Genomic DNA, 144,179 nt, shown 5'->3' on the forward strand with positions numbered 1-144,179 from the left:
TTATTATGAGATGGATGGTATAATTTAGGTTAAATAGATGTTTAATCGTTATAAAATAAAGTTATTTTGATTTTAATTTTAATTATTTTTATTTTTATTTTCTCAATTTTTAGTCTAATAATCTTTATATATTTTTTTTTAATTTTTTTTAATTTTGATCTATGTAATTTTCTCCGTTGGATTTTACGAATACAATAGAGATCCAAATGAAATATCTTTTATGAAGACGAAATTGTTTTTTTTAAAGGATAAAAACAAAACAACAAAGCGCACCTAAAAGTTATTATAAAAATTTACAATAAATAAATACTTTTAAATATATCAATCATATTTTTAATTCAAAATAAAAATATATGATTATTTTTAATTATTGAGAATATTAAAAAAAAATTAAAATTAAAATGAAAACTAAAAATAAGTAAATTAAAATAAATGAAAGATTGAAGAAAATATTTGAAAACACTTTCATTAAGAAAACCAGTTAAAAACATTTTCGAAACAAGAATAGTTTATAGTTATAACAAAATTGATTAAAATATAATTTTAATCTCTTATTTTATTTTGATTTAATTCCTTAAATTTATTTATTTTTATTTTAATATATATTTTTATTTTTTATTTATTAAATCGATCATTTCATCAATTTTTTGTACTTAAAGATTCTATGAATCAATTTTTAAAAGAACAAAGTAAAACTCTTTGAACTTAAGAAACTAAAATTAAAATATATAAAAACAAATGACAGAAAATATTTTTTTAGCTAATAATACTTTCATTCAATGCCATTATTCTAATTTTTATATATAAAAGATAAATATTTTTACGATATTAACAAATTTGAAATAGCAAATGATATGAAAAAATACATATATAAAGTGATATCACAAAAGAATAAAAGAAATATAAAAAAGAATTAAAATATTTATCTTATTTAAACGCGGGACGTTATTATTTTTGTTATATAATAAATATAAATTATAAACGCTACCGAACCCATGATTTGAGTATCTAATTTTTTTACCTGTGTTTTTTCTGGATCTAGGGTTTCTTGTTATAATCGATTCTTTAAATTCATCACCATCTCCATCATCTTTCTTGATTACCATCGTCAAACCCTAGCAAATCACACGTTGCTTACAGAATCAATCACTTGTGCCTCAGGGATTGAGGTTGATTAGAATTTTTGGATTTTTCATCGTGAATCACGGATCTAATATTTCTTCAAAAACCAAAGGCTAATATTCTTTTATACATTTTATCTTGTTGTCGATAACGGGGAAAATTGGGACGAATCTAAAGCATTCCTGATGCAAGACACTGGAATTTTTTCTACGAAAGTCCCAATCATACTTTTGTGATTTTGAAGAAAAAATAAAGAAAAAAGAAAGGGGGAAAAATGCATAAGTGTTTGGTGTACCAAAGGGAGATGGTACTGGGAGAGGTAGAGATATACCTAGAAGAGAACAAGAACATGGATCTGAACGAAATCAGAATAAGTCACTTCTCGCAACCAAGTGAAAGGTGTCCACCGCTTGCAGTGCTTCACACCATTACTTGCGGTGTTTGCTTCAAAATGGAGTCAACGTCCTCACAGACACGACAACAGCAGGATGCCCTCTTTCACTTGCACTCTTCGTGTATCAGGGAGAACAAGGTATAATCAGCAAAACTTGTAAAAGTGAAACCCAGTACTCAACTTTTTAAACTTTAACCTCAATCAAAAGAATCTGTTCCAAAACAAGCATGTGGACTCTGGACAGAATCTCGGATGATGACTTATTTTGAAGTTGCACACAGTTATTTGACAATTCATAATTTTCCTAATATTTGTCTCAACTAATTGAATATATTGATTTCAACCCCAGGTGTTGTGGGAACTGTCTAATTGGTTGCCCTGCATTAATGACTATATATTTTACCTTTACTCAGATTTGATGCAGACCGGTTTATGAAGACTGACTTTTGTTTCTTCTGAATCTTGTAATAAATTTGTCAAGGTTTGCTTGTTGTGTTGGGTAGCATGCGATGACAGTCAAATGTAGCATCCTTGGTCCAGCTCACAACATCTTGCAAATGAATAAATCATAAAATTTATTGATAATTTCAAGTGCAATCTAAAGAAACTAAGATGTTTTTAAATATAAAACAAATAGCTAATATGTTAATCATGTATCACTGCACAACAAATGTGTGTTTTGCTTACATAGTAAGAGATTAGCCATGAGAGCTACTTCTGAATTTTTCATGATGAAATTTAGAGAAATCCTGCACTTAGTTTGGCATTGTATCCATCTTTGACATTTTGCGATGATTGCTAGATTAAAACCTTGCCAAATTTTGTTTCTTGAATATGGTCATCATTTTTCCTTTTTCTAAATTCTCTTGCTGGAGTTTAATCAACATTTCAACTTTGGCTGCTGCAGACTGCCGTAATGCCACTGAGTGGGGAAGAAATACATTTGGTTGCAATGTATTCACGTAATGATGATAGACCATGTTTCTGGGGATTTATTGTTGCTCCTGGACTTTACAATTCATGCCTTGCAATGTTAAATCTGAGATGTTTGAGTATAGTGTTTGATCTAGATGAAACTCTGGTGGTGGCAAATACAATGCGTTCTTTTGAGGATAGAATTGAGGTGCTGCATAGAAAAATAAACTCAGAGGTAGATCCACAACGGATTTCTGGTATGCAGGCGGAGATCAAGCGATACTTAGATGACAAGAATATATTGAAGCAATATGCTGAAAATGATCAAGTTGTTGATAATGGGAAAGTGATAAAAATTCAATCTGAGATTGTTCCACCATTGTCTGATAGTCATCAGCCTATAGTTCGACCACTGATCCGATTACAGGAAAAGAATATCATTCTCACACGCATCAATCCACAGGTATTTACTTTTTCCTGATCCATTTATTTGATTGTAAAATGTTACATTATGAGATCAACCATCTTTGGAGTAACTATTGTATGTTGATTCTGTATGATGTCATTCCATTAGTGTGAATTCTAGTTTTTTGTCATTCATATCGAGGTGTTATATGGTTATTATATAATTGTGATCTAAAATGCCCTGTGCTCAAAGCACATGTTTATGCTTCTCTAGCAAAGGCTTTCATGTCTGATAGGATGATTTCAACATGGTGGATAGTACATGTTTTCTGTAGTTTCTTAACATATATAAACAGTTAGACTTGTCAGAATCATTAACAATAACTGTGTCTTTGGAAAGATTCGCGATACCAGTGTTCTTGTGAGGTTGAGACCTGCATGGGAAGATCTCCGGAGCTACCTTACTGCAAGAGGGCGCAAGCGTTTTGAGGTTTTTGTTTGCACAATGGCTGAGAGGGACTATGCACTAGAAATGTGGAGGCTTCTTGATCCAGAATTGAATTTGATAAATTCAAAAGAACTGTTAGATCGTATTGTTTGTGTCAAGTCTGGTAAGTGGCAATTTATTTTGACTTCCAATTAATTTTGTTTTTAAACAAGAAGCTTTGCATGTGTAATTGAGTAGCTAAAAGAAGCAAATTAGAAGGATGACAATAGCTCGTATTTGAAAATTTAAAATTCATACCAGTTTTTCTGCTGCAACTGTTCATTTATTTTTTTCTGCTTCTTGTGTGTTTCAATATATTATAAATAGGTTTAAAGAAATCATTGTTTAATGTATTCCAAAATGGCTTATGCCATCCCAAGATGGCATTGGTAGTTGATGATCGCTTGAAAGTGTGGGATGAAAAAGACCAACCTCGGGTGCATGTTGTGCCTGCATTTGCTCCATACTATGCTCCACAAGCTGAGGTAATTTCATTTACCTATATAATATGATACTCAGTATCTTAAGTTTTATATATAAATTTCATTATTTCTCTAGTGTTTGGAACTGATTAAACCTCTTTATCTTGTAGGCAAGCAATGCAGTCCCTATCTTGTGTCTTGCAAGAAATGTTGCTTGCAATGTTAGGGGTGGCTTCTTCAAGTAAGAACTAAACCCAAGTTTTATTAAATAGGCTTATTTTTATACCTGAACAAAAACGAGGGGGATCTCACCTATTTTCACTAACAAATTATACAAACCTTTTTGATTGTTATAACTCGATTTATGAGAACATTACATTTCTCAAACATGTATAAAAGAGGCAAAATTCTTAGACCTGATTATGGCCTCGGATTTGTTGACAGGGATTTTGATGATGGTCTTTTACAAAAGATCCCTCTAATTGCTTACGAAGATTGTATCAAAGATATACCTTTTCCTCCCGATGTGAGCAATTATCTAGTTTCAGAGGTTAGTGTACATTTAAGTATACATGTTATTAAACAAAACTGTAATCTGCTGGGTTATAGTATGTTGAAATTTAAGCAGAATGTGAATCATTTAATTTGGTCATATGTGTGTCTTTGGGTTTTTCATTGTTCAGGATGATGCATCTGCTTCCAATGGAAATAAAAATCCACTATTTGATGGCATGGCAAATGCTGAGGTAGAAAGAAGATTAAAGGTAACAACCTGAGTCTGAATAAATGAGACTTCTGATTTACATATCATTGAACATTGATTTTATTATCTTTGTGAATGTACTTGCCTTTAGGACACAATATCAGCTTCTTCAACTGTCCCTGCAATGACTGCTACTATAGATCCTAGGCTTGCTTTTACTTCTCTTCAATACACAATGGTGTCTTCTTCTGGAACAGTTCCACCCCCAACAGCGCAAGCATCTGTGATGCAATTTGGCAGTGTTCAGTTTCCTCAACCTAATACTCTAGTTAAACCAATGCGTCAAGTTACTCCTCCAGAACCGAGTTTGCATAGTTCTCCTGCTAGAGAAGAGGGTGAAGTACCTGAATCAGAATTAGACCCAGATACAAGGCGTAGGCTTCTCATATTGCAACATGGGCAAGATACAAGGGAGCACACGTCAAGTGAACCTCCAGTTCCCATTAGACACCCCATACCAGTTTCTGCTCCCAGTGTCCCATCACGTAGGGGCTGGTTTTCTGCAGAAGAGGAGATGGGTCCACAACAACTAAATCGGCTAGTACCTAAAGAATTCCCCATTGATTCTGAACCATTGCATATTGAGAAGCACTGGCCTTGTCACTCATCCCTTTTCTCCAAGGGTGTCGATTCTATTTCATCTGATAGAGTTCTCCATGAGAGCCACCAAAGATTTCCAAAGGAGGTAATGCTTATAATAGAATTTCAGTAAATTATGCCTGAAGTTTTGCTAGAGGGTCATACTCTTATATTATTCAGTAAATTAGTTATACATAAGATAATTTCATTGCAGGTGCATCATAGGGATGATCGCTCAAGATCGAGCCAATCAATCTCTAGTTATCATTCTTTCCCAGGTAAATTAGCTCTTGTATCTGAATATTTAATTGGTCCTATTGTTTTGTTTTATCATTATAATGAATTTATACCATGCTTATCATGACTCATGAAGGTGATGATATTCCCTTGAGTGGTTCAGCTTACAGCAACAGGGATTTTGACTCTGAATCCGGACATTCTCTATTTCATGCCGATACCACATCTGGAGTATTACAGGAAATTGCACTGAAGTGTGGAACTAAAGTGAGTGGAAATATGTGTGTCTGTAACATGATAGTTAGATGATATTGTTACATAGATTATGATCCCATTGTACCATTGAATTTTCTGTTTCTTTAATGTGAACAGGTGGAATTTTTATCGTCATTGGTTTCTAGCACAGAACTGCAATTCTCCATTGAGGTATCTTTCATTCTGGGTAGCTAGATCTTCCAAGTCCTTGTTGATTATGATTATATAGTTTGATTTCCATTCATTTAGGATAAAATTACTAATTTTAAATTCAATGAATCCACTGTGGTATTTTTTTTTTCCATACTTGCAAGAACTTATTTTAACCAACAGCTGTAAACTTTTTATTATTAATACGTCTTCCATTCGCTGAACACAGGGTTGGGTGTGCTATATCTCGATGAGTTGATTTGAATTTGTTGCCTTTATTGTTTTATCTGGAATTTATGTTATATTTTATTTAATCATTGGTGTCACTTACTAAAATAAGTTCTCCATTATATTCTTTTAAAATTTATTAATATGCTTCAACTTGATGTCATTCTTATTTACAGGCATGGTTTGCTGGAAAAAAAATTGGTGAAGGAATTGGTAGAACTAGAAGGGAAGCCCAGCATAAGGCTGCTGAGTGCTCAATCAAACAATTGGCTGGTAAGATTTTGTAAATTTGTTAATTATGATTTGATATGGCATTTTTATTTATCCTTTTCATAATGATTTTGTAGATATATACATGTCTCATGCTAAGGATGATTCTGGTTCCACTTACGTTGATGTGAGTGGGTTTCATGGTTCAAACAACAATGGCTTTGTGAGTAGTGGAAATTCTCCTGGTAATCAGCCATTGCTTAAAGAAGAGTCGGCCTCATTTTCAACTGCTGAGTCATCTAGGGGTTTAGATCCTAGGTTGGAAGTCTCCAAAAGATCAGTGGATTCAATTTCTGCCCTCAAAGAATTGGTAAGCTTTTTAATTAAAAGAGAAACCAATTGAGAGCCTTTTGTTCATCTTATGCTATGTCAAAGTTTATTATTGGTATACTATAAATTCTCCATTCTACCTTTTCAGTGCATGATGGAGGGTCTTGCTGCCAGTTTCCAATCTCCACCAACCCCTGCATCAAATTTTCCTCAGAAAGATGAAGTGTATGCACAGGTTTGTAATTGACGCCAAGGTTATCAAACTGAGATTCAAATGATGAATTGCAAAGCTAATTATTGAATGTACTTAAATTGTAAAATTCAGACAATAAAAAATAACTTCAAATGTTCATATAGATGATATATAGTGTTCAGTATCCTGATTTTAAACTAGGAATAGATAAAACAACTTAACCAAGTCTCATAAAACGAAATTATCTTCTCTTTTTTAAAAATTTAATTACACCGCAATGCATATACTATTTTCTCTTTTTTCTCCTGTGCTGTATATACTGTTAAGTTCTGGCAACTTTTTAACAAGTTCTGAAAATTAAACAATTTTCTCATGTTTTAGGTTGAAATAGATGGTATGGTCTTTGGCAAAGGGATTGGATTAACATGGGAAGAGGCTAAAATGCAGGTATTGTATTTTTTTGTCATGAATTATTATTTACATATGCGTTTGTCTATGTATAAATGAATTTGATTAACTTCTCCCATATGGTGTTTGGACACTGATATGCCTTTTTAATCTTCAGGCTGCCAAGAAGGCTCTTGGAAGTCTAAGAACAACACTTAATCAAGGAAATCGGAAGAGGCAGGGTTCCCCCAGGTATGTTATTTTGACCAGCAGATTTGGTTATATTTGAAATAGGAGAGTGGAAATAAGTGGGGTGATTTGGTTGATGAGAAATAAGGGGGTGAGAAATTAAAAAGTGGTGGCCCCGCCCCCCTTATTTATTTATATTTATTTATTTTTTTCTCTCTCTTTTTTATTTTTATTTTTATTTATTTATATATATATATATATATATATATATATATATCTTATTTCTCTCCAATCAACCAATTAAATTTTTATTCTATTTCTTACCTATTTCCACTTGCTTTCAATTTCTCTCCACTATATTTCTCACTTATTTCTTTCCGCTCTACCAAACACACATAGGTTTTACTACACAAGAAGCAAACTTAGATCTTTAGATAAAATGCTTTCCCACATTTCTTCCTTGATCGACCGTGTTGTGATTTGCATTTTGCTCCTATTGGAATTTAGTAGTTCAATCTTCACAATACTGTAGTGATCTCAAAATACCAGCAATGTATGAATTTGAGCCATACTTCGTTACAGTTTCTATTCTTTTCTGTGATTCGGATTAGGTTTATTTGGTGCAATTCAAGTTATCTTGTCTTTCACTGGCCAATATTAACAATTATAAGTCAACATCATATGTCGGAAAACTGATTGGACAAAGCCTCACTGCCTCACACATATAATATCAGCTTCTGTAACAATGAAATACTTTTTAAATTTATTGTTTTTTAATCTTTACACCTTCCCAAGGCTATCGTATTTCTGTTTGTATTGTTCTTGCTTTCTTATTGTTTCTTCCTCCTATTTTGTAAATCAGGCCACTACAAGGATTGCCAAATAAACGTGTAAAGCAAGAATATCCTCGAACTCTGCCGCGGATACCCTATTCTTCTAGATATCCCAGGAATGCTCCTATTGCTCCTTGAAAAGCATAACTGGATTTTCATCTCACTTGACCAGTGTGGCTTTTGTTGGGGCATGTATTTGTTACTGAGGCAACGATGCAGAGAATGGCTGTTGGTCGGATGATTGCCAGTTAAGTGACTGCCTGGTTTGTCAGTCTTTTTGCCCAAGTCCAATTCCAAGTATAACACCCACTTATTCCTCAGTCCTCTCTGAAGTGGGGTTAGATACTGGACAAATATTTTGAGGAGATGTGTTTGTCCTCCCAGGCAATGCAGTGCGGTTGTGTATATCTGGAAACTCTGACACCGGTTCAAAAGATGATGCATGAGGCTGTCCCACATGCTGCAATTGTTCTTCTGTGGCTTGAACACATTTGATTCGGATTTTTTCATTAACTGAAGTCATGATACACCATTCAGTACAGGTCTCTTGAGTCGGTTTTCACCATCCTTCCCAGCTTATTTTAAGCGAAGTCATGATACACCATTCTGTACAGGCGTACAGGTTCTTTTACACTTGAAGTTGGTTTTCATCAACATTACCTGTTAATAGTCTTTCCTGCCACTGACAGTTCCATCACAGTGCAGCCGTAAGAAGACACTGGTATTCATGAAAATTTTGAGTTTAGTTCACTGAGGTAGTACAGTTTTTCACTTCTGATTTTAGTTGTCCTTTTTTTTTCCCTCCTTTTCCCAAGTCATATGATGAGAGAATTAATTCTGTGCAGTAGAAATGTCTCACAAATCACAGTTGCATGTCCTTGTATCTGAGTTTGATGTTGTTAAGAAATTGGAGCTGTGCACGATTTTGTATTTAATGTGTACATGTAATAACCATGATAATTGAATTGGATATCGGATACTGTATTTTTAATCACGAATCGAATCATGATCAATAATTAAATATAGTATATAACAAAGACATATTAAAATGATCAATAACTAAAAGACATAAGTCAAGGAGCATGAAATGCACGAGTTCTGTTAGAATTTGTTACAGTAGAATAATATTAAATTTATAATAGATATTATGTTATTGGAATTATTTCATGTTAAAGTTTATAATAAATATTCTGCCATTAAATTTATTATATACTAATTAAATACTTGTATTTGAAAAACGATAACAAATTTTATTTACTATGTTTTATAATAGATTTATGATAAAAGATCTTAAGCAGCAAGTGGAATATTAATAATTATCACATCAATTAAATATATATTTTTTATTTGATAATAGAGTTAAAAGTTAAAAATCAGGGTCTGTTTGTGTTAAAACTAAACGTAAGTTACCGAAGTTAAAAACACAATTCGTTTAGTAGTAAGATTAAGATTGTGTGGCCATCTAGAGGAGTATCCATGAGTAGGGTGAAAAATATACCGGCCGAAATAGGATTTATTAGGCTTCGACTTGAACGTAGTTGAATATATAATATAATTTGACCTCATGATATAATCATGTTTATACATAAGCATATTTTTAATGTATAATATGGCATTCATGTTATAATTTTAATCTCTAATATAGCTTATTTAAAACATGTTTTTGTAAATATTACGTGGACTTATTTATAAATAAATTTGTTATTTTTTTTATATAAGTCAACATATTTAATATTTATAAAGATAAATTAATATATGATTTTAACACCTCATAACAATTTCTATATAATAATAATAAGAAGAAGAAGAATAAATCTTAATTTATTTTATTTTAAAATGATTTACGTGGTAGGTTTAATAAGTTTTTAAAATAGTTTAAAGCTTCACATTTTTTTAACCAAATAGGTTTTAATGAAAGTCTCGACCTAACTTATTTTAAAAAAGTCAGATTTGGCCTAAGTTTGATTTAAGTTAGATCATATGTCCTAATTGAGTGACCTAGTCTATTTTCATTTTTATAATGAGTGAAATCTATTCTTGATATTTTTTTAAGATTATGATTGTGTCTGCATCTACAAGTATACCTATGAGTGAAATAGATCTTGGTTGTAATTTTGATTATGAAACACATTGCGTGACGACTCTCAAAAGAATAGTATAGTATTATATCGACCATTGATGGAACAATATAGTTATAACTCTTTTTGAATTTCACAAAACTTAATATAATAATTGTACGATTCATCTCCAAGTTGCGATTGAATTATACAAATTAATATATTTATCCATTGAAATATACATATGTAAATAGTGTCAATCTAAGCCTTGTAGTGTGTTTGGTAGTAATGAAAATGGTAAGAAATAGAGAGGCGAGGGAGGGAAATAAATAAGAAATAAAAAGGTAGGTCATTTTGTTGCACTTGCACCCATACTTTTTTTTTCCTATGGATATGAGTCACACCTTTTTATTTTGTGATTGAAGTGTGAAAATATTATTAACATTATCACCATCATATTTGTCTTTATTATTATCATTATCATAACTGTTATCGCAACTTTCGCCATTATCACCATCAGCATTACTGCTAAAACCACCACCACCTTACTACTCCCACTACCATTACCATAGTCACTACTATAATCATCATTGTATTCATCTTTATTATTATTATTATTATTATTATTATTATTATTATTATTATTATTATTATTATTATTATTATTATTATCATAATTATAATCGCAACCTCTACCACCATCACCACCACCACATTGTTACTCTCATTACTACCACATCATTACTCTCACCACTACAACTATTATCCTTGTTATTATCATTATTATTATCATTGTTGATGACTAATTACAAATTAACTTAACTCTACGAGGTATGATTTTAAAAAAAAAAAATATTGTAATAATATTTACTTTTATTTAATTTATTAGAATATTTTATTATTTTAAAACCAATATTTTAAGATACAAGCAAACTGCAAAAAATTAATTACTCCCTTCGAACCATATATTTTTATGTTTAAGATTTTCACACCTTTAAGAAATATTTAATACTAATGTGTTAAGTCTAAGTTATTCTCACTTAATATCGTGTAATATGTATAATAAGAATAATTATGATTATGAAATAGGAATATTAATTGTCAAATAAGAATATATGTGACAAAAAAATAATTAATATTATTTGAAATGTGTAAAACATAAAAGATTTTGAAACAAAAAGTCAAAATTTAGTACATAAAAAGTACATAATAAACTATCCTTAACATAAATACTACTACTTCATCTCTATATATAAGATTATTTTCACTTATTTATTTATTTATTTTTTAATAAAATTATTTTCTACTTGTCAGTTATATTAGTTATATATATATATATATATATAGGGGAATGCTAATGTACTCCCACCTATTTTTTAGTGGGAGTATGTTAGCAACCTACACCAATTTTTAGGACAAAAAAATCACTCATTTATTTTGATTTGGTTAATTCGTACAAAGGATATCATAGTAATTTAATTTAATTTTAAATGAAAATAAAAATATTTTCTCTCTCTTATTAATTTCATTCTCTAAATCATTTCTCTCTCTTATTAAATTTCTTCTCCAACTTATTTCTCTTTCTTATTAAATTCTTTCTCTAACTTATTTATCTCTCTTCTATTAAATTATTTCTTTAACTCATTTCTCTCTCATCTCTCATGATGTCTCCCTCCTTTCTCAGAACAAATAAAAATTAATTAATAGAAAAAATAAATGAATTGGAGAATGAAATTAATAAGAGAGAGAAAATTTTTATTTTCATTTAAAATTAAATTAAATTACTATAATATCCTTTGTACGAATTAACCAAATCAAAATAAATGAGTGATTTTTTTGTCCTAAAAAATTGGTGTAGGTTACTAACATACTCCCACTAAAAAATAGGTGGGAGTACATTAGCATTCCCCATATATATTTTTAGGTTGGAGTAGTTAGAAGCATGAGAACCTAGGTTCAATCCTCATTACAATCATTTTTATAATCTTTCCTATCTTTACAAAAAGAAAAAGTTATATATATTTTTTTAAAATACTCTTGTTTAATTAACAATCCTTTCAGATAGAAAATAATAAATATTTTAAATTGATTGAATAAAAACTCTCATTTTTATTAGGATTGAAAAAAATATATAGATATTTTTCTCTTTTAAATATTAATTAATTATATAAAAAATGATTAAATAGAAAAAAATAAAGTTAATATAAAAAATGTTAAGGATAACTTTTAAAAAAATAATTTAAATTATTAACAAATTAATACTTTAAACTAAATTAACTGATTTTTATGAATGATATAATTTATTTTTTTTACACAATGAAAACTATAATTTAATTAGAAGGATATTATAACTAAGGCGATAGTTAGGTAGTATTCACTGTTAAAAATAAAAATTAAGTTATTTAATTTTTTGTAATATTGTATACTAGTATTTTATTTATAGATGTATAATGTATTTTCGCCTTTTCTTTTGTATTATTCACCAATCACCGTTAAGTATTTAAAAAGTCCAAGAAAGTTTAGAGGCAGCGCTGAGCCTCCGTCAAAGCAAAGCAACAGTGTTTGCATTCCACAGCACAGAAGAGAGAGAAACACATTTCTAGAGAGAGAAACACGCAGTCGCTGACATGTCTTCCTTCGATGCCTTCACCGATGACTTGAACGTCAACTCTTCTTCCACTCACCACCACGACGAAGAAGAGGACAACTACTCCGGCTACGGCGGCTACTCCTCCTTCACCGGAGGTTTCTCCGCCGACACCGATGTCCCCGTCGATCACTCTGCCGCCGCGTCGCCTGAGATCTACGGCTTCACTGATCCGAATCCCGCTTACTCTCAGTCTCCCTTCGAATCGGCCACCGTAGAGAACGGAAACGGAAACGGGAATGGCTATGGCGACGGTGACGGCGTTTTTGTCTCCGACGGTCCGGTGCTTCCGCCGCCGACTGAAATGGAGCCGGAGGAAGGTTACGCTCTTCGGGAGTGGCGCCGGTGAGTGGTTGCAATTTCTCTTCTGCTTCGTGAATTCCTCGGATCTCGTTTGAATTTGCTTAGATCTGTGACGATTTTGCTTTAATCGGGAAGTTTGCTCGCGAAGTTTCTTGCTGTTGCTAGTGAGCAGTTAGGATTATGAATCGGGAGTGGGAAAGCTTGATCTTATTTATGGAAAATGTTAATACGATTTCACTTGAAGCAGTGAGTTGAGCTGTGTTAAGATATGTAGATGAGATATTTCGGGAGATTTAGTGTAATTGTCTTTGTATGCTAGTAAGTAGGGAGGAATTGATTTATATCCGCCAATTGTAAGGCTATGTTTGGATCGAGAAAGCTTGGAGAATAATAAGGGAGAGGGTTTGATTGATTTTTCACTCATGGATGTTGTTGGATTTCTTTAGTATATAATTATTGTATGATGAGGTGTTTTTTAAGGTAAGTTCAATGGTTTGAAAAGGTTAAAGTAGTGGCTCGGACTGAATTCCAGTCCCCGTGCAAGTTTGACGGTTTTTAGGGTTTGTCAGTGTGATCCTTTAATTTTATTTGATGTTGGCCGAACAATCATTGTTTGAGCCCTTGTACGTTGGAATGAGATGATTAATTGATCGTCTCAAGTTGACCCTTGTTGAGCCTAGATCAGGCAAGCAATTTATGAAGAACTTAAGCGATGATATATCTTGATGAGAATTGCATCAGATCCTCCTGATCTTGGATTTTTATGATTGTGCTATGGAAAGTATGCTTTATACAATTAAATCCAGTGGGCTACTATCGGGGCTCCATACCAATGAAAAATATCCCTCCCTAGTTCATGTTTTTGCTTGCCCTGAATAACCTGTTTGTTCTACATTCTTTGAAGAGACTAGTGAACTTCCCCTCCTTGATTTATAAGGTTTTACAATGTTCTCTTCTCTCATAGTATAGCGATTCTCATTGTAGTCAATGGTGGTTCTCATAACACTATAACAGAGTAGCGGAACAGCCCCCTAGGCTGCTATGGAATTCAAATAGCGTAGTAGTTCTCAATAGTGGTCAATGGCTGTAATAATTGTCAAAATAGCAACTTTTCGCATGTTATGGTGGTGCTACAATGATATAGGGTCCAAAAACCCATTTTTAGCCCTGAAACTTTAGGGTTATTTTGGTAAAACTGTGATTTCTCCCCCAATTTTCTAATACATTTTTTGATTCAAAAAGATAATAGAATTTGTAACCCTTTGATAAGAACCTGAGGAGAACCACACCATAAAAGATATCTGTCGTAGTTTGAGAACCCAAACCTTATAAATCCCACATTGGGATCCCATATTTTTTGTGTGGGACCTAAGTCTCATACCTTGCAATTGAATTCTAACATCCCATCAAACTCCACAGCCCCTACACGCCCATGCGTTATGCCTATGCGAGCTGTTTGTACACAAACCCCTGTCTTCTAGTCCAGGGCGAACACTGCAATGTTGGTGTCACCATCTGCACTGCTTGTTTGCAGCTAGAACAAAATGAAAGGGTTTTCATACCAATTGATTAGAACCTTGAGAGAACCATACTACAAAAGCTAATTATTGTAATTGGAGGACCTAAGGCCTTATAAACCCCACACTGGAATCTCATACTTTCAATGTGGGAGTCAAGTCCAATATCATGTGGTTGAATCCTAACACCCTTCTTCCTTGACAATTCCACAAAAATTACCTTTGTTTTGACCTGCTCCTTCACATTTTACATGAATTTTTTTTCATGTGCTCCATTCTTTTTTCTTCCTCTAGGCCTCCGTGATCACATTCTACTAATTTTTATTTAATTTGTTAGTTCTTTTTCTATTAATTGCACAATCATCTTTCATTTTTTGACTTCATTACTGTGTTTTATTATAAGCTTCCAGATTGATGGTGATTGGGTGCATAAACTGTGACTTATTATTTATCATGAATTTCTTTAATTTTTTTTTGAGTGTTTATATGTATGTATGAATTATTATGTTTTCATTAATAATTAATATTAATAATATTTAAAATAGTGGCCATGACACATACTGCTATACTGTTTTCAAAATTGGCTGCTACCCGCAGCTATCTGAGATTGATAACTATGGTGTCTCTTTAATCTTTATCTCAATATTTTGTCAATTTTGTCAACAATGCTCAGGCATTTGACATCAGATTTAGAATCTTGTAATGTTTGATTTATCACACACTGAGAAATTGATCTGGCTTGAAAGAACAATCATTTTCTTATTTTTTTTTTTTATCTTGGCCTAATAAAGATTAAGATCTATTGCAAGTTTGCTGAACTCAGTTGTCATAAGAAAACTAATGCCCTTGGCTTTCCTTGTGCAGTCAAAATGCCATTCTGCTGGAGGAGAAGGAGAAAAGGGAAAAAGAGATGAGACTGAAGATTATTGAAGAAGCTGAGGAGTATAAGGTGGCTTTCTATGAGAAGAGGAAGCTTAATGTTGAGACTAACAAGGTTCAAAATAGAGAAAGGGAGAAGGTATGTTTTACTTGCTTCATGACATCATTTTTCGTCAGATGTATTTTTTCCTGTTCCCTTAATTGAAGAAAATGAAATTTGTTTGTGGAGCAGTTATTCATGGCTAGTCAAGAGAAGTTTCACAAAGAGGCAGACAAAGCGTATTGGAAAGCAATTGCCGAGCTGATTCCTCGTGAGGTTCCCAACATTGAAAAGAAAAGAGGCAAAAAGGATCAGGAGAAGAAGCCATCAATTACGGTCGTCCAAGGCCCAAAGCCCGGCAAGCCCACAGATCTGTCCAGGTTGCGGCAAATACTGTTAAAGCTGAAGCACACACCACCACCTCACATGATTCCTCCACCACCTGCTCCTGCTAAAGATGCCAAAGACGGTAAGGATGGAAAAGAGAAAGCATCAAAAGCAACTGGAGCTGCAGCAGAAGGTGCACCTGGTTCACAACCAAAGGATGCCACCTCCACTGGTGCCGCCGAGGAACCCCAGAAAGAAGCTCCTGCCACAGAGGAGCAGCCTGCTGCATGATTTTGCCTATCAATCTTTCTTCTGCCATCCCTTTTTCCACCTGCAGTCTTTAGTGAATCTTTTTGCCCTGCTATTAGTTTCTAATGCTTATTGGTTGAATTTTATTACCAACTCTAAGGTTTTGTATGAATTAAATCCATTATTAACAATTGTGAAGTGGAGATTCAATGATCATGGGTTTAAATACATCCTTTTAGGCAGTATTTGTTGGGATTGCTGGCTGATGGTGTTAAATAGACGAATACAATGTTTAATATTTTTCAGGTGTTAAAATTTCCCGTTGTATGTGCCTGATATTAGTTTCCTTATTTATAGGCTAGAATTCCACTTTAGTTTAGCTCTGATTAATTTTGGTTTTAGTTCTTTAAAAAATGGTTAATTTTGGTCTTTTATGAATTTTTAAAGTTTTGAAAATAATTTCTATCATTTATTCATGATATGTGATACAATTTATACATGTCATGTTTTATGTTATTTTAAAATGACTAATATATGGTTAGATATATGTTATTTCACTATTAAGAGAGTTTTTAATGGAGGGAAGAAGTTAGAAATTTTGTTTAATTGAAAGGTAAAGAAGAGAGATAATTCTTTTCTTATTTTATTCATAATGGAGGAAAATGATTTAAAAATTAATTTATTTTTGTATTTTATAAATTTTTTCTTATAATTTTAAATTAATAATATAAATAATGATATTTTAGATATTATATTAAAAATATTTTAAAATCTCTTCAATTTCATTTTACTTTTTTTCCAACCAAAAGTTAAATTGGAGTTCGAATTTTTTGTTATGTTGAAGTTTATGGATTTGACTTATACAAAGTAAACAAATATATAAAGTGAAAGGGGAAGATATATCTACCATTGATTCAAATTAAAATACCTTATAAGTTTAATTTATTTTAAATTAAGAATAAATACATTTTTCTTTTTCATTTACATACCTAACAAAACATTCAAAATCCTGTTATTGCATTTATTACCAAGGCACGTGAGAGATAGAGTGCGGCATGGCAACTCGACTAATATCCGTATCATACAGATTTTTTTTAATCTTTTTTTGCTGAATATCTTACATTATTTTATTGGAGTACAGGGAATAACACATTGGACGTAAGTTAGCATTAACGTTGGACACCTCGTGGTTAGTGATTCAAGCAGTGTCTGTCTGCTCCCCAATTTCCTATCATAAGCAATAAAAACTAATGTAAGATGAGTGTAAAATAGAGAAGCACTTGAACTACCGGTTTCAACATGCACTTGAACGAAATTACGTTCGCACCATGTTATATTCTTCGAAAAAAAAGAAAGAGAAGACAATGAAATACTACTAGTTTTTTCTCCATTTGCAACCCTGCAATTGACATCACCGTGGGGTGACCTGAGTAATAGCAACATGAGTAGAGGCATTTGAAGAGACAGGGTTGAAGTTCTTTCTAGAGGATTCTCCTTCATTTGTGAAGAATCCTGGAGCTGTAAGTTCTTTCTCATTCAGTTGAATTGCCTTGGATAGCATATCAACCACCTGTATCATCAATGGCCTTCTACCTGCTGCTGCTTGTGTGCAGAAAAGAGCGACCTTCATGTACCTCTTTACCTCTTCCTCAGGATATTCTTCCATTTCTCCATCAACAAACTCCAACAACTTCCCCTCTTCATAAAGTTGCCACGCCTGTTACACCAAATAACGATCGTTATGTCCAAGAAAAACATAGAAATGTATTATGTTGACATGGAACAAGGTAGTACGGAAAGATTAGTTCAAAAACAAGTGGTAGTGAATAATAAGGATATGTTAGGATTTCTTAGGCTCAAAAACATTAACTTGGATATTTGCATAACATAAAAATGTATAACGTGGCAAAGTAACTCATATATATAGGAAACTAAGACGTACATATTCCAAGAGTTGTTTGTGTGACCCTCCCCCATTTGTCCTTCTGGCGCTGCTTCTGCCACTAATTATTTCAAGAATAAGAACCCCAAAGCTGTATATATCAGCCTTCTTGGTTAACTGGCCACCTAATGCATATTCTGGTGCTAAGTAACCACTGTATAAATAAAAACAAAGCAGGGTTTAGTATTAATCAGTCCAATAATCTATGTAGTCCAAGTATAAATTGACCAAATTTTGGAATGCAAAAAAATTATATACAAGTGGATAAATTAGAAAATCCCTGTTTTCCAAACCAAAAATTGGAGTAGTCCTAATACAGAAACTATAGAGGAAAGGGTTGGGACAACAAACTAACTATAGCATAAGCAAAAACATAAAACTAACAATCTGAAATATAACATTAACATACGTTGTTCCAGCAATTCTGGTGCTAATGTGAGTTATGTCATCTGGAAATAATTTAGCCAAACCAAAATCACCTATTTTGGGATTGAAATCACTGTCAAGTAGTACATTACTAGCTTTGATGTCTCTGTGCACAATAGGTGGTGCAAGTTCTTCATGAAGAAATGCAAGACCCTTTGCGGTGCCTATACAAATAGCAGATCTTTTTCTCCAGTCTAGTTTAATGTTTGCATTCCTTGTGCCTAGAAGACGATGGAAAAAGGAAATAAAATAAAAGGTTACATACTTGTTTCATCTTCTCATCTGTATATGGATTTAATTTGTGACTTGATAATTTACACTAAGCACTTAATTAACATATTTACCAAGTAGTGCACTATTAAGGTTGCCATTTTCCACATACTCGTAGACTAATGTACGACTAGGTCCTTGAATGCAGAATCCAATCAATTCAACAAGGTTTGGATGTTTAACATTTGACAAAGTTTCAATTTCTGTCAAAAACTCACGAACTCCTTGCTTTGACCAAACTGAGAGAGTCTTAACTGCTACACGTCTTCCATCTCTTAAGGTTCCCTAACAAAATTGTCACGTAGGTGTTTATAATTAATTATAAAGGCTTAAACATCAATAAGAGCAAAAAGGATAAAATGTGATGCAGTTTCTTGGCACCTTATACCCTTCCTTAGCTTAAGTAACTTATCACGTGTTCAGTGTCCTCAAAACTGAGTGTTTTATTGTTTCTTTTACCATTTCTCTAGACAGATTTTTGGTTTTATTAAACAGAAAATAGGAATAACATTCATATTAATTCCATGGTAACACAAATATCAGTAACCTGATTACCTGGTAAACGGTTCCAAAACCTCCTCGTCCTATCTTATTGTTTGAATGATAATTATCAGTTGCGAATTTCAGTTCTTTATCAGAAAATTGCCTAACATTATCTAACGGATAGCCTGCACGACACAAGAAAAGAAGCATGAGAAAGAAATATGTATATAAATGGGAAGAAAAATTAAACAAATGGAAAGAAAGGAATTCTAGGCAAACCCACACACGTGCTAACCGCTATACAATCTTTACCACACAAATGGTAATGAAATTACAAAAACTTTCTAGCATTGTTAAAATATAAAATCAAGTAATCACCAAACCTCACCATGAATTTCACTAGGAACATGAGAAGGGCGTCTTTCCTTTGTGGATTTGGCTCCAAAGCAGCCACAAGTCATAATGACCCTGCTATATTACCGCTATACTCTGCAATCTGCATAATATATTCTAACATAAGCAAAATGCAATTTGATTTTTGAGATGGAAAACGGCATGCATGGTGTCTTGAATTCAAATAATCAAACACAAAACTGAAGGAAAAAACTCAGTTTGTCACTTTCTCTAATCCTATCAGGAACAAAAACACAATTTTTTTTAAAAAAATATTGTTCCAAGAGGATAATACCCATTACTTTATATTCAACTCTGATTTTAGTATCACGCTGTTGAATCCAAAAAGGCTAAAACTTAAAGAAAATCAAACACAGAAACCATGGTGCCATCACAAATTTTCCACAGCCAAATAGTAGCTTTAAGGCCACCACAGTTTTCAACGTGATCCACCATGTTCCCAAACATACTAAAAACAAGAAATAGGCACCTAACCGGTCTAGTTGATAGGAAAAGTGAGCTGGAAACAGAGGTGTAATAAGTTGAATGAAGAAACAAAAAACGAAAACTGAAACGCGCCAAGAACATGTAATCTAATGTGAAACTATAGTTTGTTAGTGGTCATATCATATCATATCATATCATATCCTATGCTTGAAATGTGAAAAGGTAGAAACGTTGGATTAAGCTGCCGGCTCCTCATTTTTTAAATGCAAAATTATGAAATTGTGGCCATCGGGTGTTGTTTTATAATTTTTATTTATAATCAGTAGGTATAACTTTTATTCCACATAATAATTAATTTATTATAAGAGTAAAGTAAAGTATGTTGAAATCTAAAGTCGTGTTTTGTTCAGAATCACTAACAAAATTAGAAGTTCTTAGTAGTATATTATAAAGCTTAGGTATTGTTTGGTGTAGTTTATGTCCGCGTTGGCAGCTGCAGCCAATAAATATGAGTCGCATATCTCATGCTCTGACTTTGCCTTCCCACTTGGTCACACTGTCGCTGAAAGTGACATCGGCTTTTTAGTTCCACACTTCCACCTCCACATTCTTCGCTTCCGTAAATGCCATATCCAACTACACCTATATTTTTATTTTATAAATCTTCTAAAAATCTTTGTTAAAATATTCTTTTTTTACTCTCTCAATTATTTTATTTTTTAGTTCCTATAATTTAAAATAAATATTTATTATCTTTATGCTTATCTTTTTATTTTTATTTTTTTTTAAATCTTTTTAGTTATTATTATTTCTTTTTGAAATGTTATTTTTTTTCGAGTTAATGTGATACATGTATTAATTTAATTTGTTGGAATTATTCTTTAAAGTAGATCTCTCACGTTAACACAAAACATACATTATAGAAAGATAATGATAGAAATTAAAATAATTAATTTTTTTTATAAATATTGAAAATAAAAAATAAATATAAAAATTAACTTTATTCCAACATTGTACTATGTATAAAAAAAATTCTAACATTGTAATAAAGCAATAAAGGATTTTATTTTATTCTTTTTTAACAATTAGAGTTTGTTTGAATAAAATTTTTTAAAAGTATTTCTACGAGAACAAAATGAAAAAGAAAAAAATGTGCTTTTATATATATATATATATATATATATATATATATATATATATATATCTGAAAACTAAGTAAGATAATTTATAAAAACTATTTTATATTAACTTTTCCAAAATATATTTTAAAATTTGTATAAGTTAATTTCTTAACTTATAAAAAAATTATATTTTTCTCCAATATCTTTGTATAGTTAATACTTATATATATATATATATGCATATTATAAATAAAAATAATTAATAATTAAGATTAAAATTTAATTATAAACATATTTTTATGAGATTATTATGTGTTCTCTCTATATCACCATCATCAGTTTACCACCACCCACCTAAACACATTAATATTTGGTGACAAAATATAGAACTACTAAAAGGTGGTTCTCTTTCTTTCTTTTTAATCACTAGTTGTATTTGATGAAGAAAAAAATTAAAAACTCTCATTTTTAATTATGTATTAAAAAGAAATATAATTTTAAACAGAGCCTGCCATGGACCATTTTTATAAGTGACCATTTTTTCGTAATCATTAGATTTATCTAGTTTCATGGTACACTTTCATTACTAGGTTTTTTTTTTTTTTTAATCTTATTTATCCCGTTGCATTGCCACGCTCCCATTCCTCCGGGACTCATCCTTTCGTTTCTTTATAACCTCACTTCCTCCACCTGCACCATTTCCGCCTGCCTATGTTGCTTCTTTCCTTTCCTTTCGTTCCTTCCCCACTTGCACCACTATCTCTACCCTTAAGGATGATAAATAAACTCATAACTGTGATTAGTATCTGAGTTCCTCACGATTTTGACATAGAATATTCGATTTGATCGGATATGAGTACAGATATAAGTAATACATGATTTATTAAATTAGGCACGAGGATGGAGATGAGTATATATTTACATGTCTCGTATTCGCTTTAAATTTCTAAAACTTAATTTTTTTAAATTTTTTAATATTTATGTAATTCTTACTCTATTTTAAATTTTATGTCAAATTAAACTTAACTACTATAATTTTATAATTGCTACTCCATGTTAAAATTTTGGTTTTTTTAAAAAAATTATTTAATTAAATTTTAGATAGGTATGGGGCGAGTTCGGGTGTATCTGATACCTGATAGAGATGAGGATGAAAATACAAATTTTATACCCGTCAAGATAGGGTATGGGAATGCAAATGAGAATGGGTACAATGAAATCCATACCTATCATGTCCCATTGCCATCCCTATCTACCCTCCTTGTTGTGGGTGGATCATCTTTGCTTTTTTCCACATCACTGTTTGTAGTCAATATTAGTTGAAGCTATGGAGCACACCATCCAACTTTAGATTGATGTTGAATTCCATACCTTATTACAAATATTTTAGAAGTAATGATTGAAACAAAGTTTAAGAAAAATAAAAGTTCATATAAAATGTTCCAAAGAAATAAATGTAAACTTCAAATACAATAAAGTTCATGTCCTATAAGTTCTTTGCCTTGATGTCACACTATCAGAGCACACCCTTACTCGGTTATTGACATCTTGAATGTCACTCATGTACGAATTTTCCTCACCTAAAAACAACCACAAGATGTATAGTGAGAAAAGAAAATATTTATATGTAAATACACTAGGAATTTTCACAAATAGTTTCAATGCCACATATTATACAATCACAGTTTTTCCAACATCCAGTTAAATTTCACCAATATTAAGTTAATATATTCTATCACCACATCCCAAATCACACTGATACACAAATCATCCATATCTACCATATCACACAACCAACACCATGTCATGTTTACATCACCGTTGTTGCATCACACGTCCAATGTCGTGCCACGCATACATCTATGCTAATTGTCAGACATCCCGCACTATGTCATGCTCACACCACCACTGTTGTATCACATGCCCAGCGTTGTGTCATGCATACATTTGTGCCAAGACATCACACCATAGTCCACAACTCAATTCCACATCACATACATAATATGGATAAATCCACATAAAACAATAGTTCACATACCCCTCACGCAATTCACCATGAATTCACATCACATCATCATAAATATATGAACCAACTCTACAACATAGTATCATACAACTTTAAACCACTTTTTAATCCACATGATAATACCTTAGAACATCAAAACAACATGCATATAAGAGAAAATAACACATAGAAAGTTATGCTCATTCAAATAAACTCAAATCTATCTCAAAAGAAATATAAGAGGATAATCTGAAACTTTTATGAAGACACGAAATTCTAAAAAAAATCATCTACTTAACTGAAATTAAAAAAAAAAAACCAAAACAGATGTAATCCATGCTGACAACTTGATCTTTATTCACTAAAATAACCATAACTTGAGTTATACACATCATTTTTGAGTAATTCCAAAGTCATTAGAAAGCTAACATCCAAAGTTACAACTTTTGTGAAAAACATGAAGCCTAAAAATGTCGTTACGGTCACCTCACATGACTAACAACACAAAACTTAATATTTAACGCACTATAATGGAGACTAAACTTATAACTCTCATAATTCAAATAATTCTTAACATTTTTACACGATTTTAGAGTCTAAATTATAACCCTAAGTGTCTAATTTCTAACCGAATAAATAGAAATTGATTTGATTAATCACACAAAAAGATATTACAAAAATACTAAGGTACTTCCATAACTAAAATCTCTCGATTACACATTAATTTATATAACTAAGAGTGCTCATCGATTTACAAGAACCCTAATTTACATAGCACATTCCAATGAATTTAATTATCATTTACATCTTCAATTTTATCAAATAATATAACAACTACATTTATAAATCAATATAAACCTGATTGAATCATCAATTTCACAAAATAACATACCAATTGATAAAACCCAATCCCTCATGAACCCTAATTCAGATACACATTTCAATTAATTCAATCTCTCTCTTAGAACATCGATTTTTAACATCTAACACCACCAATACGAGTAGAATTCATCCGAATTACCAAATATATAAATAGAAAACATTATAAAGTTACTAAGAATTCTAGGGAACTCCCTCCCTCTACCCATTCTCTCATGTGACTTCACATACAAAAATTTCCTTTTCTCTCAATGCCAAATGAGATTATTCCTGAGCACTCTTCCTCAAAGCTCTCTATTTTTCCTCTAATCTTTCATAACGTAAAATGAGGCAGTTAGGGTTAACTCTATTTGACCATTTCTTAAAAATAATGGTCAATTCAATTCATTTTCCTTCTCTTCTTGACTTGTTTCTCTTTTCCCCAAAAATAATTAAATAAATATATTATATGAAATAGTTTTTCCCTAATAATAATAATAACATATTTCTGACCCAAAATATAATAATATAGTTTCAATATCAAAATATCCTATAAAATCAACCTTTTAGATTTTATAATAAAATATATAATTAATCAACTTCTAAATTATCCCTTAAAACACACAAATAATCATTTAAAATGCTAATAAAAAACACTTATTTAATACGTACAAAATAATATTCTCTTATAATAATAAAATAATTTTGACCAATACTATATAATAATAATAGTATTTTTGAAAAATGGGATGTTATAATACTCCTCTCCTTTTAAGAAATTCGTCCCCGAATTTCCTGAATGAAGAGGTTTAGATATGACTCTTTTATTAAACTTAGGATTCTTCCTAAACGTCCTAGGTAAACTCACAATAAAGTCCATAGATGCATTATCCCCTTCCAAACAAGGACATTTAAAGGTTGCAAAAGTTCTAAAGGCTTATTATGATATTCTACTTTAGACTTATAGTATACTAAACCCAAATACACAAACTTTTCTACTTCTTTATTCATCTTAGACCACCAGAACACCTTCCTAAGGTCCCAATACATCATCATGACTCTTGTGTGAATACTAAGATTACTTTTATGTCCTTCTTCTAAGATCATCTTCTTAAATTTGATTATTAGGCACATAGATTCTATCCTTGAGCCTCAAAACACCATCAATTCCTACTCGAAAAGGTCTATTTATATCTCTACCAATCCTCTTTACTTGGTTTACTAAGAAAAGATCTAACTCTTGGCCTTCTCCAACCTCATCAATCAATTTTACTAGACACCTTCAACATACCCAATTTAAAGCTCCCAGGGGTAAGCTCACATACCAAGCTTAAGTCTCTAAACTCCTCAATCAAATTCAACTCTTTAATCGCTTGACACTATGTTTGGTTGTGAGAAGAGAAGAGATAGAAATAAATGAGTAAAAATAAATTTGAGAGAAATAAGTAAGAAATAAAAGATAAATAATATTATAAAGTTGTTTAGTTTGAATAGATTGAGAGAAAATAAATTATAATTAAAGAAAAATAGAAGAAACAAAAATAAATGAGTAAAAATATGTAAAAAAAATTGGTGTAAATAAGATTATTTGATTTGAGAAATAGGTAAGAAATAAAATAAATAAATAATATTATAAGGTTATCTAGTTTGAATAGATTGAAAAAAATTATAATTAAAAAAATTACAATTTTATTCCTTTATGTTACGTACCATTTTTTTATTATTTCTATTCATTATTCATTTAAATAAATGAAACATATTTATTTGGTTACATGTTCAAATAACATACATTTTATTTAAATACAACCAAATAAATATATATTAAAATGGTTATTTATTCAATAATTGAAGAATATATATATTTTAATAAACAATATATTTATTCAAATAAATGGTTATCTTATTTAAATAGTTGACGTTGATTAAACATTGTATGTAAAGAGGACACATTCCCTATGGATGGTATGTGCTTCAGTTTCACAGAAATGTTTTGTTGACCATATAGTAAAAGAAAAGGTGTAGCTCATGTCTTCTATGGCCATTTGAATAAATAATATCATATTCGAATAAAATGAAGTAGTCCAAATTATGTATTTGAATAAAATAACACGCATTCAAATATAATTGAATAATAAAATAGTTGATTCGAATGAAATGAGCTACATTAGAATAAAAAAAAAGAAGAAAAACTTAACTTCTTCGTTCGCATTGGTTCAAAACAAATGAACTATATAGATAGTTAGTAAATTAATTAAGAAACATTCTTCTTAGTTGAGTTAGCATAGTGTGGCTAGTCTTCTTGGGTGTCATGGATTTGTGGCGGCTATCATACTTATAGCAGCACGCTGCATTACCATTACAGTCTTTTTCATTGAAAGTTTCAACTTTTTGTGCAGCTTTAATTCGATACCATAACATCATATAAATTTTCAACGGAAAAAAGGAACATAAGACTTTTTTGTGGTGACATATTTTTCTATTCAACGAATTAGTATGCATTTTTCATTATAATTTAATTAACCTATATCTTTGACTAATAAGATTAAACAGAATTTCCATGAATGCTCAAAATAACATGCAAATTGTCGTCAACTCTCTTTGTAACATGATAACAACCTCTCTCTTTGTTGTGTTCTTAGTGCAACGAAATAAAATGTTATATTTAAGTAATTCAAAAATTTATTGATAAACAATTCGACCAATTCATTTCATACACGTCAATACATAATTGACTTTAAATAATTAAAATTTGAAAACCATGATGAATGCGTGATAACAGTCAGAATGTTGTAAATAATATCTTATAAGTATGTATTAAACAGTTTTGAATAATATCTTATAAATATGTATTAAATAGTGTTGATACACTTTAATATATTTTATGGGATATTTATTTTTCTATTGGTTTTTCTTTTTATTATTGTTAATTATAAAATAAGTATAAGCAAATCCATTTTTTACCGAAAAAAAAATAATTTTCCCGTTGTTTTTACTGTCCCTAAATTGGTATGAAATGGGAGATTCTTTTCTTCTAATTTCTTAAAAAATAAATATTTTTATAAAAAATTAAAATATAATAAATAAATTCCTTCTAATATATATATATATATATATATATATATATATATATATATATATGAAGAAAGATTCGTTTACTTTAGGGTTTATATCAACCTTAAACCTTAAATCCTAAACATAAACTTATTCCGTTCGATAACTTATATTTTATATCAAATTTTAACGACCCAACATTTGAATTTAAAATTCTTAATGTATAAGTCAAATTTACAAATTTTTAAAAAATTTGAAAATCATTTAATACTTCGTTTTATTAATTCAAATTAATGTATCAAATAATTTTTAAATTTTTTAAAATTTGCAAATTTAATTAATGTATTAAGAACTTTAAATTCAACGATTAAATTATTAAACGGAGTAAATTTAAGTAGATTTACTATGAAATAATCAAATTCCTACTCTCTGTATATATATTAGCATTAGAATCACTACACATGCCTCAACTAACTTTTTTTATTATTATTATGAGTTAACTATCTATCAGTGTAAAAAAAATTTTACACTAGCAACCAAACATATTTCTTAATAATATTATGTCATTTGCTCATTTAATCAAATAAAAGTAAAATAAAATAATTTAAAAAATATGATTGGTTGTGAGTATAAATTTTTTTACATACCCGTGTATGAATGATTAACTATGTTATTATTGTTATGTAATACGAAAATGATACAATTGAGTAGCATTCGAATCACTACACATGTCTCAACTAACTTTTATTATTATTATTATTATTATTATTATTATTATTATTATTATTGTTATTTAATTCGAAAATGATACAATTGAGGCCGTAATTTTTTTTTCTCTTATTTTTCGTGATTCCTAGATAAAAAGATATATATGATATTTTGATGAATGAATGGAAGAGTGATTGAGACAAAGCAAAGATCGTCATAACTTGCAGGAGCAGAACTGTGGGTTCCCATGATAGAAAGGGAAAGGACAGAACAAAAGTCCTCTCGATTCATGAAATCAAAATCACCTAGACCTAGTATTGTATATCGAAACATAAAATAAAACATAGTACTGATAGAGAGACACACCTGACACCACACATGTCTCTGCCCACAACTCGTGTGCTCCCTTTTCCTTGCAATAAAATAAATACCAGACAAGGAAAAAGCAATACACAACTTGCGGACTCCATGTCCATGCACACCCATTTTCATTTCTTCATCTCAATTCTCAACCAACAAAGTTAGTAAAAGGAACAGTGCATAAGAAATCACTCAAATACACTGAATCCAACCACTCCCTTGCTTTCTCTACCACCAGTCCACAACATGCACTAATATCATTATTAAGTGTTCGGATTTTATCAATTTTTACATAATAAATATTTAATTTTTTTTATTCACAAAATATTAAAAATATCCAATTATGTGTTACACAAGTTATTAGTTAGAGTTTAATAGTCATATATGTATATATATCAATATAAATTATTTTTATGTTATCAACTAATAAAAATTATTAATACGAATTTAAAAATAAGAGAAATAGGTTATATATTTTTTATACCATCTTTCAATTATAAATTATCATATGCATAACTAGATAAAATTATTGTATATAATAAGTTATGATAAAATAATGTTGTAGATAAGAAGCATTTCAAATCCCCGAATCCCCATCACAATGCAAATCTTTTACACAGCAAATTGTTTCGAGTAAAACAATGTTATAGTATCGATGGGCTTTCTACGCCCATAGATAGTAGATAGTAAATAGTAAGAGAGTAGAATTGTTTTACTCCGTTAGCTTATTTTCTGACCATTTCCTTTTTGGTTGCTCTTCTTCTGTCGCCTTCAATTGGAAGTTTGGGGCACTTGCAGCCTCATTTACTCTTGAGCGTTGGCGTATAACTATGAATGAAATTGGTGCGACAGAAGAGGGTTCCGAGAATAATGAACAAGAGGATCCAATGGAGCAAGAACCGCTCGCTCCTGCCACCGTCTTTTGCATTAAGCTCAACCAACATAACTCCAATTTGCTCTACAAAATGAGTGTCCCTGAAATTTGTCGCAATTTCAGGTATCACTTCGCTGCACTGCCTCTATTTTCTTTGCATTTCCTCAATTTTACTCTATCGCCGTTGGACCTTGTGTTTCACTACTAATTAGTTAACTAACTTCCATTAGATCGCAAATAGCTACCTTGCCTTTACTATTTTCTGTCATTGAACTTGGGATAATCATATCCACAATAGTAAGATTTTGCTGTGTTTTTACTTCCTGCTCAACAACTTAATTTATCTGTTGCCTTCAAGAGTTGGCTGTGTATCGACTAACAAAGCAGGGGAGTTTGATTCGTTAAACTAAAGATGATCATGAATCCTGATGCTGATTGTGCATGGATGTTGGCAATGAAAATATTTATAGGTTGAACTTTTTTTTATTGTTTATAGGTGGCATGCTTTCGCATTTATTAAAGTATTCCGGTGTGTTTAAATGAAGAGTTAATCATCCATACACTGTCAGTGTAAAGTTTTTTACACTGGCAACCAATCATATCTTTTAAAGTTGCTTATTTTGTTATTATTTCATTAAATAAGCAACTGACATGACACTATTAAAAGATATGATTGGTTGCCAGTGTAAAAAAAAAGTGATTAACTCTTAAATGAAAGGGTAAAGGTGGAAACAAAAGGAGGAAATATTGGGTTTGTAGATTACATTCGGAAAAGAGGATTGCTAAATAATACGAAAGATTAATGCATGAACTGGTGACTAAGAAAGAAAAAGTGCCTGCATATAATTGGTTAAATAATAAAATGAAGATTAAAGGAAAAATAAAGGTTTGATGGAAATCATGCCAACCAGTTGATGTACAATTTTAATTGAATGAGTTTCATAATATTTAGTATTTCTCTTCAGAAAAAGTTCTGGATTTGGTGCTTATACAAGGGAAGAATATCAAAAACATGTGCAATGCTGTCAAAGGAATTGATGATATTCTGCTTAAAATCTCTTGTATGGTGTTTAGAGCTGAGGTATGAGATGACACTTGAGTCTTACTCTAATGGTGTGATCTTCGTGAACAGTGATGATGGCAACTGAGCATAGGGGTGATATACCTGCGAAGGCGCTTGTGCACTCAAGTCTGCCAAGGCATCATAAAATCTAAAGTATTGAGGGCGAATTGTGTATAGTCAAGGTTTTGGAAAATGCAACTGCAATTGTTACTCCAATTTGAAACCTTTGTGTGTAGTTGATAACAGAGGGTCCCCTTATACTGTGGTAAGAAGTCCGAAGAATAGAAAATTCAACTACTCTGTTTTCTGATTTAGGCCACGCAGATAATGAGATTTGGATCCCAGATCCAACCTCAAGGTATACAGGATCAAGGGACATTTATGGCTGCGATTCTTGTCTCTGAGATGTATCTGAGTTGCGGGCCCTCATTGGGATTGACGTCTTAGTCTCATCATGCCTAGATTCTGATATAGATTGAACATATGGCATTATGGGAGGATAGGAACCAGAAATAAATTTCATTGCTGTTGTAAAGCTGCTTAATAGAAATGAAGCTGCCAGTGAAGAGTAGGAAGAAAATGATGGAATACCACTGGTCTTCTAATTATATAGGAAAAAAGAATGCTAAATATTGAGTTTCAATAGTCAATGAAATTGTGCTTGATTTAAATTAAAGTTCAAACTTGTAATTGTTGTGGTAATTTTCGGAAAGTATCCGTCCAAAACTGTATTCAAGAGGTGCCTAGGGGCTTGCCTTGGCCATGGGCTTAGGAAACTTCAAAGTGCTTCTTTATCATTTATATTTTGTGGTTGCTGAAAGAAGAGAATTGAGTTAAGGGAATACACAGGAAGTATTGATACATAATAACTCTCTTATTTCTCAGCATGTCAATGGAAGATATTTGCTGAAAAGAGTGTCTCAAAAGACCATTTACTACTAAGAAGCCTCAGATATAATCCTGTCCCATAATGTATGTACAGGAAAGCAATGCCCTAGGAAACCCAGACATTTCATTGAAACCAAATACACCAGAGAACAGCATAAAATGCCAACTGCTACAAAATAAAGTTCTATCATCCTTATCCAAATCCACTGATATGTGTCATAAAAACTTCTCTAAATCGGTAGGATTGACATAGTAGTAAAAAATATGGTACCTACTTTTAAACTAACCTCAGACACAATTCATTAACATTAGGTGGTATAGAAGCATCGATGTGTGGTCTGCAAATCTGTATTGTCTCATTTAATATTAATACTGTTAAATATTCAGCCCAAACAGAAAATTTGACCTAGAAGAAGCCTTTGACTACCAGATAGGTTTGTCAAGAAGAAAGTGCTTCTGAATGAATAGAATCAGTAAAACTGTAAATTGGATTTATAACTGTATTTTGATAGGATGACAGGCAAACAGAATCAAGTGCAAAAGGGGTTCCAATTAATGCTTCATGTCTGAAAATATCCTTTTATGTCTTCTGGATTTTGTTCACCTCATATGGATGACCTTTTAGTTTGGGATACTTATTTTGGAGGATACCTAATATGTTTTCCTTTTAATAAAATCACATTTTCAGAAAATAAAGAGCAGATATCAACGTTTTGGGCAGAGGAATCATGGAGAAATAAAGGCTTAGCTGCACATGTTGCCCCAATTTTTTACAATTTTGTGGATTTTGTTACCCAACTTTTTATTTGCACATTTTGCTGCCCAACTTATATAATTTCACACATTTTTCCCTGATGTTAAATGTTGATTAAACTTTAAATGACGTGTCGATGTGTTTGTGGCAAAATGTGTGAAACTATGTACGAAATTATGTGCCTAGTCACAAACACTTCATCAGACCGTTTAAAATTTAACTGACATTTAACATCAAGGCAAAATGTGTGAAATTATGTAAGTTGAGTTGTAAAACATACAAAGAAAATAGTTTGGTTACAAAATGTGCAATTAAGCCAATATAAAATGTATAATGTAGTTTTCCACTTTTCCTTGAAAAGTGAAAATGTGGATTGAGAAAAATTCTGGTCTTTATCTTCTGCTACAATTTTTATATTTTTCCCGCATATTTCTTTGATTGTTTCTGTTAGAGAACCAACATCAACGGGTAATATGTAGAGCCGTCAAAATCAGTCGCAACTTGTGGGCTAAACCGGCCAACCACGATTTTACATATTGAGCTAGTTTTTGGGGTTGAGTTAGACCTAAATCCAAATTTCAAGAGTTCCAAATTGTTAGAGTAATATATTTATGGAGACTGTACTGCCAGTAAAGACATTACCTTCTTATATTGCTTTGAAATCAACATAGACTATACGTCTTGTCTTTAGTGCCAAATTGTTTTCATTTCAATAGTAGTAGATTCATTCATTCTTACATGAGGGCACTGCATGAGTCCATGGTTATGCTTTTGCTATCATTTTCAGGAAGAATTTTTTTTTATCATCTTTTATTGTCTGAAATAGAATTAAACTTTTTTTATTTGTGTCCATATCAATATAAGCTTGAACAATCTTCAATTCTTCATCTCTCCCTTATATTTAAATACACATCATTGGGAAGTAGAAAATATGTAGATGATAAGCTTCTGTGGATGTTCTTCATTATTCTGTGGATGCTGCTTTTGGCCCGTGCTTAGTCGTCATTCCTATGACTGGCTGAGCATGCAAGTATTACCTCACAAGTCATAACGATTCCTAAGACAATGTTGGTTGGTTTTTCATGGTTCATTGTGATAGGAATATACATTATAAGTGAGACAAGCCTTTTAGGACTTATCATCGAAGGCCCAAACAGTATGGGGCCTAATTGTCTTTTGCTGAAGAGTCGGTTAGAAGAGAGAGAGGGAGTGCTATGTGATTCTGTTATATAGGGATTGGGGAATCATTTGTGGGGGATTATGTCAGAATTGGAAATAAGAATTTGGAGTCAAGAGAACCTTTCTCTGACTTGGGGGAGCCTGGCTCTCATTTCAGCAATATTACTTTTGTTTCTCTACCATTTCTCTGTTTCTTCTGCAGGTACCTTGATACATCACGTATCATTGGTGCTTTCATTGAGAGACTTCCATATATCGTATGCAAACGAGAATAGCATCACGCATCGACAATGCCGAGTCCAAGATTGCTTCTATTGAATCCATTGTTAAATCCCATGAATAGCTCTTGAAAGAGCAATCATCCCAACTGAGCTCTCTTCTTACAACTGTCACTGAGTTGTCTAAATCTATGGCTACCATGTGCACAGAAATGCGCAAAACGATGCCGTGATTTTCCTCCACCAGAAACGCAACAACCCATTCTACTGCGATCTTTTCCTCACCAACAGGCTCTTCAACGACCCCCGATTATTGTTTATCATCCAAACGTGTCGAACTCCCTTCGTTCAACGGCGAGGACCCTGTCGGTTGGATCGCGAAGGCTGAAACCTACTTTGCGGTTCAGAATACCCCACTGGATATGCAAATCCATCTTTCTCAAATCTCCATAGACGGGATGACATGACATTGGTTCAAGGTATTGAGTGATTCCGATCCTCATTTGACTTGGGCCACCTTCAAACGCGCACTATTGGAACGTTATGGTGACAATCAGTTTGGCAATCTATTCTCCCAACTCAAGTTGCTTCACCAAACAGCCACCATTGATGAATATGTAGAAGCTTTTGAGGTCCTCACGGCACAAATTTCCCCTCTCACTGAGGAGCAATACATGGGGTTTTTCCTCGGGGGTTTACGTGAGGAGATACGCTTGGAAGTGTTGACGTTTGAACCTCCCAATCGTCATCGTCTAATATCAGTTGCTCGTTTGATTGAATGAAAATTGGATCGAGTCACCACTTATGGGAGCACTTTAGGATGGAGACAACCCACTCTGCAAAGTAAGTCAGGTTCTCCTCGTTCCTCCGTTAATGGGCCTATTAGTGGAGCCCAATCTGCAAGTGGCTCTAATGAATCACATAATAGAGGTTCTAGATTTGGACCCAATCCTCCTGGACCAACCTCTTCTCGGTCCAATACTCGTAACCTCTCCTATCCAGAATTAATGGAACGCGGAAATAAGGGCCTCTGTTTCAAGTGCGGTGGTAAGTGGAGTCCAACCCATGTCTGTCTGGATTGTCACTTGCGCCTTCTTATTTGGGAAGGTGAAGAGGATGAGGTTGTGCCTAGCCCCGATTCATCAACCATCCGCGAGGATCAACCAAACATAGATGTTCAAGACATGGCCTGTCAAGTTTTGGATTACTACGCCTTGGATCTAGGAGAGTTGGCACGATCCAAAACCATCAAGTTAGAAGGGGTGTTGGCCGGATACCCCATCCTTCTCTTGGTTGATAGTGGTGCGAGTCACAATTTTATTGCACGGGAATTGGTGAGTTCTTTGAATTTGGAGGTCATGCAAACAAAGGCATTTTCTGTTGGACTTGGTAATGGAAGTACGTGTTCGTCTCAAGGAATTTGTAGAGAACTACGTGTGAAGTTGGGTCGTTACACAATTATGATGGACGCATATGTATTAGACTTGGGCGGCGTGGATATTGTTTTGGGAGTGGAATGGCTCGAGAAATTTGGACGAACAACAATGGATTGGCAGAAGAAAACGATTAGTTTTGAGGACAATGGCCAATTGATCACATTGAATGCTCATCACTTTAAGGACATCCATCGTTCTCCGGCTCTGCAAGGCTTTCTACATGGGGTAGCAATGGAGGATGTTACTCTCTATCAAGTGAACTCCCAAGTCCTCTCCCTTGCTGATGATCTTGCGTGGCAGCATGTTTTAGAGCAACATGCCTCTGTTTTTGCAACAAGAAAGGAACTGCCACCACAACGTACTCATGACCACTCAATTACACTGTTACCAGGTTCCAAACCAGTCAGTGTCAGACCCTACAGATATGCCTATCATCACAAGGATGAGATAAAAAGACAAGTGGGAGAAATGATGTCTGAAGGATTAATCCGTCATTCAGTGAGCCCTTTTTCTAGTCCAGTTATATTAGTTAAAAAGAAAGATGATTCGTGGCGCATGTGCGTGGACTATAGAGCTTTGAACAAGGTGACAGTGTTGGACAAATACCCGATACCAACAATTAGTGAGTTAATTGATGAGTTACATGGGTCTCGATTCTTCTCCAAGATTGATCTTAAGTCAGGTTTTCATCAAATTCGAATGCAAGAGACGGATATCCATAAGACTGCCTTTAGGACCCATGAGGGTCACTATGAATATTTGGTCATGCCGTTTGGATTGGTCAATGCCCCTTCAACGTTCCAATCCACCATGAATTCGGTCTTCTGCCCTCTTCTTCGTAGGTGCGTTCTAGTCTTCTTTGACGACATTCTGATTTATAGTCCAGATTGGAAGTCCCACATTTCCCACCTCCATGATGTGTTGAGCTTGTTATCTTCCCATCAATTTGTGGCAAATCACAAGAAATGTTCCTTTGGCTTGTCCTCTGTTGACTATTTGGGACATATAATTTCTGGGAGAGGTGTTGAGATGGATCCATCTAAGGTGAAGGCTGTGATGGATTGGCCTACCCCGCACAATGTGAAGGATGTGCGTGGTTTTCTAGGTCTTACGGGATATTATCGACGTTTCATTAAGGATTATGGCAAGTTGGCTCAACCATTAACTGAAACTACTAAGAAGGAGGGTTTCTTTTGGGGTCCGACTCAGGTGAATGCTTTTGAATGCCTCAAGCAACGATTATCCTCTTTTCCAACTTTGGTGTTACCTGATTTCACTAAGGAGTTCTTCAATGAGTGTGATGCTTCTGGTCATGGTCTCGGAGCAATCTTGATGCAAGATAAGCAACCCATAGCTTATTTTAGTAAGGCTCTTTCACCATGCACTATGTCAAAATCTGTATATGAGAAGGAAATTATGGCTCTGGCACTCTCTGTTCATCACTGGCGGCATTATCTTTTGGGGAGGAGCTTCAAAGTTTACACAGACCACCGGAGTTTGAAACATCTCCTTCAGCAACGCTTCACCACAACTGACCAACAATTTTGGCTGACTAAACTCATGGGGTATCAATTTGAGGTCATATACAAGCCTGGTCCTGACAAAAAGGTTGCTGATGCATTTTCTCGTAAACATTCCGTTCCTGAAATTAATACTATCAGTATAAGCCCTTTTTGGGTTGATTTTCCCAAGGTCAGAACAGAAGTTCAGAATGATCCAGAAATGCTCCGTTTGATCCAAATCTTGCAATCTGACCCGAACTCAACCCCCCACTATGTGCTTCGGGATGGTTTGATATTTTTCAATGGTCGCCTAATGTTGCCTAAATCATCTGCTTTGATTCCCTCCCTTTTAGCTGAGTATCATGACACGGTTACAAGGGGACACTCTGGATTCACTAAGACATATAAGAGGTTAGCTTCTTCTTTCTTTTGGAAAGGCATGAAGGCATCAATTATGGCGTACATACGCCAGTGTGATGTGTGTCAACGCAATAAGTATGAGGCAATGTCTCCTGTAGGTTTACTCCAACCTATCCCTATTCCAGAGATTATTTGGGATGATGTCTCCCTTGATTTTATTACCAACTTACCCCGATCATAGGGGCATGAAGTGATTCTGGTGGTAGTGGATCGTTTATCTAAATATGCCCATTTCATTGCCTTAAAGCATCCGTACACAGCTCGAACAGTGGCAGAAGCTTTTGTCAAGAGTGTTGCTAAATTACATGGATTCCCAAAGTCTATTATCAGTGATAGGGATCCTCTTTTTCTCAGTAAATTCTGGAGTGAGTTATTTTGCCTTCAGGGAACGGTGTTGCGCATGAGCACCACTTACCATCCTCAAACAGATGGTCAGACCGAGGTGGTTAACCGTTGTTTAGAGACATTCCTCCGTTGCTTTGCCTCAGAGCACCCCTCCAAATGGTATACGTGGCTGTCATGGGCAGAATTCTGGTACAATACCTCAACTCATTCTGCAACTGGTAAATCACCCTTTGAGATTGTTTATGGACGCTCTCCCCCCACTGTGCTTTGTTTTTTGAATGGGGAAACTAAGGTGGATGCTGTAGCAACAATGCTCATGGACCGTGACGAGGCTCTTCGCCAACTCAAATACCATTTGCATCGGGCTCAACTGACAATGAAGAAATATGTTGATGCTCATAGGAGGCATGTGACTTATGCTCCGGGAAATTGGGTGTTTGTGAAGCTTCGTCCTCATAGCCAACAATCTGTTGTTCGAAGAATCAATCCCAAGTTGTCCCCTCGTTACTATGGACCCTTTCAAGTGTTGTCACGTGTGGGAGAGGTGGCCTACAAACTTCAGCTTCCAAACTCTGCTCGTATTCACCCATTTTTTCATGTTTCGCAGCTTAAAAGGTCCGTGAAGAGTGGGTCGGCTACTACTACCTTACCTCCAGGACTGGTTGTTACTGAATCTGAATTCCCAAGTCCTGAAGCTGTTTTAGCTACCAGGGTCAGCAAGTACCATGGAGACTCAGTTGAAGAATGGCTGATCTGTGGAAATCACAACCTGCAGAGGAAGCCTCTTGGGAAAAGGCAGCTTCTATCAAAGAGAAATATCCCAATTTTTGCCTTGAGGACAAGGCAACTTTCATAGATGGTGGTATTGATAGGAATATACATTCTAAGTGGGACAAGCCTTTTAAGACTTATCATCGAAGGTCCAAACAGTATGGGGCCTAATTGTCTTTTGCTGAAGAGTCGGTTAGAAGAGAGAGAGGGAGTGCTATGTGATTCTGTTATATAGGGATTGGGGAATCATTTGTGGGAGATTATGTCAGAATTGGAAATAAGAATTTGGAGTCAAGAGAACCTTTCTCTGACTTGGGGGAGCCTGGCTCTCATTTCAGCAATATTACTTTTGTTTCTCTGCCATTTCTCTGTTTCTTATGCAGGTACCTTGATACATCACGTATCACATTGTTTATGAATTATGAGTCAGTTGGTGTAAAATTGAGATTATGTATTTGATTTTCCAAGCATTTTGTGTAAAATGAATTTGTTTGCATATTATTTTTTAGGCCCTTTATGCTATACTAATTCTGGTGCTATCCTTTTTTGAAAGAACTTATTGATTTTTTTTTCCTAGTGTCGTTTCCTGGTGTGGAAAACTGAATGCTATAGCTTGTGCTTCTGAAACGTGTGCAAGAATTCCAAGGTTAGTTTTATCCATTGATCATGTTTCCTGCCTGAAAAATCTTTGACTATGCCCTAAATGTTTTGTTTAAAATGCCTATTGGTTTGGATAACTGATAGTTGACGGAAAACATATTAGATTATTTTGAGGACCCATTGCATTTTAGAATTTATGGATAAATTCAAGATGATTTCTTAATGTTTCATAATTCAAACTTCCTTAATTGCTTTTATTCTATTATATATGTGATATGATGATACTCAGACCAGAAGAAGCACTAGGAAAAGATGTTGTGGGATATAATATTTATCTATGTGACTGTCTCTTGGAACTTTTTTTTTATTTTTTTATTTTTATATTTGTTTACATAATATTTTTCTTGCTCTTAACCAGTTTCTTCATTTGTTGGCAAATGAATTTGCCAATCAACTTCAAGTTTTGCCCTGCTTGTTGTCTTCTTTAAAGTAATATTGTAAAAGGTTCAGAAAAAATGTGTTGAGAAGGGATGCAACCAGACCTTCTGATAAATATCAACACATATATTATATGCATCTTATTGGCATATTTATTTGTTAGACAGACCCACAAGCAAATTTGAATGAATAGGCCTTATGGCAAACAAACTTGTTCACATGCGAAATAAGCTTAGCCTAATGATGTCTAATACTTATATCATTTATTACATATGTTTCTAATATTTGTTCAAGTATTAAATTTATATAGACAAACAGTCCCATATGATGTCAAACCCTGTTTAATTGTATGTACCCAGTAGTTACTTTGGCTTGCTGACGCCCTTGTATGTTTGCTTTTGCTGGCAATTTTGTAATGGCTATTAGTGTTTCTTTTTCCCAAAGCTCAACTGGAAATCCACCATTTTGGATCCCTATACATATTGTGATCCCAGAGAGGCCGACTGAATGTGCAGTATTTAATGTCATTGCAGGTATTTTGATGTCATTCCTTTCTTTTATAACCATGGATGTTGTAGTTTTGCTGTTCTATTGGTGTTGTTTGATCTTATTTTACACTCAACAGGAATGCAGAATTGACTTAACAATGGTAAAATTAGGTGTTTGTCCTTTTCAATTTCATTATGATAGTAATGCAGTCAAACTAAAATTTAATAAGCCCTCAGTATTATTCTTCTGCGGATACTGATGTCGGTTTACTGTTAACACTTGTGAGTGGATTTACAATGAAAGGTAAATACTGAAACACAAACAGAAACAAATGATGCAGGGTATATTAGAAACCCTGCCCTCTCCCCTTGATTGCCTTATTAGTAATCTGTTACATCAATTTTTCCTACCTGAGGATTTCAATACCCCTTGATTGTCTTTTTTGCATCTGATATATTCAAAGGCTTGGATTCTCTGTGCTCCTTCCTAATATACCCCTCGGTAATTAGTGGTTTCCTATCACATTACCAACATAAAGGTTCTGCTAAATTCATGTGCTGTTCGACATTGTAATCCTGCATATGTTAATCAAGGAATCTGGGAATGTAAATTCAGGTATAAGGCCTCAAGATGAAAGCAAAGAAGACATATTTTAACTTTCAGAATTTTTGGTTTTGACACATTTATATGTTGAGTTAAACCAATTTGATTGGAATATCATCAGATTTCAGATGTTATTGACACATCTGTCCACATGTTTGTGGTTGTAATAGTGATCAAGTCTATATGGTGTTGTTTGACAATTAGAGGGGCAATATAACTAATATCAATAGAAAAGTGTGAAAGATTTTCATGACGACAATATTCGAAAGATTGTTGTCATTATCGTTATTATTATAACCAATTTGATCGGAATATCATCAGATTTCAGATGTTATTGACACATCTGTCCACATGTTTGTGGTTGTAATAGTGATCAAGTCTATATGGTGTTGTTTGACAATCAGAGGGGCAATATAACTAATATCAATAGAAAAGTGTGAAAGATTTTCATGACGACAATATTCGAAAGATTGTTGTCATTATCATTATTATTATAACCATTTTCCATGGAATATATATATATATATATATATATATATATTTATAAATTACATCTCATTTGTAATATTGGCAAGATAATAAAAAAAGTAGATAAATTGAATCTATATGATAAAGTTTAGAAAATCTAGGAAATTGAAGTCATCTATAACAGTAGCAGAGGTGGAATAACTATAATCAATTATCTCATCTGCTCCGGCCCTCAAATGTGGGAATGTTTGCTTTGTTTTGCTTGAAGACATATTCATTTAATGAGAATAACATTTTTTGCTCTTTATTATCTCTTTTATTATTTTTTCTGTGCTTTTAGTTTCTGAAATGAACTACTTCACTATATATGATGCATACATATATAAATTTCGAAATTTGATCATTTGCACTGTATGCCTTCACAGATTCTCCCCGTGATTCTGTCCAGTTCATTGAGTGGTCTCCCACCTGTTGTCCCCGTGCATTATTGATAGCAAATTTCCATGGGAGAGTAACTATTTGGACTCAACCATCTCAAGTAAGCGAGAGTTACTTAAGTGGATACTACTACTATCACAGTTTCTTGTATACATGGTTGTGTAGTATAATTGCAAGTGCTCTGTCAGATTTTTATGTGGCCATAGATTTAGTTACTAAGTTTGTCGTTCGTCTGTAAAAGAAAACATGTTGCTAAAACTTACCCCAAACTCAATAGCTGTCTGTATTATTTAGGTGGTTTTTCTAAATCACAGAATGGGACCTTCAGCTATGTATTATACCCTAGTCCTACAAGGAGGTTGTTGTAATTGACTTAATGCTCGTGTATGCCTGTGGGTTGATCTCTTGCCCAACTTTAACCTTCTCTGGCTTTTCCATTATCCATGTGCGCTTTTCTCGTTTATTTATTACTGATTTCTTGTCCATTCAGGGGCCAGCTAATCGTGTACTTGATACTAGCTGCTGGCTGCAAGAGCACGAGTGGCGGCAAGATATTGCAGTTGTTACAAAGTGGTTATCAGGGGTGTCCCTGGTATGCAGATTATTTCTCTGTGGTTTAAATTTTCAGCACATTATACTGTAGCAATCATGCGCACACACACATGGATCTTGTATAATTCAATCTGATGATTCTGATCTTTTTTTGATCCAAATTAATTGTTTATTGAAAAAAAATCAGTATAGGTGGCTTTCATCTAAACCAAGTGCTCCTGCCAATTCAAGGTCAACGTTTGAAGAAAAGTTTCTTTCACAACAAAATCAAACTGCAGGTCAGTTCTTTTTTCATTTGCTATTATGATTAGCATTTTTTTTTTCAGTAAAGTTGTTCACTCTAACAGACTAAATTTGTTACACAGGTGATGTTCGGAATATTTTAGTAATCTGTATGATATGATATTTAAATTTTTTTCCATCAAGATAGTTGTTATATAAGTTGTATTAATTTTTATATTATATAAGTTAATAAAATTGTGCTTATTCTTTAATTTCATGAAAGTCATTAGAGAAAAAAAAAAAGACTTGAATTTCCTTCCACACAAAAAACCAAGTAGGATAAAGTAATAAAACCTAATAATGAAAACATGGATAACAAAAAAAAAAGAGTACAAATTTAAATTTTAACTCCTCTATACACAAAGTTTTCGATTACAAATATATATCATTTTATAATTATAATTATAATTTTCAGTTAATGAAATATAACAGAGACGATTCAATTAATAGAAAATGAATGATTACAAAATTCAATGTATTAAACGTTATACTAATTAATATTGGTTTTAAAGCATATAAATATAAAAACTCCTTAAATATTAAAATATAATAATGAATACAACTCAGAATGCTCAGAATTATACAACTTGATTGAACTTTACTGACATGTTCTGGTCTAAATTTAAAAATAGCAGTTTTTAAATTATATTTAAAAATCAATATATATATATATGTGTGTGTGTGTGTGTGTGTGTGTGTGTGTGTGAACCTTAAACCCTAAACAATGAATACACTAAATTAGGAGTTTTAATTTTTGTTGTCAAATCAATTTTTTGTGGAAATTAATTATATATTCAATTCAATTTATTTTCATTAATTTTTCAGAAAGTTATCTTAATCTAGTTTTATTAAAAAAGTTTATAATTTATATTTTTATTTTAATTTTAAAATCTAGTAGTAATTAGATTTTCTGTCCAAATATTTATTTTTATTCAATTTAATTCGTTTATTTTGCACAAAATATTTTTTATATAAAATTATTAATTTATTATTTGGTATAAAAGTAAAAATATGCACTATGATAAATATTAATATATATATATATATATATATATTAATTTAGTCGAATCTGTCAAAATCTTGACAAATAAATTAGTTTTCTTTTACATAAAATATATATTTATTTTTATCCAATTTTTTCTTTTATTTTGCGGAAATAATTTTTATAATGTATAACAATTGAATCTTGCATAAATTTAATAATGATTAGTAATTATTAAAATACTTTTATCCAATTTTTTCCTTTTATTATGTGGAAATAATCTTTTTAATGTATAAAGATTGGATTTTGCAGAAATAAATAAATAAAAAATTGGCTTTGTCTAAGTAAAGATATAGACTTATGACAAATATTAATATATATTTTATTTTTTTGATTTAGTCGAAATATTTTTAAAATTAGTTTTCTTTTACATAAAATATATTTACTAATTATTTGTGAATTATTGAGTTATTAATTATTTTGATATATTTGTTTGCTTTTAATTATATTCAATAATGGTGTCAAAAAAAAATTTATTCACTAACAATTTTTTTTTATAATGACATTTATATATATAGTAATATTTAGGAGGAAGTTTTTGAAGGAAAGTTTTGGAGTTACATCTAGAAATATTTAGGAGGGAGTTTTTGGAGGGAATTTATGCAAGGAAGAAGTTATATTATTTATGCTAACCATTTTTGATCCCTCTATTTCAATTGATCCAATTTTGGTCCTTTTATTTTAAAATAGAGACATTTAGACCTAATTTTAAAAATACAGAATTTTGGTCTTCCTAACAAATTGACATCTATTAATTGTTATATTTTAATATTTACTCATACTTAAGTGATATGACATTTAGTAACATGATATTTAGAAATATAAAAAAAAAACTAAAAAAAATGCAAATAAATTTTTTATTAATAAAATAAATGAGTCATTCGGAAAAATATTTATAAATGAAGATCTTTTGTTTGTTATTTTTTAATTTTATATTCATGTGTCATGTCATTAAATATTACGTCATTTAAGTAGTATCGTATCATCAAAAAAACATCATAATTTAATGATCAAATTGGTCTTAGGATCAAAATTCCTTTATTTTTAAAAATAGAGAGACTAAATGTCTTTATTTTAAAATAGAGAGACCAAGATTATGGATCTATAAAAATAGAAGGATCAAAAATACAATTTAACCTATTATTTATTTATTTATTAATTATTATTATTATTATTATTATTATTATTATTATTTATAGATAGATGAGATATCAAAGGAAATACTACGATTAACATTGTTTTATGTCATTTTTTTATAATGTGTATTCTTTTTTTTACTTTTCCAACGAACCATCTGAAAAGGTGCTAAAATTGTATCTTCCATGGTGCAATCCAACAAGGAATTTTCATGTGGATTTGATGTTGGAAGTGGAGGGACTTGTGTGTGTTTTGTGTTGGGATTTGGGTTTGATTGTCACATGGATACTCTTTGTAACTTAGTTGATCATAGTGAATGATTCTGTTTCACCAGAGGACATAGGCCTATCGATTGATCTTCTTATTTTTCCACTCCACATTTGATTATAATAATTTTCCATTATGCTTTTCTGATTTTGACAATAAAGTATCTTCATGAAGACAAATAATTTAAACTGAAGTGGTATACTTAACCTTCCTTCCACTTTTGATTGAGTTTTTCTTATGCCAAATTTGTGTCCATGTATGTATCATGTCCTGTGTCTGTGCTTGCTAGTCTTATGCTAATTGCTAACATAATTACACAATTTGTATGTTGGCAGTGGTAATGGTGACAGCCATGGCAATGTCTGAACTTAGAACCTGTTTTTCCTCTTTATTTCATTGCTTTTTTTTAATCTTTCATTTTACATGTTCAGTTTTTTTTCTTCTTCTTCTAATTATAGTGCAATATGCATATTAAAATTTCTGTATGCTAGTGTGGCTGACACATGGAATTGTTTTGGTTTCAGCTAAATGGCCCAATTTTCTGTGTGTCTGTTCTGTGTTCTCATCTGGCTCTGTTCAACTTCATTGGTCCCAGTGGCCTCCTCAGAATGCAACACCACCCAAATGGTTTTGCACTAGTAAAGGGCCATTGGGTTGTGGCCCCAGTGGCATTATGGCTGCCGATGCTATCATTACAGACAGTGGTGCCATGCATGTGGCAGGTGTGCCAATTGTTAATCCATCCACCATTGTTGTTTGGGAGGTTATGCCTGGGCCTGGAAATGGTTTCCAAGTAACTCCAAGAACAAGTACCAACAACGGTGTCCCACCTCCTCTTAACTCACCCAACTGGACTGGGTTTTCACCTTTAGTTGCATATTTATTTAGTTGGCAAGATTATCTATTATCTGAAGAAAAACAAGGGAAGAACCAGACAAACCAAAATCTTGGTGATTCTATATCACTTCACTGTTCACCAGTTTCAAATTTTTCTGCGTATGTTAGTCCTGAAGCTTCAGCTCAATCTGCAGCAACCACTACATGGGGTTCTGGTGTAACAGCAGTAGCCTTTGATCCAACTTGTGGTGGTTCTGTGATAGCTGTGGTGATAGTTGAGGGTATGGATCTGATTCTTACGTGATCTTTTTCACACACTTAATATTTGTTCAGTGCTATGACATACCTTCATTATTTTGTTCCTTCCTTTTCAATATATTCTTCCGAACATATTATAATTTACATTTATCATTTTTTGACCGAATTATTTTAAACATTTTTATGATTGAGTCTATGGCTGGAAATGAGTCGAGTTAAGTTAAGTTCAATTTGGCTCAATATTATTTGGTTCATCTTGAAACTCAACTCGAGTTCAACATTAACATTTTTTTCCAGCTTGAATTTGAATCACATGAATCAAGAATCAAATTTTTTGAATCTTATAAATTTCAAAACTTCAATTTATTAATAGTTTTTAGATAAATTTCAATTTTTTGAATCTAGTGGACAAGTCAAAAAAATTTCCCATGAGGGTTATAATTAATAATCAATTACCAACTACTCTTCATTTGATGAAACTGGAATGCAAGCAAAAAAGAAATACTAAAAAACTGAAAAGAAAATGCAAAAGAACACTATGAATAACAAGTGAGGAGTAATTATACAATGCTGAAGACATTAGAGATCGGCTTTCACTTGGTTTATCTAACTATTAATTAGAATTATGACCTAAGATCTAATCAATCAATTGATGGTGTTAGACAATTTGAGAAATATCTGATGATATCATTTTTATATATCTTAGAATATCTCAGAGTATCTGATGATGGTCTTGTAAGATTTATTCTTCCTTTATATTTTATGATTTTGTTTCCTTATTTAAGTAGGATCTTTGTGATTATAGGCATATTTGATTAGAATCAAACTTATTAGAATTTAATCTATGGCAGTATAGCCATATCATGTCATGTATATAGAAATAAAATCTCCTATAACTATTTGTAATTATTGCATTAATACACAATTTCAGCATCTCTTGCATCTATTTTTCGCTCTTTCAACAGATGGGAAAAATACTAAAGCTCCAAATAAAACCATTCTGAATAATATTAAATCAAGTATAACTCATGATAATTAAAGCCAAAGACATGTTTAATTTTGCAATACATGGGTTTGTAATTGAATTTGAAACCAATAAATTGATGAAATGATCTTAGTATCTTACATTGTGGTCAAACTACTTCTCCTTTGAATAGCAGCCATCAGTTATGAAACTAAAGGACTTTAGATATCCACAATAGAGAAGAAAAAGTTGAATATCAAATGATACAAATTGAGCATGTAAAAGCTATGCATATTCCCTCCAAATAGTGGTGTTTCCAGTTTTTGACTGCTCATCCTTGCACTAGTTGGACATTCTAGCTGTGACCAACTAAATTAGCATATTGGAAGGACCCATCCCTACATCTCTAGATTTTGTGACAATGCTAGCTGTGATTCATGTTTGGCTGAATTTATGCGATAGTTTCTTGTGCATCATTGAGCTATAAAATTGATGCTATATTTATAGGTATTATTATCTTACCTTTGTAGGACAGTACATGTCCCCTTATGATCCAGATGAGGGCCCATCAATCACAGGGTGGAGAGTGCAACGCTGGGAATCATCTTTACAGCAGGTTGTCCTCCATCCAATATTTGGGAATCCTACTTCCAGTATGGGCGGACAGCCTCCTATGCAAACTGTTTGGCAGACCAAAGTGGACCTGAGCATTCCACCAACAAATGATTTCAAAAATCATCAAGCACATGCAGTTGGAATTAACACAGATATGCAAAAGGTATCTGAGTTTGGTTTTGATAAGTCAAAAAGGGTCAATTTTGATCCTTTTGATCTTCCAAGTGATGTTAGGACACTTGCACGAATAGTATACTCTGCTCATGGTGGTGAAATTGCCATTGCTTTTCTTCGGGGTGGAGTCCACATCTTCTCTGGTCCAAATTTCGCACCTGTAGACAATTATCAGATTAGTGTTGGATCTGTAATTGCTGCTCCTGCTTTTTCTTCAACAAGCTGCTGTTCAGCTTCAGTTTGGCATGACACAAACAAGGGTCAGACAATATTGAAAATAATCCGGGTTCTTCCTCCTGCTATTCCAACTAGTCAGGTAAAGACCAACTCATCAAACTGGGAGCGTGCAATTGCTGAAAGGTGATTTCTCAAAACCCTTCTCAGTACATGACATCTTAACTCATCCTCAATTTTTACATACACTTAGTGGTGGTTGTGATTTATTTCCCTTTTCAATGGTTTATTTTGTTGCTAACTGACATCTGTTAGGAAAGCAGGTTTTGGTGGAGCCTTTTAGTTGGAGTTAATTGGTGGGATGCCGTGGGCTGTACACAGAGTGCTGCTGAGGATGGTATTGGTAAGTAGGTGCAAATTATTTAGTCTCATAGAAGTTAGTGCCAGGGGAATTAGAGAAAAGGGATAATACAATTTTCTTTGTTTCTTGTACGCATTTTACTGTGAAGCATTTGCATAATGTGCCATCGATGCTCTATATTGATGAGTTTTTTCTTTTTCTCTTTCTGTTTCAGTTTCACTTAACAGTGTTATTGCAGTCTTGGATGCAGACTTCCATTCTCTTCCTTCTGCTCAGCACAGACAACAGTATTGTCCTGTATATTTCAGTGAACTATCACCGATCGCTTTTCACAGTTATCTTCTTCATTGTTAGCTCTAGGGGTGTCTTATTTTTCTGTTATTTCATAGTGTTTCAGGGATATAATATTACCTGGATAATGGACCTTGCAGTAGATACTTGTTATTAGGAATTTTATCTCTACGTCATTAGCATAGCCACAATTTATATTATTTTTCTCATTGAGTAACTTCTGGATAATAAGGTGCTTAATTTGATGTTACAATGCTCATAGTTGACACTTCATTTGAGGTTAGATTTATGCTATCAAGCTTTAACGATTGGCTTCTTATGCAACTTTATTTATGCTGACACAACTTGATGTTCATTTCCACTTGATGATGTTGTCATCCTGTTTTGTTTGCCTTCTTGTTTTACTATGTTTCCAGCTGGCACAGATTCCCCTCTCACCCCGTCCTCAAAGTTTTAAAATTGGCTTTGACATTTTCTAATTATTCTTTTAGCCATTTCATTGGATTGTTTCAATTTATGTTACTCTAGTCTGAATCTGATATTAAATCTTTTGAGTACTGTCTGATATCCACTTGAAAACTTCCACTATCTCCGTTCTGTCTTTCAGATGGGAAAGTGATTATGATAAAGTTAAACAACATTGATTATCAGTTTCTCCTATTTGTTGTAGTGTTTCTATGCAGGCATGTGGAAATGGCTGTTTGCTACTTTTTGGGCTAAAAATAACTTGGTTTTGTATTATTGCAGAGTCTAGACAGGATAAAGTGTAGGCTGCTTGAAGGGGCAAATGCTCAAGAGGTCAGGGCAATGGTTTTGGATATGCAAGCTAGGTTGTTGTTGGATATGCTTGGGAAGGGAATTGAGTCTGCTTTGATAAACCCTTCAGCTTTCGTGCCTGATCCATGGCAAGTATCTGGTGAGACATTATCCAGCATTGACCCTGAAGCAGTGGCTGTTGAACCTGCGCTAGTTCCATGTGTTCAGGTTTGCTTTGGTCACTATTGTAATCATGTGCTCCTTATTTTGTTTATCGAGAAAATCGAGATACAACTTTCTGGTGTAACAATGGTTAAGTGCATAGTTCAGTCCACATACTCTGTTTGGTTTAGACTTGCCAAACAATTTATTTATGTTAACTTGAGTAAAAGACCTGAATTTTTTTTCACATTTAATAATCAGTACCCACCAACCTATTGAATGTTATATGATTAAACCCTTTGATTCTCTTTTTTCAATAGTCTTAGAAAATGGGTTAAGACTTAAGAGTTTAACTCAAACTTACAAAATTGGCTTATAAGGTGAGAATTGCCTCCTACTTATAGACTCTTTAATTACCTTATCTCTAGTCGATGTGGGACACGAATTTTTCCCAATATACCCCCTCACGTCTAGCACTATTAGGCTTTGTATGTGGATAAATGGTGGGTGATCCTCGACCTTTTTAATGATTTAGAATAGGTAAGACTTGAGTTTTTTCCAATACCCTCCCACACGCCCAATATTATTAGGCTTGGTGCTGTATCAACAATGAATGACCTATTTAGAGTGGATCTAGATAACTCTGATATCATTGTTGGGTCGAGGGGTTTTACATTGGGGAGCACTTCATTCATAGGTAGTGAGTAAACCACATAAGTGAATTTGACACCACATCATAACTCAAAATCTTAAGACATTAGGTTAGTGGATCTTTTTCACTTATATACTATTCAACATACTCAACTCTAACCGATATGGGACTCATTTCATACTTGAATTTCAACACTTCCCCTCAAGTGTGAGTCTCTTCCACATGGTCACGCTTCCCTTTAAGCGGAAGTCTTTTTTCATTCACAACTAGTCAATGGTGGTCTATTTGCACTACCGTTGCACATCAACAAGACACATCCTCCATACTTCTAGAGAGACTTTCGATACAAGGGATGATCTCACTCTTGAATTTCCTATCAATTCCATTATTTGAAATCTGACTCTTGGATCTATTGCCAATTTTTTGACCAATACTCATTTGAGTCGGTCACCGGTTACTTGGTCGAACTAGGCTAGATACCATTTTAGAAAATGGGTTAAGAACCTAGCTCAATCTTACAAAACCAACTTATAAGGTGAGGATTGTTCCTCACTTATATACTCTTTAATTGTCTTATTTTTAGTTGATGTGAGACATGGGTTTTTTCCAATAAATAGGCTGACTTTCTTTTTTAATTTGTTTAACATTTGACTGTACGTACATCTCATAATTATTTAAAACCTTAAATATTACGCAGGCTTATGTTGATTCGATTCTTGATCTAGCTTCGCACTTTATCACACGGTTGCGGCGTTATGCCAGTTTCTGCCGGACATTGGCAAGTCATGCTGTGACTGCAGGGACAGGAAACAACCGAAATATGGTTGCTAGTCCTGCCCAAAGCACTGCAACTCCTGCAACAAGTCAGGGTAAGTGTGCAATGATGTGATATTGTATTGATTTTGTGAATAGTTTCTTTTATATTAAAATTTGTTTGATTTTATTTATAACAAATTGTATAGATCCATACTTCTAAAATCTTGTCATTATGGATCTACTATAGAAGCAAAAATTGTTGCTCTTTTTTTTTTTTTGTCACAAAAGACTCAGTTGTTAGATACCTTGAATACCTTTATTTCTCTTAACCATCATCATTACCTATATTCTTCATATTACATGCGCATATGGTTATATTTTTTTTTTTTCCTTCAGAAGGTTGGATAGAATAAAATCGGATCTGATCTAATTTGATCCTTGATCTACACATTGTAAATCTATGAATAAGAAAATCATTCTCTTCTAAACTACATTACATACCAAATTAAAGCAAAAAGAACGTTGTCCAGGAGGTCAAAATGGGACAACTAGTTCTAGTGGAAGCACTCAAGTGCAAGCTTGGGTACAAGGGGCCATTGCCAAGATTAGTAGCACAACTGACGGAGTATCTAACCCAGCTCCTAATCCCCCCATCAGCAGTCCTTCGTCCTTTATGCCCATAAGCATTAATACAGGAACTTTTCCAGGAACACCTGCAGTTCGACTTATTGGGGACTGTCATTTCCTCCATAGATTATGCCAACTGTTGCTCTTCTGTTTTTTCTTTCGGCGAACACAACTACACCGCTATGTGGGGGGTGTACAGAGAACTGCTGAAACAAATACACAAAAACCTCAACCTAATGCTCCTGCTCCTGGCAAGGTGGAGGAAATTGCAAAACCAGTGTCAACTGTGGGTAAGCCAGATGATAGTCAGGCAGGTCGAGTTAGTCATCTTGTGCCTGCGTCTAAAGGAGGTGAAGAACCATCTCCAGGGCGTTCAAGAATTGGTACTGGAAATGCTGGCCAAGGATATACATTTGAAGAGGTATAACTTTATTTTGACTTCTCTGAAAGCTCCTATTTCAATGATACATGACTGACATAAATATGTTTCAGAAGTCATCATAATTCTCTCTTGTACTTACAGAGACTAACTTTTAATTAAACTTATGGTCATACTACACTGGTAATGCAGGTCAAGGTTCTTTTTCTAGTACTTATGGATCTATGTCGCCGAACTGCTGGCTTACAACACCCATTGCCAGTTTCCCAGGTGGGGAGTAATAACATTCAGGTTCGGCTGCATTATATTGATGGGAACTACACGGTACTGCCTGAGGTTGTGGAAGCATCCCTTGGGCCCCATATGCAGGTAACTTTCTTTGTCCCATTTCAAAGTGTTTCTGGGAGACAAACAAAACTATGTTATAATTAGTGTTTTGTGAACATGATATATTATTACAGCAGATTTCTGATGCTATTTAATTCATGATTTAGAAACATGATGTAAGAGTGATACATGTTAGTGAAGTAGGACTAGAAAGGGATCTATTGTCTTTCTGTAGTAATGATACCTTTTATAGAAATTGTCTCTGATTTAGTGACGGAGCACAGTGTTAGATTATGCAGGAGCATTTGATGATTGAATGTTGTGCTTTTGATAAAATAAAGTCTTTGTTCTTTTTGGGTGCATTAAAATGTGTTTGACACCTTACCTCAAAAACTAAATAAAAACTGTCTATGCAGAACATGCCCCGTCCTAGAGGTGCCGACGCGGCTGGTCTTCTACTACGTGAGCTAGAACTCCATCCTCCAGCAGAAGAATGGCATAGAAGGAATATGTTTGGTGGACCTTGGTCTGATCCAGATGATTTAGATTCTGCAAATGATGCAGCAAAACTTGTTAGTTTAAATCCACCTGATTCCAGCTCATTGGAAAATTGTGATGTCTACTATGGATCCAATGGTTTATTGCCAAGGAAGCGCAGGATGTCTGAACGAGATGCAGCTTTTGGGTTGAACACTTCCATGGGCCTGGGAGCATACCTTGGTATAATGGGATCTCGAAGAGATGTTATCACTGCATTGTGGAAAACTGGCCCTGATGGGATCTGGTACAAGGTATGACAAGGAACTTTGTTTGGTTTTTTGTGTTGCTTTATGTCCATATGTGCACTTACGGTTTTATAACTATTAAATGCTTGGTATTGAGTATGGTCCAGGTGTTTTTCTTTTTAATCTTTAATGTCCAGGTTTTCTCTAGATAGATGCAAGACAAATTGCTAATTGCCAATCATTGTAAATGTTGAGTGATTGAAAGTTTTACCAGTGTTAGATGTTAATCTAGCTAACATAGACCAAATTTGTAAACAAAGCCATTCGTAAGATGATGCTCAGATATTAGTAAAAGACATTTCTCTTTATTCTTCTTCCTGATTTCCTAATTTCATTATCTGCCTGTGTGGAAATATTATTTTATTTTCTCATTCTTCATGTTTCCTCTGTTTGGTACAGTGTATAAGATGTCTGCGACAGACTTGTGCTTTTGCCTCACCATCTGCCAGCAGCCTTCGTAGTCAAAATGACCTAGAGATTTGGTGGATTAGCCGCTGGGCTCATGGCTGTCCAATGTGTGGTGGAACATGGGTTCGAGTTGTATAGCTAGCTTCAATACAAAATTGTCCTTTGAGTTTCTCTTTGGGAAAGAGAAGAATCGCTTGTATTTGTGGCTAACTGCAGAAGCTGAAGGTAGATGAACTGCTGGATGGAATTGTGCAGTAGAGGAGAATGTAGATTACCTGACATGTTCCTTATCAGTATGTTGTCATTAACAGTGACCAATCAAACTTGGATTCAAGTATTATTCTACTCATCACAATCCATGAGTAGAATAACTTTTTTCCAGGTCATTGAATTATTTCTTAATAGCTTCTTGGACAGTTTTTGAAAATATTTCTCCAAAAAAGGTGTTAGCAAACATGCACAAACATTCTCTTGTATTTATAAATTATTCAGCTGACAATGCAGATTGTAAGTCCTCCCAAATAACCCTGGGGATATGTTTCATGCATGGATATGGTAATCTTTGGACATAGAAAGAGGTTGCTAGCTGCTGGTGACAGTGGTGAGCATGAGTTTTGGAACTAAGTTTTGGTGTCCCTGATTAATCCCAGAGAAAATGACTTTCTAAATCTGTATTATTGACTACTTGTATGCATGTGTGTAAGAGCAGAGCAAGTGGCAAGTGGTTCGTGTACTTAACAGTTGTTTGTCCATTTCTTCTGACAGAAACTCACATGTATTATGTAATTAAATAATCAACTGAGCATTTTTCTTATCTCCTGTCTTTAGAACACTATAAATTGATAAAATAATTTATTTAATTTCTGGTAGGGGCTGGGCATACGCCAGTGTTATATTTATGGAAGTTATAGATTGATTTACTGTGGTTTTACAGTTTGTATTTTGGGTCATTGTGCCTTGGTTGATATTCTTATCTACCGTATATGTTTACTAATTTTTCATGCAATAATATAGCAAACAGGTTTGAAGTTGTGAATTACAGCTTTACCATACTTTTAAACGAGTGTAGCATCCAAGGATGACATTTGGTAGGGTTTGGATAGGTTTCATATTTACACAAGCAGAAACTTTAATTGTCATCCCAAGCAGAAACTTTAATTGTCATCCCTAGGTACTATATATCTATCCTCGCACGAGTTACTTGATTTTACAAAGTGTAATATCAATAAATTAATAATAAAAAATATTAATAAAAGAAATTGTTTCAAATAAATTGAAAAATCATTTTTAAATCATTTGGGCATCATTATACAACATAATGAACATAGTCATTTAGTATAACATTCTTAAATATACTGTTAGTATATATGTATTTAAATAATTAAAAGTATATGTTAAAATAATTATGAACATTGATATATATATTCAAATAATTTTATATTCATTAATGTATTGTATTATTTTCATTTATATAAATATATGTTTTGAAAAACATTAATCTTTCTAAATGTATTTATGTTTGTATATAACTTGTGAAGCTTGAGCACAAAAGAGTTAAAAAAATTATTTAAAGAATTTTATAGAAAGATATTTGAGGCAAATGAGATTTAAGTGTTTTAGTATAATACGTTAAAAACCAATGAAAAGCTTAATTGTGATAATTAAAAAAAATGAAGAATTTGAGTGTAATAACAAAAAATAGATATATTAAATTCAAGTATAAAAATATTACGGGCAAACAGTAATAGTTTAATCATTACCAAAAATATAATTCAGTCTCTTCTTTTCCTTGAAAACCATCCACCAATGCACTGACGAGTCAGTGTCAAGTTAAGGATATCTAGTCTAACGTTTCGGAATGCAAATAATTTGTACTTTTATATGGTATTTGTATGCAAATACTTTAATGTTAGTATTATAGTGAAGGATCTATTAGCCACAATTTATGTTAAAGGACCACATAGCAAGATATCATTTGTGCTAACGTGCGTGATTTCTCCTGCCCTGCTTCATTTTAACAACATATAACGAAAGCAAATACCCACTTAAGAATTTAAAAGTCAAAAAGCTATAACTTGTTATTGATATTAGAAATTACCAGTCATGTTCAACATTGAACCATGAATTTGTACACAACAATGGAACCAAAAGAGAAAACTATATATCCCAAAAGCACTAAAAGCTAAGAGTCACCTCCATCATATTAGGTTACTCCTTTCACCACTCAAAAGTGTTTTTTTTTTTTTTTTCTTAAAAAAGAAAGTTGGACTATGACTATGATTGATCAGGCAAGCTTGTCATCTCCAATCCAATTGGCCCAATTAGCTTCACTTCCAACACGAGGCATGAGGTGGATGTTTGACTGAGAGTCAACATTGAAGATGGCCCCACAAATAACCCCTTGGCTGTCAATCCGAGGCATTGGTTTCATCTTCTTTGTTGGATGTTCAAAGCTCATGAGACCATGCTGACTATGAAACATACACCCTGCAATTTCAACACCAGTTATGGCTTCAATACACCCTTTGAAATGTAGTAATCTGAATGAGTGGAAAATTACATACCAGTTGGAAATGGTGCAAATGATTTAGCACAGGTGGCTTTAACAAGGTGGAGATTTTCAGAAATAACTAGGGAAGCATGAGGTGCAATACCCCAGTAGAGAGGAATATGGGCATTAGAAGCCTGTTGAGTGTTGAGAAGATGTGGTTATTAGATTGTGATGTGAAATGAGAATAGAAAGAGAAGAGTGAAGAGACATACAGATGCAAGAAAAAGAGTTCGATCCCTGTTGTCATATATGAGAAATCCAAAAGAGCCTTCAAGTTCTTTGAGGACTTGATGAGCAGGGTATGGAGCCCTATCACGAAGAGTCCGATATGCTTGAATGATAAACATTGCCTCATTTCCTCCCTTTGATAGCCCATACTGCTTGTTCAGCATGCTAAGGTTGTGCAGCTCACCCAAGAAAACACAGTATATGTCATCCAAAACACTAAACAACCTCTGATTGTGATTGTGATCGCCATCCATGGAAGGAGCATAACCTAACACACCATCACCATTCCCAAACCTCATCCACAAACCATTCCACCAATTCCCAAATCTCATCAAATCCTTCATCATCTCATCCCTTTCCTTACCCTTACTGCATGAATTCAAACATGCTGGACTCTTCAGCTCCTTCGGTGCATTCACTAACTTCTCATTGAAAATTCCCAACATCTTTGTTTGCCTCTTACCTTCCAATCTCACTGCACAATCAACATCAATAACCTATCAACTTCTCCACAATAATAATAATAATAATAATAAATCAAATCATCATCCATACGTAAAAGTTAAAACCACACTCTTAAAAACTGAGAAACCTACCCTACCAATATTAATAATCACCAATCCAAATAGCTTCAGATGAAGAATCAGTGGATCGTGCTTTCATATATATACATAACTTTCAATAATAGGAAGACAGAAACCGCGTGTCATGTGAACGTGGCAATTCTATCCGAACAAGAAAAGTAGATAAAGATGAAAAAGTAACTGATGTGCCAGTAATCATTGCTACTATCTATAACATATATAAAAAATTATTAAAAAAAATAGTGACATTTTACCTTATACTTTAATGTTTGAAAATTAAATATAAATCTACTAAATATTTATAATTTTAAAATATTTTTATTAAATAAAATATAAGATATAAAATATTTTTATTCTATTAGTATAAATAATAGGTACAAAATTTTAAATTTTAGTTATTTTACTTTTAGTTTTTATAATTAAAAATATATATTAAATAATAAAAGTATATTAATATAATTGGTATTATGATTAATTTATTAATTTCAAGTTTTTAAATTTTATTAAAAAAAATTTTAAAATTTTTTTAAAATAAAAAGATATAATAGTCTAAAAAAAGTGGAGATCAAGATGATTACTAAAAAAAGTATCATTTTTATATATTAGTATTTAATTTCAAGTTTTTAAATTTTATTAAAAAATATTTTTTTTAATTTTTTAAAATAAAAGAATATAATAGTAAAAAAATGGAGACCAAGGTAGTTACTGAAAAAAGTATCATTTTTATATATTAGTATATATATATATATTATATTTTAAATTTATAATAAATAATTTATATTATGGTGTTAATATTTAATTTATAAATGATTATAATAAAAATTGAATTAATTTCACTCATGTTTAATATAGGAAAATTGATTTTAAAAATAATCTATTTTAATTCTTCTGTCCAAATCCTGTAAAAACATGAAAATACCCAACTCTGTTACTGCAGCAAAAAGGGCAGGAAATAGTTGCAACAGGCCTAATTCACTACTGTTTTTAGATGCAATGCAATCTTAAACACATTTATTCACAGTCTCCCTGGAAAGGGCTAAAACGCTGGCCTCGAGTGAGTTTATAATAGAAATGATGATAAAAAAAATGGCATGTATCTATCTCTTCCCTGTCTGTCTTCTGAATTCGAACTTAATATTAACAACAACCCTTTTGCCTACACTGCTCCCACGTTCCCACAGGTCTTGATTAGGAATGGCAAGGAGGTTTTATGATACTCGTCCTCGTCCCTGTTCCTGTAAGTCAAATTTATCTCTGTATTTGTATTTGTACTTGTCAAATATATAATTTTCATTCCCGTCCTCATTTTTATCCTCGTCCCCGTCCCAATGTACCTGTACCCGTTAAAAATTATTTTATTTTATTTTTTATAAAAAAAATATACAATATTTTTAAATTATTTTTTTATTATATTATAATTATAATTAGATTATTTCACTATCTCATATTTTAATCAAGAGATTTCTTAATAATTAAATAATTATAAATATTTTACATTATATTAAATAATTATATATAATGAAATATTAAAATTCTTTAACACAATTAAATTAGGGTGAGTATTAAATTGAGGATGAGGACGGGGACAGTACAAGTACAGAACAGATAAGTATATATTCGTACCCGATTTAATATATCAAATTTTATCTGTACTCATATCCGTACCCGATCAAACCGGGTATTTTTCGTCAAAATCAAGACAAATTCGGATATTATCCACGGTTACGAATTTATTTGTCATCCCTAATCATGATTTTCTCCTGTCCAACTTCATTTTGTAAAGAAAGATTTAATATTAACATATACCGGCTTAAGAAATTAAAAGTCAAAAGCTATAACTTGTTATTCATATTACAAATTTCCATAATCATAGGTGAGGTCATTAACGGATCCAGAAATTTTAAATAGAAGGAACAATACTTATTCATATATTGTATTATTAAAAATTTTACATATAACTTTTAAAAGCATAAATATATATCATAATTATTTTTTACAAGTTTTTATATCTACGATTACAAGTAAAGATGAAAATAAATTAGGTTAGACTAAATTTTATTATAATTTAATAGGTTTGAAATTAATTTTCTTTAAAAAATATCTATTCTAAATATGACTTATTTATCTATCATAGACATTTTTTAATTGTTTGACTAGAATTACAATCTTAAAGACCTACTTTATAATAATTTAACATTATTAAAAAAATGTTAAATTTTATAAAAATTAAGTTTAATTTATTTATGATATAAACACATTTTTAATATTTAATATATATTTTTAGATGATAACTTATTTTAAAATATATTTTATAATAACAATTCTAAATGGAACATAAATCTTCTGATTTTTCTTATTTTAATTTTTTTAATCAACATATACAATAACTAGAAAACGCAAAAGGTAAACATGCATACTGTAAATTTTATTTTATCAAAAATTGATTTTTTTAATATATTACATTATATATGTGAGTATTAAGATATATATATATATATATATATATATATATATATATATATATTAATTAATTAGATTTTTTAAGAAAATTGATTCGTTATTAAGAAGTATTCTTTATCATATAAGAGAATTAATATTCTTCAAAAATTTGACAAATATCAAATAAATGAATCTCTTTTCTAAATCTATATTTTATACATATGATAATTTAAATATATTTATTTATTTTATTAAAATATAATTTTATTTTAAAAATATATTACTTTTTAAAATAAAAAAAATAAATATGTATGTGTGAAATAGTAAGTGTCCCCACTACTCATAATGTGGATCCGTCGATGGGTGAGGTAACAACAAATCAAAATATAGTCTAACATGTACACACATTCATTCATAACTCATAATTATACATTATAATTAGATTTTTCCAAACTCTAAATTGCAAAACCTGATTTTGCAAAAGTAGAGAGAAAACAAATGTGCATACCGTTGGATATAAGTTGCAGAAACACAGAAATTATAACTGAACTATAAACTGCAAACAATGTATACATTGTCAAATCACACAAATCTAATATACATGTTGCACCATGTAGAGATCAAGAAAGGGGCTTACAGATGCAACAAAGAAAAGGTTCCATCCTTGTTGTCATAGATCACAAATCCAAAACTGCCTTCAAGTTCTTTGATCAGAACTCAGAAGGGTACGGACCCATGCAGGAGAGAGTTCGATATGTTTTAATGATAAACATGATATCATTTGTTTCTTTTGATAGACCATAGTGCTTGTCACTACAACAAATGTGCTAAATAATAGAGGTTATTTTTGCGTTTAGTGGAGGTTTTTACCCTCCGCAAAATAAATTGCAGAGGTTTTCAAAAACCTCCGCAGTTACATTCGCCACAAGCAATTAGCGGGAGTTTTTAAAAACCTCTGGTATCGATAGTATTTTGCGGAGGTTTTTTTGTGGAGGTTTTAAACCTACACTAATTGTGGAGGTTTTCTAAAGGAGGTTTTAAACCTACGCTAACTATGGAGGTTTTTTAAAGGAGGTTTTAAACCTACACTAACTATGGAGGTTTTTTAAAGGAGGCTTTAAAACTACGCTAACTATGAAGGTTTATTGAAAGATGTTTTAAAACTATACTAACTATGAAGGTTTTTTTTTTAAGCATTCTAACAATAGAGATTTTACAGTCGAGTTTCTAATTCTCCCTATTTTCTTGTATATGACAATTTTTTATACTTATTTTAATTTCATAATTTACATGTATTACAATTTCCCATTTTCTTATGATATCTATAAAAAAATGTAATAAAAAAATACTCATAATGTGGACGTAGAAATTATATTTCCAATAACAAAAATAACAGTGTATAGTTCAAAAATTTACAATTCAAATTTCTATTGTAAATCAAAGTATGACATAAAATCCATAACAAAGTAATATTAGTCTTGAACTAATTAAACTTTAAATCCAAAATACATTATAAGCAAACTAAGGGTTGTTAGCACTAGAAGATCCTCTTGCATCCAAAGGTGTATTAGGAACACTTGAAGCATCATTTGGCTGAAATAAGAAAAGAAAAAATAGTTAGTTATATATACTATATATATATACAAGGGTGTATCACACATACTATATCATAATGACAATCAATAAAAAAAAATCAATTCCAAACAATTATTTTAATATTCCAAACTTATGCATAGTTATTACTTTGATCATGTATGTTTACTTATAGACCTAACTTGAGATAAAGAGTATTAAGAACTAGTCAAAATGAAGAAAATTAGACAATGATGTTAATGAAGAGATGTGGCTCAATATTGTTGGTTAACTATAAAATCTACCTACAAAACTATATATTAGCTTAATATTCACCCCTACCAATTACAAAATATATTTCCTTAATAATATGAATAAATTAATTAACTATAGACATATGTCAAACAATTTTAAGAGAACATTGTGTATTATTGCACCAGCTAAATTTCAGCACCTCCACAGAAAGAGGTGAATATTGCACCAGCTAAATTGTTCCTCTAAAGAACTTCAGCTACAAGCTTTAAAAACAAATAAGGAAAGTTAGTATTATATAAGAGATGTTAATATAATATTTTTTAATAATTAAAGAAGTTAGTGTGAGATATAAAAACTAGAACTTATGTTAAATCTCAGGAAATTTTAAGGATTGTCAATGTCATTTATTCTAATTTTTCCATCCAGCGAAAAAATTTCTAAGAAAAAAATTGAGTAAAAAATACTGAAATAAAGAAAAATATATAGTATTATATATATTTTTACTATTTAACACAAAAGGTTAAGCATTTTTATCAATTTAACGGAATTGTTAACTAAAAGTGGCTAGTTATTTATGATTGATTGTCTTACCTTGGCCTGCCCTTGAGGTGCTGGAGAATATGGATGCCAGAGCAAAGGGTATGCTGTAAGTAATCTGAACAAATGAACCAACAGAAATTGTTAGGTTGGTACTGTGTCTTCGCGCTGCATAAAGCTCTTTGACTTTTCTTTTGTAAACCACTTTTAACCTTTTTCTTAAAGAGAAATAAGTGGATAATTGAAGAAAAGTAAAGAAGTTTCCCTATACAAAGAGCGTCACGAAAAAGCTATACTGCTGTTTGCAAATTATAATGCAAAAGTTAAATGCATTCAATACAATCACGATGTATCCACTGGAGCCTCAAACTTTGGATAACTAAGAGATTCAATTATATCTTTTATTTTATGAGTTAATATGATCTGTTATTATTATAACATATTTATCCGATCCTTTTCTATTTCTCTCATTTTTATTTTTTGTTTGTTGAAATTAAGGATTAACTGAGTATATAGGGTAGGGCACATATATTAGTCCTCCCTCTGCACCTTTATTGAAAAATGAATCCATTAGTGTCACGAGTGGCACTATTTAGTAGCATATTTTGTAATTAAACTGACGGTTCACAATCAGAAAATACTTGAAAACAATTTGTTGGTTGTCTTTTCTAGCTCAAACAAGAAACAAGAGCCAAGCCCACAAATTTATTTTGAAGCACAGTCCAAATAAAATTTTTCGAATCGAAAAACAAAAGTCCTGAGTTTTGAGAAAAAACCTTAGCCCCGTTTTATATTCACGGGGCGGGCCGCAACCGTTCCTCCGAAGACCTCGCGGCCCATCCAGTCGGTGTCGAATAGCAAGAATGGGAACCACGCAATCCAGTTGAGACACGTCACCAAGAGGAGGATCCACATGAGCCGTTTCAGTCACGTAACAGGCATTCTCGTTCGTCCTCCCTCACCCTCACCGGAATCTCAAGCGTCAAAAGGACTCAGAATGTTGCTGCAAAAGTCGCAGCTCAGCGCCTCGCCCAGGTGATGGCTTCTCAAAGTGCGGGGGAAGGAGGAGGAGGAAGACGATCTAGGATTTCGCTACACTGCTCCTCCGCCTCTCTTTTGTTAGACAGCTGTGGCGGCCAGCACCGAAAACACTTTCGGTGGTTTTTTAATTTAAAATTAAAAGCGGGTCCCACATGATAATAAAATAATATTAAAAGTTTAGGAGAAATTACGAAAATGCCATTGGGACTTTCCTATAAATAGGGAAGCTGAAAACCATAATTTTCATCCCAAATCTTCTTCTCTTCTCTCTTCCTCTCTTATACACCTTGAGATCTGTTCTCGGTAGTAGTAGTCTCCTAATTCAAAGGAGTAAGTTATAGAGAGAGAAGTGTTGTAATTTCCTCCCTTTCAGTAAATAATATTTTTACTGTGGTTATTTTCTCCCTTGTCTCTTTTTACTCATCTCTTGTTTTAGCTGTGAGTAACTATTAAGCCTACTCTGGACCTAACAGTGGTATCAGAGCCACTAGGTTGTTTATTATTCCGCTGTGGTGTACATTGGTATAGTGTCGGAGAAAATTTCTTAGTATGCTCTGTGGCTGCAGTATTGTCTGATCAGTCACATCAGAAAAGAATTATTCTTGTTACTGGATTTTATCATTGTTCCAGTAGGCGGTACTATTCTAGTGGAAGTTACTTAAGTCGGTTTAATAGAAGAAATTATGGCAGCAAAGTTTGAGATAGAGAAGTTCAACGGGAACAATTTTTCCCTGTGGAAATTGAAGATAAGAGCAATTTTGAGAAAAGACAACTGTCTTAAAGCAATTGAAGACAGGCCATCAGATATTACTGATGAAAAGTGGAGAGAAATGGATGACAATGCTGTTGCCAATTTGCACTTAGCAATGGCTGATTCAGTTTTGTCGAGCATAGCAGAGAAGACAACTGCAAAGGAGATTTGGGACACGCTCGTAAAATTATACGAGGTCAAGTCACTTCACACCAGAATATTCTTAAAGAGGAAACTCTACACTCTTCGAATGAGTGAGTCCACAGCAGTGACGGACCACATCAACAATCTGAATACGCTATTTGCTCAGCTTTCAACAGCTGATTTCAACATAGTGGAAAATGAACGTGCGGAGCTTCTACTTCAGAGTTTACCAGATTCATATGATCAACTCATCATCAACATAACAAACAATAATGTTGTTGGTCGTCTATCCTTTGAGGATGTTGCCGGAGCTATTCTTGAAGAAGAGTCCAGGCGAAAGAATAAGGAAGACAGACTGGAAAGTTCAAAGCAAGCAGAAGCTTTGACGATGATGAGAGGAAGATCAATGGAACGTGGCTCCAGTGGGAGTCAAAATCATGGTAGATCAAAATCTCGAGGAAGGAAGAACCTCAAATGCTATAATTGTGGCATGAGAGGGCACATGAAGAAAGATTGTTGGCACAAGAAGAGTGGAGGAGGGAAGAATTCTGAAGCGTCAACCTCTCAAGGTTGTGTTGCTAGTACCCAAGAAGATGGAGAAATCTTGTACAGTGAAGCAATAAGTTCCAGAGGCGAAAAACAACTCCATGAATGTTGGATATTGGATTCAGGTGCAACCTGGCACATGACTCCAAATAGAGATTGGTTTTGCACTTATGAATCAATCTCAGGAGGATCCGTATTTATGGGAAATGATCATGCTTTGGAAATTGCTGGAGTTGGTACTATCAAATTAAAAATGTATGATGGTACTATTCGTACAATTCAAGGGGTACGACATGTGAAGGGCTTGAAAAAGAATCTATTGTCCATTGGGCAACTAGATGATCTCAAGTGCAAGATCCACGTTGAAGGTGGAATCTTGAAGGTAGTTAAAGGCAATTTGGTGGTGATGAAAGCTGAGAAGATCACATCAAATCTATACTTGCTTTTGGGAGAAACGTTGCAAGAAGCAGATGCATCAGTTGCAGCAATAAGTCAAGAAGAGGCAACGATGATGTGGCATCGTAGACTAGGACATATGTCAGAGCGAGGCCTGAAAATTCTTGCGGAACGTAATCTCTTGTCAGGGCTTAAAATGGTAACCTTACCATTTTGTGAGCACTGTGTGACAAGCAAGCAACATAGATTACAATTTGCCAAAGTAACTACAAGGAGCAAACACATACTTGACTTGATCCATTCTGATGTTTGGGAATCACCAGAAATTTCCATGGGAGGAGCAAAATATTTTGTATCATTTATTGATGATTATTCCCGGAGATTGTGGGTGTACCCAATCAAGAAGAAGTCAGATGTGTTCCCAGTATTCAAGGAATTTAAAGCACAAGTAGAACTTGATACTGGAAAAAGGATTAAGTGCTTAAGGACAGACAATGGAGGAGAATATATAGATGGTGATTTTCTGGCATTCTGCAAGCAAGAGGGTATCAAGAGGCAATTTACAGTTGCTCATACACCTCAGCAGAATGGGGGTAGCAGAGCGGATGAATCGAACTCTTCTAGAAAGGACAAGAGCTATGTTGAGAACTGCAGGATTAGCCAAGTCTTTCTGGGCAGAAGCAGTCAAAACTGCTTGTTATTTGATCAATCGCTCACCATCAACAGCAATTGGTTTGAAAACACCAATGGAGATGTGGAATGGAAAACCATCAAATTATTCTTCATTACATGTGTTTGGATGTCCGGTGTACGTGATGTACAACTCCCAAGAAAGAACAAAGCTGGACCCAAAATCCAGGAAATGTATATTCTTGGGTTATGCTGACAATGTTAAGGGGTATCGCTTGTGGGATCCCACTGCCCGCAAGGTTGTTGTTAGCAGGGATGTAGTGTTTGCAGAAACTGAACTGCAAAAGGAGCAGGAAAATGACAGCACTATCAAAGACACCAGTATAGTGGAGATAGGAGGAAAGTCTAAAAAGGATGACACCTCTGAAGCAGAACAAGAGCATGAGGAACAAGAACCAGATGAAGCCAATGATGAAGAAGTTCAACAAATAAGACGTGAGAGAAGGAGACCATCTTGGCATTCAGACTATGTTATGGCAAGTCATGATGCGTACTGTCTCTTAACTGAAGAAGGAGAACCATCAACCTTTCAAGAGGCGTTGAGGAGTTCTGATGTTTCTCAGTGGATGGCAGCAATGCATGAAGAAATAGAGGCCTTACATAGAAATAAAACATGGGAACTTGTTGATCTTCCAAAAGGTCGAAAAGCCATTGGTTGCAAATGGGTCTATAAGATCAAACGTGATGGCAATGATCAAGTGGAGAGATATCGTGCAAGATTGGTGGTTAAGGGATATGCTCAGAAAGAGGGCATTGATTTTAACGAGATATTCTCGCCAGTTGTTCGATTAACCACAATCAGAGTTGTTCTGGCTATGTGTGCTGCATTTAATTTACATCTTGAGCAACTTGATGTAAAGACTGCTTTTCTTCATGGGGAACTCCAAGAAGAAATATATATGCTCCAACCAGAAGGCTTTAAAGAACAAGGAAAAGAAAACTTGGTTTGTAGGTTGACCAAATCTCTGTACGGTTTAAAGCAGGCGCCAAGGTGTTGGTATAAGAGATTTGATTCCTTCATTATTAGCCTTGGTTACAACAGACTGAGTTCAGACCATTGTACGTACTACAATAGGTTTGATGACAATGATTTCATCATCTTGCTGTTGTATGTGGATGACATGTTGGTGGTAGGCCCCAACAAAGATCAGATCCAAGAATTAAAGGCACAATTGGCTAGGGAGTTTGATATGAAGGACTTGGGACCAGCAAACAAGATTTTAGGGATGCAAATTCACCGAGACAGAAAAAACAGGAGGATTTGGCTTTCTCAGAAGAATTATTTATTGAAAGTCTTGCGGCGCTTCAACATGCAAGACTGTAAGCCAATTACTACCCCACTTCCTGTCAATTACAAATTATCCTCAAGTATGAGTCCTAGCAATGAAGCAGAGAGGATGGAAATGTCTCGAGTGCCGTATGCATCAGCGGTGGGAAGCCTTATGTATGCCATGATTTGTACGAGACCAGACATTGCACAAGCAGTGGGAGCGGTCAGTAGGTTTATGGCAGATCCTGGTAGAGAGCATTGGAGTATTGTAAAGAGGATCCTTAGATATATCAAAGGAACCTCAGATGTTGCATTATGTTTTGAAGGATCGGAGTTTGTTGTCAGAGGCTATGTTGATTCAGATTTTGCAGGAGATCTGGATAAACGAAAATCTACTACTGGTTATGTGTTTACACTTGCTGGAGGAGCAGTGAGCTGGTTGTCTAAGTTACAGACTGTTGTAGCTCTATCTACTACAGAAGCTGAATACATGGCAGCTACGCAAGCATGCAAGGAAGCAATTTGGATTCAAAGGTTACTGGAAGAACTCGGGCACAAGCAGGAGAAAATTACTGTGTATTGTGACAGTCAGAGTGCCTTGCACATTGCAAGGAATCCAGCCTTTCATTCCAGGACAAAGCACATAGGAATTCAATATCACTTTGTTCGTGAAGTAGTAGAAGAAGGAAAAGTGGATATGCAAAAGATCCATACAAAAGACAACATAGCAGACGTAATGACAAAGCCTGTCAACACTGACAAGTTTACATGGTGTCGATCCTTATTTGGCCTATTGAAGACATAAGCAACATGAAGTATCAATAAAGAAGAAATGGTGTGAAGATATGATTAACTTAATCATAATCTTCAAGTGGGAGAAATGTTAGACAGCTGTGGCGGCCAGCACCGAAAACACTTTCGGTGGTTTTTTAATTTAAAATTAAAAGCGGGTCCCACATGATAATAAAATAATATTAAAAGTTTAGGAGAAATTACGAAAATGCCATTGGGACTTTCCTATAAATAGGGAAGCTGAAAACCATAATTTTCATCCCAAATCTTCTTCTCTTCTCTCTTCCTCTCTTATACACCTTGAGATCTGTTCTCGGTAGTAGTAGTCTCCTAATTCAAAGGAGTAAGTTATAGAGAGAGAAGTGTTGTAATTTCCTCCCTTTCAGTAAATAATATTTTTACTGTGGTTATTTTCTCCCTTGTCTCTTTTTACTCATCTCTTGTTTTAGCTGTGAGTAACTATTAAGCCTACTCTGGACCTAACATCTTTTTCTAGGAACTCTCATAGATCTCCGTCTCCTGCGTTTACGTTTATCTTTATCCAAACTTCAAAAAGATATATATGAATAAAATAAAATTCTCGTGGGTGTAATTATGATATTGATGGATTAGATTATCCATAGGCAGCTTTAAGGGATTTGAAAAAGGAGGAATGAGTCAAAAGCATTAGCCATGTATTCAAACGTTAAACAAACACCAATATATGAATAGTGATTTAACTCTCCAAATAAATAAAATATCACTGCAAATGAAGTTTGGAAAGGTGAAGCTAACCTTGTAAATACAAAGCAGAGGAAGAGCGTCCAAGGCAGAAGGAATCAAAATGGTGCAAACGGGATTTAGGGTTCACTTTGGAGCCACCGGAATCATCACAGGATTTTGGATACATTAAGGAGCCATGTACTGATAAAGAGGGTTTAGGGTTTTCTTTTTCTGATTCTTTTAAGAGGGAAATGAAAAGATTTTTTTTATCTTTTGAGAGGGAAGTACTTGTAGAATCACATACTAATTTCCTTTTATTTTAACTTTTAGAGAAAAAATATTTAAGTGGGAAAATATTTTTTAATTAGAGGAGGTTATAAACCTCTACAAATTAAAATAATATTTTAATTAGAGGAGGTTATAAACCTCTACAAATTAAACAAAAAAATGGCAGATTTTAATAATTTAAGGAAAGTTTTAAAACCTCTGTAAAATAAGAAGTATTCTTTATCACATAAGAGAATTAATATTCTTCAAAAATTTGACAAATATCAAATAAATGAATCTTTTTTCTAAATCTATATTTTATACGTATGATAATTTAAATATATATATTTATTTTATTAAAATATAATTTTTATTTTAAAAATATATTATTTTTTTAAAATAAAAAAAATATGTATGTGTGAAATAGTAAGTGTCCCCGCTACTCATAATGTGGATCCGTCGATGGGTGAGGTAACAACAAATCAAAATATAGTCTAACATGTACACACATTCATTTGCATAACTCATAATTATACATTATAATTAGATTTTTCCAAACTCTAAATTACAAAACCTGATTTTGCAAAAGTAGAGAGAAAACAAATGTACATACCAGTTGGATATAAGTTGCAGAAACACAGAAATTATAACTGAACTATAAACTGCAAACAATGTATACATTGTCAAATCACACAAATCTAATATACATGTTGCACCATGTAGAGATCAAGAAAGGGGCTTACAGATGCAACAAAGAAAAGGTTCCATCCTTGTTGTCATAGATCACAAATCCAAAACTGCCTTCAAGTTCTTTGATCAGAACTCAGAAGGGTACGGACCCATGCAGGAGAGAGTTCGATATGTTTTAATGATAAACATGATATCATTTGTTTCTTTTGATAGACCATAGTGCTTGTTGAACTTGGTAAGGTTGTGCAGGCCACCCTGGAAAACACAAAATAATCCAATAATTCATAAATTCGTTTTTTTGAAACAATAGATTCATTAACCAATCTGCCTTGAAATTTGAAAAGGGAATGTATATATTGATTATAATAGAATATTCAATCATATCTATATAAGACAATTAAATTAACCTATGCAAGCCATTTTAAGACATACCTATCGACGACTTATTTGAAGGGAAATACGCTAGCTAAACATCAGTCATGGAGAAAGCATAGGAGGAATTTAAGGTCATGAAATCTTTCGCGATTTCATGGCTTGGCTCAGGCTTATTGCATGATCTATGCTCACGTATGCTTTTAATATTTAAATTTGAAGTATTTTTTAATATCATCCGTCACTAGTTCTGCCAACCACCAACTATCCATCCAAATATTTCATACAGATGTGTTATATTTGCTCTCAAAAAAGAGGGAGACCTTATGAGACGCCAAAGCTGAAGGGAGAGATTTTAGGGGATTGGTCGCACACGCAGAGGGGACTCTATGGATTTTCCTTCTTCTACATATTCACACTCACTTTCGGGGGATCTCACAGCCCTTCACGAACTAATATATTCACACTCTCATCATCTTTCTGTCATTCAAGCATACATAAACATTTTTTTACCACGCATAATAAAAGACTCCAAACCCTTGCATCTCTTTCATGCATCAACGGCTTCCTCCATTTATGACCCCATAGAGCTCATTCTTTACACATTACTCAAAACACCGAGTCTTTACACATTACTCAAAACACCGAGGTCACTCTTTCAGGCACGCATTCACTCGACATAAAACATTCACATGCGGTCCTTTATCTTTTAAAAACATGCAGTTGGTTTCTAAAATAGAAGAGAAAACCTTCCCCTACATATAAAGTCACGTAGCCTCGCGTAGTGCACCACGACTCTCCAACCATTATACCAAGCAAAATAATTCAGCGCACCAACACTAAAACACATCAGATTGAACCAAGATTGTGTCTGCATGCCAGTTTCAAGATCACCACGTGAAATGCTTGTTCTCTTTTAATTATAATTATACTTTTGAATATTCATTATGCACACTATCTCATTGTTAGATTTTTATTTTGCTTGTGTTGTTACGCTTATAATGTCAAACTTAACAAGTTACTTTTGATCTGTAAAGTTTGTCAGATCTTGTTGAATATCTCAGCATGCGTTTCGTTTTTACTGCATTAGTGTCTTTCTTACTATCTTTTACTTTTTTGCTATTAGATATGATGAAGTTAAAAAAAAAACATATTCCTGCACTACGTTGGAATCTTTCTTAACCAAGGGACTCAAATTGACTTTGCCTCTCTGATACTTCATTTCCGAATTATTTCATTATTTTCTTTAGGTATATGTAGCATATTCGAATAAATGTCACACTAGTTTTGCTTGTACTTTTATCTTATTTTATTTAAATCACAAATTAATTACTCATTTATAGACAAATGGATCTATTAAATGTGATGTATTTTTTGACCTTATAAATTTTTGAAACATGGATTATGACAATTTCATAGTCTTAATAATAATAATAATAATAATAATAATAATTAAATATTATGTTGAGTTAGTTTTGGTGTACACTTATGTCAATTTTATACCTCACATATGAGTTGTGATAATTCAAAAATTTTAAATTTAATAAAAAAAACAAAAAAAAAATCAATTAAAAAGAATTCTCACACAAATATTTTCTTTAAAGAATTACATGAATTTGATTTTTCATTATATATGGAAATACATAGGAACAAAAAATCATTCTTGTTGAGTCATAATGAAAATAATAATATTATCTCTCATTTTTTTCATAATAATAATAAAAATAACAACAATAATAATAATAAATAATTTTAGTATTTATTAAAATATAATATACACACTTATTAAATAAAATATATTTGATTGACATTGTTAATTTTATTAATTTGAGAATGAGATAAATATTTTAAATGTTATAAATAATTTATTTAATTAATTAAAGATAATTTATTTTTACGATCAGTGTTGTAACGTATTAATACATTTCTTACACATAATCAACTTTAAAACTTAAAATCTGTTTTTGAATACCATTTTTCTATTTTACAATTTTTTTAATGTTTTTTTTTTTCTTAAAATAAACATTTGTGGCAACTCACTATTTTGTCCTTAAAATAAACCTTGGTTGCTAGGTAATCTTAATCTTATCTTAATAATATCAAATCATCTTGTTTTCCTGTCCAACCTCAGACACGTTCTTTAAACAAAAAAAATATCAAGATACGTTGATTTTTCATATTAATTGTTGTATTCATTCTACATCTCTTCCCAAATAATTAACATATTAAAGTGATTAACAAAAATTAATACATGTATTAAGTATTCACAACCAAATATAAAATCAAATCATTTAGGTGTGAACATTAAAAAGTTATATTTTTTATTTATCCTCCTAATTCATTTCCTTTTTCACCTTTTCAAACTCTACTGTTTTCTTTGATCATATGATCTCTTTTATGTGTTTAGCATGTAATATTGTGCTTTAAAAAATTTAATGAAAATTAAAGATACACGTTATTTGATTGTAGTCATTACTTGACAATTTTTATTTTTCTTTCAGGTTGATTTATTATTTTTTAACCAATATTGTAAAACAAATATTTAAAGGTATGTTTTAATTTTATTTTATATTATAATTACAAATCATTACATTTTTATTATTAATTTTTTAAGGTACACTTATATTGTAAACATAAAAAAAAATATTTTCAATAGAGGATTTATATTTATATTAGATTGGACATTCTTTTCATCTATTTTGATACATAATTTTTTTAATTATTTATATTTTTTGTATGCAAATTTATTGTATGCAAATATAAATAATAATTTACAAGTTAACTTTTTTATTTGACAAGGATTTCCTATAGTGAATTTTGTGATATCGCTCTCTTAAAAAATGAAAAATCATATAAATTTTATGAATCTTATATATAAACATATTTTAATACAATCTTATTTAGCAAATTGAACTTCTTTTTATAACCATTGGAGTGGAGGATGAGGAGACTTTACAAATCCAACAACATCAAAGAAGGGATTGACATCCTATTTAGAGTAATGAAAGACAATAATGATTGCATTTACCTTCATTTCATGTAGTTATGTTGCTTTACATTAATATATGAAGTTTATAATTTTTAAAATATTCTCCTTAAATTTTCATTGGATGAACAATCTTATTAAATTAATATTTAGTATCTTGAATAAGAAACTGAACACTTATTTATAGTTTTAGATATCGACAATGTTAAGTTGAAGTGTTTCAATTTTTAGATATTGATAATATTATGTTAAAATAATATTATTTTTATATTCCTAAATTATATCGTTTCTTTTGATTTAGTTATTTATATTGTAGTTTCTTAAGTAAAATATTTTAATTATGATTAATATAACTTTCACGACTTAAACTTTAAGGTCCATTGATAATCTATTAAATTTATAAATAATTTTAATTTCAATTGAGTTAATAATATCAAATTTTCAGTATTTTAAATTAAGTCAATTAAAAAATATAACAACATATTAATTTTAAAACAAAATTAAACATTTCATTATTTAAGTTGGTATTATTTTAATTTCAATATTTTAATTTTTTAACTAAAACCATCCAGCTTTCTTATATAAAATTATTAATAAAAAAATTATATATAAAGTGGGTATTGGAGACAATCTATTTTTATATTTAAATTTTTAAATAATTATTAAGTATATCATCCATCACACGGTAAAACAACTCATACAATTGAGTTTAATATTAAGAGGTTACAATAACTCACACTATTAAAATACAAATTGAAAAATATGCAAATAAGTTCAATTAAATAAGAAAAAGATGCATAAATAGTTTAAAAATTAATTTAACGTTAATTTAAAAGTTTTCTTTTGACACCATGTTAATTTAAAAGCTAGAATCAAAGTTTTAAAATTAATTAATTAATTTGAAAACTTTTGCAGAAAATTGCACGGACTCAAATAAAGATCATGTATGAATTTAAATTTACGCAATTGAGAAAATTATGTATAATTAAATAGCTTTATTAAATGTAATTACTCTCTATAATGAGTAATTGAATGAGCATTAATTATTAATTCCGTTATGTATTTTGTGAATTTATTATTTTAAATACACACATGAATAAATCGTGTTTAATAATATATATTAGATTTTTTTAATATAATTACAAGTATTAGAGAATACATATAAAATATGAAAAAATATATATATTTAAAATTTTAGTAATTGGTAACAAAAATATTAATTATCATATAAAAAAATATAATTATTAAAAACTTTTAATTTGCAAAATTTTAAAAATTAATTTTAATTGATGAAATAACTAATTATGATTTGAATGTGTAATTTTAATAGATAAAAAAATTAAATTAAATTATAAAATTTCGAATATTAAATAAAATTTAAAAAATAAAGGATCTTTGCTCGATTATTAATTAAAAATCTTCATATATATATATATATATATATATATATATATAGCATTTTGATTGATAGTTTGTAACAAATTATAATAACATATACTTGTGTATATAAGGGGCTCAATTATGTTGATTGTGGATGAGTTGTTGTAACCTTTTTGTTATAGATAAAATAATAATAATAATATATAATATATTTTGGTAATTAATTAAAGCATCTTAAAATTAAAATAAAATAAATAGTACATACTATTAATATTAATTGATATAAATGTAACAATTTATATTTTTTTACTAAATTATTTAGAATTCAAATTTTGATATTTAGAATAAAATAAATTATATTGAAAAGAGAATATTCACCTTAAATACATTTGGAGTCACACATAAATACAGTACTAACTTGTATTAAAGACAAGTGGTTATTTATCTTTTTTACAATTAAGATAATTAAATTCAATTAAGTTTTTAAAAAATAATTAAGTTTAATCAATTAATTTTAATAAATATAATTAGTTCCTTGAACCATCATTAGTTTTTAATTAAAATATGTAATTTGTTAATACATTTATTTGAGGTGTAAAAAAAAACATTTATTTGAAGTTTTGATAAATAAAAATGGTTTGATAAATAAAATTTGTGTTTTTTTATTCTTATTTTATACTAATATCAATGAAGAATTGAATATTAAAATAAAAAGTGATGGAGGGAGTATATATAGTAAGGATTTAATATATTTACAAGTATTTGTTGTAACAATCCAACAGGTCATCATACTTATTACTGAAAAATTGACATTAAAGTGGAAACAAAATCATACATAAAGTAGAATGTGTATGGAATATACTAATCTAGTACATATACAATATACATCACCACTAGATAATTATAATTTTTTACATTATATAGCTACTTGAGGACTCTCAAAATAAGACTTTATTGGAAGAGTCATACAAAACAATCACCATCTCTTTAGCTAACCGCCTAATTTTGCTTTGCTCATATACCAAATATGGTCATCACAATCCCAACTATAAGAAAAAAAAAGGTAAACTTATGAAAGAAACAATATACAACAATATAACTAAGCAATGATTATAGTAATAGTATAACACACAACTTAACAGCTTATTCAATATTTGTCAACTTTATTATATATAATTGACAATTCAAATAAAATATTAGTATTTAATGCATCATCACGTATGTCAACTAATGAAGATATCCTATAACTAAAGTTGACTAGTTTAAATGACTTTAAAATCTGCATTTAATACAAAAAGTAGATTTTTAAGTCTTTATCGTTCTAAGTTCTATGAATTTACTTTGGAGACACTTATATATGCACAAAGTTTATTGAAATACAAGCAAATATAATAAATAATTAAACTTTATTTATCTAATAAAAATTGTTTTATTTTTTATTATTGATTTTAATTATTAATTTAAGTTATTTAATCATTCACTTTCTTGTCATATAATTTCTATTGATATTATTAGACCAAAATAATATATAGATTTGGAAGACAAATATTTACAAAAATATAGAGAAGATTTCAATAATGAGATCAAATGTCTACATATTTATTTTTTAAAATTTATAATATATAATTTTAGTCTAACTAATTTCTGTATAATTCTTTTCACAGATATTGGAGAATATTGTTAACACAATATTATGATGTTGAAAATTTAATTATAACTTTTATTATGTTGACTTTTTTTAAAAGTTTACTTAAAAGAATTAAATGTTTTGTAATATTTATTTATAAGATTTGTTATGTTAGATTTTTGTAATTAAAAATATGATAAATTAATATTATGTTTATTTGTGTAAAATTTTTTTTTTATTGATTTATTTACTTTATATATAAGTAAAATATAAAATATAAATGTGAATATGGGTATATAAATATGAGAATATAAATTAAAATTATTATCTATGTGATTATAAAATTAGATACAAATATTATATTTAAATGTGAGTATGAGGAGGGATAGTATAAAATCTTACTCATTATTATCCGGACTTCCATCTTGACTTCGGTAGGATATCCACCAAATGCTACGTTGGCACGAGTCGCTGGTTCTGGTTTGCTGAACTACCAACTTTAAATTTGTTTTAGGCTGATTATTTCTATAAATTAGTAGGTTGTCTTTTTTATTTTAATAAATTAGTAGGTTGTCTATTTTATTTTAACAAATTAGTAGGTTGTCTATTTTATTTTAATTAAATTTGATTATGAGAAGATATGATACCATATAAAATTAAAGTTAACTATCAATGTGTAAAAAAAAAAAAAAATTGACTATCAATTTTTTTGATAATTTTTAATAAAATTATGGATTATTTACCTCATCTTCAATTATAAGTAAGTATATATGACAAAAAAAAAAACTCAAATTTAATTTCAACTCTCATGTCATAACTGATAAAAATGAAATTAATGATTTGACCAATTGTATCATTTTAAATCTAATATTTGAGATGTGTAAATATTTTAATTTTTATCAAATTTGTTTTATTTATATTTATTATAATGTAATTATTAAATATACTTTGCTAACAAATAATAAAAAAACATGTAATCCCAAGCGTGTGGTTCAGCGGTAGGGGTTGATCCACGCTTAAATAAGGTTAGGGGTTCGAATGCTGCCTTGTGTATGCAGCCGCGTTAAATCTTGGGGTCAGCTATCCCACCCTTTGAGGTGCCTCCAACCTAGTGAGGAGATTAGTCACTGCTGTCGGCGGTGGATACTCTAGGAACGAACCTAAAAAATAAAAAACGTGTGCACTTTTGAATTCAAATTTCTAGATCGTCGGCGATATAGGCGACTTTCCCTAGTTTTGAATTTTACTTGTGCTACTCTTTAATGCTGTGGGCCTTAAGAGAAAAATATAACAATGACCCGTTCAAACAGAAGGAATTTAAGGAAAGAAAGTGAGAATGAGGAAAAAAAAATTTAATTGAAAAGCAATTTTTAATTTTTAAAAAGTCATTTTTTTCTCTATTTTTTTCAACTAGATAAAAGAAAAGATATTATAATTTATATATTTTTCTATTTTATTTTTTGCTTCTCGGCCAAATATAGCATGAAAGAATTACGCGTCTTCTCATGCTATAAATAAATATCGAAAATTATTTATTCTTTGGGTGAAAGGATTATCTGTCGAAGACGTTAATGATTCTATTGAGAAAAAAGAAACAGATATTAATGACGGATCAAACAAAGCATTTTATAGTCATTTGTTAAACTCGAATTTCAATTTGAGATCTAAAGGCAAAAAAAATTTGTAATGTAGGAAATTTTAATTATTATATTTTGTATAGATTATTAATATTTTATTCGAATTTAATTAGAATACATGGGAGCAGTTCGCATTAAACCATATTCTCGTCTCCTAAAAAAGTAATTTTCTTGTAGTAAATTAATAATCATAATAAGAAAAGTATTAGTAGCGTAACATACTTTTATAATAATTTTTAATGCATTATTTTTATTGATTAATACTTATTAAAAACTGTAAAATCATGAGATAAATTCATTAATAGATGTGAGACTCGCCAAACTTTTATAATTTTTAATAAATTTAAATTAATTAAAAGAAATTTGTTTAAAAGAGTGTAGGATGTTCTTAACAGTATCTAGACGAGTTAGATTGGGTGCATGCCAGAGACCAAGGACGGAGCCAAGGGGGGACCTACGGGTGCCACGGCCCCTCCAACAATTTTAATTTTTTTTTATATTTTTTTTTATATGCTTTTGATACTTTAATTTTCATTTATTATAAATTATATATTATTTATTCTCGGCCCCCCAGTATTGAAATCCTGGCTCCGTCCCTGCCAGAGACTTTTTTTATTTTTTATTTTATCACGGGAGCAGTTCACATTAATGCATAAATCTGGTCAAAGAGGTACTATTTCATGGAAATGGACATCATGTTTCGAACGTGCATGACGTAAGCCATTATGTTTTTGGATTTAGACTTTTCTTTTTCTTATAAATTTCAATGAAGTATTTGATAAATAAAAAAATCAAAGAAGAAGATTGTATTGTAAAAAAAAAAGTAATTAGTTTATTTATTACATTTTAGAGTCTTATACAATTTTGTTTTTGTTTGACCGATAATTGTGGATTTTTTTATATTTTATTTCATCTTTTAACATAAAGTATATGCTAAATATTAATTAAATTAATGAGCTTAAACATAATTTAAAGAAAAGGTTAATAAAAAATTATTAAATCATAAACGAAATAGATAAATTAAATTATGTGTCATAATTTTTGAATAAGCTAAATTTAAATTTTGAATAGTGAACACATCACAATTAGAGTAATCCAGAGATTTGTTTAAGTGTGACATTATACAATTGAGGATGACTTAAATAAGCTAATTTGTATTACTTATACCAAGATTCATCTACTTTTTAGTAACACATCACAAAAGAACTTTATAGATAAATGTGGTTGACTTGGGACAATTTAGGGATGGATAAAGTATTGAGAACAAAACTTATTGAAAAGTATTATGTTGGTTTGTAGTTAGTCGTTGATCCTAAAAGCAGACACAGATGAACATCTCAAAAATGGCTACTTACAAAGGATTATGACTAACAAACAATTGTGTGAAGTATCATCGTATAAAGTATCGTGAAGTGAAGTTATCGAGATGTTAAATATGAGGAGTGTTATAGATAATATTATAACATATCATTTCTTCTAGTACAATGTGGTTCCGGAATGGATTAAATAGTAGCCCGATTCGAGAATAAACTAGGCAGAAACCCAATTCTGGGACAAACTAGACATAACTCCAATTTGGGAACAAACCATGCAGAAGCCCGATTCAGGGATAAATCAAGCAAAAGTTGGTGAGCTTGTAATAGCTTAAACACATCAAAATGAGAGGGACCATATTTGTACGAGTATGAAATTGTACAGTTAATAATAACTTAAAGAGATTAATTTGTACAACCTATATCAACAATTTAAAGATAAGTAACTTTCTAAGTTCTTTTTCAAAAAACGTGTAAGTAGAAAAAAAACTAACACGTTAAAAAATCTTATGTTAATTTGTGGGATTATCCTAAAAGTAAATGAATATCTCAAAAATGATTACTCACAGAGAATTAGAATAAAGCTACTAAGACATCAAATAAGATAAGTGTTAAATCAATTTCTAAATTTAATTCATTTAATAGTATAAGTTAAGATTAATTTTGATACATTTTGATTGTAAAGATTTTTATATCCCTAAACAATTAGACAATATACACTTTTCAAATAATTATTATAAAATTTATCAATTTTAAATTATATGACAAAATTATTGTTAGACGACAATATAAAAAATATTTATACATCAGATATCATAATTATATTCTAAGATTAAACAATTATTTTTATTTCCATAAGCTGAACTTAATCTTTAAATGCTTGACTTTTTACATTTTTAATCCTAAATATTCATAAGTCACACATAGACAAAAAAAGTGAAATGAGTTAATAAGTTTTAAATGTGGCTTAAGAATACAAGTCTAGTTCATTTTATGACGAATTTAAAAGTTCAACGTCAAAACCAAGCCTTTTGTTTTTACTATTAGTTGAGATTGATTACATTGCGGTAAATTATATTTAATGGCTTATAATCAAGTCAATAGTTTTTAAATCTTTCTTAATTATTTTATCTATAATTTTTCTTTGTCTCTTATTAATTGTGTTACTTACGATATAATATATCCATTCTCCTTATTTGAGTTTTAATAAGTCTTCTTCACACACGTGGCATATTCAAACTACTTAATATAAAAAAAATTTAGCAGTTTTTTCTACAAGAGGTTTTACCTTACCCTTTTTTTCTAATGAGATAATTTATAATTCCATCTTATGTGTAGTACCTGTACTTCATCCAAAACAACATTAATTCTCGTATCTGTCACAAGTTTATTTTATTAGGATGATTCATGTCAAAGATTTAGTTTGATAAAGTTTTTTTTTTAATGTTATATTAGTGCCTAACACAATCTTTATCTCTTATTCGGGTTTGGGATTTGCAAACAAAGTACTCCGTACAACATAAGTGAATTTTAAAAATCTAAAAAAAAAAAATTGAAATGATGAGTTAAGGGTCAACTCGCTTAATTTTGGACATAAAAAATAGGGGATCAACCCGCTTAAATTTAATTTTAATTTCAACTTTTTATTCCAATCCTCTGCGCCTCCTCCTAAATTCCAGAAATGCCAAAGTTTTTTAGTTTTATTTTTTATTGTTCATAAAATATATTTTAAGAAAATCAAAAGGCACAACATTATTAATATAATATTTTATAAACATTTGAATAACTATATTTTTACTTTCATGATATTATATATTACATTTACTCAATATAATATAACATTTAAAAATATAAAAATAGAACAATTTCTTTGTTCATCTCAATAAAAGTATTATCAACTATTCTGTTCACACCAACAAAGTATACAAATTAATTGAGTCACTTCGTGGCCTTTTATTATGCCTTTATTAAGTTAATTTTTTTCCTTCGCACAACTATTTTTGATAGTTTTTATGTCAATCAATCCAACAGTACCACTTTCAGGTCTAAAAAATAATGTTCCTGCCACCCTTTAAAAGTCACCCAAAAATTGAAAAATGTACACTTTCATACTAACATTCATTGATTTGTAATACAAATTTTAACATATTATATAAATATTTCTTGTTATATAACTTAAAAGTTTTATATAAATTAATTAAATTTAATTTAAAATATTTTTCATTTCTAATTACTTATCTATAATTATTAAAGGAAAATAAAAAAATAAAATATATTTTACATATTTAAAAATAGAACAAATGATTTACTAAATTAAAATATTAAATTATATATATATATATATTTAAAATATTTTTAAAATATTAAAAAATATATTATTATTTAGATTTTAATGCTGAATTTTAAATTCAATTTAACTAATTTTTAAAAATAACTATATTTTTATAAATAAATAATTTTTTACATTATCTTTATTTTTAACATAAAATTTGAAAATTAAATATAATTTTTATAATTAATATTTAATTATAATATTTAATATATAAAATTAATAAATAAAATGTAAATATTCAAAATAATTTTCAAATTCTGAATTTTAAATTAAATTAAATTAAATTTTAAAATTTTAAAAAATAAATAAAAAATGAAAAAAGTCAGTTGAGAAATTGGTTTCTGGATAACCGATTCCTCGATGAGAAAAAAAAAATCCAGTCAAAAAATCAATTACCCAATTTCTCAAATAGATCGAAAAAAGAACATTTGCATAATTAATAATAAGCTGCCCAGGTTATTTAAGTACGCACATGCGTGAATTTAAGTCAAGTATGCGTTTTCTCAAGTCTAGTAAGAGGGTGTTCGGTGTTCCATAATACTACGTACTTGGACGTTGCGTGTAAACCTTCTTCATGTAGACTTCAATTGCGTGTGCCAACGAAATCTCGATGAAGCACCAACTAGATCAGATCACAGCTGTCTGCTAGTACTTGCAGATGCACCTTAAATTGTTCACGTTGGTCTTAATTCAAACATTACCAACTACAAAATTTGAATCCCGATAGGCTAAATGTCAACATATTGTTAATTTCTTCTCGTGTGTTAGAAATTATTAAGTTTTAGGAGGCTATCAGCACCACACAAATTCAAGAGAAAGTTCTTCACGAGTTCCTTATAAAAAGGACATGCAAAGGTCTAAATTTTCATGATAGAAAATGGCTTCTATCTCTCATCTATCTTTCGTGTCCTTAGCCAACATTAATCTCTCTTCCAACTCCACCAATGCCCTTTCTTCCTTTCCTCCAATTTCACAATTCCAATCAGCTAAAAATAGAAAACCAAAACGTTATAACATTCCTAGAGTAACATGTGGTAGTGGAAACCAAAACAATCCAACACCAAACCCAAACACATCCGAAGGAGAACAACTCCAACATATTGTAGGACATAGGAGGAGCGTTTTGGTTGGCCTAGGAGGACTCTGTGGTGCTGTTACCCTAAACAACAACAACCCTTTTGCCTTTGCTGCCCCAGTTTCCCCTCCAGATCTAACCACATGTGGTCCACCAGACCTACCTGATGGTGCAAAACCCACCAATTGTTGCCCCCCAAATTCCACAACAATCATAGATTTCAAGTTCCCTTCCTCTAACCAACCCTTGAGGGTAAGACCAGCATCACATTTGGTCAACAATGACTATTTAACCAAATATAAAAAAGCCGTTGACCTAATGAAAAAACTCCCAAAAGATGACCCACGCAATTTCACCCAACAAGCCAACGTCCACTGTGCTTATTGTGATGGTGCATATCACCAAGTAGGGTTCCCTGATCTTGATCTCCAAGTCCACAACTCTTGGCTCTTCTTCCCCTTCCACCGATGGTACCTCTATTTCTACGAAAGAATATTGGGAAGCTTGATCAATGACCCCACCTTCGCCCTTCCATTTTGGAACTGGGATGCTCCTAAGGGCATGCAACTTCCCTCCATCTATGCAGACCCTAAATCGCCTCTTTATGACCCTCTCCGCAATGCCAATCATCAACCACCAACACTTGTAGACCTTGACTTCAACCTTGATGATCCTAACGCTGTTGGAGATATCTCATCCAACCTCAGCATAATGTATAGACAAATTGTGACTAATGGGAAGACTTCTACGTTATTTCTTGGAAGTGCTTACCGTGCTGGGGATGAACCTGACCCTGGTGCTGGCTCTTTAGAGAACGTTCCACATGGTCCTGTTCATGGATGGACCGGTGATATCAACCAACCTAACGATGAGAATATGGGGAATTTCTACTCGGCTGCAAGGGACCCTATTTTTTATTCTCATCATTCCAACGTTGATAGGATGTGGTCTATATGGAAAACACTTGGTGGCAAAAGAAGGGATTTCACTGACTCGGATTGGTTAGAATCCGGGTTTCTCTTTTACGACGAGAATAAGAACCTCGTGCGTGTGAAGGTCAAGGACTGTCTTGACACAACAAAGCTAGGGTATGTTTACCAAGAGGTTGACATTCCATGGTTGAAATCTAAGCCTAAACCACGGAAGCCAAAGGTTCAAAAGTCAACACTGGCTCAAACTTTTGGTGTTGGTGCAGCACATGCTGCTGAGACTTCAAGGAACGTGAAGTTTCCGCTGGTGTTGGATTCTGTTGTGAGCACGATGGTGAAGAGGCCGAAGAAGTCAAGGAGCAAGAAGGAGAAGGAAGAGGAGGAGGAGGTTCTGGTGATTGAAGGGATTGAATTTGAGAGAAACGTAGCCGTGAAGTTTGATGTGTTTATCAATGATGAAGATGACAAGCTGATTCGACCAGATAATACTGAGTTTGCAGGAAGCTTTGTGAGTGTGCCTCACTCGCATAAGCACAAAAACAAGAAAATGGTTACTAATTTGAGGCTGGGACTGACGGATTTGTTGGAAGAATTGGATGTGGAAGATGATGATAGTGTTAGGGTGACGCTGGTTCCTAGGTATGGGAAAGGGCGTGTCAAAATCAGAAGCATCAAGATAGAGCTTCTTGCAGATTAAATATTATTTATAATTACTAATCAGTATGTAATATAATGGTAATGCATGGTTCTTACGTACATGGCTGACTCCAAGGCCGATAAAATGTATTTCTCTGCCATAAATTCATAATAAAGAGCTGTTATTATAGATATTATTATTTTGCAACAACTAAGTATATGAATGATTATGTTATTGTGTTAATTTAGTGTAATTAATTTTTTTTTCATGCAATCGTTAAGAAATTATTATACTATAAGGTGAGATGGAGTTATATCTCCTTAATTATATATAAAAAAAAATACCAATTCATCTAGCTGAAATGAGATCTCTCAGTTTTTTTTAATCTCTTCTCTAAATTATTTTCTAACATTATTGAAAATATCATATATGAGATACTGGTTAAATTTTGTACATAGTCAAATTATACTTGCTTTTCTTTATTTTAAATATTCATTTTTTCATTATCTTTTGAAATATTTATTTTGATTTTTTATCATTTAAATTTTACGCGATTTAATCTTTATAAAATAATAATTATATTCAATTTTAGAGTACAATTTTAAATTTTTTAACTAGTTTGAAACATAAAACTTATTTCATTAAATTCATTTATATAAAAATTATAAAACTAGTTTACATGTTGGAATCCAGAAGAAATATACTTAATGGGTCATGAAAAATAAGCAATTAGAAAATAATCTGTTATTAATTTTTTAAATTTTTAGTTTCTCATTAAACTCACTTTTACATAGTTTTCATCATTTTTGGGACTCCTTTTAGTTTAAACATGGACCAGATTCAATAGTTTTTACTTAAATGAATTTAATGAATTAAGTTTCACATCTTAAATTAAATATTTTTTTTTCAAAATTACGTATTAAAATTAAAAATGATCATTTTTTTAGAATGACCAAATTAACCTAAATTTAAAAGTAAAAGACCAAAATCAACATTTAAAAGATAAAAAAATTAAAATAATTTCTAAAATCAAGATGACAAAAAATAAAATATAAAAAAAGAAGATATTTTAGCCTTAGATAAAATGTTTTCGTCGTGATCCTTGTCACAAGTAAAAATGGTTTTTCACTTTTAAGTGTATGTTTGGTAGGCAAATTTCTCAATTGTCAACGCACGTTTAGTGGAAAATCACTCGTAAATTAAGCTATTACATCGAAGATGACAAAATCAATACAAACACACCTTAAATATGTTTTTCAAACACTTTAAATGTCATATATTGAGTAAATTTGTTAATGCAACTTTATGTTTTATGCTACATGCTAACTAGTGTAAAATAATATGGAATATCTCAATAATCCTAAAATTATTTTAGTTAATGTCACCCTTATATTGGTTTGAAATAAAATTAGTTTTTTTTTTTTATATATAAAGGTGGCAAAACAGTTCATGGCTTGTTGACTCGTAAAAAGTTGATGGATCGATCTAGGTATTTTAGCTTGTCAGCTCGACTGACATGCTTTGCCAACCTTTTTTTTTTTTTTAATAAATTTTTTTAATTTTTTAATTTTATTTATTTATTATTTTTAGTGTAAATTTAATTAAATCACTTCAAATTTATTTTGTGTATAATATCAGTGATTTATTGTATAACAAATTTGTTGTACATTTGATTTGTTTTATTATATGTAATTTAAGATTTTATTTAAATATATTGATTTATGTAATTTCTTTAGATATTAAAAAATATTAAAAGAGTAACTCAAAATAAATATTAATTTTTTAATCTTTTTATCTTTTTTTAGTGGGCAGTTGGATTTGCTCGCCAACCCATCCTTAGGTATGATGAATCAAGGTTTGTGGTTCGTTTTCTTTTGATAGGCCATCTCGGCCATTTTTGACAGGTTGGATTTGTATAAATTAAACTATCCCATTTTGTCATCCCTAACATTTTATATGATATGACACAAAAGAGAAATATTAGAGTATATTGTTTTAAGCACATTTTTTTTAAAGTTTACTACTGATTGAAATTTATTAATTAAAAATTAAATTGCTAAATTACATTTAATTTGGATAATTTGGTGCAAAATATATATTTTATATTTTTCAATTGAAATTTAAATAAAATATTTAAATTTGTTGCAGACCATCGATCACAATCAAAATAATACATTTTTATTTTTTAATCGAATATCTAATAAATATATTTTATTTCTTAAAATCGTTTTAAATAATACTCAATGTTTTATAATTCAATTTAAAATATAAATATATTCAAATCATAAGTAATTCTTTTATCAATTAAAACTAGTTCTTAAAACTTTGTAAATTATTATTACTTTTTTGAATGACAGTATATTCTGTATTTTTATTATCGATAAAGTAAAATTTTAAATACTTTTAAGTATATATTTTTTCTTCTTATTGTATATTTATTTATTTATAAATACTAATAATTTTATTTATTTTATTCTAATATATGTTATTAAACATATTATATACATTTCAGTACAGAAAATAATTAATTAGAAATTTTCTTAAGTTAGCATTTAATGATCATTCAATGCTTGATTATGTGTTTAATTACTGTTAGTTAGACCATTTAATTTCACTTAAATACCTTAAGTGCATAAAAGTTAAATCACAATATTTCCTTTAATTTGGACAATTTGTTATAGGCCATACCACCTTTCTGTTATTTTTAGGATTTTTTAATTGCATATCCAAATAAAAAATTTAATTTTCTTCGGACAATCAATCAGAATGAAAAATAATAGTTTTATTTTCAACTAATTAATCAGTAAAAGATCGCTTATTTTTTTAAATTGTTTTAATTATTACTCAAAATTTTATAAGTAATAATAGTAAATAGAAAGATATATATTCAAATCAAAATTAATTCATATTAATTAAATTATGTATTTCTTTTTCTCTTCACAAATCTGAGAGTGTTTGGGAGCCTTGTGGCTGAAGTTCCTTCCTTCTCCGTGGTTGAACCATGAAAGAGGAAAAATAAGTTATGCCGGTGGTGGGTGCTACCTTGGAAGTCTGGAGTTGCTTCTTCTTCCCTCTCTTTATTCAAGTAGTCGAAGCTTTAGGAGTTCTCTATTCTTTTCTTCTTCTTCTTTCTCAGAGAGCTTGGAATCAAGGTGAGGAAAGCTGGAATATTGGGTTTTGGTTAAAATGTTGGGTTGTTGAATAAATTAAGAGCTTAAAGTTGGTAGAATTTTTGAAATTTGTAGCTGTGGAGATGGATTCGAAGTTGGTTGCATGTTGAAACTGAGGTTTTGATGTTCTTGATGAAAGGTTAAAATGCTAATGATTTCTTTGAGTTTTGGTTCATGCATGTTGTTTTTTTTTTTTTGTGATTTTTGGGCTGCATGAATGAATCTAGTAGAAATAATAAGTTATAGATAGTGTTTAGGAGGAAAATTAGTAAAGTACAAGTGAGGAACCAAGGGGAAGTCATAAAAATGAGAGAAAAATTTGCACTTAGCAACATAGCCATGGTTGAGCGTTGCACCGTGTGAGAAATTGGGATGGCCAAGACTCAGCACCTCAGTCGTGGTTGAGCGCTACAACTGTGGGGAAATTTGGGCTGGCTGAGACCCAACATTGAAGCGTTGAATTGAGCACTACGGTGGTGGAGGTAAATGATCAAATTTGATCTTTAAGTCCTCATGAAATGTGTAGCCTTGGATGGTAGCTTTTCAATGGCTTTGAAATCACCTAAAAAGGAGATCTAGAACTCTAGTCATGACATTTTTAATGAGTAAAAGTCAAGTTATTAGCATTTAAACAAACTATTGCGGTTTTACAATTTTCAACATGATAGATGATGGAATTAAAACTTAAGTTCTTCATGAAAGATGTATAAAATCTTCTTATATTTCATATGAGATAAGGATGAATATGATAGGAGTAGTAGAACTTCCTATGCATTGTTTTATGTGAAAGTTGTCATTGAATAATAAGTGATTAATTTTTATGTTATACGTTGATACATATTGTATGATGAGTGAATTTGGTGAACATGAATACAATATACTTATGTCTATTGCATGTTATATGATGTAGGATGATGATAATAAGTATTGGTATGTTATCTTTGTGTAGTTAAAATGATAATAAGCATTGATATGTTATCTTTGTGTAGTTGAAATGATAATAAGAGCATTGGTATGTTATCTTTATGTAGTTGAAATGGTGATGATCGAACATTAATATGCTCTGTATTAAATGAATTGTTTGAATGTAATGTACATAGTAGATGCATGGTGAGATGTAGATGCTGAGAATACGGTATGACATTAAAGCATGATGACTAACTTAGGATTTGGAGAGAGGAAATTATTTTGAAAATTGAAAATCCCACATAAGATATCTTGGAGTGGTGCTCGGGTAGGCCACTATTTGGAAAACCCTCCTTGAGTATGCATGTGTGTTTCTTGGAACTAGACTTTCTTAGTGTAAGTGATAATACTTGAGAAACTAGAGGAGAGATTGGTATTCCATTTTATTGTGATCGAGCCGATGCTTCGAGCGTGAAAACAATTGGGTTGGTTTGGTAGGGTGAAAATCACTTAAATTACTCATGTTGTTAGGAGATCTCTATAGATGAATGTGTGATGACGCATTAGTTGATATGTTGCATATGATGTGTGTTGAGGTGTGTTCATATGCATTGTTGATGTCTTGTGTAACATGGTTTATATGAGATACATGTTTGCTTAGAGTGTTGTAGCTTTCATGTATGCTTATGGAGTGAGGTTGTATAATATATGATTGTTTTCTATATATATACATGTTTTTTAACTTATACTTACCCTTTTTTATTTTTCGTGATGGTTTGGACTGCGATGATTATACATTGTATAAGAGCAAATCAAGGCTAGGTATGAAGAGCTGTTGTTGACAAAGGTGTGATTTTTTTATTGATGGTGGTGCTACTATGTGTAGCTTGTATAGTCATGTTTGACCGCAAACTTAAGATTCTATACTGTTTTATATTGGATGATTATATATTATGGTATATATTATAAAATTATTTCTTAGCTGCTTTTATACTTATATATACATCATAATGTGCATATCCATATAGAGTGAGTATAAAATCTTAAGTATATGAGTAATTCTATTATTATTTGAGAATTTTCATGAAGTGTATTAACCATGGCAAGTCGTTACAATATATAAGTTAATTTGTAAAAAATTGTTTCATATTAGTTTTTTAAAAATATGATTTTTTTAATTTATTAGTAAGTTAATTTTAATTTATAACAAAATAAGTTATCTTTTTAAAAAAATTATCTTAAAAATGTTTTTTTTTGGAGAAATTTATCCGAATATATGTTTTGATTATTTTATATGTTCATCTTTGCCAACTAAAATATATATATTTTTCATTTAATTTCCAACAAGGTTATTTTGTTATTAATTTGGTCTTCAATATAAGCGGAAATGGGTGACAAAAGCACAATGGAAAACGGGGACTCCTAAGGCTAAGGAACATCAACTACACAAACCTGTTCTGACAAGAAAAAAAAAATACATAAAAGAAACGTTTAGATGAGCGTGTATTTTTTTATTTTTTATTTTACATCACGTTAGATAAACGTTGAAATTGATTTATAATTTTTTTTGTTTGAATAGGCCTAATTTATGTCTTAATTTTTTTATTATGAGCATGTTTGGATTTGAGACGTGATTTTTCATGTCCAATCGAAACTACTTCAGTTGACTTTTTCATCAGATGTATCTTTTTATTTGAAAATATAAAAAGACATGGATTAAAGACGCGTAGACAAACATACGCTATAAAAGTAAATAGTAAATTTTAACTTTTCTTTTTATCTAATAATAATATAATATAAAGTTATTTTAATCCATAATTATAAGACTTAAGTAAGCTGGATTATAAATTTTTATTATTTTATATTAGATGGTCGAGTCGTATCTCTAATAATTATATATAAATAAAATATTAAAGAATTATAGAAAATTATTTGAAAAATATATAAGAATTTTTTACATTTGAAAGATAGAATGATCTCCTAAAAAAAATTACATATCTCACTATTGAATACTTTGTTAATAGGCAGGTATAGGCGCATACACGAGCCTTTGCTCGATCTTTTCAACGGAGAGGATTCAAAATTCCAGGCCATATCCACAAAAATAATAATAAAAAAAATTCAAATAGGATTATGTTAAATACAGTCAATAGCCCTTAGCGTAAAGCACGTCATTTGATCATCGTTATTATTTTATCATTCGTCAATGATCATCTGTATTTGGAATTCGTCGGGGGAAGATATAGTGACTCGCACGGCAATGAAACTTACTTTAGATAAATAATAAATAATAAATATTATAATACCAGTTGATCCCCATCCTCGTGATTATTAATTAATCTCACCGTTAATCTTCAAAATTTCTTTTATTTTGACCAAGAGAGTAGTCTACAAAACTTGCTTATAAAATGGGAGGGATTTCACAAGCTTTAATTAATTAAGGACACATTATTTCAGCTATAATTCTATATTCATGGCTTCCCTATACCCTCCACCCTTTTTCGTTTCGACCAATGCTTCCTCCCCAGCCACTAGAACCCACCATTGTACCCCTTCTTCCATACCCTTATTTAGAAATCACAAGTCCAATGCAAAACCAAGCCAATACCACGTTTCCAAAGTGCCATGCAAAGCCACAAAAAGTGGTGACCCTGAAAACCAATCAATAAAAAACATAAACAAAGACAAAGACACACAAGAAGATGCCATAAACCTTGGCATGTTGGACAGAAGAAACGTCCTCATTGGCCTAGGAGGCCTTTATGGTGCCCTTAGCAATGGTCCATTGTCCCTTGCGGCCCCTATCTCCCCTCCAGACCTCACCAAGTGTGGTCCACCTGACCTTCCCTCTGGCGCCAAACCAACCAATTGTTGCCCTCCAATTTCCTCAAACATCATAGACTTCACACTTCCTATGAACCCTAAAGTTAAGGTTAGACCCGCTGCACACTTGGTAGATGCCACTTACCTCCAAAATTACAAAGAAGCCCTTCGTCGCATGAAAGCTCTCCCTCCCAACGACCCTCGCAACTTCACTCAACAAGCCAACATCCATTGTGCTTATTGTGATGGTGCATATCACCAAGTAGGGTTCCCTGACCTAGACTTCCAAGTTCATAACTCGTGGCTCTTCTTCCCCTTCCACCGTTGGTACTGATGGGTTGTTTTTTTAGCATTTGTATAGTAAAGATATGCTTTTCTGGAGGAGCGATATCTTATTGCGCTCTAAGTTTATTTATTTATTTTTGTTTGTATCCAACAGGTACCTCTACTTCCATGAGAAAATTTTGGGAAGCTTGATCAAAGACCTTGACCCAAATTTTGCCCTACCCTTTTGGAACTGGGACTCCCCCAATGGCATGCCAATGCCCGCCATGTACACTGATCCCAACTCACCACTCTATGACTCCCTCCGAAACGCAAATCATAAACCACCAAAACCCGTTGACCTTGACTACAACGGCATTGAAGACCGAACCTCAACTCAACAACAAGTATCAACCAATCTCAACATCATGTACCGGCAACTTGTGTCAAGTTCAAAGACTCCATCACTCTTCTTTGGTATAAACACATATATATTCATCGTCTTCATGTAAATAAAGTGACATCTTAACAATTTTTTTCTTTAAATAAAAGACTTAATTAACCTCATGTCAAATTTAGATATTTTTCAAACGATATTATATCATGTTATTTACCGAATAATATATGTTTATGTTGGGTATCAGAAAGAATGAGCGGAATGCGGAAGCACCGGATCAAGTTAATTAGAGATAGAGAGAAGTAAGTAGAGAGACAAGAAAAATAAATACACACCAAGTTTACGTGGAAACTCCAAAGACGGAGAAAAAACCACGGGCGATCAAGAGCAAGATAATTCCACTATGTAGAAATAGGAGAGTACAAGAAGTTCTCTAATATCATGAGAACAAAGATAATCTCTCAAATATAGACTAAAAATACTCTCTTGAATCTTTCCTCTCTATGTATGATTTTTCTCAAGTGTGTAGATTGCTGAATCAATTGCAATTTGCTCCAAATGCTTGATGCCTTATATAGGCATTGAGAAGAAGCGTATGCACCCAGAATAAGGAAACCTGGAACAAAACAAGGAGCAAAAAAGAGGAAACCATGCATGGAATCATGGCCTAAAATCAAGGAAACGTGTTTTCCTTAAAACAGGAAATATGGAAGAAATTTGTGCCATAACTTTACAATCTCCACCTTGGCTCAAATTTAATAAGTTGCTCATCGCCAGATAAAGCCCCAGAGGGGCAATCATTTGTTGTAGAGACCAACCAAGCCCAAACAATGCTGAAACTTGGCATTCGGAAGTGGCTTAGTAAGCACATCTGCTGGATTCTCAGATGTATGTACCTTTTGTAGTAGAACTTCACCAATAGTAACAATATCTCGGATAAAGTGATGTTTAACATCTATGTGTTTGGTCTTGTCGTGGTAACGACTATTCTTAGTCAAATGAATGACACTCTGACTATCACAAAATACAGTAAGAACATCTTGTGTGAGACCAAGTTCTTTGACCAAACCTCGGATCCAGAGAGCCTCTTTCACACCCTCTGTTGCTGAAACATATTCTGCTTCTGTTGTAGATAATGCTGCAATAGATTGAAGTGAAGCTTTCCAACTGATAGCAGAATTACAGAGAGTAAAAATGTAGCCAGAAAGAGATCTTCTTCTATCAAGATCACCACCATAATCCGAATCAACAAAACCTGCAACATTATTAGTTGTAGCTTTGTTTCTGTCAAACACCAAGCCAATATTACTAGTACCTTTAAGATACCGAAAAATCCATTTTACAGCACTCCAGTGATCCTTTCCAGGATTATGCATGTATCGGCTCACCATGCTAACAGCATATGCTAAATCAGGTCTAGTGCACACCATAGCATACATTAAACTGCCAACTGCACTAGCATATGGAACGTGTGACATACGCTCCATCTCTTCTTTTGTTTGTGGGCAAAGGTCTGAAGATAACTTGAAATGTGCAGCAAGTGGAGTAGAAACAGGTTTACAATTATTCATATTAAATCTGTCAAGTAATCTCTCAATATATTTTTGTTGAGATAAGAATAATTTACCAACTTGTCGATCTCTATGAATCTCCATGCCAAGAATTTTCTTAGCTGCACCTAATTCCTTCATCTCAAACTCATTATTGAGTTGAGCTTTCAATTTGCTGATCAAAGACTTGTCACGTGATGCAATCAACATATCATCAACATAAAGTAACAAGTATATGAAAGTTCCATCAGGAAATTGTTGAAAATAAATACAATCATCATATTTACTCCTGGAATAACCTTGCCCAATCATAAAGGAATCAAATTTTTTATACCATTGTCTGGGTGCTTGCTTGAGGCCATATAAAGATTTCTTTAATTGACAAACAAGATGCTCCTTACTAGGAACAACAAATCCCTCAGGCTGATCCATATAAATTTCTTCTTCCAGCTCTCCATGTAGAAAAGCTGTCTTTACATCAAGTTGCTCTAATTCTAAATCAAACAGAGCAACAAAAGCAAGCAAAATACGAATGGAAGTATGACGAACAACAGGTGAGAAAATCTCATTAAAGTCAATACCTTCCTTTTGATAAAAGCCTTTAACGACTAATCGCGCCTTGCATCTAGGATCTTCAACCCCTGGAATGCCATCTTTCTTCTTATAGATCCATTTACACCTTAGAGGTCGTTTGCCTTTGGGGAGCTTTGTCAAATTCCAAGTGTTGTTCTTGTGAAGACTTTCAATTTCTTCATTCATAGCCACTAGCCACTTAGCAGAATCAACACAAGAAACAGCTTCACTATAGCTGGCAGGTTCAACATCATCATTTACCTCTTGTGCAATTGACAATGCATAAGCAGTCAAATTGTCATCAGTGTATCTAGCTGGCAATTTTATCTGTCTTCTTGTCCTATCTCGTGCAATATTATATTCTTCCTGTTGCTGAATAGGATGATCATCACCATGATCATCAATGCTAGACTCAGTGGTAGAGGAAGATGGAACATCAACATTAGGAGCTACAGATTTTAACTCTAACTCCACCTTCTCGCTAGTACCTTGCAGATTATTAGTACTGGAAGAAGACACAGATGATTGTTTTCCAGAAGATAATAATGCATCCTCATTAAAAGTCACATCTCTACTAAGAATTAATTTTCGTGACTTAAACTCAGAACACCATAAACGATAACCTTTAGATTCAGATGCATAACCAAGAAATATGCACTTAATAGCTCTAGGAGCTAATTTTCCATCATTAACATGTGCATATGCAGGACATCCAAAAATTCTTAAATTAGAATAATCAATAGGATTACCTGACCAAATTTCTTCTGGAATCTTGAAATTAAGTGAAGAGTGTGGAGATCGGTTGATCAAGTAGCAAGCTGTAGATGCTGCCTCGACCCACAACTCACGTTGATGCCATAACCCAGCATTTGAGAGCATACAACGAGCTCTCTCAAGGATAGTTCTGTTTAAACGTTCTGCAACACCATTCTGCTGGGGTTTACCTGGAATGGTTTTGTGTCTAGCAATACCATGATTTGCGCAGAACTCATTAAAGTCACCTTCACAGAACTCCAATCCATTATCCGTTCTGAGCTTCTTGACTTTCTTTCCTGTCTGAGTTTCAACAAGAATTTTCCACTTCTTAAAAGTGGGGAATGTTTCATTTTTGTGCCTTAGAAAATAGACCCAGACTTTACGAGAAAAATCATCAATAATAGTCATCATATAACGGCATCCTCCATAAGATGGAACTTTAGAAGGACCCCAAAGATCAGAATGAATGTAATCAAGGGTACCTTTTGTGCGGTGAGTTGCAGTGGAGAAGCTAACTCTTTTCTGCTTCCCAAAGACACAATGTTCACAAAACTCCAACTTACCGATGCCTTGATTACCAAGGAGACCTTGCTTGCTCAGAAGGTGCATGCCTTTTTCACTCATATGGCCCAGGCGCATGTGCCATAATTTGGTGGCATCTTTATCAGACATAGAAGATGAGACAGCTGCTGATCCTGTCACTATAGATCCTTGCAAGATATACAAACTACCAATACGGTTAGCTTTTAATAAAACAATAGCACCTTTTGATACCTTTAGAACTCCACCTTCAGCTGAATACTTGCACCCAAGAGACTCTAGGGTGCCAAGAGAAATTAGATTTCGCTTCAAGTCAGGAATAAAGCGAACATTGGAAAGAGTCTTGATAGTGCCATCATGAGTCTTGATCTGAATAGTACCTATTCCTGCAATCTTGCATTGGGTGTCATTACCCATCAAGACAACACCACTATCAACAGGTTCAAGAGTGGTGAATAAGTCCTTATAAGGACACATATGAAATGTACATCCAGAATCAAGAATCCATTCAGTTTTGCTCCTCTTATCAGAAGAGACAGATATCATAACATCACCATCAGAATCAGTTTCAACATTAGCAGCTTCAGCAGGATTTTTACCTTTTTCTTGCCTTTCTTGTTTCTTTTTCAAGATAAAGCAGTCGGAGATATCATGCCCAAATTTCTTGCAATAACGACAGGTTTTGTTGGATTTACGCCCTCTGGATTTGGATCTACTTTTCTTGTTACTGGTACTCCCTTTTTCTTGAGTTCTACCCCTGACACTTAAACCCTCACCCTTGTCCTCAGAGTGGATATCAAGATCAAACTTTTCTTTGGACAACAAATTAGATTTAACATCTTCAAAGGATAAGGTATCATTGTTGCTATACAACATAATTTCTTTAAAGTGTTTATAGGTAGAAGGTAATGAGACAATCAACAAAACAGCTTTATCTTCATCATCAATTTTAATTTCAATATTTTCCAAATCCATGATAATAGAATTAAACTCATTAAGATGAGATTGAATAGGAGTACCTTCGACCATACGAATCGTATATAATCTTTCTTTGAGACGAAGCTTGTTTGCGAGACTTTTGGTCATATAAAGAGATTCCAATTTCAGCCACAAAGCAGCAGCGGTTGTTTCATTTGCTACTTCACGAAGAACCTCCTTGGACAAGCATAGTTGGATTGCTGAAAGCGCCTTTTCATCCAACTCATCCCATTGCTCATCAGTCATGTTGACCGGCTTTTTGGCTTTTCCATCTAAAGCTTTCTTCAATCCATTCTGTGTAAGAACGGCTTTCATTTGGACTTTCCAAATAGAAAAACAAATCTTGCCATCAAACTTCTCAATGTCAAATTTAGTGACGGTAGACATATTGAATCTCTAATTAAACAAGTAGCTCTGATACCACTTGTTGGGTATCAGAAAGAATGAGCGGAATGCGGAAGCACCGGATCAAGTTAATTAGAGATAGAGAGAAGTAAGTAGAGAGACAAGAAAAATAAATACACACCAAGTTTACGTGGAAACTCCAAAGACGGAGAAAAAACCACGGGCGATCAAGAGCAAGATAATTCCACTATGTAGAAATAGGAGAGTACAAGAAGTTCTCTAATATCATGAGAACAAAGATAATCTCTCAAATATAGACTAAAAATACTCTCTTGAATCTTTCCTCTCTATGTATGATTTTTCTCAAGTGTGTAGATTGCTGAATCAATTGCAATTTGCTCCAAATGCTTGATGCCTTATATAGGCATTGAGAAGAAGCGTATGCACCCAGAATAAGGAAACCTGGAACAAAACAAGGAGCAAAAAAGAGGAAACCATGCATGGAATCATGGCCTAAAATCAAGGAAACGTGTTTTCCTTAAAACAGGAAATATGGAAGAAATTTGTGCCATAACTTTACAGTTTATATATATTGATATGATATTATTTATTTTGAGTTATATTTTTATATATTTATTTTCAATTATCATCTAAAAAATTCAACGGAGACTTATAACCTCATATTGATTTTCTTGTTTTAATAATGTGGAGTTTTATTTTTATCCCAACAGGTAGTGCTTACCGTGCAGGAGAGGATAGCGATCCTGGTGGTGGCATTGTGGAGAATATTCCTCATGGTCCTGTTCATGTATGGACTGGTGATAACACACAACCTAATTTAGAGGACATGGGAACTCTCTATTCTGCTGCCAGAGACCCCATTTTCTTTTGTCACCATTCCAACATTGATAGGATGTGGTCTATATGGAAAACGCTTGGTGGGAAGAGAAGTGATATCAAAGACCCTGATTGGTTGGAATCAGGGTTTCTCTTCTACGACGAGAACAAGAACCTAGTTCGTGTGAAGGTCAAAGATTGTCTTGATACTAGAAGGCTTGGTTACGTTTACCAAGATGTTGATATTCCGTGGTTAGAAGCTAAACCTACGCCACGAATTCGAAGAGCAATTGCCAAGAGGTTTGGTGCTGGTGCAGCACTGGCTGCTGAGACTTCGAATTCCAAAGAAAGAACCAAGTTTCCTGTGGTTTTGGATTCGAGTGTGAGTGTTGTTGTGAAGAGGCCAAGGAAGGGAAGGAATAAGAAGGAAAAGGAAGAGGAAGAAGAGGTGTTGGTGATAGAAGGGATAGAATTTGAGAGGGATTTGGGGGTGAAGTTTGATGTGTATATAAATGATGAAGATGATGTGGAGGGTGGACCAAGCAAGAGTGAGTTTGCGGGAAGCTTTGTGAGTGTGCCTCATAAGCATAAGCACAATAACGCGAAGATGAAGACTAAGTTGAGGCTTGGAATATCGGAGTTGTTGGAGGATTTGGGTGCTGAAGATGATGAGCATGTGGTGGTCACTTTGGTGCCCAAGTTTGGGAAAGGGCATGTCATCGTTGGAGGGATCAAGATAGAGTTTCACAACTGATCACGACCTTGGATTTTAAAAGTTTGAATATAATAAACAACTGTTGGGGGGTTTTTCACCAGTAATTCAGGTTTGGATGCTTTCATTGAAATAGTAGTGTGAAAAAAATTATTGTCTTTTGTTTGGATGAGTAAAAAAATGTGTATAAATAAATAAATGAATTACATGAAAAATATTTCCACTAAAATAAACGATGGATATATGGAATCGGACCCTGTGGCACTTCTCTTGGAGATAAGGGATTGCATGTGCCAATTAAGGAGCTGGTTGTTATTAAATAATAATTAATTACATCCCATGTTAAATATGCACTCCATTCAATAAGATCAGATAAAAAAATTAAAACAAAATGTGTAAATGAGTGTATGAAAAATGTCGTACACAAAATTACCGCATTTCAAAGTCTAAATAGAGGATCTCTGCCATATTGAAGTTTATTTGTGACCGTGATTATTATTATTTTCTTTCTATACCCATCCTTCACATATTCATATAAAATATTACATCATTGAATGAACATTACAAAAAAAAAAATTGTTCTCGAGTGACACACATTATAGTGTTATTATAGTGTTACAGTACTTATCATCAAAAAGTTATTTTTTATATATAATATATGATTGATATATGTCAGTAAATATTCTTATAATTGTTAAAAAAATACAAATATAAATTATAGTGATATATAATAAATGTAGTTAAATTTCATTTAAAATCAATACTAAAAATTATTTATGAATATTATATGTCAAATGAATTTATTTTACAAATATATTGATAATAACATTTTTTTATATTATTATGTGTAATGTAATGGAAAAGAAAAGAAAAAGAGAGGAAACTAATTAAAATTATTTTCTATGGCGTTAAAACGTAGATTATGTAAGTGGATATATTATTTACGGTGCTTCACACACACACACACACACATATATATATATATATATATATATATATATATATATATATATATATATATATATATATATATATAATATGCTTCATATATTTATGTGCAGTGAGCACCAATTATTCAGGTTCATATTATTTTGTTAAAATAAAATTGAACAATAATAACGAATAACTAGAATGTAATTAAGAAATGTTAACAATTTTATTTTTAAAGAGTGATAAGATGTATATAATTATTTATTGTTTTTATTTAAATTATTAAATGTTTAATTGATATATACCACTTGTTGGACAAATGGTTTATTTCTAAAGATAAAAAAAAGGTAATAATGAAAAGGTGTAATTTATATTTTCTTAGTTAAAAGTTTTTAGAATTAAGTCTAGCTAACTTAAGACAATGGATCAATAATAAGTATCGCAGGTTGAAACATCGAGCAAACTAAATCACAAATTTTAATTAAGAATAACACCGATCAGTGAACATGCAGAAATTAGATACACAAGTAGGAAATTACCTTTATAATACTATAGAACAGAAACTGAATAAAATAATGCTTATTCAAATGTCTTTTGATTATGTAAACCATAATTTTGAACTTGATCGAGATAATAATTTATAATTCAGTGAGTCTTAATTTGAATATAAAGATTTGACTAAATCATTCATATACGTGTATTCATACATAGATACACGTATACACACAAGTGTTAATTAACTTGGGTTTAATATAACGTCTATGACTTAGGATTGTTTTTTCTTTTTTGAAATTATAATACTAATTGATCCTATGTATTTTCATTGACTAATTTATACAAGACGCTCTCTTGAGTAGTTTAGAAGACAATGCAAATTCAAAATGAAAAAGAAAGGTTAAATTAGTATGCAGATTCTCATACCTGAAATATTTTTTACATATATATGTTTGTACAATTTGAAAAGTATAAATGAATATATATATATATATATAAACAGGCTATTCTTTCTTTTTGTGTATATATTATTTTTTACATTTTTAATAAAGTTACACAACAATAATTAATAAAATTTAGAAAAAAAATTTAATATATAAATTTATATTTGAATATTTTGATAATCATTTACTACTTTTGCTAGTTACAAAGTGTTTTAGGGGGGTATATTGAATTAGGATTTCATAGAACTTTTTTAGTTGAAAAAAGTCTTGCAAATTTAAAAGACTTTGCAGGATTTTCATGACTTTTAATATTTTGCAGGATTCTGCAAGATTTTAAATCAAGATTTTAATGGATTTTGCAAAACTTTTAAATCAAAATTTTAATGAATTTTGAAGGACTTTATAGACTTTGCATAATTTTGTGAACTTTTAACATATAAAAGCTCAAGATTTTTTTTCATATATTCAAATTTAAAAAGAGTCAAAGACATACACACACATATATATATATATATAAATTAGCATTTTAGTTATATATTATATATAATAATGTTTTATATAATTAAAATTTAACAAATATTTTTAATCTTTAAATTATATTGTAATTAAAATTCATAATAAATGGACATATTTAAATATATGAACTAAATTTGAATTTATAATCAATAATTATTGATATAAAATTATTTTAAATATTAATAATTTTTTAAAAATAAATTATCAAAATTAAATTAAAAATATAATTAAAATATGATAAACTGAAAGGTTAGATAATTAAAATTTTATATATTAACATAAAAATAAAATGAATATAATTTAACATAATTGAGAGTTTTTTTTTAATTACAAAAATAATGTGTAAAATTAATATTAAAAAAGAAAAATAATATTAAAAATTGAATTAAAAATAAAAATAATCAACTAAAATAAGTTAATGGAGGCATAAAATATTTATAATGTAAATGTAAATTATTCTAAATATCATTTTAAAATATTTTATTTATAAATTTGTAATTGTTGAGTCATAAAAGGAGTAGCTAGAAATAACAGTAACAAACTCAAGAGAGATATCACAATTTTTGTAATAAGAGGGTTCAGCTCCCAACTAAGATTCATTCTCATCTCATTCTACTCACAGAAACTCTAACTCAAATTCATCTTATATATATTATTTTATTTTATTTTTGTTTTAATAAATCTAAATTGATTACAAGGTCTTAAAGGTTTACAGTTGATTGTAGAGATTATAATATCAATTTTAGCTTTCACCTTTCCTTTTTTTGACGTGTGTTATAAAAAAATAACTACTTAGAAATTGAAATTTCAAGCATTTTATGTATTATATATCTGACAAACAAACTCAACTAAATAGAGCAAAATAGAACAAACAAGTTAATTGGCATTGTCATTAATGTACCGGAGTTTCACCAAACAAGGGGAATGAAATGAGAATAGAAGTACAATATTATATATGAGCAATAATGTAATATTATTAACAAAGAAAAAAATGGAAAAGACAGGAGCATAGAAAAAAAAAATAAAAAACTCACTTGAAAAAGTCACTTCAAATAATCCTCCAAAATTTGATGATTTTGGATGAGTTTGTTTTATGAATTTAGCATTTATAGATACTACTAAAAAGGCTTTCAAAATTCCTCTAATACAACAATCCTTAAAAATCATTATATTTTTGAATACCAATGAATTATTTTTAAGTTGTAAAAAGTCTCAAATGAATAATGTACCGTCTTGGTAAAAATCCGACTGATCTCTACTCAGTCGATACCCGACTATGTTACCAGGCCACAAGCCCTCTCGCCTTATCGGCTCAGGGCTGGAAGGCTAGTGTACCTTCTCGGTAAAAATCCGACTGGTGTACCCTCTAGGTAAAAACCCGACTTGATCCTCTGTCTGATTGGAAGCAACTCGGCCTACAACCGAGTTGACATCCCTAAGCGAGCCGTCTCCACTCGCCTATAAGGGGACCTCTCGGCGCATACCCGATTGGACCCTTGGCATAGGCATAGTCGGTCAAAATCCGACTTGACTAATCCTCACTCGTTGCGCGGCATCGTAGCAAGAACGGTTGAGGAAATCCCTACGTTCACGGGGCCCATAAAGCCCATGGACGACGAAGTATAAAACCTAAAACCCTAAGGCTAAGAGGGCAGATTACACTTTTTGAATGCTCTGGCTTTGAGGCGACCTAGGCAGAAAACCCTAGCGCACCCCGTGGCCGGAACATTCTGAAGACACACAGTGGATCCTGTCGGTGGATGGAGCCTCGAACCTTGGAGGAAGTGGAGCGGGGATTGTCTTGGAAGGACCGGGAGGAATTTTGCTGGAACAGTCATTGCGATTTGAGTTCCGGGCAAGCAATAACCAGGCCGAGTATGAAGCATTGTTGGCCGGAATGACATTGGCGAAGGAAATGGGGGCGACAAGCCTATCAGCACGAAATGACTCCCAATTAATCACGGGACAGGTAGCCGACACCTTCCAAGCAAAGGACCCTCAACTGGCCAAATACCTGGAGAAGGTTAAGCACCTTTAGGAAAATTTCCGAGAATTCACACTTAACCATGTACCACGAGAGCAAAACTCCAGGGCCGACCTGCTCTCCAAGCTTGCAAGCACAAAGAAACCAGGAGCTACTCGGTCAGTCATCCAAGAAACGCTGTCACGGCCGAGCATAAACGAGGCGCAAGGAAGTATCCTATTCATCCAGGAAGAGCTAAATTCTTGGATGGCACCATACATTGCATATCTGACTCGGGGGGAACTACCGGAAGACAAAAAGGAGGCATCGTTAGTGCAAAGGGAGTCGGCCAGGTTCGTTGTCATCAACGAAAGGCTATACCGAAGGGGCTTTAGCTCTCCTCTCCTGAGGTGTTTGACCATGTCGCAAGCGCAGAGGGTGATGGACGAGGTACATAGTGGTATGTGCGGCAGTCATATCGGAGGCCGAGCTCTAGTGTACAAGGTTGCCCGCGCAGGTTACTTCTGGCCATCTTTGAGGAACGACTGCGTCAACTGGGTCCAGAAATGTGATGGATGCCAAAGACACGCTACCCTGCACCATTCCCCCGCTGAGCGACTACATTCGATCTTGTCTCCTTGGCCTTTCCACAAATGGGGGATTGACATTCTCGGTCCATTTCCGATCGCTGTGAGGCAACTGAAATTTTTGATAGTAGCAGTAGACTACTTTAGCAAATGGATCGAGGCGGAACCGGTTGCAACCATCTCAGCAGAAAAGGTCAGAGCTTTTCTTTGGAAGAATGTGGTGTGCAGATATGGAGTCCCTCAGATGCTTGTTTCCGATAACGGGACACAGTTTGCAAGCGCGAGAGTCCGTGATTTTTGTAAAGAGGTCGGAATCAAAATGGCGTTATCGTCAGTTGAACACCCTCAATCTAACGGCCAGGCCGAGTCGGCCAACAAGGTAATCCTCTCGGGCTTGAAGAAACGTGTACAAGACTCAGGCGCTTCATGGGTGGAAGAGCTTCCCCGAGTACTTTGGTCGTACCACACGACTGTTCACTCAACGACCCAAGATACCCCCTTCAATCTGGTATACGGAACCGACGCCATGATCCCGATCGAAATTGCAGAGCCTTCAGTACGCACTACCGCTTTTTCTGAAGAAGAATCTGACCAGGGAAGACGAATTGATTTAGACTTGGTCGAAGAAACAAGAGAAAGGGCAAGAATAAATCAAGTAGCGGCGCAGAGAAGAGCAGCCTTCAAGTACAACACAAAGGTAAACCCAAGAGATTTTGTCGTAGGCGACCTAGTTTTGAGGCGCGCTCAACTTACACAGATGAAGAACAAACTATCGCCTAAATGGGTTGGCCCTTACAAGATTGATGATGTGGTCGGCAAAGGGGCCTACCGACTAAGAACCTTGGATGGAGGCAGGATACCGAGAACGTGGAATGCTGCAAACCTACGCTTCTATTATAGCTAGACTTTTCTCCCCTTTTGTATTAGGTGCACTCTTTTCCTAACTCAGTATTTTTTCCCCGTAAAAATATGAGGGGTTTTTGCTGAGGAGGTTTTTAATGCGGCACCACCCTCCCCAATTCTAATAAATGTCATCTGACTGTTTCCTTTTCATGACCTTTTTCTCTTTACATGGATAAGAACTCGTGATTGTCGGTTAAATTCCGACTTGGCGAGTATAAATAACTCGATTGAAAAAACTCGTGATTGTCGGTTAAATTCTGACTTGGCGAGTATAAATAACTCGAAGAACTCGTGATTGTCGGCAAAAGTCCGGCTGGGCGAGTATAAATAACTCGATTGAAAAAACTCGTGATTGTCGGTTAAATTCTGACTTGGCGAGTATAAATAACTCGAAGAACTCGTGATTGTCGGCAAAAGTCCGGCTGGGCGAGTATAAATAACTCGATTAAAAAAACTCGTGATTGTCGGCAAAAGCCCGGCTGGGCGAGTATAAATAACTCGAAGAACTCGTGATTGTCGGTGAAATTTCGACTGGGCGAGTATAAATAACTCGATTGAAAAAACTCGTGATTGTCGGCAAAAGTCCGGCTGGGCGAGTATAAATAACTCGATTGAAAAAACTCGTGATTGTCGGTTAAATTCTGACTTGGCGAGTATAAATAACTCGAAGAACTCGTGATTGTCGGCAAAAGTCCGGCTGGGCGAGTATAAATAACTCGAAGAACTCGTGATTGTCGGTGAAATTCCGACTGGGCGAGTATAAATAACTCGATTGAAAAAACTTGTGATTGTCGGCAATAGTCTGACGAGGCGAGTATATATAACTCAGACAAAGTTGACTGACTGGACAGTTGATAGTCTCAAGTCGGAAACCGATTAAGTCCTCAGGTCGGATTTCTGCCGAGACGGAATCCGACCCGGGATGGGTAGTTCAATGAATCAGTGACAACAACGAACCAATGCTTAATTGTAGGTTCAAATTACCATGACTTCGGCTCCAAGAGGCCTGTAAACAAGGTCCGCACTATCTCAAAATTAGCAAAAATTTCCAGCATTTACATAGTCGGTACTTATATATATATATATATATATATATATATATATATAGTTCCCTAGCCAGTACTGGAGGCCGGCACTGGGGCGACTAGAGGATGTGATGTTCACTTCGAATTTAGCAAAATTTTGGGTATTTTACCGAATCGACACTCGGACGATTATATGGGAGATCAACTTTCTAAGCACTCTTCATCATTTTCCTAGTCGGTATTTGGACGACTAGATGTTTCAAAATCCCTGATTAACTTAGAAATATTCCCGATCAACTTTTTGACCGACTGTGTTCAAGTCGGTATTTGGACGACTAGACGATTTGATATTCATTTTCCTAGTCGGTATTTGGGCGACTAGATGCATTGAGATTCATTTTTAAACTTCGGACAAAATTGTGGCATTTCTTGTCGGTATTTGGCCGATTAGTCACATTAGAATTCAACTTTTAACTTAGAAAAAATTTCGTCATTTTCCTAGTCGGTTTTTAGCCGACTAGATGTTTCGATATTCAATTTTAAGACTTAGAAAATTTTTGGCATTTTCCTAGTCGGTATTTGGACGACTAGATGCATTGAGATTCATTTTTAAACTTCGGACAAAATTGTGGCATTTCTAGTCGGTATTTGGACGACTAGATGGTTTGATAATTCATTTTTAACTTAGAAGATTTTTTTTTTTGGTATTTCCCTAGTCGGTATTTGGACGACTAGATGGTTTGATAATTTCCCTAGTCGGTATTTGGACGACTAGATGGTTTGATAATTCATTTTTAACTTAGAAAAAATTTCGTCATTCCCTAGTCGGTATTTAGCCGACTAGATGATTTGATATTCATTTTTAACTTAGAAAATTTTTTGGTACTTCCCTAGTCGGTATTTTGGATGACTAGATGTTTCGATATTCAATTTTAAGACTTAGAAAATTTTTCGTCATTCCCTAGTCGGTATTTAGCCGACTAGATGATTTGATATTCATTTTTAACTTAGAAAATTTTTTGGCATCAACATAGCAATTAGATTTTGGCCGATTTAGCTCTGTCAAAATTCGTCATTACTCAGCAAGGATCAACATCTTCACACACACCAAGTCACTCAACTCATATCAAAGGTAACACATAGATCTCATATAAAAGCAAAGGGTCACAATAGTCCATACAAACGATTAACAAAAAACATGAAAGTACAAAGGTAAGAGCAACATTATAAGGCACCACTCAGTCATCCTCGGGAGGATCCACCAATTTACCATTAACAATCTCCTTAAAGTAGCCCATGCCCCCAATATCGAGATCGGCGTACAGAAATTTTATTTGGGAAGTCGCTGCATCGAAGCCTTGAACAAATTTCGTCAAAGAGTCCATCTTCGCGGCTTGAAGGTCATTCTGGAGTTTCTCCACCTCAAGCTTCATCAAGGACAAGTCGCTCTCAAAAACATTCGTAGCATCGGCCGACTTGTCCCGGGCTAGGCGCATCTCGGCCAACTCGCTCTCCATCGCAGCCTTCTCGGCAGCCCAAGCTTGCTTCTCTCCTTCAAAGACGCGACGCCCTTCCAGTAACTTATCTCGTTCATCGGCCACCCACTTGAAGTCAGCTTTGCTCTTTTTCAAACTTTCTTCTAAGGAAGCAATCCTTTTCCCCTGCACCTTCGTCTCCCTCACCAACCCACGAATCTTGTCTTCGTTGATAAGTGAAAGAGCAGAGAGGCGACTTGTCAGCGATTCAATGCCCTTAGCGATGGAAAAAGCACTCATTTTCTCCAGGTCTTCTCGGTCACCGTCCAGCAAGTCGGTTGTCCGAATATGAGTGCTGTGATTAAATTTCTCGTCCCAAAAAGAAGCCACATGGTCGCGATCAACTCCATGGTCCACTGACTCCCAATTCTCGCCAAGACATACACTCAGAGTCCTCTCAGCGGACTGAACTTCCATGTCACCTTTCCCCATCTCGGTGGCCATTACCGTCTCCAGGTTCACCACCGATACACCCTTATCGGTCTCCCTGCGCCGTTTGTGTGAAGCCTCGCCGACAGCCTTCGACACAATTGCAGGACTCCCGGCCTCCACGATTTTCTCGGTCGCCGACTCCCCCACCACAGCAGCTTGGGAAACTTTTTGTTGTTTCCAGAGTTTCATCATTTCCCGGTTGCTCATGCTGGCCATTCTCTCTGCAAAAAGTACATAAACAAGTCGTGTTGGAAGTAGAAAGCTAAACGGAAAGGAAATTCTCAACATTCAAAACGATAGAATACCTATGTATATTTTCAACTCTTGAGGCCTACTCTCTAGATCTAGGAGTTTCCCCGTATTGAATAGGGTTTTCAACTCTTCAATTTTCTTAACATCACCCTGATCACTCTCGCAAAGCTTCGCGGAATCTAGACCACCAAATGCTCTCGGCCTCTGATTCCAATGCAAAGGGAACCCCTCTAACACACTTTCATGACCCGGCATGCTACGAACTCGGAAAAAAGATTTTTTAAAGTCCTTATAGGATGACTGGAATAATGATAACACTCCCCGACCCGAAACCCCGCTAACAGACACCCAGCTAGTACGTTTGCTAATCCTACTCTCAAAGAAGTAGAAGAACTTATCTACAGTCGGGGCTATATCGAGCCCCGCACACAACACCTCAAAACCACGAACAAAGGCCCAACTATTGGGGTGCAATTGGGTCGGGGCAACACCCAAGGCCTGAAGTACCCCCTTTTCACAGTCAGTAAGGGGCCATCTCAACCTAATTTTAGAAATGAGAGTCGTATAACAAAACGTGAACTTTTCCGACGAGGGTGAACTAATACACACCGGTTCTTTGTCAACACAGGGTTCACATATAACTACGTCATTCCCATCACGACAAACCACATGGTCTCTACAAAAGCTATCCATAGCCTCCCAAGAATTTATCATAGACTCACATTTTAATGCGTCATCTTTAACCCATCTATATAACTCCCCGTAACTCGCGATAGCCATGGCAAATATAAACTTAGACTAACCTACAACCCAAAGGTTTGCAAGAAAACCACTACAATAGCAGAATAAATACGCGTACCTAAGGGTCTCTCACACCACTTCACCCACTAAAAACAGGGACAACCACCGTCGACCGCCGTAGCTCCAGAAAGGAGAAGAAAGAGACCGCCGGAGAAGGAGACACGCGAAGGGGGAAAAGGAAATAACTCGAAAAAATGAGAGGCCGCCTCTATTTATAGGGGTGAAGGGCCGCGTGTGAGGGGGGAAAACCCAAAAGCCACAACGCGCGTGGGGCGTTGTAACCCCTAGGCCAAGGGGGCCCCACCTCATTAACCCTGGTAGCAAATGTCGCCGCGTGGCTCCGTCATTAATTACACCCCTGAAACGCCGTCTTTGCAATAAATGCATGTCCCTTCCTCGACCAGAGGAAAAGACACGTCTTGTCAAGACCCGAGAGGTCCCCCAATTCCCAGGATGACATACGTACCGTTACGTTGCTCATCCGAAGAAGTATTCGGTCGTTACCCGACTAAGTTACTAGGCCACAAGCCCTCTCGCCTTATCGGCTCAGGGCTGGAAGGCTAGTGTACCGTCTAGGTAAAATTCCGACTGATCTCTACTCGGTCGATACCCGACTATGTTACCAGGCCACAAGCCCTCTCGCCTTATCGGCTCAGGGCTGGAAGGCTAGTGTACCGTCTTGGTAAAAATCCGACTGATCTCTACTCAGTCGATACCCGACTATGTTACCAGGCCACAAGCCCTCTCGCCTTATCGGCTCAGGGCTGGAAGGCTAGTGTACCTTCTCGGTAAAAATCCGACTGGTGTACCCTCTAGGTAAAAACCCGACTTGATCCTCTGTCTGATTGGAAGCAACTCGGCCTACAACCGAGTTGACATCCCTAAGCGAGCCGTCTCCACTCGCCTATAAGGGGACCTCTCGGCGCATACCCGATTGGACCCTTGGCATAGGCATAGTCGGTCAAAATCCGACTTGACTAATCCTCACTCGTTGCGCGGCATCGTAGCAAGAACGGTTGAGGAAATCCCTACGTTCACGGGGCCCATAAAGCCCATGGACGACGAAGTATAAAACCTAAAACCCTAAGGCTAAGAGGGCAGATTACACTTTTTGAATGCTCTGGCTTTGAGGCGACCTAGGCAGAAAACCCTAGCGCACCCCGTGGCCGGAACAAATACCAATGGATTTTAATGGACTCTTTAAAAAATCTCGAAAATTTAGATTGAATATTACTGGATTATTTTTAAGTGACATAAATTCTTGTTTAAATACCAACATATATTTTTACTTAAAAAAAGTCTTTTAAAATTCTAAACCAATACATCTCCTTTCGAATAGTGTTACTTTAATACATCTAGCTCTGATAATATTTTAAAATAGTAAATTTGAGTCTAATTTAATTATACAAAATTAACTTATAAAGTGAGGATTATTTTTTATTTATATACTATATAATTATATAATTTATAGTTGATGTGAAACTTGAATTTTTTTCGATGTCTTTTATCACGGGTTGAACTATAAAGGACATTAATTATAAAATTGTTAATTATGAAAAGAAAGTGATTAATTTGAAAATATTATTTGGATGACGGTGTACGCGCGGTGTGGCATACGAAAGTTAATGAAGGATGACAAATTGGATGCTTGTTGGACCATTTCCAAGCTCTTCTTCTCCCGCTGCTATTCTCTCTATCATTATCTCCATATTTTTTGGCCCAAAACAAATTAATAGATAAAGTTTTTTTTAACTTGTATTTGTGCAAAACATCAATTAAAATTTCTTTTTATTGATAATTAATTTCTAATTATTCGGCAGAGTATCTTCTCTTAATTATTTTTTTCATCTACAAAATTTGAAATTAGAAACTTTACTTAAAAATATTAAGTCCAATTTTACTTGGACCAATGATTCGTAGCAGATAAAAGGCTTTTTATATACAAGTATTGTAAAATATACATATATTTATAGAAAGAAAAAAATAAACATCTAATTTTATTAACGAGTATACATTTTATTATGCAGTCCAAAGAGTATTTCATGACATAAAATATTTTTCACTTGTAATTCAATATAAAATATTATGTGTGAATAGACATTTATTTTTTTAGTAGAAATTAAAATTTTTATTAACTTTATTTTGATTAGTTGAAATTTGAGAAATAATTAAAAAAACAAAATGACAGAATTGTAATTATAAAAAATATTAATGTTTTTACGCCCCTCCTAATCCTTCTTCAAGGCCCGTCATGTCTATCTCTATACTTTTTTCTTATTCTTTAATCATTTGTATTATTATTTTTATAACCCGTAATTTACTTTTACAGCATGTGACAGGTTCTCATGGAGACAAAAGTCTCGTAAAACGAGGGATTGAAATTAATCTAAGTTTTCTTTTGTTTATAATCATATTTTTATTCGCAAATAATCTATGAACATGTTGTTGGTTACTGATCTCCGAAAAACCTTTGCTGATAAGTTGGTTAATTTCAAGTTCTTTTTCCGACAAGAAAAATGTTTCGAAAACGTCCAATTTTGAAATTGTTTTTTAAAAATTTACCCGAGTTATGTAAAAAAGGCTTTAATACTCACTGAAAACAAATTGAGTGAGCATTGGATACAGTCATACAACCCTGGTGCGCATAAAATAGTGATAAAACCAGCCTATAACCACAGCAGATGAAAACCAAATTAATAACAGACTTGAGCTTTAATAACATATACTCCTTAACTAACTTGGAGGTGAAAACAAGATATATGCTCCTACTCCATCAATTCAACAAAATAAGGTTCCACACATAATCAAATAACTCATATAAGGGTTGCTTCCCTTTGAAACAGATACGACACTGCATAATCAACTATAACCTTCATCAATTACACAACCTCAATAAATTTTAAAGGACACTAACACCAATCCAAAATATAATCTGTGAGCGCCAAATTAATTTACCTACCACCCAGTAGTAGTGCCAAAGTTAGGTTGCTTGATGGAGTGAGTAAACAAATTACATAAGGACCTTAAAAGATCTTTAAAATAAATAAATAAATAAATAAGAGCAAGGTAACCCTAATTAATATACCTTTTTGGAATGTAATATAAAACACAATTAACTTAGTTATATGATAGTTGCAATATTCATATAACCGAGTTAATTATATTTTGTCACATGCATGCACCTGCACATTAGACAGCATTTATAACATATTTATTATGTTGGATCACCATACCAGAGACTAGAGTGATTGTGGTGCTAGCAAACTTGAGAATAGACCTCGTGGTCTTGTGCTGATAAGAACGGGTGATATAATATAACACCCTTTTTCTGCTAACCGTGAGAACATGGGGAACTTCTATTCTGCTATCAAATTATCAGTATCATTAAGAAAAAGCATGAGAAGCACGTAGTACGTACCGCACCAGAAAATAGAAGATACCCATGCTCTCAAAGTTAGGAGAAAATGTTACAAAGAAATTGAGGTAGCTGCTTTGAAGGAATGCTGCCTAAACATATAGGCTTAAGCATTAGGTGACAATGAAAATATGGGAAAATTCCAATCGGTACTACACATGTGTACTGCAATGCCTAGAATGAGTACGATAGTACAAAATTAATTGCTACACCACGGGAGCTTTACCTTCTTTTTTCTTTCTCAATAAACCATGACTTTCTGTATAGTCATTATTACTCTTTCTTTTGACGGTTTCAAAGTAATAAAATTATTTAATTTTTAAAATATAAGGAATCATGTTAATGGTCTTTTTAGTATTAAAAAATCTTTTTAGTTAATTTGTAAATGTTAGTAAAATATATTTATTTAAAAGTAAAATAATTGGTATTCCATATTTTAGAAAATAATAAGAATTACTCAAGAGAAAATAATACTAGATAAGCAGGTTGGTTTATTTTACTATTATGTTTTATGTTTCTAAAATTAATCAAAATGTTTTAAGTATTGCTAAAATGTTGGAGAAAGGCTATAAGGTATTGTTTGAGCACAAAAATTGTGTCATTAAAGATATAACTAACATATAAGTGATAAGTAAATGAATGACAAATAGTTTTATCTCAAATTTGATGAAAGAGGAAACTACTATAGATGAAGAGGAATAAAAAAGGAATATAAAGATGCATTTGTTTTGAAGAAACTTAATGTTTAATAAGAGAACAAAAATATCAAAAGTGTAATGTTGCTGGAGCCCACATGACACTACGAACTGATCAACAATGGAAAAATACAAAGAAATAAATTAAAGTTCAAGTTCAATGTAGATATGGTCCTACCCAAGAAAAATAGTGATAAAGGAAATTTAAAGAAGAAAGAAAACAAAAAAGTCCATATTTCAAACTTGAAATTCAAATTCGATAAACACAAATATCAAAATAAGGAGTATTGAAAATATACCTAAATTTCTTTAGTTTCAAAATGAATAATTTAATTTTTAAAAATTTATTATTTATGTTTTAAATGTTTAGAATGTTGTTTAGATAACAATAAAGATCTTTATTTTTTTTTGTCAATTCAAAAATATTATCAATTTGTTTTTAAGATTAAGATGTTGTCAAGATGCTGTCGGAATTTGATTTTTTATATATTACATTTTAACTCTATATAAACCTCAAGAATAAAAGTTTATCAAGTTTCTCTGCATAATATATATCTGCTCTAGTTTTTTTTTTTTTTTGAAAAATATTTGTCCAAAACAAAATCCTAATGCTAATTTGAAAAAAGGAAAGAAACCAATTTTATCTCTACGCAATTAATTCTATATAAAATAAAATAGAATCAATATGATAACTCTGAAGGAGGAACTCATTACTTAAAAACACCGGCCAATAGGAGTAGCTAGAGTTCCCGCAATTAATCAACACTAGCTCCTATACGAAGTTATGACTCTTTCTCCAATAATCATTTCATACACATATGGATTAGGACTTGGAGCAAACGTTTGTTCAAGATCAAGGCTGGTTCGGATGACTCTCAATTTCTTGAGCCAATTCTCTGTTAAGTGTGTAATCTAAGTTCTAAAATTGTAGTAGCATAAAAGTCCCACATTGTTTAGTTTGTAATGCTTACTTCTTAAGTCCCACATTGCTTAGTTTGTAATGCTTGCCTCTTCCTTATGCTATATATATAGAGGCACCTTGTAAGGTTTAAGACACACCAAAAACAAATACTTCTTAGTATTGTTTATTTCTCTCTTCCTCCTTTTATTTTCTCTTTTAATGCCAGTTGCCTAACAACTGGTATCAGAGCTCTAGGTTCGGGAGAATATTCTTAGTATGCTCTGTGGTTGCGGTTTTATCTGATCTTCCACAACAGAAAAGAATAATCTTCAGATTAGAGGTGAGAGTTGGGGGAGTATTCTTAGTATGCTCTGTGGTTGCAGTTTTATCTGATCTTCCACAACAGAAAAGAATAATCTTCAGTTTAGTGAGTGAGAGCTTTTCTCAGAATTCCTCAGCTTAGAGGAGAGAATCTCAGTTTAGAGAGCAAGAGCTTTTCTCAGCAGCAGAGCAATGGCATTAGAAGAGGGGAAGGTGAAGATAGAGAAGTTTGATGGTAAAGACTTCGGCTTCTGGAAGATGCAGATAGAGGATTATCTGTATCAGAAGAAGTTATATCAACCCTTAATAGGGGAGAAGCCAGACGATATGAAACAGGAAGAGTGGAACTTGCTAGATCGACAGGCTCTTGGCGTGATCAGACTGACATTGGCCAAGAATGTTGCATTCAACATCGTCAACGAGAAGACAACTGCGAGTCTGATGAAGACACTATCAGACATGTATGAGAAACCATCTGCAGCAAACAAAGTACACATAATGCGTCGATTGTTCAATCTCAAGATGGGAGAAGGTAACCCTGTGATTAATCATATTAATGATTTTAACACTATTCTTGCCATGTTAGAATCAGTACAAATCAAATTTGAAGATGAGGTGAAGGCATTGATATTATTATCATCATTACCGGAAAGTTGGGCTGCAACTGTTACTGCAGTCAGTAGTTCTGCAAGGGATAGCAAGTTAAAGCTCAACGACATTCGCGACCTGATCTTAAGCGAAGATGTTCGCAGGAGAGACTCCGAGGAGCCTTCCAGTTCTACTTCCAGTTCAGCATTAAATACTGAAAGTAGAGGAAGGACCACTCAAAAAGGTTACAACAGCCGAGGAAGATCAAAGTCAAGAGCTAAAGGTCAGCCAAAATTCCGGAATGACATTGTCTGTTGGAATTGTGACAAGAGAGGTCACTTTACCAATCAATGCAAAGCTCCGAAGAAAAACAAGAATCGCAAGAAGCGTGATGATGATGAATCCGCAAATGCAGCAACTGACGATATAGACGATGCATTAATCTGCAGCCTAGACAGTCCTATTGAGTCATGGATTATGGACTCAGGTGCATCATTCCACACCACTCCTTCTAATGAATTGTTGACTAACTATGTTTCTGGAAGGTTTGGAAAGGTTTACCTTGCAGATGGCAAACCTTTGAGTATTGTTGGAAAAGGAGATATTGCCATCAAGACCTCAAGTGGGAGTCATTGGACACTGAAAAATGTCAGACATATCCCTGCCTTAAAAAGAAATTTAATATCTGTAGGGCAGCTGGATGATGAAGGGCACGAAACCACTTTTGGAGATGGAGCATGGAAAGTCAAGAAAGGCAATCTCATTGTCGCTCGTGGAAGGAAGCGAGGGTCACTTTACATGGTTGCAGATGAGAACATGATAGCAGTTACTGAGGCTGCCAATAATTCATTCTTGTGGCACCAAAGACTTGGGCACATGAGTGAGAAAGGAATGAAGCTAATGGCGACAAAGGGTAAGCTATCAAAGTTAAAGCATGTAGATGTCGGCACTTGTGAACACTGTATCTTGGGAAAACAGAAAAAAATTAGTTTCTCAAGGCAAGGGAAGACACTGAAAACAGAAAAGCTTGAATTGGTGCATACAGATGTTTGGGGACCAGCTCCAGTGAAATCTCTTGGAGGCTCATGCTATTATGTCACCTTTATCGATGATGCTACGAGAAAGGTATGGGTTTATTTTCTCAAAAATAAATCTGACGTGTTTTCTGTGTTTAAAAGATGGAAAACAGAAGTTGAAAATCAGACAGGTTTAAAGTTGAAAAGTCTGAAATCTGACAATGGTGGAGAGTATAATAGCCATGAATTCAAGAACTTCTGTTCAGAACATGGGATCAGAATGATCAAGACAATACCAGGAACACCAGAGCAAAACGGTGTTGCAGAAAGAATGAATAGAACATTGAACGAGAGGGCTAGGTGCATGCGGATCCAATCGGGCTTGCCTAAGGTGTTTTGGGCAGATGCAATCAACACAGCGGCATATCTCATAAATAGAGGACCATCAGTTCCTTTGGGTTATCAATTGCCTGAAGAGGTATGGTCTGGGAAGGAGGTAAATCTTTCACATTTAAGAGTATTTGGCTGCGTGTCATATGTTTTGATAGACTCTGATAGTAGAGATAAATTGGATCCCAAGGCCAGAAAGTGTTATTTTATCGGTTATGGTTCTGACATGTATGGCTACAGATTTTGGGATGACCAAAACAAGAAAATCATCAGAAGCAGGAATGTCACTTTTAATGAGAATCTATTTTATAAGGATAGATTTTCTGCAGAATCTATTGATACAGACAAATTGCCAGAACCTTCTGAGAAAGTAGAACTTGAAGAAATTTCAGAAAGTGACGTAACCAACAGAAGCCAGAGTACAGATATAGAGTTTGAGTCAGAACCAGAACCAACATCTCCTCCTTTGAGAAGATCCTGCAGAGTTTCAGTTGCACCAGAAAGGTATTCTCCTTCATTGCACTATTTATTGTTGACTGACGCTGGTGAGCCAGAATACTTCGATGAGGCTGTACAGGGGAATGATTCCGTCAAGTGGGAGTTAGCAATGAAGGATGAGATGACATCTCTTCAGAAGAATGGTACATGGTCATTAACTGAATTGCCAGAAGGAAAGGTGGCTCTACAAAACAAGTGGGTCTATAGGCTGAAGGAAGAATCTGATGGCAGAAAAAGATACAAGGCGAGACTTGTGGTCAAAGGATTTCAGCAGAAACCAGGAATTGACTTCACAGAGATTTTCTCTCCAGTTGTAAAAATGACTACCATCAGAGTCATTCTGAGTATTGTTGCTGCAGAGAATCTTCATTTGGAGCAGTTAGATGTTAAAACTGCATTCTTGCATGGAGATTTAGATGAAGATATTTATATGACTCAGCCAGAAGGTTTTGAAGTTTCAGGCAAGGAAAATCTTGTATGCAAGCTTCATAAAAGCTTGTATGGCTTGAAACAAGCACCGAGGCAGTGGTACAAAAAATTTAATGAGTTTATGCAAAACTCAGGATTTAGCAGATGTGACATGGATCATTGCTGTTATGTTAAGAAATATGTTAACAGTTATATTATCCTTGCTCTATATGTTGATGACATGCTGATTGCAGGGCCAAATATGACAGAAATTAACAGGCTAAAGCAGCAATTGACAGACCACTTCGAGATGAAGGATCTTGGTCCAGCTAAACAAATTCTTGGCATGAGAATTTCTAGAAACAGACCAGAAGGAGTCTTGAAGTTGTCCCAAGAGAAATACATAGAGAAGCTTCTTGACAGATTTAATGTTGGAGATGCCAAAATCAGGAACACCCCTTTGGGAACTCACATGAAGCTCTCAAAGAAGCAATCTCCAGAGACAGTTGAAGAAAAGGATCACATGTCAAGAGTACCATATGCATCAGCAGTTGGGAGCTTAATGTATGCCATGGTGTGTACCAGACCTGACATAGCACATGCTGTTGGAGTTGTCAGTCGATTCCTATCAAATCCCGGGAAGAAGCATTGGGAAGGTGTAAAGTGGATACTAAGATATCTGAAGGGTACTTCAGGAATAAATTTGCTCTTCAGAAGAGGTAATTTCACTTTACAAGGGTTCTCTGATGCAGATTTGGGAGGAGATTTGGATACTAGAAAAAGCACCACTGGATACATTTTCACCTTGAGTGGAACTGCAGTGAGTTGGAAGTCTAAGCTTCAGAACAGAGTTACTCTTTCAACTACCGAAGCTGAGTACGTAGCTATCTCAGAAGCAGCCAAGGAGATGATCTGGCTAAAGAACTTTCTCAGTGAATTAGGGAAAGAACAAAAGAATGCTCCATTGTTCAGTGACAGTCAGAGTGCTATATGTCTTGCAAAGAATCCTGTCTTCCATTCTAGATGCAAGCATATTCAACTAAGATACCATTTCATCAGAGAGTTGATAAATGATGAAGAATTATCTTTGTTGAAAATCTCAGGATCAGAAAATCCAGCAGATATGCTAACTAAGACTGTTACAACTGACAAGCTGAGGCTCTGCATTACCTCAGCTGGTCTTCAAGAATAATTGAAGATAAAGAACGCTGCACTAGGCGAAGGAGCCGATGAACTCGATGCTTACAAGGAAACTAACTAGAACTCAGACTCCAAGTGGGAGAATTGTTAAGTGTGTAATCTAAGTTCTAAAATTGTAGTAGCATAAAAGTCCCACATTGTTTAGTTTGTAATGCTTACTTCTTAAGTCCCACATTGCTTAGTTTGTAATGCTTGCCTCTTCCTTATGCTATATATATAGAGGCACCTTGTAAGGTTTAAGACACACCAAAAACAAATACTTCTTAGTATTGTTTATTTCTCTCTTCCTCCTTTTATTTTCTCTTTTAATGCCAGTTGCCTAACATTCTCTTGTCAGATTGTCAGCACGATCATCATGTCCACCAGCAAATGTATAGACCCGAAATGCAAATTGGAAGGCCCTCCAAAGCAACTTAGCATATTCTTTTCTTTTTGCATCACTAATGTTTGATCCTGATGAATCTTTTGTAGCAGCATCATTGCGCCTCTCCTGCATAGAGTTTATGCATATGCACACAATGTCAATCGTTCAAAATTATCTTAAGCATAAGGTGGTTTATTCAAAATTCATGAGTAATTGTGTTGGGTTGAAACTGTTTTCTAACCTTCAGTGCTAACTCCATGCAATTGGAGGAAACATCCACCGTTGCTTCTTTGATTTTTATAAGAATGTAGAAGTCGAATTCGATGTTGTGGCCCTTGAATTTCTTGGATTCTTCATCTTTGGTTCGCTCCAAAGAATCTAATTCTGTTTTTATCTGTAGTATGTTGCTCGTGTATGTTAGAAATGAATGTACATACATTAAATTAAAAAAGAGTTAATCACTTATATACTACCAGTATAAATTTTTTTTTACACTGGCAACCAATTATATCTTTTAATTGTGTCATATCACTGTTAAAAATAAATGTGTTTATAGTGATATGGTACAATTAAAAGATATAATTGGTTGCCAGTGTAAAATTTGTTTACACTGACAGTGTATAGTGTTGGGATACAAACAAGTCCCACATCAATAAAATAAAACAAGAAATAACAACTTATATAGTACAAACATACTTCAATGATTGAGAGGCCTTTTGACCCAACAGTGATATCAGAGCCGCCGGTTGGATTCGGTGACAACCAATAACCCCATAACCCTCATAACTCATAACATATAATGTGATATATAAAGATAGATTCCACTACATGAAAGGTTAGGTCCCTTGTTTGAGAAGAAGATGTTGGGATACAAACAAGTCCCACATTTATAAAATAAAACAAGAAATAACAACTTATATAGTACAAACATATTTCAATGATTGAAAGGCAAGAGTTTTGCTTTAAATTTGGAGAAAGAGGAGCCAATTATAAATGAAGATACAAGTGAAGAACGCAAAGATGCATATCTTCAAAAGAAGTTTGATGATCAAGAGGAGAATGAAGATGATGAAAAACCATCTTCAAAAGAGGAGTTCAAGACAAATGCTAAAGTGGTCCCACTCAAGAAGGATTGCAACAAAAATCACAAAAAGAAGAAACTGTTCAAAAAGAGAAAAGGCAGATCTTGAAATTCAAATTAGGTGATAAAGATATTCAGTCAAGGAGGAAAGTTGGGAATATGCCTAAATATATTTAGGAGAATAAATTAATTTTTTGATAAGAATATTTTATTTATATTTCAAATATTTAGATTTAATCTGTTTTTATTATTTTAGGATTTGTTTCCTTATTTTTAGAATAGGATAATATCAATATTTGATTTTGTATAACAAATTTTCTCTATAAATAGAGACTCATGAATAAAATTATATTATACTCCTCTAATAAAAATAATTTTTATAAAATATCCCCTCAAACAAATATCATAAAATAACCTCATCATTGGTATCAGAGTCACAAGTTGGCTTCGGTGACAACCAATAACCCCATAACCCTCATACCTCATAACATATAATGTGATATATAAAGATAGATTCTGCTACATGAAATGTTAGGTCCCTTGTTTGAGAGGAGGATTGTTGGGATACAAACAAGTCTCACATCGATAAAATAAAACAAGAAATAATAACTTATATAGTACAAACATACTTCAATGATTGAGAGACCTTTTGAATGATGACCAAAAGCAAAACCGTGAGGACTAAGGCCCAAAGCAGATAATATCTCATCATTATGGAGTATGTTTGTGTAATAACCTTATAAAAATAACACTCATAAAATATCCCCTCAGATAGGGGTGTTCATGGATCGGTTTTTCGAAAAATCCGAACCGAACCAAACCGAACCGTTTTATAAAAGTGGATTGGTTAACCGATCCATTTTTTATAAAGTGGATCGGTTTGGTTTTTTTAAAATATGGATTGGTTTTTTTGAAAATGGATCGGTTCGGTGTTAAGTCTCAATTTTACCTCTTTTTGGATGAGACTTATTGAACAAATTTCACTCATCCTTTGAACCATTGCAATATAATTGTTCTCTTTTTGGTTCATTTTGTGTGCAGATATAACTAACCCAAATTCATCTAACAATACCTTAATCCACCTCATTTTTTGTGCAGGTATTGAGGAAGAGTGGAAAGTTGAAGACTCTTAGGATTGGAAATCTAAGAAGCTAAGGAGCAGAGAAGAGGTTCTGCGCCGGGCGCAAGGTGATCCGCGCCAGGCGAGCAAAACAGAGTATCTCACCTCTGGGAGCCATTGCGCCGGGCGTAATGTGAATTGCGTCGGGCTTGTCCTAAGGCAGAGAGTATCTGGAAGGCCCCGCGCCGGGCGCGAAGACTTATGCGCCGGGCGCGAAACCCTAATCTGACTCCCCAAGCTCGTATTTGAAGCCATTTTCGGGGGAGAAACCCCCATTCACACATTGGGCGCGTTTTGGGAGCTGTGGAAGGGATTCCCAGAGCTTGGAGTCGTTCGTGTGTGGGTCTTTCCTTCGGTTCTTCACTTCCTCTTCCATCTCTATTTTGTATTTGCCCTCTTTGTTGAGTGGTTTCACCCATTTTGTGGGGTTAGATGTAGCCAACATACTCTATTGTAATCCTTACGGTTTTTATGATATATATACATGTTGTTTCATTCATTGTTGTGTTTGTTTCTTTGCTTAATGCTTGCTTTGGATTGATCACCCTTTGCATGATTTAAGGTTCCATTGAGTATTGGGAAATACCTTTGAAATTAGTTCTGGAACATATGCCTAGTGGAGATTGTATCTAGGGATAGAGCTTGACCCATTAGTAGTCTTAAACCCTAGCCCGTAATGCAGGTGTAGGTATTGGGTACTCAAGGGATTGATATTCAATATCCGCACCTAGGCTCTTTCTCTAAGGGATTAGGTTTGAGTAAACTATTGGGTTGACTAAGCAATGAATTCAACAAGAGATTAAGGATACATTAGTGTTACGTTCGGTGAAATCTGACCCCCACAACCTCACAATACCACAATACCATTCCTTACCTTTTCCACTCACAAAACAATATTTATTTACAGCTTTCATTCCAATAGTCACAACTTTGCATTCACTGCACAAACTATGAAATTGGAATTATTCTTTAGTCACGAATAGTCAATAAATGCTTATATTACCTTCTAATCCCTGTGGATACGATATTTTTACTACTTGAACGGCCGGTATACTTGCCGTGTTTGAGACCGTTGATAGAATTAAACAAATTTACAAATATTAACAAAAGTGTTTCAACGGAATTATCAACATTCGGTACGGTGCGGTTATCCACTTTTTACTCACATATGGATCGATTTTTTTAAAAAACCAAACCGATCCACTTTGTAAAATTGGATCGGATAACTAAACCAGTTTTATAAAGTGGTTCGGTTCGGATTTTTTTTAAAATAGATCAGATTTTTCAAAATGGATCGGATCGGTTCGGATCAATTTGGATTTTTTGCACACTCCTACCCTCAGACAAATACCATAAAATAACCCCAAAATATAGATGATTAACTCATTAAAAAAACAATGCCATCATTTTTAGGGGATAATAAATCTTAAGATTATGAATCACCTTATTGAAATAACACTCAATCTTGTCAAGGAATTGACCCACTGGAGTCACTATTTTCCAATTTTGAAGCTCAGTAAGTATTGAATCCAACCTAAGATAAAGCGCGGCTGCCATTCTCATAGCTTCTAACTTCTTCGTGGGAAAACCTTCAAACCGAGATAGCACCTATAATTCATAGCAATAGAATTTATGCATCATTGTATTGAAAGAACTAGCAATATAGTAGATGGTTGTGCAATAATTCAAATGGACATGAATGGAGTTTCTAAACTCACTTGTGACTCATCAGTTAGATTCTCAAGAACGGATTCAACATCTTTATGGAACTCAATAAGTTCTGTCATATCCTTTGTCTTGAAATTGGTAATAGCGGATCTCAGTTCTATGATCTGGTTTGTGTACCTCTGGGCATCTTCTTCTATTTGTTGAAAGTAAGCTGATCTATCAAAAAGCCAAGGAAATAAAGAAAACAACAGAAAGTGGTGAGCCATTTGGTTCCAAGACTTAAAACTAACCAAAATGTATACCTTTTTGCCATCTCTGCTAGTGCATCAGCCATTCCTTGTTTGCCACTAGTTCCTGCTCCAATTGCACTTGTTCTCCCACCAGATGATTTTCCTTTGAGGCTAGATCCTTCCACTTTTCCCTTGAGAGTTCTATACAGGTTGCCTAATTGTGTTGACCTTTTCAGTTTGGTAGTTGCTTTAGGCCTCAAGGATCTTCCTGCTCCAGGTGGAGGAGGTGGTAGAGCAGCAGGAGCTCCACTTCCACGTGGCATTGGTGGTGGAGGTGCAGGAGCTGATCCAGCTTTGAATGGTACTGGTGGTGGAGGTGGTAGTACTACTGCTGAACTTGAGACCAAAGACGGCTGCGGTGATGACATTGTCATGTTTGGCTGCAACACAGGTGGTGTTAGCATTGGAGGTGGTAATGGGATAGTGCATGTTGTGGGAACGGGTGGTGGTGGAGGTGTTGGAATAGGTGTTAGTGGTGGTGACAGTGATGATGATACCGACCCTATTGCTTTTTGCTGCAGGGTTGGTGTTTCTAATGGTTTGGAAGCTACTAATAGTTTCCCCACTTCTTCCATTGCTTGAGGTCTATCATATGTTTCTCCATGATCACTAATAGTGTCCAAGTCCAAGTGAAGAACTATATCTTGTGATATGTTTTTTCCAGGACTTTTAGCTATGGGATCTATTATTTCCATGTTCATTGTTGGTTCCTTCTCTATCTTATGAGCTTCCATGTGTGGTGGTGACATGTGGTAATATAAGCGCTTTAAATCAATTGGGTTCAGTTTTCCCAGTGCTTGAATTTTGAGAGACCAAAGTGCTGTGGATCTAGAATATCCTGAGGTCATGGATTCTGGGAGGACAGATTTCGGTGTAATAGGGGAACGGCTGCCATCTGTAAAGGAGTTGGAGCTGGATAAAACTTTTCCACAGGAGTCAGATGGTGAAGTGATTTCTTTTTTTGGCTCATCCTCTTCCATGATATCAAACTTCTCATTTGCAATCTTAATCAAACAATCAAGTGTGGTCAACATAGTTTCACCTGCAGAACAAATAAATAGCGGTTAAATTCTATCAAATTCAAGTGGATCATTTGAAAGAAATTATGAATTCTGGTTAATTATTTGATTAGAAAAATGAGATTATTAATAGCATACCCCGTTTCTTCATATTGATGTTATCTTTACAAGATGGTAACTCATATTTGCTTTTTCCCAGACGATCATAGTCCATTATCCAAGACTCTCCAATAGACTTTAAAGCCTCGCAAAAGTAGGCAAGACCCTAGAGGAAAACTTTCTACATTTAGTATTCTTGGAGACAAATTTCTATATTAATCATAATTATGATAGTTTTAGTGCAACATTTTAGAACCTGATCTATGGATTTGTCCTTGATATCTGACACTATTTTGCTTGGTATGATCCCCGGGTAAAGCCTTTGAAGATCTTCCAGGGTTGTAATAACCATCTACAATATGACATATGAAAGACAGATATAAAGAAGGCGAAGAAAAGTTATTTATTTTCTTAATTTAATAGAAAGAAGTCATAAAGATAAGGGGAATGCTCCGGTGCTCTCTTATTTGAAGGGGTTTTGGTGCCCCTCAGTACAAAAGTTGGGTTTTTAGGGGCAATAAGGTAAATTGATAAATTTATCAATTTACCTTATTGCCCCTAAAAACCCAACTTTTGTACTGAGGGGCACCAAAACTCCTTCAAATAAGAGGGCACCGGAGCAATAGCCTAAAGATAAAGTACCTCACGTAAGGAAGCAGAACTATTTAGAGGAGCAAGGTCCAAGATGTCCCTGAATACAAAGATCTTCTTATGGATCTTCATCATTAAAATCAATTGGTTCGCACCAACAAATGACCACTCAACTGATTCTCCTTTCCCTTCATCCTGAGCCATAGAAGCCTTCCTGGGCGAGGTAGAGCTTTTCATTGACTGCACATATTAAACTTTCATAAGGATGCCTCTATGTATAAAAGCTGAATCTGAATAATATTTCGGATGGCTAAAACTGAAATCCCTACATTTTGTATACTATATACCCCTTTTTCTGTGACTGCATGTATGAAAAGTATTGAGTCTATGACAATATCACAATTCCGACGCTAAGCAAAATTTAAGCATTGCCCGTACCATGCCATGGAAAATACAATGACAAAACACATCAGAATTGCTTTGTCAAAAGTATCAAAATCCCAATTTCCAGATTTTGAGTTTGTTCTAAAAGGATTTAGACTGTTTTATTTGCTCATATTGCAACCCCGTGTTCAAACAAGAAAAAGGTCAGAATCTTACCTCAGAAACACATGACTTTCGTCCAAAGAAACATGGCTTCAAACCGCATAATCTCACATTAGCCATGACTTAATTGGTTTGCTTATATTGACTTGAGAATCTGGAATGATAAAAGAAACATCATGATGTGCAAACCACTACTTCACAAAGCGTGTATAAGCAAGCTGACATGTTCAGCTCAAAATGAAAACCTCTTGAAGATATTAAAAAACCATAAAACTCTATAGAATAATTTACAAGAGAATTCAAACATGAAGAAATAAAAAAATTCACAAATGAATTTTCAAATAGAGATGATAATAGAAAATGCTAGACATGCATACAAATAGGGGGTTAGACCTTACGATAGCTCAACAAATTAAATAATGTGATTCTAATGCAAATTTCTCAAAATAGAGAGCTAAGGATGAAAAATAAAAGAGACGCACCTTTCCACCCTTATGGTGTTTATGCTTTTATGTCTCCATCACAATTCACAATGGCTAACTAACGTGCAACAAATAAACTGTTAGTTCAGGAATTGTGACAAATTCAAAAACACTATAATGGTATCAATCGAGGAAATATATACTATGTGGAGAATGGCTACTTGTTATGATCAAAGCCAAGAAGATGAGTACTTTTGTTTTCCACTTACTTAATAATTAACTTCAAAAGAGAAAAAAACATAAAGTTAAATAGGAAAATAACTAGTTGTTTTTGTGTTAGCACTAAAACTGTAAAACAGAATACCAGTGCATATAGAATATGGGTGGGTTGTAACAAATTTCCTGTAACATGCTGCAGGAAGGTTTATATCATTGCTAAAAATAAGAGAATATTAAACAGCTTCAAGCCTTCAACCCTTTGAGATGATGCTGCTCTTGACATGTCACTTTGGATTTTCTATATTTAATCAACTTATAATTTCGTTCAGTTCCCACTTCTAACAACTAGTTTACATTGGTTTTGTATTAGGTAGGTACAAAAGGTAGCTGAATTTAGTGAACGAATTAATTTTACATCTCCTACTCCCCCTCCCCCCCGGAAACTCAATTCTCCTCCTTCTATTATGAAATGAGGAATAGCACCACTTTCCTAGTGCCTACAAAAGGAATTGACTAGGTTCGAGTTAAAATATCTACATTGCTAAGCAAGTTGTTCATCCAATTATCATATATTTATATACTACTAAATATAGTTAATTTTTTTTATATAATTAAGAGGTATAACTCTATTACTGGATCGGCCCGTATTAGGACCAAAATGATATTTCTAATCGCAACTTCATACTTAAGACAGAGATCAAACTGTAACTCTTGGTTAAGGAACACATATGTCAAATTACTTATGCTAACAATTTTTGGTTACTAAACACATCATGTAAAAGAAGTTTAAATTTATATACTATAAATTTTCAAATATATCCTAGAGGGTACATCTTTTATACGCTACAAAGTACAAATCTACAATATTTTCTTATAACAGATCACATTCTCCTCTTATTTAATGATCAATTTTTAATTTATGATTTTACTTAATTTTATTTTTTTTGTCACAATCTACTCTACGATTATTTATCTTTTAAATCCTTATCCTTTAATTATTATTGACACTTTAATTTAAATTTAAATTGATGATAATCATCATGCTAAATGATATTTCTTAGTTTTAATTTTAATGAATTTGTGTTAGTTGATTTTTTTACTTACCACAACCCCTCTTTTGTTGTGTATTTTCTTTTAATACTTTCTAATTATTTTTTTAATCTTTTAATTAATTTAATTGATTATTTTCTTTCAATCACTACAATCTCTTTATATATATATTTTTATGATTATTTATCCTTTAAATTCATTGGTCTTTAATTATTATTAATCATATAATTTGAATTTAAATTGGTGACTATTGGTTTTCTCTTGATTTTAATTTCTTTTAATTATCTGTACCCAAAAAAAAATCTTTTAATTATTTACTTTTAAATTTAATTATTTTGTCTTGGTTGATATCTTTTATTTACCCCGATTTCTCATCATTTAGGTATGTTTATGTTTCTATACCCATTTCTATCAAATTTTGGACCCAACTTTCGACACATCCACCACATCATAGGATTTAAGTAAGAAGACTAAAAATGATTTTTAAAAAATTAAAATAAATGAGAAATAAAAAAAATCTATATTTTCAAACTACAATTATGCTTTAATTATACAAATATGAAAACTTAAGGATAAGGAATTAAATAGAGACCTAATAATAACCTTTTCAAACTAATAAAAATAAAAAATAAAAATAAAAACAAAGATGAAAGAAGATAATGAGTTTACAAGAGTAAAAAAAAGAAAAAGAACATCAATGAAAACCCCAAAAAATTAGGATTTATTGCATAAAAACAAAAATGCTATTTCTTAAGTGAAAAAAATGGGGAAAAAAACAATCAAATGGATCAAATGTTGAAAATTACATAGGAAAAAAATAAATAGAACTTACCTTGTGTTTCTATAGAAGTCATTAACTCAAAAATGATTTGACAGTTTACTATAACTATAAACTAGACTTCAACCTATCCTTTTGAGAGAGAAAAAAAATATCGAGAAAAAGTGATTTGACGATGTATTTTAACTATGAACTAGACTTCAATCTATTTTGTGTGCATAGAGTTATGTTTCCTTATGAAAAAATAAACTAGATATTTTAGAAAAACAATACCTTCACTTTCAGTTTCAACCTGGATCGTAATAAACCCGATAACTTCTTTTTTTTTTAGTAACCAGGATCATAATTTGTTGTATGAATTGTATCCATATTTGACATGTTGAATGAGAGGAAGAATCCTCGGGCGAATGCTTATAATCTGATTGCAATGGAATATGAAAAGTTGAGGATGATGAAGATTTAAGCGGAAACAAATCCTCTTCCTATCGATTGATTTTCGATTGCAGTTATAGAGTAGCTTCTTACCTTCTTGCACTTCAATATAAATGAATATTAATTGAAAGAGTAAAAGATGTTCCTACACTCTGATACCATGTTAAGAGTAATAATTCTGAAGAATGCAGACAAGATTAAACTGTATATTAGGGTAATTTTGCAGAATGCAGAGAAGGTAAAATTGTTGAGTCTGAATCATTGCATTCAACACATTGTAGAAAGAAGTTCTGAATTTTTCTCTTGTTTCTCTTTCTGTTCCCTTGTGGTAGTAATAGTATAACTGATAATGGAATCAGAACAGAAAACAATATTCGTGGTTATTTGTAGAAAAATAAAACTGTTTATAAAGGTTTCATATATTACATAGTACAAAGAATGTTGGGATGTACAATCCACCCAACCTTTTAAACTTCAAATATTTATTTATCCAACAAAACCTATTACAAGATTTTTCCTACAACTGATAAAGAATCTATTGATATACAACCGTGAAACAAAACAAAATATTCTGAGAGATTATAAGATTGAATACATGCAATAACTTACATTTTATAGAAAACAAAACTATTCATTTCAACAGTTGTTTAAATACACTTTACCATGCGACTTATAAAATCTGAATCCACATTGAACTGACAAGGCTTGCTAAATTCCCCTGACCTTGGCAGAACTGATTCTGTTGGTCTCTTTTATGGGTTGAGTCTTATTCTTGTCACTCTTAGCAGAAATCCCTGTTGTTTTACCTTCTATTTGGTCTTTCCTAGGCGCAGCTCGAGCAAGACCAGAGGATGCAGTTCTTTCGGCAATTCTCCTTTGACGTTCAATCCGCAATTCTTCCATCTTCTTCCTCATCTCATCTTCCTGTTTACCATCGTACACACCATTAGGAGTTATGATTAATACATGCTATGTGAAATGCGTACACAAAGCCTCTTCAAAATATAACAATGCAACTGAAAAATTGAAAGATCAGTGTACCTGTTCCCTTTTGCTCTTCTGAACTATAGGCCTACTTGGGATAGATGGCTTTCTGGCCCTAGACATGATTTCAGGTTTGCCCTTTCCAGAAGTTCCACGCAAGGCTTTTGACTTTTCTTCCTTTTCAGAAGTTGTTCGAGAAACTTTGCTTTTGCTCGCATTGGTTTTCACAGGACTAACCGGAAGGTTGTTATTCACATTGTCACGTGAATCATCAATTGAGGATCTTCTACCAGTTTCTGAGAAGGAAAAATCAATTACATAGTCCATTGATCGCGAGGCATCAACAGAATCCAATCCAGAATCCCGTTGTAGAACTACAAAGAGGTCATTTGGCTCTTGGTACTTCGATATTGCATGCTTCTCGTTTGAAGCAACTGCATCATCACTTTCAAGCTTGTTGGCAGCAGTTAGATCTGCAACCATACTTATGTCCGTCTTCCATTGTGAGTCAGAAAGATCATTATCTAACAATTGACCCTGAATCATGAAGGAATCATCAATGAGAGTTCCTTCACTTCTTTTTTCAACGTGACCATTCACTGATGATGAAGTGTAATCACCATCAAAAACTGCAGGCACAATTGGGGGGTCAGAGCTCCTCATCTTTTCCAAATTATCAACAATAAACCAATCATCTGATGTTCTGCCCTTCGTTTCTAACGAGTCAGCAACAAAAGTAGATAATGGATCACCAAGTTCATTCCCTGGTTCTTTTGATCTATGTGATAAAAGCATTTCTTCACCTATATTTTGCCTGCTCTTTGTAACTGGACCACAGTTGTCTACATACTCATCCAGCTTCGATCCACCTTCATTTCCTCCATCTCTTTGATTCACAATAAACGAGTCATTTGGAACTTTAGGATTCTTCAGAACTTCTTTGAAATCCAAGTTTGGAGATGAACTAGCAGCGTATGGCATTCTTTCTTCAGAGCTTCTCACCACAAAATGTTCATCCTGGACATCAATTGACTGCATCCTTTCTGGTGCATCAGTTCCAGTCCCCTCATCTATCTTCAAAAGATTTTGAAATGCATCCCAGTTGTCATTTTTGTTTCCTCCTTCGGATGCATTACTCAAGTTTTCAGCGAGATCCTCTTCGGTCTCCTCACTTGATTTAGTTGCATTGCGCCTGGTCACTGATTTTTTACCATTAGCACGTTTTTCACCTTTGTGAACCTTCTGCAAAGATTCAAGTGCAACACCAACCTTTTGTTTGATGGTTTCTTCATCAATGACATCATCATCTTCTGAAGATTCATCAGACACTCCACCCTCATTTCCACTTCTCCTTTTTGGAGTGATGTAGTTGATATTACGAATCACAACTGTTCCAGATGACTTTCTTCGGTGCTTTTTCCTCTTCAGATTATCTTTCAAAGAATGATTGGAGTGATTTTGTTTATCTGAATTAGGTTCGCTCTCAGAATCAGGATCACTGGACTCTGTCTTCTGGTCTTCATATTCTTCCGATCCTTTCTTATAAGGAGATTTCTCTTTTTTGGTTGCTGATGGTTTCTGATTCACTCCCAGATCAGAAGGCCATTGCATATTTCTTAGAAGATGAGGAGGAACAGACTGCATATTAGTCAAAGGATATCCTTGGTATGAAGGCATATACATATATGGAGGTACATTGTAAGGCCAGGGCATTGGCGTAGGCAAGTTCACATCTGCGCATGACATTCCTTGATATTAAATAAACATCGTATGGCTTATAGAAGCAAAATTGATATCTATACTATCTCTTTAATATAGCTTTAATTACATCAAACAGACATCATTAAGGTATGCAGATTTCTGATTTTCTAAACAACAATGTTATTAAGTATGAAAACAAACATGCAAAAAATTTATGCACAATGAAACTGGCTTTATTTTGAGAAAGTGTAATGAGGTTTTGACTAGAAATTTGAACTGCTCTATTGAATTTGTTCATAGACAAACCAATTTAGTCGCTTTAGCTAGAGAGTCTAGATTTTATACAAGTCTGAATGTTCATGAGTTCATACCTTCTTATCCTGAATCTATTATTATGAATGAATGCATATGATTTGCTTTGTCCTCAAAAAAAAAAAACAAAAAAAAAAGTAGCACAAAACACATCAATTTTAAATACTGACCAATGATATTTTTTCAAGTAAATATTAATTAAAAATTATGAAAATATATAAATATATTTTAATGAAAATCAACCCATTCTTCCTTTAATATGAAAACACTTTTGTACCAAATAGTATTTTCCTTTAAAAGTGCTGATTTATACTGCATTTTGAATGTTGTTTAAGACCATAATCATTCATTTTTTATGCCTTTTGTGGAAAAAGGAGTTGCATCCAAACTCCAAGCCTCAAACTCTTTCACCCAATAGGTGGAAGGGGGGGTTAGGGCTAGAAATTAAAAAACAATAATATGCAATCATCTAATAGTTTAAACTTCAGTATGAAAATTGTTCCTTGAAATTAACTAAATACAGAGTTGCAAGGTCTTTTCAGATTTCAATCTCTCTAAACTAGAAGATCCACAAAACCATTCTTATCATTTCTTATTTTTGTTCTCTTTACTTCCTGGACTTCTATTTCCCTGACATTAACTTATTTGAATTATTCAAACAATTTTTAGCCATTTAACAGGTTGATTTAGACTAAAATTTGTAGGTTGTGGGTCAAACCAAAGTTTACAGAATAAAAATATAGAAATAGAAATAAAAAAACTAAAAATGTTTGTTGCTTAACCGATGATTATCGACTTTTATATTCAGTGATCTGATTTTGATGCCAAAGGTTTCTATAATTTTCTGAAGACATGATATAATTGAGGTAAATGAAAAGGAAGAAAGGGTAAAAAAAATACCTTCTTTTTTGTTTAAAGTGGCAGAATTTGATGTTTCCAGAGATACATTTTCATCACCCGAAGCAATGCTGTCCTTAGAGCTATTGTTTTTGTTATTCTGGTCATGGGTGGTTATATCATTTGCCAGTATAATTCCTGATGATCCAGACAATGAGAGTGCTGGTGGTAAGCTTGACTGCATAGCAGCTACTTCTTTTATCCAAAGATCATCTGCATGCTTTTTGTTCCATAATTCCTTAAAATTAATGCAGGCTTCCCTACATACATTGAATATCAAGACTTAGAATTGGTTTAAAAGCTATAAAGGTTTTATGTCAATGAGACAAGATCCACCGGTCCACAACTATGGAATGCAAGTTTTTAATGATGTAGCAGATCTCATTGTGAAAAGCAGTTATGTTCTGTAGAAAATTCTCCCTAATATGATAAGCTGATGTCCGGCATAGTAAGTTTGAGATGCAGGATGACATCAGAGTTTAAAGGAAACTACAAAAACCACAAGAATAGTTTCTCGTTTCTCAATGATCCTTAGAATAGCAAGGAATGAGAAAACTGACATCAAAAGGCAGTTGAACCTCCATAGCAAAAAGAGGGATCCCCTTAGACAGTGAAATTTCACGATCTACAAAGTAGGGTCAATTGTCAAAATAATTTGAAGTCAGGAAAAGCAAGGGAAAGTTTTTCTGAGGAAAATAAATTTATTTTCCAAAAACTGGCCATATAGAATCATTTTTTTTCTCTCTATTTTAAATTCATGATGTTTGGATTAAATAGTATTGACATGAGTAAGAATTGACGACAGTTTCCATTTTACTGTTTACAATTAGTGAGTTGTATCTTTCCAGTTCATACCTTAAACGGACTGCTCCAAATGCATTTGCAAAGTATATGAGATCATCGATGCTATCAATTTCGAATCCAGCAACAAGACCACGTGTATAAGCCATTGCTTGCTCCTTCCGGAGTAGTGCTATTCGAGATTCCAACAGTCTGTGCAGGGAAACCCTTATGATTACAGCAATTGAAAGTGTTAGGAAATGTTTTTAATGAACTAGCAAAACAAAATAGATTACATTTCATCAAAAGCAACCATTGAAGAGGGAGAAAGTTACTTTGAGTTTTCCTCTTCTTTATTGTCAACACCTTCAAGTGCATCATTTAACTGAAGCAAACACAATGTAAATTAAGAAAAAATGGAAAGATTATTAAGTAATTCTAACATTTCTTTTAAGAAATTAAATACCTTCGCATAATCACTTAACCTCCTTGTGTTGCCATTGGTTTGTGGCATGATTCCTGATACACAACGGAATTTTAGTAGAAAACTAGCTTTACTTGAGCAACTCATGATTAGGTGAAGAAATAACATGCACAATATCACTTCTTTGAATCATGGTTGTATCATTGTATGACTTAATAAGTACTCCTATATTGGTACTTAATTCTAGCACCTAACACTAAGTAACTTATATAGCAATATCCATAAAACGTGTTTCAATTCAGCTCCTAACAGTACCTTCATCCGGACTTGCAATGGACAATGATAAAGTATTAGCTTGAAAGGAACTTTCGATCTGACGAATTTCGTTTTCAATGGTTACAAACCTCTCCAGAATAGCCGGTGTGCTGACAAAGCGCACAAATCTGTAGAATTTACCCACACCCCAAAATCAAAAGAGAAGAGAGAAGACAAAAAATGAAGAGAGCAAAATCAGCTTCATAAATCTTAAATTGGATGAATGTTGGAGCAGGGGAAAAAATTACAGAAGATCCTAAGTTTTTGATAACTTCCACAGCTTCCTTCTTCTGTTCTCAGTTCTCACCTTTAATGGAATCCTAGTTTTCAACCACCCCCACCCCCACAAAAAACCATTATTCTCTAAATCTATAAAACCACGTAAACTAAATCCATAATTAAATCATGAGCTATCATTCAAGTGCAGGAATTTGTGAATCAATCCACAGATTTGGCACTGCCATGTACTTTAATTAAAGAAATTGATGGGCTATAAAATAATCATTAGTAGGGACAAAAAAAAAAAGCAATCTCCAAAGCAATGTCTTTGGATGTAAGAACTACTACTCAAATAATTGTCATCACACACCCTAAGACATGATTAAAAAAAAGTCACATGCTTTATACCAATTGTGTGAAAAAATTTAGAAAGTTCTTTAGATACCATTCCCATTACAATATCTACGCATCATATGCTTTAATTATCGAGGTTATTGATTCACTGGGTCTCCAAATCTGATTGGAAAACATTAAGAAAGTTCTTGAGATGGAAGAATAACCATTAAGATGCCAAAAGGAAAAGGTAAAATTGGGCAAAAGTAGCAATGAATGACCTCTCAAACGTGGCTTTGGTGAACCAGAAGGAAGCGTTGGTTGGAGGCAGAAGCTTAATTGAGTATCCACCTTTGGAGATCTCATCTTTGACGAATTTGAGATGAGAAAGGAAAGGCTCAAACAACCCAGAAGCTATTTTCTGATGAACACCCCCACGAAAGACTAAAAGCTCACATCTTCAAAAGCAAAACCATGAACCACATAGTTAAAACAAAGCAAAAGATTGTAACCCATCAAAGAGTTTTTCAGCGAAGGGTAAAGAGAAAGACTCTCACTCACCTTGTCCTGGTTGGAGTGAGTTGAAACAAAGCATAATCCAAAACTGCCTTGGAATCCATGTCAACCGAGGAGAGGGTCTGTCAGAGAATAAGGGAATGCTTATAATTGCTTGGTGAAGTGAAGTAGTTAATGTGGCGGTGAAATAAGTGAAAGTGAATATGATGTTATGTGAGAGAAAAAAAGAGCCAGCATGGAAATGCAGCATCGCACATGGAGTGTGAAGTGGGGAATTATTATTTTAGGATTTCAACGCCCTGGCCACATGCAATAGCGACACCTTCTGCTTTGTCTGCGTATCTATTATCTAACATCTTCTTTACACTTTTCACTCACATCAAATGTGAGTAAGATCTCGTGTTAATGACGGCAGGTGAAACACTGATTATGGGGTTGCTTTTGCAGTTTTGCTCGTGTGTTTCTTTATTATACTATTACTGTGGATGTCAAGTGTTGTGTTGTTTAACATTAATCTTGGTATCCTATTTGAGGTATTGTTGTTGATTGGACTATCACAGTTTTTTCTTAAGAAAAGAGGGTGTTTTTTTTTTACGCATCGAACTCGATTAAAATTTTACGTAATAATTGGAGTCTAGTTTTCATGGATTTATCAACAGTGCCTTTGTTTTGGCTTGTAAAATTTGGGAGACACATAGATCCGCGAGTAAGTTAGTAAAAGATTATGATTGGATAAAAGACATTATTGGAAGCTTTCTCCGCTGTTTGAGGTGGGTCACGTTTGGTCTTGCAAAAGAGGGTCATTAATTATCGGGTTGGAGAAAGAATCTGTTCATTAGAGGAGTTCCAATATGAAATGGATTTCTCCCCTAAGCCATTGGTGTCTGTATTTAGTATTTTAAGGGGACAATTGATTGATTCAGTTGAGATTTTTATATGATTGAGCTAATAAACTAACACTTGCCAAAGGACCATTGAAAGTAATATAGAACACTACAATTTATTTTATTTTCTAAAGAGAGAACAAGAGATTGAATTAGAGCCCTTAAAGTGAGCCAGGACCCGTGAGCCAACCTAGTCCACCTTGAAAATGGGCTTGACTGGGCAAAAAAAAATTGAAGTTTTATAGTAGGTGGGTATATCTCAACCCGGCCCACTTTGACCCGGCCCACCCAGGCTAAACTCGTGGTGAGTCGGGTAGCCCAGTAACCCACCATTTTTTTTTTGCAATAAAAATTTAAGTATGATTTGTAGTTAATTTTGTATGATAGAACATTGGAAATTTTTATTTTAGACTTTTATCATGATAAAGGAAATTTTTAATTGCGTCAAAAAGAAATGTTTTTTTGGTTTTATTTAGTATGGATAAAAGATCTTCCTATGGTATACTATTTAATTCTCGACGATGAGTCGATTTGATAGCTCAGATATTGTTATTCGTGATATTGATGCGATTTAATATCATATCATCGAAATCAAATTTATACCATTGTTGAATTTATCGATGAAAGATTTATCATCTATATTCTATGGGATTAAATCCCTAATTTTTATTATTGGAAATCGAAGAGAAATAAAACATATATAGAGATTATGGAAGTAAATATTCTCGCATTTATTGCTACTGCACTGTTTATTCTAGTTCCTACTGCTTTTTTACTTATAATTTACGTAAAAACGGTAAGTAAAAGTGACTAATTTCGATTAAATATTACTTCTTAATATTAATATGACTCCCTAATTTTTATCAATATAATCAATGATTTAATAAAAAAAATGAAAAAGGTTTTCATTTTAGGGTCTTAGTCTAAAAAAAATGATCGGACTACAATCAGTGTAATCCAGATAGTAGAAATAGATTTCATTTCTACTATCTGGATTTTATAGAATTGCGTTCAAAATTTTTTAATTTTTTTTTGAGTTTCATCTACTTAATTTGTATTGATTCCAAGAAATCTGAAATAATCAAAAAACAACTCATATTCTTCCGATTCTAATTTTTTTAGATTTCGGATTCTTTTTACAATATCAATATCATTTAAAAAAAGAGGGAAGGGGTAAAAAAGTAGGAATGGGGGCTACGCGGTCCCTCATTTTCTATATAGGTAAGAGTCAGTTCATCGAAATAGAAATTTTACGAAGAATTCGGTTGGAATAGGAATAAATTTCCTATTATTTTGGATTCCCTTGTTGATTTTTTCAAAATACGAATAAATATGGGAATAATTCAAATATTTGTTTGATTGAAAGAGTATTTTCTATTTCTACAATATACATAGAATACATTAGACCACTATAATATAATAGAACTCTGAAATGCAGATATATTTTTAATTTGAATCCAATTAATTAGTATAAATGAAATACTCCAATTCAACAGTTCCAAAATGTAATCAAAACCAGGGTAGAAAACACAAAATTGGTACTTTGATCCCTTAAACTCAATTATTAGTACCCTTATAGTCCACTTCTTCCCCATACTACGAGGGAAAGAGAAAATGAAAAAACTACCATTAAAGCAGCCCAAGCAAGACTTACGATATCCATGTAAATTTTGTCTCCTATCTCTATCAATATGAAGGAATTATTTCATTATTGTTCCAAAATTTTTCTTCTATTATTTTTTTTTTGTATTATTAACTAAAAATACAAGAATATAAAAATATTATAATAATAGTGAAATTGCCGGTACAGAGTCAAAAAAAAAATCGAATTAAATAGAATCAAGACATATTAATTTGCAAACTTATATTCTTATCTCTATTTGAAAAAATCCCTTAATGTCTCCCGATTCGTTCTCTAAAATAATAGGAAGATATCTTTCCTATCCATTTTTTTTACTAGAGGTTGGTGAAGAGAAAGATTTTTTTGATTTCTATTTTCTATTTTATTTCGATTTTATATTATAATATAGATATAGAATAATTTTCCAATTTTATTAGAATATAGGTATAGATATCTATATAGATATATATAGATATACTTTTAAGAAAGCAAATTAGCTAAATGAACTATTCAATCTAACTAATCTAACTAATATTGATTAAATGCAGATTAAATGCAGAAGCGCTCATATACTTTCTATACAAGGTTTTTCTTCCGCCCCTTCTCTAACTAAAAATGTAATTCTCTATACGACTTATCCAATCTAATTCAAGACTCGGTAAGTAGACGTACACTACAATAGTTGTGTAGTGAAAGAACTATCATTTCAAAATGGATCGATTCCTTTTCACTATTAGAATCTTTCCTTGAATTCGAGACGAAAAGATTTACAGTATTTTTTTTTAGAACAAACCTCCCGATTCTTATAATTTATAATCAAACAAGTCTTTCACTCGCTAACTTCTGTTGTAAAAAAGTTTTCTATAAAAAAAAACGTAATACAATATTTCATTTTAAATCTCTTGTCGATAAGGCGACACCCGGATTTGAACTGGGGAAAAAGGATTTGCAGTCCCCCGCCTTACCACTCGGCCATGCCGCCAAATAGATATATGAAGTGTATAAGAATACCCGCCCTTTTTTTTTCTATTGAAATGAAAAAAAAAGCTTACACCTTCTGTCACATACGATAAAAATCTTGAGACAAATCGCAACCATTAACTATTAATTTATGAATGATTCTTGAATATTTGAATCTAGAATGGTTTTTTTTATTAATGAGATACTTAATGAGATAATAAAATCAAAGTTGATATATAACCAATCCATATTGATTTTAAATTGAAAAAAAAAAACCTGCTTCATTCCAATTATAGCAGCAATTGTCAGTATATGTAAACCCTAGAACATAAATTGGAATTGTTACACAAATATTATCTAATCGGGTATCTTATGCATATATATATACTATATGGAATTTTCAGGAAATTCTGGTGCTTCTCCCTTTTTTTTTTACAATTTTTCTATTTATATTAAATAGATTGAATAAATAGATTGAATAGAAAAATTGTAAAAATGAAGACGATATGTTATGTGTTGTCCCGAACGAATATGACTGCAATAAAGTTAGAGACGGATCTATCTATATCTATCTATAGCTGGAATTAGATCTATGCGTGTAAAATAAATACAAGCCTTATTACATTACACACTCTAATCGTATTCTCCAAAAATAGTTCAAAATATCTCTTTTCTTTGCGAATTCCTTCCTTCGAAGTTGAGTTTAAAATTTTATTTTATTTCTCTTTTCATAATAGGTATTTCATACACAGGGTTAGGTAAAATTTCATGTAATTCAGTAAAAAGAACAAAAATTCCATTATTGCTAAATAGATTCATGTGATTTGATAAAGAATGACAGCAAATCGTGGAATATTTTTCTATAAAATTCACAGGGAAATTGAAAATGCTTGGGGGTGGAAATGAAGGAATGTCTACAGTACCTGGATTGAATCAGATACAATTTGAAGGGTTTTGTAGGTTCATTGATCAGGGCTTAATAGAAGGCCTTTTAAAGTTTCCAAAAATTGAGGATACAGATCAAGAAATTGAATTTCAATTATTTGTAGAAACATATCAATTATTAGAACCCTCAATAAATGAAAAAGATGTTGATATGATATAAACTATTTTTATGTTTTCTGTAAAATATATGATATGATCGAAGTGGTGATCGTAGATATATTACCAATTGGTTTTTTTCTAAACAGAGCCTGGGTACTTTATTTTATTGGTCCAATCGAGCCAACCATAAATTATGAATAATTTAGAATAAGAATCTGGATATCCCCTCTAAAAACCAAAAAATCAATCGAATTATACTTCATTACATTTCACGCTCCAAATTTTTTATGATTTCATCATTCTCTTTTGGGGGTGAAAGAGAGGATATCTCGATCGGGGGAGAAAACGGGTAAAAACCATATGACCTACTATATCTGACAAGTCGCACTATATATCAACCCAAGATGCATCTTCTTCCCCTGGGCTTCGAAAGGGTACTTTTGGAACACCAATGGGCATAAAATGGAGAAAAAAATAAAGTCATATATCTCACTTTAGTGTGGAAACGTAAGAATTAGCTTACCATGTTAAAAATGATTTACTTTTATTATATTGCATTTTTCTAAAGAAAAAGGAATACTAAATAAAGTAAAGTTGTTACGAATGGGTTATTGGGGTGATAAACGAATATGTCTGCATTTACTTATTTAAATATTCATAGATAAAATTGTCAACTCCTCTCGTCTTCCCACCATTGCGTATTGTTACTTATCGGGTATAGAATAAATCTGTTTCTTTTTATTTCTACAAATAGGATTGTTCCATTATTACTAAAAAACTAGAACAACTTTTAATCCTTTTTCCTAGATAATCTACAGAAAGGCTAGAGTGCATAGTATAATTTTTTCCAGTGCAATAAAGTTACATAGTGTCTATTTTTTGTTGATATAAGGGGTATTTTCATGGGTTTACCTTGGTATCGTGTTCATACTGTTGTATTAAATGATCCAGGCCGTTTGCTTTCTGTTCATATAATGCACACAGCTCTGGTTGCTGGTTGGGCCGGTTCGATGGCTCTATATGAATTAGCAGTTTTTGATCCCTCTGACCCTGTTCTTGACCCAATGTGGAGACAGGGTATGTTCGTTATACCTTTCATGACTCGTTTAGGAATAACCAATTCGTGGGGCGGTTGGAATATCACAGGAGGGACTATAACGAATCCGGGTATTTGGAGTTACGAAGGGGTGGCCGGAGCACATATTGTGTTTTCGGGCTTGTGCTTTTTAGCGGCTATTTGGCATTGGGTTTATTGGGATCTCGAAATCTTTTGTGATGAACGTACTGGAAAACCTTCGTTGGATTTGCCCAAAATTTTTGGAATTCATTTATTTCTTGCAGGGGTGGCTTGTTTTGGTTTTGGCGCATTTCATGTAACAGGATTGTATGGTCCTGGAATATGGGTATCTGATCCTTATGGACTAACTGGAAGGATACAATCCGTAAATCCCGCGTGGGGTGTGGAAGGTTTTGATCCTTTTGTTCCGGGAGGGATAGCTTCTCATCATATTGCAGCAGGAACGTTGGGCATATTAGCGGGTCTTTTCCATCTTAGTGTGCGTCCGCCCCAACGTCTATATAAAGGATTACGTATGGGAAATATTGAAACCGTTCTTTCCAGCAGTATTGCTGCTGTCTTTTTTGCAGCTTTTGTCGTTGCTGGAACTATGTGGTATGGTTCAGCAACAACTCCCATTGAATTATTTGGTCCTACTCGTTATCAATGGGATCAGGGATACTTCCAGCAAGAAATATATCGAAGAGTTGGTGCTGGACTAGCCGAAAATCAAAATTTATCAGAAGCTTGGTCTAAAATTCCCGAAAAATTAGCTTTTTATGATTACATTGGCAATAATCCAGCAAAAGGGGGGTTATTTAGAGCGGGTTCAATGGACAATGGAGATGGAATAGCTGTCGGTTGGTTAGGACATCCCATCTTTAGAGATAAAGAGGGGCATGAACTTTTTGTACGGCGTATGCCTACTTTTTTTGAAACATTTCCAGTTGTTTTGGTAGACGGGGATGGAATTGTTAGAGCCGATGTTCCTTTTCGAAGGGCAGAATCTAAATATAGTGTCGAACAAGTAGGTGTAACTGTTGAGTTCTATGGTGGCGAACTTAATGGAGTCAGTTATAGTGATCCTGCTACTGTGAAAAAATATGCTAGACGTGCTCAATTGGGTGAAATTTTTGAATTAGATCGTGCGACTTTGAAATCAGATGGTGTTTTTCGTAGCAGTCCAAGGGGTTGGTTTACTTTTGGACATGCTTCATTTGCTTTGCTATTCTTTTTCGGGCACATTTGGCATGGTGCTAGAACTTTGTTCAGAGATGTTTTTGCTGGTATCGACCCAGATTTAGACGCTCAAGTAGAATTTGGAACCTTCCAAAAACTTGGAGATCCAACTACAAGAAGACAGGTAGTCTGATAGAACATTCTTTTGTTCCTTTTCTACTTTTTTTGTTATGATTTTGAATTTCACATAGATAACTAGAAAAATCTTGATTTAAATCATTGTATTTATTCTTTTTTTTGAGGGGGAAATGAGCCCCAACAAACAGGTATGAAAGTTATAATTGTAAACCACGATCAAATATATGGAAGCATTGGTTTATACATTCCTCTTAGTCTCGACTTTAGGAATTATTTTTTTCGCTATCTTTTTTAGAGAAACCCCTAAAGTTCCAACGAAAAAATGAAATAATTTTGGATTATCTTAATTGAAGTAATGAGCCCTCTATATATAGAGGGCTCATTACTTCAACTAGTCCCCATGTTCTTCGAATGGATCTCTTAATTGTTGAGAGGGTTGCCCAAAAGCAGTATATAAGGCATACCCGGTAAAACTTACAAGTAAACCAGATATAGAGATGGCAATTAGGGTTGCTATTTCCATTATTATAGTTCTAAAGTTTCAAGATCACAATAGATCTATAGGATAAGATCCTTATATTTACAGCGGAATAGTATACAAAGTCAACAGATCTCAATGAATAAAAAATACTATTTATGTCTACTCAAACCGTTGAGGATAATTCTAGATCTGGTCCAAGACGAACTGTTGTAGGGGATTTATTGAAACCATTAAATTCAGAGTATGGTAAAGTAGCTCCGGGGTGGGGAACTACTCCTTTGATGGGTGTTGCAATGGCTCTATTTGCGATATTTCTATCTATTATTTTAGAGATTTATAATTCGTCCATTTTACTGGACGGAATTTCTATGAATTAGATTCACAAGAATCGAGTTATTTGTTTTTCAATAGAAAGGAAAGTTAAACATTTAGGTTTCTTATTGTTTGTTAGCTTATTCCATTTGTATTTGGTAGTTTGATCGTGGAATTTTTTTGTTTCTGTATTTCCGGAATATGAGTGTGTGACTTGTTTTAATGGATCCTATTGATAGTACAGAACATAAAAAGGATCTGTCATCTTGATAGAGATGGTTTAATCCCGTCCGATATTTATTCGAGTATCTGAAGCACGGAATATAGAAAATAGATTCTAAAAATATTAGAACTATGATTCATACTAAATATTTAGACCTCGCAACCGGACTTAAAAAACTTTTCAAAGAGTTTCAAAAAAAATGGAATAATTTTAATCCTTTCAAGCTTCCGGAGCTTTACCTTTTTTTTTTTATCAAAGAACAAATGTTTCTTTGAATTTTGTTTTTTCAGTATATTTATTCATTAACTCACGAATTAAGAATTCTCGAAACAACAAGGTCTACTCGACATCACTTAGGAGTTAGTGAAATCTTTTCTTTCACTTCACAGGAATCTTTCACAAATAATCCACTAATATTATCAATAAATTCCAAAGGTTCATTATTATTAAATTAAATATTAAACGATGGTATTTGATTTGTCAAATACATCATTATTGTATACTCTTTCATATGTATAGCGCAACCCAATCTTTGTTTTTTTTTTTTCAATTTCTAATTTATTATCCCCCTTACTTATTTTATTTTTCATTTTGGAATCGAAATATCTAATTTAAGTAAAAAAAAATGAACTCTTGATCTTGACGGTGATATAGGTTGTATATGTAAATCCTAGATGTAAAAATAGGAATACTTTTCCCCGGAAAACAAAAAAAATAGGTAAAAAAAAAAATAAGCTAAGTAGAATAATAAGCTAAGTAGAATTAAGTATAAATTGTCTACTGATGAAATAAGAAAGCCAATGAGATAGAAAAAATGAATCGTAAATGTAAATAAGGTTCAGGTTCGAATTCCATAGAGAATATAGATGATATTCTCTATAATGATAGAAAAAAAAACTTTTGAAAGATTTTATACAATTGAAATTTTCAAAATGACTGAGGTAAACTTTAAAATTCAATCATTGAAATTTAAAAAGTAAACAATTTAATTGGATTGGTTGGGTGGTACCAAAAAAATAGAGTACTAACTACCATTTCTTATTTGTTATTGAATTAACCGATCAACTTGCTTGGTTATCGAACATTTTTTTTTTATTTCAATTTTTTTTTCGGAAAAAAATGGATATATTTTTATATGCGAATAAATCCTACTACTTCTGGTCCTGAGGTTTCTGCGCTTGAAAAAAAAAATCTGGGACGTATCGCCCAAATAATTGGTCCGGTACTAGATGTAGCCTTTCCCCCAGGGAAGATGCCTAATATTTACAACGCTTTGGTAGTTAAGGGTTGAGATAATGTTGGTCAACAAATTAACGTGACTTGTGAAGTACAGCAATTATTAGGAAATAATCGAGTTAGAGCTGTAGCTATGAGTGCTACAGATGGTCTAATGAGAGGAATGGAAGTGATTGACACAGGAGCTCCCTTAAGTGTTCCAGTAGGCGGAGCAACTCTAGGACGAATTTTCAACGTACTTGGAGAGCCTATTGATAATTTAGGTCCTGTAGATACTCGCACAACATCTCCCATTCATAGATCTGCGCCTGCCTTTATCCAATTAGATACAAAATTATCTATTTTTGAAACAGGAATAAAAGTAGTAGATCTTTTAGCCCCTTATCGGCGTGGAGGAAAAATAGGACTTTTCGGTGGAGCCGGAGTAGGTAAAACAGTACTCATTATGGAATTGATCAATAACATTGCCAAAGCTCATGGAGGTGTATCTGTATTTGGCGGAGTAGGTGAGCGTACTCGTGAGGGAAATGATCTTTATATGGAAATGAAAGAATCCGGAGTAATTAATGAAAAAAATATTGCAGAATCTAAAGTAGCTCTAGTATACGGTCAAATGAATGAACCGCCCGGAGCTCGTATGAGAGTGGGTTTAACTGCCCTAACTATGGCGGAATATTTTCGAGATGTCAACGAACAAGATGTACTTCTATTTATCGACAATATATTCCGCTTCGTCCAAGCAGGATCTGAAGTATCTGCCTTATTGGGTCGAATGCCCTCTGCTGTGGGTTATCAACCCACTCTTAGTACTGAAATGGGTTCTTTACAAGAAAGAATTACTTCTACCAAAGAAGGGTCCATAACTTCTATTCAAGCAGTTTATGTACCCGCAGACGATTTAACCGATCCTGCCCCTGCTACGACATTTGCACATTTAGATGCTACTACTGTACTATCAAGAGGATTAGCGGCCAAAGGTATCTATCCAGCAGTAGATCCTTTAGATTCAACGTCAACTATGCTCCAACCTCGGATCGTTGGTGAAGAACATTATGAGACTGCACAAAGAGTTAAACAAACTTTACAACGTTACAAAGAACTTCAGGACATTATCGCTATTCTTGGCTTGGACGAATTATCCGAAGAAGATCGCTTAACTGTAGCAAGAGCACGAAAAATTGAGCGTTTCTTATCACAACCTTTTTTCGTAGCAGAAGTTTTTACAGGTTCGCCGGGGAAATATGTTGGTCTAGCAGACAATATTTTATGGTTCCGAAGGATGAACTGGACAGTTCCAATAAGATTTCATTCTTGAACAAAAATCCATTTTGGAGTTTATTTCATCTATTCCATGACCGGAACAGGGGGGGATACACGTTACACCACGATTTTGAATCAGAAGAGATATTTCAAGAAATGGTAGATCTATTCACTCTATCAATAACCGAGCCGGATCTGGTGTATCATAAGGGATTTGCTTTTTCTATTGATTCCTCCGGATTGGATCAAAAACATTTCTTGAATGAGTTATTCAACTCCAGGGATGAATCGAAAAATCACTCTTTATTGGTTCTACCTCCTCTTTTTTATGAAGAGAATGAATCTTTTTATCGAAGGATCATAAAAAAATGGGTCCAGACCTCTTGCGGGAATAATTTGGAAGATCCAAAACCTAAAATAGTGGTATTTGCTAGCAACAACATAATGGAGGCAGTCAATCAATATAGATTGATCCGAAATCTGATTCAAATCCAATATAGCACCCACGGTTACATAAGAAATGTATTGAATCGATTCATTAAAAAGAATCGATTCAATCGCAACTTCGAATATGGAATTCAAAGGTATCAAATAGGAAATGATACTCTGAATCATAGAACTATAATGAAATACACGATCAACCAACATTTATCAAATTTGAAAAAGAGTCAGAAGAAATGGTTCGATCCTCTTATTTGGATTTCTCGAACGGAGAGATCCATGAATCGGGATCCTAGTGCATATAGATACAAATGGTCCAATGGGAGCAATAATTTCCAGGAACATTTGGACTATTTCATTTCTGAGTAGAATAGCCGTTTTCAAGTAGTGTTTGATCGATTGCATATTAATCAATATTCGATTGATTGGTCCGAGGTTATCGACAAAAAAGATTTGTCTAAGTCACTTTTTTTCTTTTTGTCCAAGTTTCTTCTTTTTTTGTCCAAGTTTCTTCTCTTTTTGTCTAACTCACTTCCTTTTTTCTTTGTGAGTTTCGGGGGTATCCCCATTCATAGGTCCGAGATCCACATCTATGAATTGAAAGGTCCGAATGATCCACTCTATAATCAGTTATTAGAATCAATAGGTCTTCAAATCTTTCATTTGAAAAAATGGAAACCCTTATTATTGGATGACCAAGATACTTCCCAAAAATCCAAATTCTTGATCCATGGAGGAACAATATCACCATTTTTGTTCAATAAGATACAAGAGTGGATGATTGACTCATTCCATACTAGAAAGAATCGCAGGAAATCTTTTGATAACACAGATTCCTATTTATCAATGATATCCCACGATCCAGACAATTGGCTGAATCCCGTGAAACCTTTTCATAGGAGTTCATTGATATACTCTTTTTATAAAGCAAATCGACTTCGATTCTTGAATAATCAATATCACTTCTGCTTCTATTGTAACAAAAGATTCCCTTTTTATGTGGAAAAGGCCTGTATCAATAATTATGATTTTACGTATAGACAATTCCTCAATATCTTGTTCATTCGCAACAAAATATTTTCTTTTTGCGATGGTCAAAAAAAACATGCTTTTTGGGAGAGAGATACTATTTCACCAATCGAGTCACAGGTATCTAACATATTGATACCTAACGATTTTCCGCAAAGTGGCGACGAAGGGTATAACTTGTACAAATCTTTCCATTTTCCAATTCGATACGATCCATTCGTTCGTGGAGCTATTTACTCGATCGCAGACATTTCTGGAACACCTCTAACAGAGGGACAAATAGACCATTTTGAAAGAACTTATTGTCAACCTCTTTCAGATATGAATCTACCTGATTCAGAAGAGAAGAACTTGCATCAGTATCTCAATTTCCATTCAAACATGGGTTTGATTCATACTCCATGTTCTGAGAAATATTTACCATCCGAAAAAAGGAAAAAACGGAGTCCTTATCTAAAAAAATGTCTTGAGAAAGGGCAGATGTATAGAACCTTTCAACAGGATAGTGCTTTTTCAACTCTCTCAAAATGGAATCTATTCCAAACATATATACCATGGTTCCTTACCTCAACAGGGTACAAATATCTAAATTTCATATTTTTAAATACTTTTTCAGACCTATTGCCGATACTAAGTAGCAGCCAAAAATTTGTATCCATTTTTCATGATATTATGCATGGGTCAGATATATTATGGCGAATTCGTCAGATTCCATTGTGGAAGACACAATGGAATCTGATAAGTGAGATATGGAATCTGATAAGTGAGATAT

The 144,179-nt window shown here is 33.0% G+C and overlaps 10 protein-coding genes, 1 long non-coding RNA gene and 1 other non-coding gene across 24 annotated transcripts; 5 read left to right on the forward strand and 7 right to left on the reverse strand.

Moving 5' to 3' along the window:
* Positions 1 to 986: 986 nt before the first annotated feature.
* Positions 987 to 9,097, forward strand: LOC109803525 (RNA polymerase II C-terminal domain phosphatase-like 1). 2 transcript variants are annotated; one of them, XM_020365139.3, is made up of 17 exons: positions 987 to 1,654; positions 2,424 to 2,894; positions 3,237 to 3,447; positions 3,651 to 3,808; positions 3,916 to 3,986; positions 4,190 to 4,295; positions 4,429 to 4,509; positions 4,600 to 5,193; positions 5,302 to 5,365; positions 5,461 to 5,591; positions 5,697 to 5,750; positions 6,134 to 6,230; positions 6,305 to 6,537; positions 6,646 to 6,732; positions 7,072 to 7,137; positions 7,256 to 7,329; positions 8,129 to 9,097. In XM_020365139.3, the coding sequence occupies exons 1-17, from the start codon at positions 1,397 to 1,399 to the stop codon at positions 8,235 to 8,237; spliced, it is 2,865 nt and encodes a 954-aa protein (XP_020220728.2). In that variant the 5' UTR covers positions 987 to 1,396; the 3' UTR covers positions 8,238 to 9,097. The 2 variants fall into 2 exon arrangements, with proteins under 2 accessions (XP_020220728.2, XP_020220729.2); XM_020365140.3 differs by having other exon boundaries at positions 5,488 to 5,591.
* A 3,572-nt stretch (positions 9,098 to 12,669) lies between these two features.
* LOC109804197 (clathrin light chain 1) lies at positions 12,670 to 16,363 on the forward strand. The gene is made up of 3 exons (XM_020365989.3): positions 12,670 to 13,148; positions 15,488 to 15,641; positions 15,735 to 16,363. Exons 1-3 carry the CDS (start codon positions 12,784 to 12,786, stop codon positions 16,158 to 16,160), a joined length of 945 nt encoding a protein of 314 aa, XP_020221578.1. The 5' UTR covers positions 12,670 to 12,783; the 3' UTR covers positions 16,161 to 16,363.
* A 668-nt stretch (positions 16,364 to 17,031) lies between these two features.
* Positions 17,032 to 20,354, reverse strand: LOC109803236 (putative serine/threonine-protein kinase). Of its 6 annotated transcripts, none has more exons than XR_002240152.3 (7): positions 19,628 to 20,354; positions 19,312 to 19,424; positions 18,831 to 19,041; positions 18,470 to 18,707; positions 18,061 to 18,214; positions 17,446 to 17,835; positions 17,032 to 17,346 (listed from the first exon to the last, which is right to left on the reverse strand). XR_002240152.3 is itself a non-coding variant. In XM_020364716.3 (7 exons), the coding sequence occupies exons 1-6, from the start codon at positions 19,698 to 19,700 to the stop codon at positions 17,530 to 17,532; spliced, it is 1,095 nt and encodes a 364-aa protein (XP_020220305.1). In that variant the 5' UTR covers positions 19,701 to 20,354; the 3' UTR covers positions 17,032 to 17,346; positions 17,492 to 17,529. The 6 variants fall into 6 exon arrangements, 5 of the variants coding, with proteins under 5 accessions (XP_020220305.1, XP_020220304.1, XP_020220303.1 ...); XM_020364716.3 differs by having other exon boundaries at positions 17,492 to 17,835; XM_020364715.3 differs by lacking the exon at positions 17,032 to 17,346 and having other exon boundaries at positions 17,383 to 17,835; positions 19,628 to 19,735; positions 20,128 to 20,353.
* Positions 20,355 to 28,768: 8,414 nt separating this feature from the next.
* On the forward strand, positions 28,769 to 53,394 carry LOC109803480 (mediator of RNA polymerase II transcription subunit 16). Of its 4 annotated transcripts, none has more exons than XM_020365081.3 (16): positions 28,769 to 29,179; positions 38,210 to 38,278; positions 39,097 to 39,203; positions 40,656 to 40,768; positions 41,159 to 41,260; positions 41,408 to 41,498; positions 44,473 to 45,066; positions 46,538 to 47,156; positions 47,294 to 47,373; positions 47,546 to 47,628; positions 48,370 to 48,606; positions 49,890 to 50,061; positions 50,656 to 50,996; positions 51,147 to 51,323; positions 51,698 to 52,072; positions 52,466 to 53,394. In XM_020365081.3, the coding sequence occupies exons 1-16, from the start codon at positions 29,013 to 29,015 to the stop codon at positions 52,610 to 52,612; spliced, it is 3,474 nt and encodes a 1,157-aa protein (XP_020220670.2). In that variant the 5' UTR covers positions 28,769 to 29,012; the 3' UTR covers positions 52,613 to 53,394. The 4 variants fall into 4 exon arrangements, with proteins under 4 accessions (XP_020220670.2, XP_020220668.2, XP_020220669.2 ...); XM_020365079.3 differs by having other exon boundaries at positions 28,771 to 29,179; positions 50,479 to 50,996; XM_020365080.3 differs by having other exon boundaries at positions 28,771 to 29,179; positions 39,115 to 39,203; positions 50,479 to 50,996.
* Positions 53,395 to 54,526: 1,132 nt separating this feature from the next.
* Positions 54,527 to 56,003, reverse strand: LOC145953109 (stem-specific protein TSJT1-like). 3 transcript variants are annotated; one of them, XM_083066766.1, is made up of 4 exons: positions 55,855 to 56,003; positions 55,238 to 55,728; positions 55,039 to 55,159; positions 54,527 to 54,961 (listed from the first exon to the last, which is right to left on the reverse strand). In XM_083066766.1, exons 2-4 carry the CDS (start codon positions 55,697 to 55,699, stop codon positions 54,759 to 54,761), a joined length of 786 nt encoding a protein of 261 aa, XP_082922892.1. In that variant the 5' UTR covers positions 55,700 to 55,728; positions 55,855 to 56,003; the 3' UTR covers positions 54,527 to 54,758. The 3 variants fall into 3 exon arrangements, with proteins under 3 accessions (XP_082922892.1, XP_082922884.1, XP_082922889.1); XM_083066758.1 differs by having other exon boundaries at positions 55,850 to 55,994; XM_083066763.1 differs by lacking the exon at positions 55,855 to 56,003 and having other exon boundaries at positions 55,238 to 55,840.
* Positions 56,004 to 59,622: 3,619 nt separating this feature from the next.
* On the reverse strand, positions 59,623 to 62,432 carry LOC109803297 (uncharacterized). Its single transcript, XR_002240164.3, has 3 exons — positions 61,417 to 62,432; positions 60,695 to 60,758; positions 59,623 to 59,869 (listed from the first exon to the last, which is right to left on the reverse strand). It is a non-coding gene; the product is annotated as an uncharacterized LOC109803297 (long non-coding RNA).
* Positions 62,433 to 80,287: 17,855 nt separating this feature from the next.
* Positions 80,288 to 82,410, forward strand: LOC109804271 (polyphenol oxidase, chloroplastic). Its single transcript, XM_020366071.3, has one exon. The coding sequence runs from the start codon at positions 80,454 to 80,456 to the stop codon at positions 82,275 to 82,277; it is 1,824 nt and encodes a 607-aa protein (XP_020221660.2). The 5' UTR covers positions 80,288 to 80,453; the 3' UTR covers positions 82,278 to 82,410.
* A 6,305-nt stretch (positions 82,411 to 88,715) lies between these two features.
* Positions 88,716 to 96,372, forward strand: LOC109804171 (polyphenol oxidase, chloroplastic). The gene is made up of 3 exons (XM_020365958.3): positions 88,716 to 89,443; positions 89,556 to 89,857; positions 95,251 to 96,372. The coding sequence occupies exons 1-3, from the start codon at positions 88,767 to 88,769 to the stop codon at positions 96,108 to 96,110; spliced, it is 1,839 nt and encodes a 612-aa protein (XP_020221547.2). The 5' UTR covers positions 88,716 to 88,766; the 3' UTR covers positions 96,111 to 96,372.
* A 7,682-nt stretch (positions 96,373 to 104,054) lies between these two features.
* LOC145953114 (uncharacterized) lies at positions 104,055 to 109,552 on the reverse strand. The gene is made up of 2 exons (XM_083066780.1): positions 105,203 to 109,552; positions 104,055 to 105,118 (listed from the first exon to the last, which is right to left on the reverse strand). The coding sequence occupies exons 1-2, from the start codon at positions 105,927 to 105,929 to the stop codon at positions 104,169 to 104,171; spliced, it is 1,677 nt and encodes a 558-aa protein (XP_082922906.1). The 5' UTR covers positions 105,930 to 109,552; the 3' UTR covers positions 104,055 to 104,168.
* Positions 109,553 to 115,690: 6,138 nt separating this feature from the next.
* Positions 115,691 to 122,894, reverse strand: LOC109804152 (uncharacterized protein At4g04980). Its single transcript, XM_029272346.2, has 10 exons — positions 122,643 to 122,894; positions 122,215 to 122,314; positions 121,666 to 121,854; positions 121,280 to 121,375; positions 121,063 to 121,189; positions 119,918 to 120,947; positions 119,666 to 119,831; positions 119,391 to 119,555; positions 115,988 to 116,140; positions 115,691 to 115,872 (listed from the first exon to the last, which is right to left on the reverse strand). Exons 2-10 carry the CDS (start codon positions 122,278 to 122,280, stop codon positions 115,702 to 115,704), a joined length of 2,163 nt encoding a protein of 720 aa, XP_029128179.2. The 5' UTR covers positions 122,281 to 122,314; positions 122,643 to 122,894; the 3' UTR covers positions 115,691 to 115,701.
* Positions 122,895 to 125,416: 2,522 nt separating this feature from the next.
* On the reverse strand, positions 125,417 to 131,962 carry LOC145953117 (COP1-interacting protein 7). Of its 2 annotated transcripts, XM_083066781.1 has the most exons (9): positions 131,588 to 131,962; positions 131,308 to 131,484; positions 130,475 to 130,602; positions 130,202 to 130,254; positions 130,071 to 130,120; positions 129,811 to 129,963; positions 128,959 to 129,215; positions 126,103 to 127,778; positions 125,417 to 125,985 (listed from the first exon to the last, which is right to left on the reverse strand). In XM_083066781.1, exons 1-9 carry the CDS (start codon positions 131,644 to 131,646, stop codon positions 125,770 to 125,772), a joined length of 2,769 nt encoding a protein of 922 aa, XP_082922907.1. In that variant the 5' UTR covers positions 131,647 to 131,962; the 3' UTR covers positions 125,417 to 125,769. The 2 variants fall into 2 exon arrangements, with proteins under 2 accessions (XP_082922907.1, XP_082922910.1); XM_083066784.1 differs by lacking the exons at positions 131,308 to 131,484; positions 131,588 to 131,962 and adding an exon at positions 130,723 to 131,295.
* Positions 131,963 to 134,958: 2,996 nt separating this feature from the next.
* TRNAC-GCA (transfer RNA cysteine (anticodon GCA)) lies at positions 134,959 to 135,029 on the reverse strand. Its single transcript has one exon. It is a non-coding gene; the product is annotated as a tRNA-Cys (tRNA).
* Positions 135,030 to 144,179: the final 9,150 nt, after the last annotated feature.

Source organism: Cajanus cajan, chromosome 1 (assembly GCF_000230855.2).
Source record: "Cajanus cajan strain Asha chromosome 1, NIPB_CcT2T_4, whole genome shotgun sequence".
Classification (NCBI taxonomy): domain Eukaryota; kingdom Viridiplantae; phylum Streptophyta; class Magnoliopsida; order Fabales; family Fabaceae; genus Cajanus; species Cajanus cajan.

Bases quoted from the DNA above. Each gene is read 5' to 3' on its own strand.
- LOC109803525 (XM_020365139.3), top strand. From the start codon at position 1,397: ATGCATAAGTGTTTGGTGTACCAAAGGGAGATGGTACTGGGAGAGGTA. The intron at 6,231-6,304 runs GTAAGATTTTGT...ATGATTTTGTAG, and splicing joins CTCAATCAAACAATTGGCTG to ATATATACATGTCTCATGCT. The intron at 6,538-6,645 runs GTAAGCTTTTTA...CTACCTTTTCAG, and splicing joins TTTCTGCCCTCAAAGAATTG to TGCATGATGGAGGGTCTTGC.
- LOC109804197 (XM_020365989.3), top strand. From the start codon at position 12,784: ATGTCTTCCTTCGATGCCTTCACCGATGACTTGAACGTCAACTCTTCT. The intron at 13,149-15,487 runs GTGAGTGGTTGC...TTCCTTGTGCAG, and splicing joins GCTCTTCGGGAGTGGCGCCG to TCAAAATGCCATTCTGCTGG. The intron at 15,642-15,734 runs GTATGTTTTACT...TTTGTGGAGCAG, and splicing joins AAAATAGAGAAAGGGAGAAG to TTATTCATGGCTAGTCAAGA.
- LOC109803236 (XM_020364716.3), bottom strand. From the start codon at position 19,700: ATGACTTGTGGCTGCTTTGGAGCCAAATCCACAAAGGAAAGACGCCCT. The intron at 18,708-18,830 runs GTAAATATGTTA...ATCGTCTTCTAG, and splicing joins CCTTAATAGTGCACTACTTG to GCACAAGGAATGCAAACATT. The intron at 17,836-18,060 runs GTACGTCTTAGT...TTGGTGTAACAG, and splicing joins ACAAACAACTCTTGGAATAT to GCGTGGCAACTTTATGAAGA.
- LOC109803480 (XM_020365079.3), top strand. From the start codon at position 29,013: ATGAATGAAATTGGTGCGACAGAAGAGGGTTCCGAGAATAATGAACAA. The intron at 38,279-39,096 runs GTTAGTTTTATC...AATGGCTATTAG, and splicing joins ACGTGTGCAAGAATTCCAAG to TGTTTCTTTTTCCCAAAGCT. The intron at 47,374-47,545 runs GTAAGTAGGTGC...TTTCTGTTTCAG, and splicing joins TGCTGCTGAGGATGGTATTG to TTTCACTTAACAGTGTTATT.
- LOC145953109 (XM_083066766.1), bottom strand. From the start codon at position 55,699: ATGTTGGGAATTTTCAATGAGAAGTTAGTGAATGCACCGAAGGAGCTG. The intron at 55,160-55,237 runs GTATGTCTCTTC...AACACTCAACAG, and splicing joins GAACTCTTTTTCTTGCATCT to GCTTCTAATGCCCATATTCC. The intron at 54,962-55,038 runs GTATGTAATTTT...TTGAAATTGCAG, and splicing joins ATTTGCACCATTTCCAACTG to GGTGTATGTTTCATAGTCAG.
- LOC109804271 (XM_020366071.3), top strand. From the start codon at position 80,454: ATGGCTTCTATCTCTCATCTATCTTTCGTGTCCTTAGCCAACATTAAT.
- LOC109804171 (XM_020365958.3), top strand. From the start codon at position 88,767: ATGGCTTCCCTATACCCTCCACCCTTTTTCGTTTCGACCAATGCTTCC. The intron at 89,444-89,555 runs GTACTGATGGGT...TGTATCCAACAG, and splicing joins TTCTTCCCCTTCCACCGTTG to GTACCTCTACTTCCATGAGA. The intron at 89,858-95,250 runs GTATAAACACAT...TTATCCCAACAG, and splicing joins GACTCCATCACTCTTCTTTG to GTAGTGCTTACCGTGCAGGA.
- LOC145953114 (XM_083066780.1), bottom strand. From the start codon at position 105,929: ATGGCTATCGCGAGTTACGGGGAGTTATATAGATGGGTTAAAGATGAC. The intron at 105,119-105,202 runs GTATTCTATCGT...TACTTTTTGCAG, and splicing joins AGAGTTGAAAATATACATAG to AGAGAATGGCCAGCATGAGC.
- LOC109804152 (XM_029272346.2), bottom strand. From the start codon at position 122,280: ATGGCTAATGTGAGATTATGCGGTTTGAAGCCATGTTTCTTTGGACGA. The intron at 121,376-121,665 runs GTACTTTATCTT...GTCATATTGTAG, and splicing joins GTTCTGCTTCCTTACGTGAG to ATGGTTATTACAACCCTGGA. The intron at 116,141-119,390 runs GTGATTCATAAT...AACATACTACAG, and splicing joins TTGAGTGTTATTTCAATAAG to ATAAAAACAGAATTAGATTC.
- LOC145953117 (XM_083066781.1), bottom strand. From the start codon at position 131,646: ATGGATTCCAAGGCAGTTTTGGATTATGCTTTGTTTCAACTCACTCCA. The intron at 127,779-128,958 runs GTATTTTTTTTA...TGTCATGCGCAG, and splicing joins CACTTTAAACAAAAAAGAAG to ATGTGAACTTGCCTACGCCA. The intron at 125,986-126,102 runs GTACACTGATCT...GATGGTAAACAG, and splicing joins AGAAGAGCAAAAGGGAACAG to GAAGATGAGATGAGGAAGAA.